Source organism: Dendrobium catenatum, unplaced genomic scaffold (genome assembly GCF_001605985.2).
Source record: "Dendrobium catenatum unplaced genomic scaffold, ASM160598v2 fragScaff_scaffold_993, whole genome shotgun sequence".
Classification (NCBI taxonomy): Eukaryota; Viridiplantae; Streptophyta; class Magnoliopsida; order Asparagales; family Orchidaceae; genus Dendrobium; species Dendrobium catenatum.
Genome location: NW_021319455.1, coordinates 477,800 through 583,200, shown reverse-complemented (window position 1 = coordinate 583,200; position 105,401 = coordinate 477,800). Strand labels below are relative to the sequence as shown.

The 105,401-nt window shown below is 34.8% G+C and overlaps 1 protein-coding gene across 3 annotated transcripts; it reads left to right on the top strand.

The window, feature by feature from the left end:
• The first annotated feature begins 6,040 nt into the window (after nt 1–6,040).
• Nucleotides 6,041–84,515, top strand: LOC110100045. 3 transcript variants are annotated; one of them, XM_028697739.1, is made up of 16 exons: nt 6,041–6,355; nt 9,215–9,617; nt 9,718–9,892; nt 9,989–10,128; nt 12,499–13,016; nt 13,108–13,370; nt 32,511–32,611; nt 45,253–45,397; nt 45,471–45,539; nt 45,639–45,684; nt 52,265–52,689; nt 64,536–64,615; nt 75,661–75,796; nt 80,158–80,350; nt 83,854–83,936; nt 84,011–84,515. In XM_028697739.1, exons 1-16 carry the CDS (start codon nt 6,256–6,258, stop codon nt 84,119–84,121), a joined length of 2,988 nt encoding a protein of 995 aa, XP_028553572.1. In that variant the 5' UTR covers nt 6,041–6,255; the 3' UTR covers nt 84,122–84,515. The 3 variants fall into 3 exon arrangements, with proteins under 3 accessions (XP_028553572.1, XP_028553573.1, XP_028553574.1); XM_028697740.1 differs by lacking the exons at nt 80,158–80,350; nt 83,854–83,936; nt 84,011–84,515 and adding exons at nt 63,579–63,677; nt 63,822–63,895 and having other exon boundaries at nt 75,661–75,794; XM_028697741.1 differs by lacking the exons at nt 64,536–64,615; nt 75,661–75,796; nt 80,158–80,350; nt 83,854–83,936; nt 84,011–84,515 and adding exons at nt 63,579–63,677; nt 63,756–63,801.
• Nucleotides 84,516–105,401: the final 20,886 nt, after the last annotated feature.

The window sequence follows — 105,401 nt, the reverse complement described above, 5'->3', positions numbered from 1 at the left end:
TATATATATATATAATATATATATATTATAATATATATATATATATGTTAAATTATCTTTGAAGAAGGGTAAGAAGGTTTCATATATTCTAAATAGATTCAAATAAGTTCAAGCAAGGCTTTGACATTTAAAGTGGTTCAATAATGCTAAATGTTGGTTTAAAAATGTTACTAAGATTCATGAAGGTTCGGTCATTGTCAACTATTATTTGATGATGCCCTATTCATATTCAATATTGGTGGGACAAACATGACCTTTAAGATTCAGAGTTTGCTTTAGTGATTGGGTTGAATCTTTAAGTATTTATAAATGAGCTTAGTTCGAGAATGACAAGAAGTAGCAAAACTATTTGAAAGGTACTTTCGATGGGGGTAAGAGTCTCATGGAACATAGACTATGAAAACTAATTGAATGAAGTGCATTAAACAAAAATGATTTATGAAATCTTAGGTTGCGCTTCTTTGAAAGATGGCTCCTTCTTAATCATGGAGAAGCACAATGTTGTCTTCGTTAAAAATGCTCATGATAAAAGTTAGGATGTACTTTTTTAGATACCTGTGGGGTAGAATGTCATATAGATGAATATTATGAGGACTCAAAAGAGACATGTTTGCACTATGTAGCATATGTATGTAGGGAAAAGTGCCTTAGTCCAATACAATTGGAATTGTATATAATATCTAGTCACTAAAGGAGTAAGTGGGCTTATGAAAGAGATGAAAATGGATTTTATCTTTCATTTGTAAGATTATGAATAGTTAGAATTAAGGTGTAAGTGCTTAACAATATTAAGGAATAAATAAGAGCCTTGAGATGAAGTAGAGCATTACCAATTTCCAATGAGCTTGTTTATATAGGCCATCTCATGAGAGGTATTTAAGAAGAAAGTGAGAAGGTGCCTAAACCATTTGGAACAATTATTAGTCTCTGACCTGACGTAGAGGTACGTTCGGGCCGCAATAACATGTTCGCCACGTGCTTTTACTCTTTAACGCGCGCCGACGACTTGACCCGGAGCGGAACCCGGGATGCTATGTTCGCGGATTTCTCGGTATTTCGGTATTTGCTCGGTATTGCTTTGCAAAATAGAAATACCGCTCTGTGAACACAAAAATATAAAACCGAGTTTGTACGAGTTTTTTCTAACAACTCGGTACAACTCCGGTAATTTGCTCCGGATTTGCCGGTATTGCTACGGGATTTGCTCGGTATTGCTAGGTATTTTTGCTCGGTAATTTGCTAGAAAAGTATTTGCTCCGGATTTGCTCGGTATTGCTACGGATTTGCTCGGTATTGCTAGGTATTTGCTCGGTATTGCTAGAAAAAACTCGGTACAACTCGGTACAACTCAGGATTTGCTCGGTGTTGCTAAGGATTTGCTCGGTATTGCTAGGTATTTGCTCGGTATTGCTAGAAAAAACTCGGTATTTGCTCAGGATTTGCTCGGTATTGCTAGGGATTTGCTCGGTATTGCTAGGTATTTACTCGGTATTACTAGAAAAAACTAGGTACAACTCGGTATTTGCTAGATATTTAAAATATATCCAAAAGGTGATGGAATGTTGATCGGCTCGTCAAGGAATTAAAAAAACGCATGCGCTAGAACCCAAAAAACAGCGGGTCGAGTCAGCGACTTTTCTTCGTGCTACGTGGCGCTAAAAGGTTGGTGGCCGAACGTAGAGGAGCGTACGTTCACCGAACCAAATAATTGTTCCTACCATTGACCCAACCTTTGATTATGAAAGAACAAATGATAGGAGAAAAATACCCATATTTGAAAGAATAAATGATTAGGAGTATTATTGATACAGAAGGTGCCTACCATTGCCCTTCCATATACCCATTGCCCTACCATTGATAGCATAGGAGCAAAATAGCCATTGCCCTTCCATATATTCACAAAATCATAACCTATGAGTATGAAAGAACAAATGATTAATTAAAAAAAAACCCTAACCTACAGGACTCGGATGCCGGTTTCACGCAGGAGTGGGGGCGAGATCTTCGGCCTTGCTTTGATGCTGGAGCGAGGGCCATATATTCGGCCGAAGGGAGCTTGTTGGCCAATGGAGGGAGTGTCCCGATCGCGAGAGGGTGGAGGAGACGGGGGCGACTGTCAAAAGGGAGAGAGAGGATGATGTGAGCAAATGAAATGAAAGGCTGGGGACAACTAATTTTAGGGCTTTTTCCGGTGGCATTCCGACGATTCTGACCACTGGAAAAACATCGGCAGTTTAAACCTCCAGTAAAGCACCGGTTATACTAATGCCAACAGACTAACCGGCGGTTATTTGACTGCCGCTAATTATGGAGGAGGTAAATTAAATAACCGCCGGTAAACACCGTTGGTCTAATCGCCGTTAGTACCGGTGGTTACATAACCGTCGATCCGGACCGCGGAAAATTCATGAATTTCCTGTAGTGAAATACAACTAAACATACATACATATGAAAATAAATAAAATGAATGCCTTGACAGACATGAAATTAGCTTACTTAACTTACAGATCAATTTTTATTATTCTATTTTACATTCAATTCCCAAATCACTTAACACCGGTGGTTTTAGCCGCCGGTATAGCGCCGGTAAGTTTAAGGGCCGGCGGTATACCTGGCGGTCTAGTGCCTGACGGTATTTCCGGCGGTATGAACTTGCAATACCGTCAGTTTGGCCGCCGGTATTAACTGGCGGCCTAACCGCCGGGTAAACCGCCGTTAGGACCGGCGGTTAGACAACCGCTGGTACAAGCCACCGGTATTTGAAGAATTTTCTGTAGTGAAAACTATTGCTTTGATATAAAAAAGGCATGTTATAAACCAAATCGATAATACTTAAATACTGGATAGGTCTTATAGTGTTGGCTTGCAACATATAAACCTTAAGATATAAGTTTTAAATTTTTATTTCAAATTTTCTTCCAATACAAACTTTTAAACAAAAACAATAGACTACAGTGCTACTAATAACATATAACAATGAAAATAAATTCATTCATAAAATCTCTTTTTGTCTCATCATTAAATTATATGTATAATATCTACACTACAATATATGGCTGCAACTAGAGTACAAAATAGTACACAACATACTTGCTCATGACTGTATAAATCAAAAGAGGAAATACCTATAAAGACTCATATCAGATCCTGAAACTACTACTTGATTGGCTACTTCTCTTTCTTATACCCTAAAAATAGAAAGTAAAATATATGTAAACTAACACAACTCAACATGCCACATTTAAACAAATATGAATTTCCAAATATTTATTTATTAAGTGTTTAACATAATTGTAAAAGTAATAAAATAAATCACCACACTATGCAGAGAAAAATAATAATTATAGCTATCACACTTTTAAATAATAGTGTTGGGAAAGTAAACAAGTAGGGGCTTCATATCTTTGAGCCACAAATCACACTTTCTCCTTATAACACCCAATGCCTATCACCAAAATATAATGTGCTTATAGCAAAAGAACATGCATTATAAGTATAAGAACATGGCTTATAACCCCAAGAATATGCCTTATAGGCATAAGAGTATTACTTATGACCACTAGAACATGCCTTATAGACATTAGAACTACTTGCTTCTCCCACACCAAATCTCCTTAAAACAACTTATTTTAACTAATAAGACACATAATTAATTGCATGTCAATAATTAAGCATAACTTAACTCATTTTACAATTTCACAAAATGTTATAACGATAGACAACAAAAACCCTACTGAATAGAAATATAATATTTTAGAATTTAATCAAATTGCTAGGGATTATTTAAGATAATATTTTGAGACTTTAAGTGATCTACAACATTATTTTTTGAGTTAAAGATTATTTTTTAATAAATTAAAATAACACATATTTCAAATTATTTCATGTAAAATTTCTATAAAAATACCTAAATGTTCAAATTTGATGTCTCAACAACATACAAAAAGTTACATTGTGAAAGTTTTATGGGTATAATGTTATCCCAAATTTTCTATCATGAAAATATAAATTTAATAAAAAATTTGGGAAAACTTCATATTTTTAAAAACTGAGATAGGTAAAATGTCTCCTACTGTGATCCTAATAACTTTCAAAATTGGTTCATCAGCTACAAATAACCAGAAGCGGCTCAAATCTTTTTTTTTCTCTCTCTCACTAGTGTTGATTGCCCAAAGAAAATAGAATGAATGAAATAGTGGATTCATTTACTATGAATATTAAAATTTTCTCTAGCACTATGGCGCTTACCACAGCGCCATTCTATAGGACTTATAACACCACTATGCCTGCCACACACTAAAACATATAATTAAATTACCAAAAACTTTAGAGTACTAGTGCCGTGATGCTGGCGACAATTGCAAAATATTTGCATGATATGATAAATGTATATAAATGATGTATAGATTAAAACAAAGAATTATTTATAAACATTCATTGATTCATGATAGACCTGTTGTGTTATATTTGACATGGGTAAGAATGACAAAACATGAGAGTTCTTTGGATGACTAGTGATCACTAACTACAAGTTATATTGCTTGATTGATTTTCATTGTTCATATGAAATTACATTATTCATATTAAATGCTACTTATTCTCACCGCAACATGCTCATGCTGATTTGGATTAAATGATTACATGCATATTGCTTATATTACCTTACATTAATTGTAATTGTAGGTTCTTATAACCTACTGAACTATTAGCTCACTATATGATTTTTACATATTTTAAAGAAAGGGCCAGGATTCATTAGAGTGAGGCTGATATGATTCCAAGATTTCAGGTTTAGATTTTTGTACTTTACATTTTATTCTTTTATAGACAAAAATATTAAAATAAGATTGGTGTATTAATGTATTGATTGAAATTTGACTATTGTAAATGAGTTTGGATATATGACGAATATAAAAAAAACATTTTAATTTATATGGTTTCTTATGTTTGCTTTTATTTAAATAAATGAAAACTAATGGCTCTTGTAGATTAATTAAGAGATATAATAAGTAATTCTTTCATATTTAGTTCTTGGAGTATCATGGGATTAGCTATTGGTTCACTAACCAAAGTGAACCCAATTAAAGCTTCATTGATCTCGTGATACCAGCTCTAGTGAGCATCACTAGTCTCATCTACGAGCTCACAACAAACTCTAATTGCAACTTGGATCTAGCTTTTGAACTCGGCTTGTATAATTTTGAACCTTAATAGAATTAATGTATGATTTAAGGTTTGAATTTAAAGGAATTCAACCTATTTTATTTTGGGGCATACTTTAAATTATAATTCTCATTTATAAATGTTGATAATTAAGTCCAACAAAAATTATTAGGCATAATTCTTAAAAAAATGAAATAATAGGCATATTATTTCAATTTACACTATTATAATGCATAAAAGTCAATTTCTTTTCCAAAGTCATATGTTTATAATTTTTTAATTTAATATCTTAAAAAAATATTTTTAGAAGTTTTGATCTTTACGTAACTCGTCTCGCTTTGTTGTTTGATAATTTTGACTATCAACTAAAAGAATTTGAATTTGAGTCTTACATATATGATTGATGTGTGAGTTTGAATGTCTATAAAAAAAAATAGAAGAAGAAGAAGTTGTTTTGATCTGTTATAGTTATTAAAAGGGAGATTTACATATATGCTATTTTATTTCATGTTATTTATATATCTAATTTTTTAAAATTTAATATTATATGCCTACGACCTAGAACAAATATGGGTGTATGGAATAAAATATTAAATTTTATAGGGTGTAATGGATGATAAAAATGAAATATATGAGTGATATATTTAATATTAAAATTTTATATAAATAATATAAATATAATATTAAATTTTAAATATTAGATATATAAATAATACGAAATAAAGTGGCATGTATTATCGCTTTATTTCATGCTATTAAAAATGTATTCTTTGCGCGACTGCTGAGGCCCGCGGAACTTGTGGACGCTGATCTTCGCCCGCCGAGCATACAGGCTGCTCTGGCTGCTCTGGCTGGGTCGTATCCTTTTGTACGCGCCTCCTTTCTCCTTTCTCCTACCTTCTTCATACCAAAACTAATTCCTAGGGTTTCTGAGTGGACCGAATCATCCTCACAGGGTCCTGGGAATTTGTCCGTGTATTACTGTTCGTGCAGGCTGGACATCTGATCTTTAGAACCCTAGCTGCGTGACCTTTTTGGTTTGCATGGTTACCGACGGACGATCGGGAAGGCGATCTTCAAGAACGGGAGAAGATGAAGCCGATGAACACTTTGCTGGATGTTGTCGAGGAAGCGAAAGTTCGAACAGTTTTTTGGGCCATCTGCGTTTTTGGGATATCATACTTCTTATCGCGTATGCTTTTCCTATCTGTCGGCTCCTAATTGTTTTAGTTTTTTGTTTTTCTTTGTCGACTTCCGCCATTAGATGGTTGAATCATTGTGGTTGGTGCAGTCATCGTAATGCTGCTTGGATGGGTTTTAGAGACATTTGGGGGGGGGGGGAATTTATGGAAAATTTATAAATGCTGCACCTTCAGTCTTTTCACTTAGAAAGGTTGATAAAAGGAAAATTTTTATTCCTAAAAACTGTTAAAGTAGTTGAAGCAAACTGATATCTAATTCTCCGCCATTCTCCAGGCAGTATATATGTAGTATACTCCTCTACACCTCATTTGCTAAAACAGTGGAAACAAAAGAAAATATAAATGAAATGGTATCACATGCTATAGTACTATAATTAGTTAAAGAGGTAGTGGGTAGTAATATGGGCGGTAATTTGTGCCTATAGAGTGTGAAAAATAATGTGTGTCCACATCAATTTTACCCTGCCTCAGAAGAGGTAGAGTTTGACGAGCTGGTACTGGTAGGGGTGGAATCGGTAGGATGATAGGGAGAGATGTTTGCTATGTTGAATGTTGGCCGAGTGAGTATGTTTGATGGAAAATCGATGACGTAGGCATTATCGTTCACTTTATGTTTGATAACAACAAGTCTGATTTTTCTGGGGCTTATCTTAGAATAAGAACCAGCAGGAAATCGTTCGTTCCTTAGTCGCACCATGACAAGTTCACCTGGATGAAAAATTTTGGGGCTATGACATATTAGATTGCTCTAGCTTGTTGCGAACTTCCTCCAAGGTTATCTTTGAAGCTTTCTGCTAGCTTATGAGCTTCCGAGTTGTGGCATTTTGGAAGCACTGCTATGTCTACAAGGTGGTTAGGTGGTTTAGTGTAGACAATATTGAAGGGACACACATATGTGGATCAGTTAGTCATTGAATTGTAAGCAAATTCCGCCTGACTAAGCACATCGTCCCACTGCTTTCGTGCTTTAGATGGTCTTGCACTAAACATCGCAACATACTTCCTAACGTGCGGTTCACCACTTTGGTTTGACTGTCAATTTGGGGATGATATGTGGAATTTAGCTTGATTTTCATCTTCAACTGCTTCGAAAGCTCTCTCCAGAAATGACTTGTGAACTTTACATCTCTGTCCGACGTGATGATGCACAGTAGGCCGTGAAGACGTACAATTTCTCGGAAGAACAATCTGGCAATCCCCAAGGGGTCACAGGTCTTATTACATGCAATAAAATGGACCATTTTGGAGAACTTATCAACCACTACCATAATAGAATCAACGCCCTTCTTTGTATGAGGGAGACCTTGTATGAAATCCATACTTAGGTCCTCCCAAATGGATACCGGTACCGATAGCGACATGTATAGCCTCGTATTTTGGCTGGTTCCTTTGTATACTGGACAATTTTCAACAAACCGCATAACATCCCGCATTAGGTGTGGCCAATAGAAACGATGTTGGAGTTGTATCAATGTCTTTTCTCTTCTCAGGTGTGCCGCTAGACCCATCGCATGCATTTCTTTGATTAGTTGCTATCGCACAGAAGATTGAGGAATACAGAGTGCATTGCCCTTGAACAAGAAGCCATGATGAAGAGTATAGTTGTCACACGTTTTTCCTTCTGAACAGCATTCCCAAGGTGACGCAAAATCTTTGTCACTGCCATACAATTCTTTCAGAGAATCTAAGCCAGTTATTTCGGTTTGAAGCTTGACTAAGTAGAGCAAATCGTCCGCTTAGTGCGTCTACTACCCTGTTTTGAATGCTTGATTTGTGTTTGAGGACGAAACTGAACTTATGTAGGAAAAACTACCCACCTTGCATGCATGAATCAAATAAAATTGAGTCATAATTGCACGCATCTTCTTGACTACCAACAGTACGTTGCGCTTGCATCTATCGTTGCTTGCACTCGTACTTGGCTGAGTTTGTGGTCGCATGTATTGCTTGCATTTGCACTTGGTGTTTCTCTCACTCGCAGTTGCAATTTAGGATGAGGTAGGAGAGAAAACAGCTCATTATGATGATAACTCTGATGAAGACCCACTTAGTGATGAGTGAGGTAGACCTGAGAATTCATAAATTATAATCTTATTGGCTTAAACTACTTGTTTATGTTGAATTGGGTGTGGGATAAAGCTATTATTATGATCTTAGTTTGATATTACTTCGATGTTTGAATCTTTCATATTTTAATTAATTTAATGGTTAAATTATGAGGCTTACCCCTCAAAACTCCTTGAGGCTTACACTTGGCTTCACAAATAAAAAATGCCTCAATACTTAATTGCATAATTTCAAATCTTGCTCATGACTTGATTTTCATAAAGTTGTTCTTCAGTAAAATGGAAATAGATGTCTAGCCTGTTTGGGTTGAAGTATCAATAAAATAAAATAAAATTATTGAACTGTAGCACCACAGGCATTTGGTTTCAATCAAGGGTTTGTTGATTTCTACTGGACCAGATAATCTTTAAAGATCTATTTCGTCTTTCTGAAGAAGATATGCTAATGTATCTTGAGTATTTTTTAGACAATAATAATATTTTTCTTAAGATGTTGTCCTCATGTACTTGATTTTTGTGAGTATTTTCTTGCACATGACAGTTTATTAACGAAAAATAAATGACAAGGTATGACTGAAATGATTGGTGTTCTGTTAAGTATAGCTAATCTTACTTGGCATAATCAGACAAGATGTATTTGTCTAATGTGGTTCAATTTCTTTTTCTTGTACTTTTCATTATATTTCTCATCTCTCTCCCACCTCTGCACACATATCATTATTTGGCTAAATAATTATTTGTGTTTAATTTTTTATTGTTTATGTTTGTTGTTATTTTTTGCAGATACAAGCAAATCAATGTGGATGAATATCCCTATATCAGTTCTTATCCTTGTTGCCTTCCGCTATCTATCATATGAGGTAGAGCTCCATTGGAAGGTGCGGGCAGTCCAGCGACAGACATACTTGTCACATTTGGAGAAGAAGCAGTTATCTGTTGATGATCCCCGTCTTTCTCGGGTGACAACTGCAACAAAATGGAGAGGAAAAATTGATTCACCTATTGTGGAGACTGCCATAGATGATTTTATTAATAAAATTTTACAGGACTTTGTTGTCGATCTTTGGTATTCTTCTATTACCCCTGACAAAGAGGCACCTGAGCTTATAAGAACATTAATTCTAGATGCGCTTGGTGAAATATCGGGAAGGATTAAACAGATCAACCTAGTCGAGTTGTTAACAAGGTGCTGTTGTGTTAGTTTTGTAAGTCATCTACAATCTTTCTGAACTCAAGTGTGAAAACGTTTTTCTATAATGAGAACATATTCCTTTTACTACATTCAGGGATATGGTTGATTTGATAGGAAACCAATTGGATCTTTTTAGAAAAAATCAATCAAAAATAGGAACCGATATGGGGACTCTTTCTTTTGAAGAAAGAGATGACAGACTCAAACGCCAGCTGATGGCTTCTAGAGAACTTCATCCTGCTTTAGTATCTCCAGAGTTTGAGCATAAGGTAACTTTGTGTCATTTTATTGCCCTCCTTCGCTGTTGTTACAAATGTTTTTTGTGGTGATGTAGCAGTTATGGTTAACTTCTATGTATTTTATAGGTTCTTCAACAAATGGTTGGAGGAGTTCTTGCAGTGGTTTTGCGACCACAAGAAGCTCAGTGCTCGTTAGTACGTTGCATTAGTCGGGAGCTTTTAACATGTTTGGTCGTACAACCAATTATGAGTTTTGCTAGCCCGGTGTAAGTTTTTTATTTCTACAAATTACCTGAAAGCATTTTTGGGAACTTTCATTAGGGATATTTTGGAAGAAGTTTTATATGTAATGAATGCAAGTGAGGATAAATGTCTTTCCATTTATATGGAGACTTTTGATTAAATTGGTCTCTTTATTTATATGGAGAAATCTGAAATCACAATTTGGTTATACTTTGTTTTATTTTTGCCACGAGGTTTTTAGATATTGTTTTAGCCTTGATCTTCATGTACCGTGCTATGGTTTTAGTCAGCATGTTTATGGTTCGTCTAATTTTGATAATATTTTTCTGCCCTACCTACCTTTTTAGTATTTGTTTTAATGCTTATTGGCTATTTATCTGAGCTTGGAATTTTTATGATGTGCGATTTTTTATCGACTTGATCTTTCTTGTACTAAACTTTGGCTAGCTACGACAAGCTAGCAATTCTATTCCCCTCTTTTAGAGCTGATTAGGGAGTCCTCTATTCTTTGAATTTCTCCCCTCTCATGTTAAAGTTTCCAGCATTATGTTTTTGCCAGGTGTCCCTTACAAACTATAACATGGTAAATCACTGATTGGGAGTTAATGGAAGAGAAGAAATGATTTAGATGGAGGGAAAACGAAGAGAGAAGAATGGATCCGTAGTCTTTGCCTTTTTTGTGTGGTGTTCTAAACAGTGACGGAGGCATAAATTTTTTGTCGGGAAGGCCTAAATTTATTTTAACAAAATTTCAATCCTAAATTTCGAATTATAATAGAACAAAAAATGGAAGGAAACAAACTAAAAAAAATTGAAACTTAGGCTTCATTTGGGACAGCTTTCTTACTACTTTCTAATATAAAAATTTATAGTTCAAGAATTTTTTGTATTAAAAAGTTGATTCATAAAACAATAAGAAAGCTGTTCCAAACAAAGCTTTACTAATGGATTGTTAGGCTACAAGTAGAATTGTAAAGAATGAAAGTGTTAAATGAAAGTGAAATGCTGAGTGTTCAAATGCTTGAAACAAAAAGCACAAGATAGAAGAGGGAAACAAAGGATTTAACTCAATGTGAAATTTAACAGTTCCCTAAATCCTATTTGGCAGGATTTATCATAAATCTTGCTCCAATCGAGCATAACGATTCGATCTCGTCTCCCTCAATCGCTGTCGAGCTTGTCTCTTGCTTTATGCTCCCCTCTCTATTCGCCCTCACCTTTCTGCAAGGAAGATGAAGCCCGGTGCCCGCTCGCTGTTCCCTCTCGTTTAATTGGCCTTGATGCGAGATCCCTCTAGCCACATGAGCCTTCATGCTCGGCCGATCCCGCTCGTCTTTGACCTGATCCCGTACACAGCCTGCAGCTGCACATCCGATCGATCCCTCTCCCATCATCAACTGCAGTTCGCATGCAGGCTTGAACTTTGACCCCTTAGTCGCCTCCGTCAGGTTCGATAACAAATGCCCCCGCTGGCCCTCCTCCCCTCCGTTGCTGGTTCTAAGTAGGAAAATAAATTATTCATCTCATTGTTAATTGAGAGTTAAAGAAAAACACTAAAAGATATTTCATAATTAATATCTGTCATATATGTATATACCCACATTCGATAAAAGTTGGATGGGCTAGGGTTGAGATGGATTAGTCTTTTATTTCTTTATTATTAGAGCAAGGGTTTTTGGGTATTATTGGAACTTCAATCGTGCAAATTCTTTCTCTGTTTATGCCGTTTTGGCTTAGAAAAAAGATTCTACTTAAGAAATCTGTCCCGTAATTTCCTTTCTTTTATTCGCATTATAAACTCCTAATCTAAAGAAAGCCATTCACTATTTTAAATTCCTTTTATTTTTTTATGTTCTAAAGTTTAACTTTAAGTCAGACTGTAATTCATTATGCTTCTATAATTTTAGACTCAAGCTTATAATATATTTCTGGATATATATTTCTTTTTAGCTATGAATCTAATCCATGCACGGGTTCAGGCATTGTAATATTTAATTTAAATATTTACACATTGTGGTCATACAATTTATCTTATTTTTTATTTGTTGCACTGTGTCTTAGTAAAATTAGTTTGCTCTGTTTATACCGCAATTCATTTATGTTGTTTAATGGCTAATATGCTAACTAGCAAAAAGACTACACGTATTTTGGAAAACAATTAACAACCAAATTGGTGGTCGGCAATTGGTTATCAAACAATGTTAAATTGTTTTGTAGCCATCTTAGTTTTGGGCTTGTTATGTGATTCCATTTGCTGTTATTTTTCTTTTTCTTAGGAATTCTAGATTTGTAGTGCTAAATATTTTAAATCTCAATTTCATCATGGAACCAATTTCCACAAATTTCATCTCTGTATGATATCCTGAAGTGGTGGCTAATAACATTTCAATCAGGTACGTTAATGAACTGATTGAATATATCTTCCTCTCGAATAATGCCAATGTGGGGACAGAGGTTGTTCCCTACGGGTCATTGGAGGCAACTTACCCCGCTCAAGCTGATAAAGTGCTTGAGGCAAATACTTTGGTTGTTGAGCCTGAACATAGTAGGACTATGAGTTCAACTCATACTGGCGACTTGGTATTGAGTAAAGCTGATGGAGTAGCATCTGGCTTGGAGCAAGGCCACCAAACCATGTTGCAAGGTCTTTCACCTGCCATTCAACCTCGGGCAGCAGAATGGGCCCTTATACTAGAAGCTGCTACAAAAAGAAGAACTCAAGTTCTCACTCCTGAAAATCTTGAAAACATGTGGACGAAAGGAAGAAACTACAAAAAGAAGACTGCGAAGCTTATGAAAGCTGAAGCTTCTTCAGGATCTGGTAAGATTGATTTAGTCATCATGAGCACTGACATTCCTGCTAGGGGTTCCGGGAAAGAATTCTCAACCAACACAAACAAAAATAATGCAGGTATGTTAAATTAAAACTGGTTTCCATCTCAACATAAGCCTTTGTTTGATAAGTTGCTACACCAAATATTTTAAGTGCATTTTCCTTGAAGATCTTATCAGGGAAGAATCTTGTAAGAGCTTTCATTCCAATGATGGGTCTGAAGAAACTACGAGATCTGTAGACAGTAATAATCAGCTTAAAAGATCTAATAGCACCCCTGATATGGATACAAGCTTTACTTGCAAGGGTGGTGAGAATATTATCTATAAGGATTACTATGGCTCCAACTTTAGAAATCACAAGGAAGAGCCGATTGCTGAACTGGTTTCCCATGGTGATGGCTCTTTATATGTTCCTAAGCTTAAGTGTCGAGTGAGTGATTTGTACTTTTATTCAGTATGATATTATAGTCTGATTTAGAGAATTTGGGTTTTGCTTTTGAATTTTAACTGATATGTCATTCCTAATGATATACTGCACATGGTTATAGACTTGCTTTTTGGCTGAAGCTTATTAATCAACTTCTGACCATGTTAATTTTAGCATACTACTAATTTTTTCATCTTCTTTGTAAATTTATTTTATTTCCTTGCAAAAGCTCTGTTCTCGTGTTCTTAATTACTTATGTTCAATAAAAGGTTATTCCACCTACTTATAATGTGTTAGGCACCTCTCACTTTCTATTTGTGGGCATCACCGCACGTCCTTCATGTTCCCATTTTATTCAAAATTGCTTAATTGAATTATTTTGTGCTTAACAATCTACAAGGCAGTTTGACAGACACCCCTTAATTGGCTTAAATTGGTTGTTGAAATATAACTGATCTGGATAGTTTTCTTGGTTAGATTATGTCGCTACCATACATAAATCCAACTAAGTTGAATAAATTAAGTAGGATAAATGATTCATCTGGTGCTAAATATAAGTGTTATCAGCACTAGAAAATTACCATGCACAATTATCTGTGTGGTAAAAGTTTGAAAATACTACGCCTAGTTTGCTGTAAAACATGAGCTATGCCCAAGCCTTGAAGAGGGTTGCTTGGCAAGGATGCATCCTTTACATTGCATCATAATAGAAGAAGCAAGGGAAAGAGATTACTATTTTTTTTTATGAGGTGTAGGTATGATGCTAGACAAGTAAATTCTATGAGGATTGGAGTTCCTACGAGCTTTTGGAGGAATGAAGGAGCCAACTAACGATTCAATCAGACATTGGTGGGTGCACTTGCTGAAGTGAATATGATGTAAACTATGAGCTTCATGAGTTAGCGAAGTAAGTTAAAAGCAGTGGCACAATGCTGACATTGATTGGTTGACAGAACTTCCAATATTTGACTGGAATTAGAAGTATGTATTGAAAGGATTAGTAAGGCGTTAGGCCTGTTCTGTAGTGATTCTAACGGACTTGTAGCGATAGTTAAGAAAAAAGGATACAACTTTAAGTGGGAGAGAAATGTGCTAAGGGGATGGGATTACATAACCCAAAGAGGAGGCATGGATCACCCTCCATGGGATGTAAGAGGTGAATTGTTAAGAAAAAACTTTGTATTCAACTTCAATTATTTTGCTTCATGCATAAGGGGTTCTATATATAGAGTAGAAAGGAGGAATTTCTACAACATTCTAAAAGCCTACTCATAAGCTATTGAAATAAGAATATATTAGAAACTCAAATACAACTCAGATGACATACAATTAATATAAAAGAGAAATACAAGAGAGCATCATTGAGAATCATGAATCTTGGTTTGAATCTGGTTGGTGTGAGTGGTAAACATGATTCTTTCATTAGAAAAGAATTGGGATGTCCGTGAGGTAGATATAGGAGAATACCCATAAATAGGTCTGCACTTAGAGTGTAACATAGCCAACAGTACCATGCAATAGACTCATATCACCATATACTCCCTAGGTGTGCATTGCGATCAAGTGCTAATTTAGCATTGGTGCTTTAACACTTCTTTGAACACATATTTCCTACTTTTAACAAACCAAGTGAGCAAAACAAAATTGAGCTCATGACTAATTCACAAGTGACTGGCGGCAGACAACTATTCTCTGACAACTTGCTATGCTTGATTAGTCCAAATTCAACAACTACTCATTCCTTATAACTAGATAAGTCAATTAATACATGTAACATCCCTCGAAAGAATTTCTAACATGATAAGTTGGATTAAAATTGGTCAGACATGAAATGTTTGAGAGTAGTGCAAATGTGTCCTAGTCATAAAATAGACTAGAGAAGCTTTGCACTTGTAGAAGTACTTTTATAAATTTGCTTGCACCACTGTCTGGTTAGGTAAAAGTCCAAAACGATAATTTGGGAAGAACCTCGACACTTGGAAGAGTTGACTAATTGAAACTAGATCAAGTAGGCATCTTACATCAACTAATTAGGGCCAAAACTTGAACATCCTCCCTGTGAAATCTTGGAATGCTTGGCTTAAATGCTGAAAGTTGGACACGATTGGTTTTGAAAGAGGATATGTGGTGGTTGCATACATACGAAGTCAACTAAGCTTTCTTTACATGCAAGGGTACATGTGCTGAACATGCAAAAGAGAATGTTGCTTGCCAATGTTAGGAAGGAGCATGTCCCCCACCATTAGAGCACACTTTAGATATGACCTTCAAAGTGTTAAAGCAAAAAAGATTAATGATTAGATCTTCAACCCTTATTTGCACCTAAATATGAACACCTGCTTGGAATTACCAATTACTCATGTTAAGAGAAGCATAACTCAAATTAGAAGGGAGTGGGCCCAAAGGAGACTATCCCATATGAAAAAAAAAATATATAAAAAGATTGGCCTTTCAGGGCGAGCTAGCAAGTTTCATCCTTGAACAAACAGAGCCTCAAATCCTTGTTCTTGGATATGCAATCAACAAATCTTTTGCCATACAACTCCGACTTTAATAAAACTTTATGTATACCTATTTCTCTTAGTCTTAGCGCTGACATTGCTACCTCACCATTCTCAAATTATTTGAGTTCCCTATTCTCCTTCCTAAAAATATAATTTTTTGATATCTTGTTACCAAGTTTGGACTTGGAACTTTTTTTTTTCTAGTGCTCTTATTGAGATACTGACTCCCTAAAAAAAAGGAGTTAGTGAGCAAGATAATTAACAAGACCTTTTCTCTAGTATGAAGAACACATCTATTGTGGACAAGTGGTGAAACTTTAACTCCCAGTGTTCACAACTCAAGCTTATAGCTCAAAGAATTGAACTCAAATCTCGATTCCATGATGAGGATGATGGAAACTCAAAATATCGTCACTTTTTGCTCAAAATGCTTGAAAGGAATACTATGACTGACACCACTCTCCACCATGCATGGAGCTTCTCATCATTAACATTGAAGGAGTTGAAGATATGACATTCAATATTATGATGCCTATGCCAAAAGTGCAAGAGTTAAGAATAGATGTGATGTCTTGAGATGAAGGATCACACTCCTACACAATTTCGATTCTTCAATTGATGTTATTCTTTATGGATGTATCTCTTTTTTAGACTTTTATAAAGGTCAAAATAACTAGCAACAACACTTCTAGATGTGATCATATTTAGAATGCTCAATACCTTGAAAGATGCCACATTATGATGGTTTTTGAAGCTGGGCTTGCCTCACAACTTTGGGAGCTATCTCATACGAAAAATTTAGGAAGCAACTTCATGCTTAGTTCTCAAGCTCTTAGAAGCTAAAAAATAGTTACTAGATACTCATTCGCCCATAATAGGGTGAGAATGATTATTTTCAAGCCTATGTAAGCATATTCAACTAAGTGATGCTAGAGGTTTCCAACCCTAACCCCTCTATTGCTTGCGTTACCTCAATGTAAGGACTTTATGATAGTTGATTAAGTTTTGCAGTCTTTAAAAAATTCCATAATCAATGCCTTTGTTACTACAAAATGCAAACAAATATATTAATAATAAGGAGCTCACTAAGGGTCACTTCCTCATACCGGGGATTGGCTTTGGTCGACATCAAGATCAAGGATTTTCATTGTGAATCCTTTGAGGAATTTCACGGACACTATGTTGGTGCTCTATCTTGTTGGGATGCAGCTTTTCTCACTTCCACTATATTGGTTGTTTAGAGCCTCTCCTTGCCTTTAATTGCTCATTATGAGCTATGGCCATCACCATCCAAGGATCGAAGTACTTTAAACATTTGGACTAGTTTAGTGCTCATTTGAAGAGTATGGATTTGAACAATTCCTCATAAGAACAACACCCACCTTCATAAGATTGATGATTATCGGAACATTCAGGTCTTGCTGGAACAAGTCTTGAAAGAGGGTCTCCTGAATGATTCCTCAGCAGATACTTGCCAAGGAGGGTCTCCTGAATAATTCCTCAGCAGATACTTGCCAAGAATGATTGAAAAAAATCTATCAAATAATCAAAGCTTATCCAATCGTCATCCAACCATGTTGGGCTATCAACACTATTATAGAGGGGGGGGGGGGGGGGGGGGGGGGGGGGGGGGGGGGGGTTACGATTAGAAGCTTTGGGATGAACAAGCCTATCAAAGATGTAAGCGAACGAGGTAAAATAAATGAATTTTGTGATCTTGTAGTCCCATTGACTTAAAACGCCATCTTCGACTAACCTTTTAAGTGGTTGTCTTAATATACAATTTTGTCATTAGGATCTTGTTTCTTATAGTAGTTATAATAGTTTGATGGGACTTCATTAAATGTGGAATGAGCCACCTTAGCTTCTTTCGATCATTAATACTAGTGGTACTACAAATGATTGAAAATTAAGATGGCCTATGGTCAAATGAGAGTCACAACAATGCCAACAATGGTACTACAAAAAAAAAGATTCTTAATGAGCTTTTCAAATACTATGATGGGTTACTTTCATGGTAGTTGTGGAATATGAGATAGAAATGCAATGATAGAAGTCATACTTGATTTCACAATAGCCTATGATATTGTAATAATTAGCACATATTAAAAAAAAAAAAGAAAAGCCCTTAAAAAGTGCAGCAATCAAATCATAAATAGATTTCTACGTAGAAGGAAAGAAAAATCTGCTTGCAAAGATTGTAATGTGATTCAAAGAGCGAATTTGACCATACAACATAGAGTAGTAGCTATGGATGCCTATTTTAAGAATATAAAGAACAAAATCAAAAGAAATTATTTCTCGAGGATAAGGCAATGGAATTTGTAAGGTGAGAAATTGTTAACCTTTGAAGATATGTTGCTGAGGGAGGCAAATTTGGATTGTCTAGTACTCTAGTTGAGCTAAACATAATTTTGAATAAGATCATTAGTTCCATTAAGAAGAATGTTTAGAACTTTTTATTGAGTCTAGAAGTATATAGTATACTTAGAAGGAGATTTTTAGTTCCATTATAATCTTTTCTAAGTAAGAAAGTCAAAAGATTATAAAGGAAATGCACTTTAAAGGGTTTCAAAAATTGATTTCCACTTAGTAATATAATGAATATAAGAAAGCAAGGGATCTTATAATGTTACAATGAGCAAAACATAAGCTACGATTTTTTATAATTTATGTAATAGTTTTGGTATTAAAGAAAAATAAAAAGCATGCGTGTAGAATTATTAAGGTAATATATAAGATATTTAGAGATGTTGGTCAAGTGAAATGTATTGGAAGAGAAGTTAATATGATGCTGGCTAAAGATAAATACAACAAAAAGTATGAGAATGTTGTTTTGAAAAATTATTGAATGTGATTTTGAGGAGAGAATTAATTGAGGCAAGGCATAGTGAACAATATAATGGAGTGTATTATAGATTGATCCAAAAAAATAAAGTGAAATTGGTTCTGATGAAGTTGTGTAAAGGTAAGGCTTTTGATTTAGCTAAGACATGTATTGAGATTTAGAGAGTTATGGGGAATATTGCATTGATTTGTTTAATAATTTGATTCACTGTAATTCTAAGATTAAGTGGATGTTGAATGATTGTGATTTGAACTCTCCTGCCATAGGATTGGCACCCAAGCCCTTCCAAATAGATCCATATGAGCTCTTTGTATGGTTTAATGCGTGAGGATATGACACCCACTTACTAGTAATTGAGGCTTTGGGATAGACTTCTCAACTTGACAATTGAAGAAAAATTAGATCTCACAAGGTTGCTCATTATCCTTTAGGGTATTATTACAATGTGAATATTTTTTTACTATTTTGGTAATAAGGCCCTAGCCATAGTACTAGGCTTCACATTGTTAACTGTGAAAGTAATCAATTTGAAAACTTAATGCTAGTGTTGACTTAACTTGACAGAGCATTGCCAAACTCAAGCCTATCTTTTGATTGGAAAATCTCTTAACTACCTTTTCATAAAATTCTCCTTTCTGATCGCTTCTTGCTATGTTTTGCTTGTACCTCTAATATTCCTCCAATTTCTCTTAAAAACAATGAGCAAATCTTAATGTTTCTTTCTGATTTTGTAAAGAGGACATCGACTTTTAACTTGTAGTCTCGTGATGAAATATAGGAATATAGTGACTGCGAATGATGGTTAAGGCTTATGGCTTGGATGAAGGGGGAATCACTTCTTGTTGTAGAAGTTCAGCGCATTGAAGGAGTTCGATTGTTGTTTATGTAGCAATTTTGTACTGCTGGTGCAGGTGGGAAAATACAAATAAAAGTAAGGGAAGATATGATTGTTGTTTTCTGTAAAACAAAGAGAGAGTGAGAGAGACAGTTGTTAGTTTTTTATAATTGAAAATTTAATCCAAAAACTAATTGTCCATAAAATAGGTTCTTAACCCCCTTTTTATGAAAAGACCTAATTCCCTATTCACAGAAGTAGGATGGAAACAACTAGGACTGAGATTTTAAGTCAAAGATTGGGGATCGCTCGAGTAGATCTAAAACAGAATATATGGAGTGTAATTTTAGTAGTAATAGACCTAGTGAGCAGATTATGACTTTGGGCGATCAAGTCATTAATAAGAGTACACGTTTTAGATATCTTGGATCTATTGTTCAGAGTGATGGTGAAATAGATGGGGATATTATCAGCAGAATTTAAGTTTGATGGTTGTGTGATAATATGACACAATGAAGAAAAAGGATTCATGTAGCCGACGCCATGTAGTGGGATAGTGAGATAAAGGCTTGATGTTGTTGTTGTTCTTGTTGTATTGGGGTTCGCTTGAAGATTGAATCGATTTTTGGCTCGGATTGAGCCAACTAGCCGAGCCACGAGCCAAATATTTTGCTTGATTTGATTTCGAGCTGATTTTGACTTGGTCCTGGATCACATTGAGCTATTCAAAATCAGCTTGAAATATTAATGTCTAGCTTTTTTACTTGAATACATACATATATGCATATAGAAATATATTTATATTAAAATTTTTTATATATACATATTAAATATTTTTAAAAATAAAAAAAGATATTAATTATTTCGAGTTAGCTCGATTCAAATTTCGATTGGCTCGAAATCAAATAAATTGAGCCATGAATCGAGTTCTAACCATCACTTAATTGGCTTCAGTTGGATCATTTTCACTCCTAGCATTAACTAGATTCAAATTAAGCCTTTTCTAGAATTGATAAGAGCACATGAATACTCTTATCCCTTAAATCATCTAACCATCCCTTAATTGGAATTCATTATGAATGTTTTGAAGAAATTTATTATGGCCATTGGAAAGTTAGTTGAATAGATTTATGCTAGTGAAAAGGATACTTTGGTAGGGCTACACTATTGGTGACTATTCATCGTGATGTGTAATATTTCTTAAGAGGTACAAAACTAGCTAATTTTATGGAAGAGTGGTCTGATAGCCTATCTTAAAAAGTTAAAATCAATCCCCATTGACCATTTGAGATTTTAGGGAATTTGGTTTCACTTTCATAAGCCTTCATAAGGAGATTCTTGCCAGTCTTAGTTGGATATTTCATTTAGCGGATTCAGGTTGGATTAAGCTACTTGATGGACAACCAAAACGATTATAAAATTCCTATGAAGTAGCATCTTCATTGGTTTTGGCTTGCCATTCACTATTATCATAGATGACCAATAATTCACCAATTAAAAAAAAAATAATTAAAATCTATGAGGAAAATGAAGTTAATTTGAATTTTCGCTTTAGTAGGTCACCCACAATCACATGGGAAAGCCAAAGTAGAAAACTATGGTATTTTAAATACCCTAAAGAAGAAAGCTCATTGGAAGATGATGCCTTTTGGATCATTGTTTGAAATGGCGCATTAAGAGGCACACCTTAGCATATTTTTGACAAAAAATGCCTCCATGCGTACGCCTCTACTTCTCATACGAGGAGTACGCCTCAGTTTTCTTGAGGCGTACCTCGTCTCACATATACGATGCGTAAGCCTCAATTATCAATTCTTTTGTTTTTTTACCTTGACCTAAAGTGCGGTTCGACGAAAGTGCCGCAAGCTTCTGTTGTTCAACATTTCTCATGTTTTTCTTTGTTTCTTATTGTTCGATGACACCTGCTTTACATGAGATGGAGCTTTGAAATAGTAGCTTCTTTGACTCCTTCGACTGTCTCTACCATTTCTTCATTGTTGTTTGACGATGCCTGGAAGGTGGAGTTTTGAAATAGCCGCATGTTTCTTCATCTCCTTTGATTCTTCGTCTTCTTTGTTTTTTCCTTGCTGTTTGATGACACCTATTTCACGTGAGGTGGAGGCAATTTTCTCACTATGGTTTGATATTACCAAGGTTTAGATTAAAAATATTTAGCTTAATATCTGGATTTTTTTAATATATAATTAATTTATAGCTCTTTTTAAAATTATCTATATATAAGATTATTCATAAATTTTATATGTTTATCTTCATCATGCACTTGCAACATCATTGGATCATACATAGTAACATACCATGTATTTATAAAGCATAAGTTCTGGTTTATTAATGGCATCTCCCTAAGTTGATTGTATTTAATTGTATGCCATGTAGTTGATTATGGCTAGGACATGGAATTCTCTTATTATAAACTTGCATATACATGCACATACTTGTCACACACTTCTCTTATCTTTTTGATAACACATTTATATATGTGGATATGATGTGATATGATAAATTTAGAAATATAATTTTATCATGTTACTATAAACATATGTTTTATAAGAGACTATAATAGTAGACTCTGGGAAGAGACATTTCATCTCTCTTTAATTAAAGTTGTTCTCTCAAATCTTCCAAATCTTTTTATATTTAAAACAATAATTAGGGTGCCAATTATGACTAGCATGAGCAACCTTCCATGATACTTGTTGAAATTATCTTTATTATGAATAAGTAGCATGAGCAAAATCATAATTATGTATTTAATATGCTTGTTCTCAACTTGTTATTGTAGATTTTTGACATGTTTGTAAACGACGGAGAAGTAAGGAGAAAATCACATTGGGTCATAGGAAGGACCCGATATGGAAACGTAGCAGTCAAATTGATGTGGGAGGCTGCGATAAATCTTATGTGTATTTGAAATGTAATTATTGTGACAAGGTGGTGAAGGGTGCTGTTACTAGGATGAAGGAGCATCAATCTGGATCACACAAGAATGTTGCGCCTTGTGTTAAAGTGCTTGATATCGTGAAGGAGGAGATCAATATATATGAATAAGATATTAATGTCGAAGCACCTGACACAAAAATAGTTTGATGATGAAATTGATGTTAGTACTATGGGAGCGAGCATAGTGGTAAGGATCCATCCGCATTACAACAAATATCTTGTAGAGGTGCAGGGGGTCCCATGGATCAGTATATGATGAACACTATAGAAGATATATAGGAAGAGAGTCCTTCTGCATCACAAAAACTTACCCCAACGAATGCAGGGAGGCACGAATGCGGATATTCATGAATATAGGCAGATTTTCTTATGAGAATGCTACCTGTTTAATGTTGCAATCTCACCAACATGATTCATTCAATTGAAACCTATGGGTGAGGGTTGAACTCTCCATTTATTTATGATTTGAGGACATGAGTTTTGAAGAAATTGACAAACATTGAGAGAGTCATTGAGGAAATTAATAGGATTTGGAGTCAAACATGAGTAAGCATCATGTTTGATGGATGGTCAGATATAAAGAGTAGAAGTTTGATAAATAAACAGATCAATAACTCTTATGACATTTTGTTCTTGAAGTCCATTGAGGCATTTGATCACGGGAAAATACTTAGTTTCTTTTTGATTTGTTTGATAGTGTTGTTGAGAAGATTGGATAACACTTGATAATTCAAATGGTGGCAATAATGTCAGTGTTTATAGTGCTGCAAGGGCAAAACTTATGAAGAAGGGAAACATTTATATTGAACTTCATGTGTCACATATTGCATAGTTCTCATCCTTGAAAATTTTGGGGAGCTGCCTAGAAGATAAGTAAATTTATTTATAATCATTTTTTAGTTTTAACTTATGAGAAAATTTTCAAAGAAAGAAATAGTTAAACCTGCAACAACTAGATTTGATACTGCCTATTTGACCTTTTAAAGCATGCTAGAGATAAGGCAACTTTTGAAGTTTATGTTTAAGTCAACACATTGAATAAGTTATATTTAGACAAGAAAATCTGAGGGAAAGAGGTTAGGATGATTATTTTGAATGATAGATTTTGGCAGTGTCATGTATACTATTACAACCACTAGGCAATTGATGCAGGTTCTGAGGATGGTGGATGCCAATAAGAAGCCTGTTATGAGCTTCACATATAATGTTATGGATCAAGCAAAAGAGATGATTGCTCACAAACTTAGGAGAAGAGGGTAGCTATAAAGAAATTTGGAATATCATTGATGAAAGATGAGAGCTACAGCTTGATCAGCACCTACATACAACAAACTATTATCTGAACCCTGAGTATCAGTATGCATAAAATAGGTCAACGAATCTTAAGATAAAATTAAGATTATATCATTGCATGGATAGACTTATAGTTGATTTAATGGAGAGAGCAAATGCTGAAATACAATTGATGCCTTTATGGAATAAAGAAAATTGGTTCCTTTCAGGAATAAAGATGATTTTTTAGATTGCAATAGACAAATGACACTAATTTGATTTGTTACTTTATGTACCAAGTGCCTTGTTTTTGGAATTCATGCTACTTACTGTACTCCTTTATGTAAACCTCAGTTTAGTGGTGGATTCAATTTTGTGACGACACTCAAAGAACTGTAACGTTTCAATGTGAAGGTTTTGGGATTAACGTACTCTTTATCTGGATGTGAACACAACTGAAGCACGTATAATCAAGTGCACACGAAGAAGAGAAATCATCTAACAACTTTAAGGATGAATTCATTAATATACATCATGTACAATAAGAGACTTAAAGACATGAGCTTAAAGAAGAAATTATTGAAGGGTGATGAAGACCCTTTTATTTATTTGTGAAGATATAACATCAGATGATGAAGTTGAGATATCACCATCTAAATTATGAGAGGAAGATTTGAATGTTGATTTCTTTAATTATGATAGAAATAGAGATCAACGTCCACCATACTCATAGAATGAACAAAATAGAAATGTATATAAAAAATTATTTTGGTAAAACTTATTTACTTTGGTGTATTACTCTCATCTTTTATGTTGATGAAAAATATATAGGGAAAAGGAAGATAATTTAAATGGAGGAAGAAGAAGCAGATTGATAGCATGGTTTAAAATTGCGTAATATGAGGCTCGCCTTTGCGCAATTCCAGTAAAAAACGCCTCGATGCTTACGCTTCAAATTTTTTTATGAGGCTTGCGCCTCAACTTGGTTGAGGCCCGCCTCGCCTCACTGGCATGAGGCTTGTTGAGCCCCGCCTCGCCTCACTGGCATGAGGCTTACGCCTCACACTATATATATTAAAACTTACATAAATCTTGAAGTAAATGCCCGACATTGGACTCTATAGGAGAGGAGGAAGGGGAGAGAGCAGTTCATCATAATGATGATTCAAATAAAGAATCCCTTAGTGATGACAGTGCAGATGACTTATGAGTTCTTATGTGATATGTTATTACTATTTATTTTTGGAAATTGGAATTATATGTTAATGAAAAGAATACTGAGATTTGGGAAAGATAGAATTTTGAGTTGAACTATATTTCATGTTATCTTATTATTGGGATATTTTGATTTCACTTCATATCTTATGTTTTTTTATGTTTTATATTATTCACTCATTAGTATATAAAAATTTTATCATTTTATGTTTACGCAATCTTTTGATTTTGAGGCTTACGCCTCAAAATGCCTCAATACCCGAATACGCAATTTTAAACATTGATTGATAGACATTATAGTCCACAGGTGATGAGGCAAGTGAGAGAGCAATTCATTATGAAAATGATTCAAATGAAGACCGCTTAGTGATGATAGTGCCGATGACTTTTGCGTAGTTGATATACCATTATTGTTTCTTTTTTAAATTAAATGTGGATGAGTAGGAAATATAAAATTTGAGTTGAACTACATTTTATATGATTATACAATTACTATATTTTATGTTGTTTTGTTATTGTAATGTTTGGATTTTAGTTATATTTCACTCAATTTATCACTTGACACTTTATGTCTTGTGTGTGTGTGTGTATATATATCAATTTATTTCTATGTCATCCTTTAATATATTGTTTGATTGTTATATAAAAAAAATTTAATCTTTTTTTTTTGACTTTACACAATTTTTTAATTTTGTGGCTTAAGCCTTGCCTCACAGACGTAAAACGCCTCAATACCCAATTGCAGAGTTTTAAATCTTGTTTAGGATGATAGTTATTTGCAATCTTGTAGTCCCATCGGATAACTCATAGTAATTGGTGAGATGCTTTATCTGGTGGTATATGTAGCTGAAGCACTCATCGTAGTTGAATTCTTCGAACGGATCTCTCCTAATCTCCCTCTATTTCTATCGATGCTAGCTCGTTACTCTCTCCATCTCCCTTTGGCTACAACTCCTCAACACCATCGAGATTTATAGCCAACTCTCTCTCCTCTTCATGAACTTGTGTAATCTCTCTGACATCTTGACATTGTTGACCCTCACCCATCAACAATCTCTTTTGTAGTCATTGCCAAACTACTCTCCAACAAGCAACATCGTTGAGTGTACTTATATCTGTACCCCTCCGACATGATTGCTTTCCTTTCGGCAATTGCTCCTTAACCTCTACGCCAATATTATTCCCAAATCATTCTAATTGTAACTCTCCCCTCTTCTTAGCAAATCGACTTCTATTGCAGACCTCCCAAATGACATCAATCGCCCATTTCAACCTCCACACTAGTGTCGTTGAGCCCCTATCCCAATCTCTTAAACAATAACTAACATCTTTATGCAAACCCAAAAAACCTCTCTCTCTCTCTCTCTCTCTCTCTATATCTATTGCAGACCTCCCAAATGACATCAATCGCCCATTTCAACCTCCACACTAGTGTCGTTGAGCCCCTATCCCAATCTCTTAAACAATAACTAACATCTTTATGCAAACCCAAAAAACCTCTCTCTCTCTCTCTATATATATATATATATATATATATATATATATATATATATATTCACAAAGTGTACATTATCAAAAAAGAAAAAAAGCATGAATTATGTACTCACCAAGCAAATTGGAATTTTATTGCCAATTGTCTTACGCTTGAAGGTATAAAATGTGCCATATTTCAAATCTCCTAAAATATCGTTTGCGAGGTATTTGGCATGACGAGCGGAGCCCTTTTGTGCTTTCTTAGTAGGTAGGGAATACTAATAGGCAAAATTTATAATACATCTAAGCTCTAGGTTTGTTTTTCTTAGCATGACAGGGAAATTATTTTGTTGCAAATTTTTCATGCAGGTGACTCATATACTTGGCAATGAAAAGAATATGTTGGATTGTTTCATGCGACAAAATCGAACTAAAAGAACAAAAACTGTACACAAATTGAACTTATTATTAGGGTTGTAGATGAATCGAGCGTTCAACAAGCTACTCGTGGCTTGACTTTATAAGAGCTTGTTTATGTTCTTGTAGGCTTCGAAAATTTGCGCTACTGCTCTCTCCATTAGAAAAGTTTCAACGAATGTGTCGTTAAATTTTTAGAAGTAGATTAAATTTTAGATAAGATATTACCTAAAGATTTTGCTCTCATTTTATGACTTTAAGATCTGACTTAAGGCTTTCTATATGCGCAAGCTTCTATGGTTAATTACCCCACCTGGTGAGGAGAGAACATTTTCGATTAAGGCTAATTGTTAGATGGCATCAAGTATCGAGCATATAGTAGCAATAAATTTAGTTTGAGATTTAAAATTTAGAACATTGCACCTAAGACGCATGGTGGGAGGAATGGCGAGGAATCCAATCAAGACTCTATTCCTTATATCTGCGTTATGATCTAGATCTATTTATCTGAGGTGGTAATTGAGTTATCTGGCTCGAAAGATTTGTTGGAATCAGATTATATTTATATAGGTATTTTGTAGATTGAGGTGGATGGATGCTTATCTAATTAAATAAATTTGGGCCAACATAGTTAACATAGGGCCTCTAGGTTAAAATTGGAAATTGGGCATTTTTTAAAATCATGAAGCCTCTAGTTGGAGGTTTTGTCAATGTATTCGATTATTAGTGACATTGCATTCTTAAAATATTGCTTGCAATGTGAAATTTTTTTTTTTAAAATGGCACTTCATTTGAAGCTCACTTTCAAGACACCAATTGGATGATTGAAGTCGTTAAATTGTATAGTTGTAACATGAAAATTTGATTTGAGGATTAATCCCTCTATTGAAGATTCATTATCAAGACTCATCAGAGTGAATTTGTTGGTGAGAGGGCTTTTGGGCTCGCGTTAAGGTTGCGTGAGCTAGAGATATAAGAGACGAGGATCAATGTGTGTGGGATATTGAATGAGACTTTGGGATGGTTTTGCTTTAGTCATGGATTCTCACTAGACATTTGCAAGAGGGATGTATTCGTGTATGTTTTTGGTTGAATGATTTTTTTTGTTGATAGACTCAGAAGAGGAGTGAAGTAAACTTTGAATTATGGATGTCAACCTTAAGTCTAAAGGTTTCGCTTGAGTAGATCAACACGAATATTGGGTGAATCTTTATAGTAGATGGACCTAGGAGGGATTGTGACTTTGGGCGATTCAAGTATTAATAAGAGTAACATTTGAGATTATTTGATGCTATTTTTCAGAGTGTAGGTATAATAGTGGGGATATTATCAGTAGATTCAATTGGATGGTTGAAGCGGAGAATCATCGGGCTTTGTTGTTGTGAAGAAAAGTACCCTCAACTTAAGGAAAAATTCTATAAATGTGGTGAGGCTGGCAATGCTGTTATGGTGCGAATTGTGGCCAAAAAGAGAAGCATAATAAAGTTTGTGGCCTGTGGCAGAGATGATGATGCTCTGGTGGCATGAGTGGCTTTACCTTGATTAGTGGATACAAATGAGCATATATGTGATAAGTGGAGTAGCTCCAGTTTAAGAAGGATAAGATTAGAGAGGAGTCGCCTTAGATGGTTTGGTCAACATAAAGCGCTTCCGAGACCCGTTGGAAGAATGTATAGATTTGACATTATTTAAGAAAGGTAGAGGCATACCTAAAAATACTTGGTTAGAAAATATTAGGAATGACCTTTCTTTATTAGATTTAAACGAGAATTTGACTTTTAATAGGACACAATGGAGAAAAAGGATTCATGTAGCCGACCTCACGTAATGGGATAAAGGCTTGATGTTGTTGTTGTTGTATTTGAAGTGATGTAGATCGGATAAGACGACGCTAAACTTCAACAATTCTGATAAGATTATATGTATATATATAGAATTATTTATAAATTTGATTAAAATAACATAACAAATATGGAATGACTCGCAAATTCCTTGTTGATCATGCGGCTCAATTTACTTGTTGTCATCTTGCACACAAGCAAAATTTATATTTTTCATTTGTGCGACAACTCATGCAATATGGGTAATTTTGGATGTTTGGCCATGTCGATGACGTTCGTTTCGCGAACGAATGACTTTTAGATGACTTCACACAATGTTGCGCTTGTAATTCTTCATTTTTGTAATTGTTTGTTCGATTCACACACGAAAGGTGGTTTGATATTTTCTATATTATGGATCTATCGACTTAGTGCATTTCACGAACGAACGATGTTTGAGTTGTTTCACATAACTTTGAGGCCTTTTGGACCTGTTGTGTGACATCGTGTCAATTGACCATCGTTCTCATCACGCTTGCTCAAATCGAGTATAGAGCACACTTGGAGGTCAACAATCCATTTGATTAACTAACTAGCTTGAACATTTTTATAAATACTCGGTTATGAAATGAACAAACATGAACACTTGGTTGCTTGACTCATTTATTAGCATGAAGAATATCATATAAAGCTCATAAATATACTCGTTAAGAATCTTGATTAAAACTCGATTAAGACTTGATAAAATATTCAATATTAATGCTCGATCAAGTAATTTTTAAAACAACTCAATATTAATACAAACCATTTAAAAATACAAATAAATAAAAAATAAATATTATTAACGGAATAAATCTTTGTTTAAAATTAAATGAAAATACAATTCTATTTTCCCCTCACCCTCGAGTATGCACTCATCCATTTTTTCCCTCAAATTTTTGTTTCCCCTCACATGCTAATGCTTTTTATTCGCGCATCTGCAGGAGGTTTATAGTAGTGTTTATAGTGTTAAAGCTCAACTTTCTAGCAATAAGGCTCTTTGTGTTAGCAGGCAAATATGTATCCTTGTGAGATTTCTTGTTGCATATGCTTTTAAATGGATAAATAAAATATCTAAAAAATTTAATAATACTAAATGTTGCTTTTGAAAATTTCATCAAAAGAAATTAAATATTTCAAGCTTGGCTAAGTTGGCTTGACAAAGCTTGTTTATATTTCTGAATGAGATATTCATTTAAAGCTTGATGAGGACAAAATGAACCAAACTTGTGTAGAGCTCAAATCAAGTTTGAGCAAGTATAGATTTAAACAAAAAAAAAAAACTTGAAATTATCATGAAAGCTTGAATTTAGTTCAAACAGGATTTGGGTAAATGAGCTCAAGCTCAAATAGCCTCTAGCTTGGCTTGGTTTATTCAAATACTACTTAATAGGTACTTGATAGCTTGCTTATGAGCATGAACAAATCTCTTTAAATTTTGGATTAATGAAACAAAACAAAAATGAATTACAATCTCTTTTTTATAAAAGAAAAAAAATCCCCTATGGGGCCTAGCTAAGTAAAATATCAAGGTTGTGAAAATTGGACTGGATAACGAACCAAAAGAAGGAGAGGTTCATGATTCAACTGATTCCACCGGGGTCGAACCGGATGATGTAATAAATACTAATATTATTAAAAATTAATATAATTAATATAATTATATGACAATTGAGAACTTCACTTTGGTTTTTAGTCCCGCATCACCTAGACAATATATTTTTGTATTGTTTTTGCCTATATAAGTTTTTTGACTCACTTGGGTAAAGAAGTCACATGATATGTTGGGCCATGTGATAAAGCATAGTTGATAAAGCATTTTTAAAGCTTGTTTAACTAAAATATATAAATTTTAAATTAATTTACTATGTAAAATATTTAATAATAAATTTATTAAATTATTTCATTTAATTAAATATTAGCCGAACCGGTTTGCTGGATCAAGTTGGTTCAATCTGGTTCATGTCTAAGCGGTTCTTACAAAATTCCAGACCAGCCGACGGACCGGTTTACGATTCAACTGGCTAGTCCGGTCCGATTTTTAAAACATGGTAAAATATGAGCCATATAGAAATGAGAGTATGACCCTTCAAAATACCCTTTGAATTCTAACTAGATATGTTAGTTTGATTTGTATAGGATGCCAGAATCAGTTCTGAAAAAAAGAGTTTCAATCTCTAAGTTTGTTTTTGAAAAAAATTGCAGAAAAAGCATGAAGGTGTGGAGTATGAAACACAACATAAAGTAGAAAAAATGGTAGTTTTGAAGAGTATTATCTCTTATGAGTACTTCTTGAAGAGCTGCTAAGATACTCATTTATCTCCATACAATGCGAAGAAAAATACCTGTCATAGAACAAAATTGAACCAATTTTTTACCAATGCTTTAAGGGATGTTACCCCTCAGGATCACTTCCACAATTCGTCTGTCTCGTGCAAAAATGAGAATTCCTCTTCTTAAAAGCTAAACTTGATGTACTTTTCAGTTGAATTTATAGCTGTAAAATGTCTTAAAGCAAAATTGAAAATTTGGAAACAATCTTCTCCTTTGAGGAGGCCAACCAACAGGAAGAAAAAGGTTAATCGCTATTGACTCCCTTTGTATTTAGGAACAGTGGAAAAAATATGGTGTATAGGGAAAGGTATCAAGTATATTTGGAAGGTGATTATGGACGGATTTAGTGGAGGTTAATTTGGTGGGCATGATTAGGGGCCAAAGATGAGGAAATATTGTAAGATTTTGGTTGGTAATAGGATTTAAAAGAGATTATGTTAAGAAACTAAACATTATTGGTTTTGCTGATGTGTTCATCTATTTTTGTGCTTTTTGGGCTTTTGATGGTGATAGGTGGTGAGGAGGATATGGGAAGCTAGGCTCCAAGGATCAGTCTTGTTTTGATACTAATGGATGGAGTTGCAGTTGAAGCAGGAGAGAGGGATGGAGTATAATTCATAAGCAAGAACTTTAGATTCAACTTCAGTTGTTTTGCTTCATTCAGAAGGGTACGGTTCTTAGGCAAGACCCTTAGATTCAAGTTCAGTTGTTTTGCTTCATTCATAAGGGTTCCTATATATAGATTGGAATGGGAGGGGTTTTTCCATCACATGCTCAAAACTTCTGCATGCTTTTCAAACAGAGCTAAATGAGATAGAAATACAAGTTAAAAAAAAAAAAAGAAAAAAGAAATGCAATAGAAATTCATAGAGAACTCAGATGACATACTACTAGCAAAGATAAGTAGTGTCCAGCATGCATCATGAATCCGTGTGTATAACTGTGTTTGATCTCAGTGCGGATTAATTGTTAGTGTCTTCCATCACATTTGAACTAATGAGATTTCATCCATAATGGATTGTTATATTTGACGTCTGCTGCTATCATTCAGCTTGCATTTAGACAATTTATAAAATGCAATGAAATTAGCAAAACTGAATGTGCACCTATATTCTTTAATGTGTTGTTTCTTAAGCAAACCACATCAATCGAACTAAATACACACTCGTATCTTATTTATTGGTATTTTTGACTATTATTTATCTTATTATTCAATATAAATTAATTTGGATAATGGATATATGCTTACCCAAGTTGACATATTATGTAGGGATAGCTTTGTGGGCATTATCTCCTGTCGAGTCCTTGTATTTTCTATTTGTTGAAACAGAAATATATGTATTCTAGAAATGTTGGTATCAATGAAGAGGGTTCTTTTTATTATTTGACGAATCTTTGCACATATTTGCATTTCAAAATGTCTTGTAGGTTGTGGGAGCATACTTTGAAAAACTCGGATCAAATTCCTTTGCAGTTTATTCGATTGCTGTAACAGATGCTGAAAACAAAACGTGGTTTGTAAAAAGAAGGCATGTGTTATTCTATACATTCTTGAACGCTATCTATTCAATATTGATATATATAATTTGCATATATACATCTATATCGGCTTGTCATGTTTTAGAAGAAATGGTGCTGTTTACATGCTGTGCTACTGATGCTACCTTTGTAAATTTTAAAACTGTTCTGTGTATCTATTTGTTTAACCTATGACAAATAAATTGCTAATTGCATCTATTTATAAAATAGATGCTCATTTTATATCCCTTATGTCTATTTTATCCATCTCTCTTTCTTGTTGCTCGCATTAGAATGACTTTTGAAAGATATACTTGATATTAGTGTTTTGATGCTGGTTTCTTATTACCAAGCTAGCCTATGGTAAGAACAATGACAATGAAAAAGATTTTAAAGCTGCAAATGTATCAATACGCTTGATAAGTTACCCATAGCTCTTCTCTGTTAGAGTTTGTTCAAGATTCTTTAATTGAACTAATTAAACAAGGTTGAACACTTTTATAAATATTCAATTGATAGATAAACAAATTCGAATGGCTTGGTGTTTGATTTGTTTATGTTTATGCACAATATTTGATAAAGCTTGTTAAGAAGCTCGATTAAAGATCAGTAATATTGTCATTTAAAATTTGATTATAAATTATTTAATATATGATTATGCTGGAGTCTTGGTCTTTTCTATATTAGATTGCTTTTGTTTAAGACTTTAGATACAATTTTGATGTATTTGAATTTACCTTGTAGTTCAATCTTGATATATTTAGAAATCATTAAATTTGATTGATTTCTAAATACATTATAAATTATTTATCATTGCCGCCTCTATCGTCACGATCGATTGTCGCCGCCACCACCCATCGCTCAAACATACATAATTAGATTTGGCTGCATGGTGCTCGCCTGACGTTGCCTGCCTCTGTTGGATTCAATTTTTGCTTGCCAACAACTTTTGTTTGTTGCTATCCTTCACCAACAATGACCATCCTAGTCATCATCGACAGCCGCCTATTGTCGGCAATGTCACCGCTAGCCACTGGCCATCTTTGTCGTGTTTTATACTACTTTCATTTTACTTCAAGCTAAATAGAAAAAGTAATTACTTGCATTTATTTTATACTCACCCTAATAACTAAAAATATTTCAAATACATTATGTTCCTTTTACACTGTATTTTATTTTACCATTTATTTCTTTTTCAGCAAACCATACGAACCCTTGATAGTTCATTTAATTAGAGTCTCATTGTAGCTCAATAAACTATTCATTAATAGCTTGATGAAGCTTATTTAAATAACTAAAAAGCAGCTCCATAGTTTTGCTTGCTAATATACTTGCTAAGATTCATTTGATTAGTTAACGAGCTGAGCTCAAACTAAGCTCAAATAATCATACTTTTAAATGAATGGAGTTTGAATACTACTACAAATATTCAAGTTGAGCTTGAGCTTGAGCTTGAATTTGGTAAACAACTTCAAGTTCAAGCAAGTCTCTGCTTTACTCAATTTAGTTCATTTGCACGCCTAGGAGGATTTTAAGCAAAAGAAGTCCTGGTTCAGATAAAAAAGATTAATATACTTTTAGCCTCGTACGCATGTCTTATAACTATATCTGGGAAAGAAGTAATGAAGTTTTTTTTTTAAATGATAGATTTTGGTGGAGTGTGATTTATGCTATTAAAATCACTAGGCTACTAGTGCAGATTCGGAGGATGGTAGATGCTGAGAAAAGTCTGGTATGAGTTTCATATATAATACTATGGATGAAGCAAATGAGATGATTTTTAACAACTTAGTGGGAGAAGATAACAACTATAGAGAAATTGAAGATATTATTGATAGAAAGTGGGAGCTACAGTTTCATCGACACTTACATGCAGAAGGATATTATCTTAACCCTCAGTTTCAGTATACAAAAATAGGTTGATGAATTCTCATATAAAATTATGATTATACAATTGTATGGACATACTTATAGTTGATTCATTTGAGAGAGCAAATACTGACATGCAACTGATACTTTTCAGGAATAAAGAGGGTTTTTTGGTATTACAACACGTGAAAAGCACTATTTTCAAGTGATCTATAGGTAATTTGATTTATTTATTTTAATATTGGATAAAAATATGTATTAAAATTATTCATTCTCTTACTAAACTCATTTATTAAAATCTCAGTTGAGTGGTATATTGTGGGCCCCGAAAATTCGGCCCCAGCCTCGTTGCTTTTCAGGGAGTTTTAACGGATTGAGTTTCGGGGTAAATTTTGGGAAGTCAGATTGTAATTATAGATAAGACACTATCCAGAGGTTTCACCCTCAGTTTATGAGGACTTTATGATCTGAGTTCTAGTTTCCTATAGGCATAAGCCACTATAGTTAATTACCTCTCTCGATAACTAGAGAGAACTTTCGATTAAGGCTAGTCGTCAATCAGATATGTAGAGATACTTGGATCTAGCATATAGTAGAAGCATGGGCTTGGGTATTTGAAGGGTTAATATTTCAAATTGAAAATTTCACCATCTTGTACTTAAAGAGGATGGTGGGGGAATGGATGATGGACCATATCAAGATCCCATGGTTATGTCGTCCCGGACCATCGTGGTCCCTGGTTTACTTAGTTAGAGGAAGTAGTTGACCCAACCTGATAGAAGAATCTTTGTCGGCAGCCATGACTTGTGTCGTCCAAGGGTACCTTATAGACCTGGGGTGGATATTTGTCTAAGGGGACAAATTTGAATCCACCTTAGCTAACATAAGGCTTTGTGCCCTATTGATTATATCCTATTGATTCATATATCAAGGATTTGATGCCATTGGGGAGCGTACAGACTCTTACCATAGCCGTAATTTAGTGGTGTCATTTGGCGGCGAACCACCAGGTTCAGAGGGCCCTAGTCATAACTGTTTACCGGCGGTGTCATTTGGTGGCAAAACTGTCGGTTAGAGGACACATGTCACGTCCTTACTTATAGTAGATTGTTTGAGAATGAATTCTAATTAATACTATTCTCCAGCAAATATTAGCTCTTTGTGAGCTGGAGTAGTTTTTATATTTGTCCATCTCGGCAAACTTTTGCGGAGGGTGGATGGATTTTGCTTAAGTGTTTGATGGTTGAATTCAATTTTAAATATTTTGGAGTTTGAAATTTTTGGAGATTTTCAATTATATGGGTATTTGGGTGGTGTTTCTTTGAAATTTGTGTGGTTTGAAATGTTTGGAATTAATCTTTTTGGTTGAGATCTGTGTTGAACACGACTATCATCGGGGTGGTTTTGAGGTCATTCCATTTGTTGATTGAGATTTGTCAACATTATCTAGTTGTCAATAGATTATCAGGTTCAAGCCAGTTGTATGCCCTTATGCCCTTATTAATGAATTTACCTCCTTATAGACATTGAAGGACTAATATAAATGTTTAAAACAAATCTCTCGGTCAACGATGTAACCGTATATTTGTTTAATAGTTTGAACCGTGTCGACTTCTACTGACCAATGTAGAAGGATCGGGTTCAAACTTGACTTTATTTATTGACTCGCACAGCATCCCTAGACGCCACGTGTGTATCTGCAACACGCTCGCTGGGGCCCATGCGGGTTTTATGATTGTACTTGCTCCTTTTGTGTACTTATGTGCATATATATTGCAGTGCATGTGCGGGGACATTTTAGACATTTTGTTTCTTGCAAGGTATGTTGTATTTGACTTCATATTAACATTAACTATAGGATGTGGCATTTGTTGATTGCAAGTGTGTCAGTTCATCTTTTACAATGTTCCCATAATAAGAGTGATAACACTAGCCTTTGATGCTAGTTGGCAAGCTGGATTCCAATCGTCATAGCTTTCATGAATCAATTGAAGATTCTTGCATTGTAACCTGTAGGTAGATCACCACATGTCTCACAATTCCCACTAGCTATTACTTAAGGATGGATTAAATCCAATGTCATGAATCAATTATTATGATCCAAAAAGCCCACACCGTGGCTTTATAATCAAATCATTAACTCTTGCTGTCTTCTTGCTCTTGGCTCATTAAGATTTGCATTTCTCATTGAAGTGATGGTTCCTTAATGGTCCATTGAAGGTTTTGCATTATCAATTATGGACATGTCTCTGTATTTTCCATTTGCTCCTAGTTGATGATTGCTTGCAAGTTCATTTTGAAGCTTTGGTCATTACAAGCATCATGTTCATTCCTTAGTATTCATTTGAAGGCATTAGGAATTGATTTGCCATGAGTCCTTATTTGCTTGCAAATAGACTCCACTTGCAACTTTTTTATCCTCAATAATGATTTACAATGTACAAGATGAGCTTGATATCATACTCCATATTTTTTATTCCAATTGAGATGATCATTCCAAATTATTATTGTCCAAAAATCCTATGTTAAAGCTTATGATCAATTTATGCATGAATCTTATCCATTTGTCATTGATTTTATCACTCTTATGATTCATGGTTGTCACATTAAATATTAAGCTTAGGTCCAAGTTAAATTTAATGTCATTTATTCAATGTCCATTTGAGTTCAACATGGGTTCCTTGCTGTCTAAATCAAGTCCCTTGTTTTATTCAATTCCTTTTCATTTTTAGAAAAAAATTCGTCATCCTCCCTGCATCTCCCCCATTTAAGGGAAACTATGGGAAACTAGTCTTTCTCGCCATGCTAAAAAAAGCGTGTATGATAGATGTTCCTAGACACTGCGACTGTAATCTTCGTCCACCACCACGTCAAGAAAGGCATGTATGGGTCTTCAAATGTACATGTTTGAAAACACATTTTGCTTTCCCCCGTCGCTACATGAGTGCCTAAGGGTACTTATAAGTATCCCCATTTAGCTGTAGGCATCACATCGGGTTCCTATCTTACCTCGCTAAGAAAAGCGTATATGGGCAGTTTTCCTGTGCGCAGCGAACTCCAAAAATGGGGCTTTTGATGATTACCTGCTTCGTCGTAGGCGCCACACCGGGTTCCCTTCCCACCATGCTAAGAAAAGCATATATAGATGATTTTCTGGTGCCCCGCGAACGCCGAAAATGGGCTCTCGAAGTTTTGAGTTTGGAGAGATTATACATTCGACGACATTGGCGACGATGATGAGAAATTTATGTTTTAAAAATGCATAAAATGATACATTTTTATAACACTACAGGAAATTCAGTCATTATCGACGGTTTTTTACGGCGGTTAATGATAGTTTTCCGGCGGTTTTATAAAAACTGGCGGCTTTCCGGCGGTTCCAAAACAGCTGGAATAAACCGCGTAGGAAACGATTTTCGATGGCCTATTTTTGGCCGTTAAGCATACCGGTGGTTTTCCGGCGGCCTAGACAGCAGATAATTTTCGGCGGTCGTAGCGTCGATGACTGCCGGTTAATCACCGGCGGCTTACCGGCGGTCCAACCATCAAAACTGCTGGTATTAGCAGCGGCTAAACCGTCGCGTTACCTCCGATTATTTACCGGCGGCTTATCGGCAGTCAAAATCCCAGGTATTACCGGTGGCTAAATCGCAAGGTAGCGCCGGTTAACCGCCGACAACTTCCGGTAAACTGCCAGTAATTACCAGCAGCTTATGTTAAATTTCTGATGGCGACAATTAGCCGTCTGGTATCGAGATTTCCGATGGCCTCCGGTTTCGCAGGTGGATTGTAGCCGTGCTTTGATGCTGGAGTGGGGGCGAGATATTCAGCCATAGGGAGATCGTCGGCGGCTGGAATCCTGCGCAGGAGCCGCGATCGATCGCAAGAGGCCGTGCTCTAATGCCGGAGTGGGGGCGAGCGAGAGAAGAGAGAATGCAAGGAAATGAAGTGGAAGGCTCGGGATGGCTAATTTTAGGGTAAACCGCCAGAAAAAATTCACTTAAAACGAGCAGCCCTGGCCGCCGGTATAAAATTAAACTGGCGCCATAGCTCGCGGTTATTAAAATGCCGCTAATTTCGACGGCTGTTTAATAAACACCGCCGGTTAATGCCGGCAATCTAACCGCCGGTATTACCGGTGGCTATAGGACCACCGGTAATAGCCATCGGTAATACTTGAATTTTCTGTAGTGTAAAATCTCTCTCCTTTCTTCTTCTTTTTTTCCCATTCATTTTAAGCCTCGCTCTTTCTTTCTTCTTTTTTTGTCATTCTCTTTTTTTTTGCTTCTTCACACACACATATATACACATATATACATTTAAATTTAATAGCAACAAAAATACAAACGGTTTATAATACTAACCAACACAGAGAATAATGTTAATCTCAACTAATACCAATTGATGAAATAAAATGATAGAGATAACTAACACTAATTAATCATATGAGATAAGAAAAGATAATTAACACAAGTAGATGAATGAATAGAACATTTACTGTTTATGTGCTCTCCCCTTTTTTTTGAAATGATATTAACAATAAAGAGCAAAATACTCATAACTAAAAAGTATTTGTTGATGCTGTTAGTAGAAATAACAACTAATAACAGATTGTTAAAAAAAATCATTAGAGAAAAGCTATATACTTTCGACTTCGAAACTCATTTGTTTTGATTAACAGATTACTTGAACTATCTTAATTAGATAACTAAAAGAAGAGATAACTATCAAAGGTAAAGTGTGTAGATGGGTAACTCTTTTATGGCTATAATTTAATTTCAAGGCAACTAATAGCTAGGGAGGAGAAAACTTGCCCAATTCGGTATTGTAGTTAAAGAGACTTTAGGCTATGATTTGAAAAGTTGCAGTGAGATTTCAAGATAAAAAGGGCTGTCGTGAGAGGCAAAGCGATCGACCAAGCATATAGCAGGGTAGATTGCAAGCAACAAATGGACTAGGTGCAGAGAGATTGCAACGTTTAGGACGGTTCGTTGAGGATTGTCAAACTGGGATCTTCAGGGAAATCAGACCTTGAAGGCGTGAGGCTTGTGTGCAAAGGAAGGAGGCTGTGTGGAGTGAAGTGGAGTCCGAACCAATGGGGGGAAATCAGATGAACTACAACGGCTAGGAGGCGAGATCGATGTGGAGGGAAAAAAAATGCTAGGGGCTTTTCTTGATCCCATTTTTTTCTTCTAGAGCCTATCATCCGTTCGAAGCATTGCCGGATATCCAGGAAGAGACTCCAAGGATTTCACTGGATTTCTGAAGATTTAGCAGAGGCCGTCGCAGGATTTAGAAAGTTGATACGACGTAAGCATTAAATTTAGATCTAAAATTTACTATGACTTTCCCCTTTTGGTTATATTCATGTGTGATATTAATGATATCTTACCATAATTGATATCAACATTAATTAAGAATAATGGCAATGTCTCAGTCAGTCTAGAGTCATCTCGATTTGCATGATTTTTTTATTTACGTTCATTTGTCTCGATTCGCACGATTCCTCAATTTGCACGCCTTTGCCTCGATATTCGTGCCACCGCCTTAATCGATCCCAATTGATCAGATAAAATGCATATTTTGAAGTCGACCACATTTCAGACTCAACGACGAGGTCCATTATGCGATCGGACATCGTTTGGGTGACGTTGAGGGCTAAATTACTCGGTTTGCTTGTCGTCATCTTAGGATTCATACCACCGCCTCGGTCGATCCCAATTGATCAAATAAAATGTGTATTTTGAATGTCGACGATGTTCCAGATACAACTACGAAGTTTGTTATGCGATTAAACGTCATTTGGTCGACGTTGAGTGCTAAATTTCTCAATTTACGTGTCTTCGCATTTAGATTCGTGCCACCACCTCGGCCGATCCCAATTGATCAAATAAACTTATATTTTGGATGTTAATGACGTTCCGGACGCAATGACGAAGTTCGTTTGCGATTAGACGTAATTTGAGCGACGTCGAGTGCTAAATTTCAGGTGTCAGTCGTCCCTTTGGACCAATCTCGTTTGATTTGACCATGAGGGGTTTCGACTAAGGCGAATTTGACATTCTGATTGCAACATCGCAGTCCGTTTAGAAATTGGAGGTCATTTGGCTCTTCAAGTGACGTGCTGCTTATTTCGCTAGTTTAGCCCAATTTGTGCGTGATTTGGGTTGTAGGGGTCAACATATATACAATTTGGTGACGACATTTTAGAACTACAATATTTTTTTATTAAGGTTTTGGGATAAACATGCTATTAGAGCACGAACAAACAAGTGTACATGAAGAGGAGAAATATTTTGAAAACACTAAGGATAAATTCCTTTGTGTTGTGTATAAGAAAAAGAGAAACTTGAAGAACATAGGATTAAAGGACAAAGAAGACTTTTGATTTGTGAGGGAGTGATTTGTAAATGATAAAGTGGAAGTAACATCATCTGAATTACAAAGAGATTTAAAGTTGAGGATCTGCATCTACCACAACACAACTATAGAAACAATTAAAGAGAAAAGATATGCAAAACTAATTTATTTTTTTAAAGCTCCTTTAATTTGGAGTAATACTTTCATCTTTATGTTCATGATAAATATAATGTTTAAAATTACACAATTAGATATTGAGGCATTTTTCATATGTGAGGCGTGGTGTAAGCCTTAAGGTACCTCATAGAAAGCTTAGGGGTAGTTTGGGTATTTATGAGCTTCTAAAAATCATAACTCTCAATTAAAACGGAATTAAATATAAGTTTTATATACCAAATTGATCAGAATTTTACGCTCCATTTTATAAAATTATTTGCGTCGAAATCTAACAACTTCGAATTTTTCACTTAAAGTACGTCGCGGCGCTTTGAAAAGCGTGCGAAGTCTGAAATGGCTTTTGCTGGTTTTTACATTAGAGGATATTTCAATAAAGGTGGATGAGATATTTTACTAAACTTTTCAATGAAGATGAGGATGCTCAGGTGGATGAGGGGCTTTATTCTTAAAGATAGGATACAAAATGAGCATATACGTGAAAAGGTTGGAGTAGCTACAGTGGAAGAGAAGATTAGAGAGAGAGTCACCCTAGATGATTTGGTCACATAAAACGGCGGCTGATGACCCGGTTAGGAAAGTAGATGTATTGGATTTAACTTATGTTAAGAAAGGTAGAGGTATACCTAAAAAGACTTGGTTAGAAAGTATTAGAAATGACCTTTCGTTTTTAGACTTAGATGAGAATTTGACTCTTAATAGAACATAACGGAGAAAAAAAGATTCATGTAGCCGATCTCATATAGTGGGATAAAGGTTTGTTGTTGTTGTAACAATATATTTAAGGATGACATAAGAAATAAATTAATATATATATATATATTAAACAAGAAATTGGACATGACGCAAAGTGACAAGTAATAAATTATGTAAAATTAAATTGAAATCCAAACATAAAAATAAGAGAACAACATAAAATGTAGTAATTGCATAACTATATAAAATGTAGTTCAGCTCAAAAAAAATTTTCTCCAATTCCCTATTCATCCATGTTTAATTCATAAAAAAATAGTAATGATATAAAAATAACTCGAAAGTCATCTGATCTGTCATCATTGAAGGGGACTTCATTTGAATCATCATCATAATGAATTGATCTCTCTTCTGTCTCATCTTCTGTTGAGTCCAATTTCTCCCAATCTATTTCTTCATCTTATTCAATCTTTCTCTTTCTTAAACGTTTGTCATTAACATAAAGATGAGAGCAATACTTCAAATTAAAGAAGCTTAAAAAAATAAATTTGTTTTAGTTGTTATACACCATTTCTCTTTAGTTCTTTTGTACCTAGCTAGTGATGGATGCAGATGCTTTGTTTCTATAACCATCAAATAAATCAATGTCCAAGAATTAAGTCTATGCAATGTGCAACACAGTTTAATATAAGTGCTTCCTCTTCTTCATGAGTTTTGCACCTGTAGCCCTATAAATGTTAGCATTATTTGTCATCACTTGAACCATGAAGTGCTCTCCGATCTCTTCAATGACACCATCTAGCACTCTAAAAAGAAACTCTGCATCTTTTACTTTATCAGATGTCTGAATAGACTTCTATTCTTTACGTTTGACTATCCTTTAAACATGATAATCACCCCTGTCTAGCTCTAGGCCCTCTTGATTTTCTCAATTTCTTTATGAGTGTTGGTCAACTCCTTCAAAACTCATTTCCTCAAATCAGACATGAATGGAGGTTTCAATCTTCGCACATAAGTTCCAATTGAACAGAACATTTTGTAGTAAGCAAGGTAGGTTTCAACATTGAAAGGGATAGCATTCTCATAAAAAAATCTCCCTATATCCATGCATACCCATATTCCATGCCTCAACAATCTCTAGGGTTAGCTTCTATGATACTGAAGGCCTATCTTTGTGTCTATCCTCTAACGCATTTGACATGTACTGATCCATGGGAACCTTGCACCCCTATTAGACATGAGTTCCAATGAGGATGATGAGTCCCGACCACGATCGCTTCTATAGTATGAGCCAACATCAACTCTTTTCTTAAACTATTTCTATGCCAAGTGCTTTGACGTTATTGCTTTATTCATGTATGTATGCTATGATCTCCTCCTTTACTGTATTAGGCACTTTGACATATGGTGCCACATTCTTATGGGATCTGGATATGTTCTCTTTCATCCTAGTGACACCACCCTTCATCATCTTCTTATAGTAATTACATTTCAAATACACATGCATCTTGTTGTCACCTCCCACATCAACTTGATTGCTATATTTTCATGTCAAGTCCTTCCTATGACCTGACGTTTTATCTTTTCCTCTAACCATCCTCAATAGACTCGTAAAACAACAAATTGAGAATAAAAAATTCAAGTTAATAAACATGATTTTAAATTTTAACATTTAAAATTAAAGTTCGGTTTACAGAACATAATGAAGAATATACAGAAGTAGATATGGAGAAGTAGGCGAACTCAACATTAACGAAGAAATGTAGAAAAGGCTAAATCTTGTTAAACACCAAAAATCACAAAGTTAAATGACTAAGAATCTCAGCTAATGTTTGTTTGTATCACAACTATTTAAATTACATATTATATGTCTAAACTTAATTCTACTAATTATAAACTCTCTATCTCTCTGTTATTTGAACTTTTTACTTATTTTAACAATATCACATTGGCTAGAATCATCATTTGTAAACAAAGTACAATTCATAATTAATATGAAAATATATGGAGTCAATATTTATCAATTATGTTATCATATTATAGTTGTAACTCTTTGATCACTCTCCAAAAGGGTTTAAATTCAAATCTACCAATTTTCTTTAACTTTTAAGCTAAAGAAGGAGAAGGAATGGCATCACACCTCACAACTCAGTGGCGTCAAAGAACTTCGGATGCAAGAGAAGCAGTTTAACCTATGAAAATAGATGAAGGCCGCAAATCTCACAAAAAGTCTAAGCTCCACTTCACGGTGTTTTTGACATTCTTGTCCTAAATCATGAATTTCGTAAATCTAAAATGGAGGAGAAGAGAACTAAAGAGTAGAACTATCGTTATCTTGGCGGCTAGCACTAGGCACGACTTCCGATCCAATAGAAACAACACGTCGAAGGAGGCGGGCTAAAGAGAACTATCGTTACCTTGGTGGCTAGCACCAAGTGCAGCTTTCGATCTGATAGCAACAACATGTTGAAGGAGGTGAAGAAGCTTCATTTAGCGACTCTTTCAGTCACTCGAAGCCGAAGCAGCCGGGGCTTAAAATGTGATCGATTAAGTTACGTTTAAAAAAAAAAAAGAGAATTTGTGAGGTGAGGCATACCTTAGCAAAATTGAGGCATACGCCTCATAAGTTTAGCTCAAGGCATGTGCCTCGATGTTTTTTTGGTGAGAATTACATTGAGGTTTGTCTTGTATTGCACAATTTTAAACATGGGATAAACGTTTAGGGAAGAGGAAGAAGATTGAAATAGATGAAAAAGCAAATTGTGAAGCATTGGACTTCACAGGTGATGAGGCAGGGGAGAGAGCAATTCATTATGATGATTACTCACATGAAAACTCCCTCAGTGATTACAACAAAGATGACTTCTGAGTTGTTGTCATACTATTAGTGTTTCTTTAAGAATAAAATGTGGATGAGTAGAGAACTGAGAAAGGAGGAATTTCAAGTTGAACTTGATGGCTTGATGTTATATAATACTTTTGTGCAATTTCTATATTTTATTTTGTTTAGTTATTGTGATATTTGGATTTTAATTCTATTTAATACAATTTATCACTTAGTGTCGTGTGCAATTTTTGTTCATATGTATTTCAATATGTTACATCATAATTCAATAAAAAGGTAATGGCATCATTTAACGTATTATTTAGTTAGTATAAAAAAAATCACTTGCAACCTTCATTTTCACCATACACAATTTTTTGATTTTGAGGCTTATGCGTCAAAATGACTTGAGGCTCACATCTCGCCTCACGGACGGTAAACGCCTGAATATCAATTGTGCAATTTTAAACCTGGATGAGTCTCAATTTGATATATGCCAATTCTTCAGTGTTTGTGTTTGTTTACTTCTGACATGCGAGTGCTCTGGCCAATGCTATGCTGTAACTCTTGTTTTTACTTGTACTGGAGCATTGAGAAGGTGATATATTACTTAAAAAAAAAAAAGGTGATATATTACTTATCTGTGTTGTACCCTTACTGGAATAGATTTTTAAATTCATGCTTTAAATTTCATTTTTTTTCCTAGTTAACAATGTACGGCTTTGGTTGCAGATACCGAAATTTTGAAAGATTGCATCGACATCTTAAGGAAATACGTAACTATTCCTTATCTTTGCCACCAAAGAGATTTTTGTCATCCAGCATTGATGATTACTTTGTTCATCAACGATGCATTCTTCTTGACAAATATTTGCAAGTAGGATTCTACCATTTTTTTCTGAAAAGGCTTAACCATTTTGATTTTTCACTATTTTCTTTTTAAATTTTAGGATCTTTTGGCTATAGCTAATATTGCAGAACAACACGAAGTGTGGGACTTTTTAAGTGCTTCATCAAAGGTTGTTATATTTTCTTTTGGACTCCCTAATATTGTATGTTGTTGAGTTTACGCATTTGTTATTGTAGAAGCTAATGTTTATCATTTTTTTTTTTTGAAGAATTATTCCTTCGGAAAATCTACTTCAGTCATGAAAACATTGGCTGGTATGTCCCGCAGCTTCCCTTTGTCTTTTGCGTTTCTATAATCCATCTATCTTTCTGTATAATATAATGTTCAAGTTTAATTTCATGGAATCTTTTGATGCAAATCCGAAACAATTTATTATTTGGAAACACAAATTGTGTCTTGATATATTTTTAGCTATCCCTATTTCTTATTTTTCGTTTTTTTAATGTTTATTTTCTTATAAAACATTATGATGATGAAATTATTGAGAACGAGATGTGTTTGTTTTGATTTTTCTATTAGGTTTGATTAATTGCTGCAAGCATTTTGATTTTGTCTGTCCGATTCTCTTGTTGAATGTTTTCTTTTCCTCTGCTTCAGTATACTTTACGGCTATAGTAGCTTTGCTGTTAGTTTGACGTGCTGGAGATCTCAGTTTTCCTTCTATTCCCCTTTTTGCAATATTATGGGGCTTCAGGTTCTTTGATCTGCATTAATTTCTGATGCGGGCAAAAAATATAGGGGTGCCTATACCCTTCGCCCACAAGCAGCAGACTGGACTTCCTAAACGACGAGAACGAGTAAGACGAGAAAAGGAAGAACAAACTCTTACATTTCAAATAAAATATATCAAAAGTCTTGCAACAATGACTCTTGCAAAATTAAACCGACTTACAAACTTGACTCAATCACTTGACGACACCCTAAAGTTGCTTCACTTAGAGAAGAAGGATACAGATGGAGTGGCACTTGCGGAGAGACGAAAGAGGTTAGAAGCCAAGAAGAAGGGTGGAAAGAGCCCGCAGGATTTCCGGAGGGGATGAGAAAGAAGGGTGGAAAGAGTCCGCAGGATTTCCGGAGGGGATGATATAATAAAAGTGCATTAAATAGAAGATAAATATGAGTTAAAATTTAGCTAATAATGAGCTAACCTCTAGTCCAATAAATGAACTAAAAATCAGCTCATAAATGAGCTAAATTCCAGCTCAAAATTCTTTGAGCTTGAAGACTCGGGAGAGGCCAAAATTGATTTAATTTGGGCCTGAGTTGACCCCCTTTTGCCTACATCAATTGCTGAACTACATGCTTGAGTTTTAAAGCTATGGTTGGCTTGTTTCCTTTTCTATTCGTTTTTTGCGCTGCAGCTGGTATTCAATTGATTGGTTTCCTTCTATTCTCGCATGCTACACTTTAGCATGGTGATATGGCAGGAGCAGGAGTGGGAACGGTGAGACGTAGGAGAGGGGTTGATTTGGAGGTGTTAAATTATGAAATATTTCCTAATTGAAGAGGGCTGATTTGGGTGCTGATTTAGAGGGGATTAATTATGAAATGGTTACTAATTGAAGAGGGCAGATTTGGGGTTGATTTGGAGGTAATTAAACAAGAAATGTTTCTTAATTGAAGAGGGAATATTTGGGGGCTGATTTGGGAGGGAAATAATGAAGAAATAGGGAAAATTTGTGAGGGAATTGGGGGAGGGCTGTGTGGGTATTTGATGTTTATTGTTTGCTTTAATTAGGTGATTTTCCTAGTATTATGGGTATGTGTTGTTTGTTGGATTTAGATTGTTCTTATGGTGCTTGGGCTCTAGCCGGTGGCTAGAGATTCGAGAGAGCAGGATCTTCCTCTTCAATTGAAGATCCACTTGTATCTTGTCTCTCTTTCATAAAACTTTCAATAAAAAGAGTGTTCTTGTGTGTTCTATTCCTGATTTTCTTGTTGTGGATTTTCAGAAATTGCTGAAATTTGATTTTAGCCAAGGCTTTTCCTAAATTTCTGCAAGCACTTCCTATCAAATGGTATCAGAGCGGTGTCCTGGGCTGAAATTTAAGTCCCCATTTTTCTTCCCACCTTTCTGATTTTCGCCGATTTAAGGCTAGATTTGCCAAATTTTGTTGTTTTTCACCGTTTGGAACCTAAATCTGTGAATGGAAGCAAAGAAGATGGCGGTGTTGGAAGGCGAGATGGAAAATCTCAAGGCTCGACTGGGGGAAAGATATTCCGATATGGAAGAGAGGATATCATCCATAGAGAGCCACTTAAAAAATATGGAAGACATGATGAAGGAGTTGATCAAAATATAGTCAAAAGACTCATCGACGGTTCTGAGGGCTGAACCAAAGGGGAAGGTGATTCGGGAGGACTATGATGAAGTGGAGAGTGTTTTCCATCAAGGACCACCACATAGGGCTCCGTTGATGGGTGGATCGAGGTATTCTGAAGGAAGGATAGCAAGGAGGAGGAAGGTCGAACCCTTTGGGAAACTATCTGGGTATGGGGAGAGGTGGCATGGAGGAGGTCATGGTTGGACGAAGCCATGGGGTTCAAATCAGCCATGGGAGGAAGGGAGAGGTTCGCACCATCATTACATAGGAGGAACTAACGGAGGGAGAAGCCATGGAGTTATGGATGCAAGATCGAGAAAGTTGAAGATGCCATTGTTAGAAGGGGAAGATGCTCAGGGTTGGGTGTATCGAGTGGAGCATTACTTTGCAATCAACAGCCTGATGGAAGGGAAAAAACTCATGGTGGCAGTGCTATGTTTGGAGTGAAAAGCCCTAGCTTGGTGTCAATGGAGGGAGGCTTGATATTTGATCTATTCATGAGGGGAATTTAAGGAGAGGTTGTTAGATCATTTCTAAGTCATTCAGGAAGGAGACTATGAATATTTCTATGCCTTAACTCAGGAGGGGACAATCATTGAGTATTGGGAGAAGTTTGAGCTGCTGTCGGGAAGACAAGGGAAGTTTCGAAGAAGGGTTTGAAAGGAATTTCATGAAGAGGTTTAGGGAGGACATACCAGCAGAGCTCAAGGTGCTGACCTAGAGGGCTGAGAATGATAACGTAGCTAGCTCAGAGGGTGGAGGAAAAATATCGGAGGGAGAAGGCCAGCCGGTGCAACATTATGGGAGGGGCTTACAGGAGCACCTCTACAAATCGAGCAATGAGAAACCATTCGATGTCTTTTCAGAGGGAAGCACCAAAGGAGGACACCAGAGTTTACCCTGGAGACAACTTTAAGCGCCTTACAAAAACGGAAGTGCATGATAGGCGGGCAAAAGAGTTATGCTTCATATGTGATGACAAGTATATACCGGGGTACAAGTATAAAGACCAAACTCTTCAGTTCTCATCGTCTGTGATGACGTGGAAGCTGAGAAGGGAGCTAGGAGTGAGGCATCAGTGGAGGGGGAAAAGCTGCATTTAGACATGACAAAGGTCTCTTTGAACGCAGTGGTGGGATTCACTCTGATTCACACCATGAAAGTGAGGAGAAATAGCAGACATGGAGGTAGTGGTATTAATAGATAGTGGGGTTACCCACGCTTCATCTCCAACCAGGTCGTGGACCAATTTGGGATGAAACTGGTGGACACAGGGTGCTATGGGGTGATGATGGGCACTGAGAAGATGGAGACATGTAAAGGAGTGTGTAGGGGGTGGTTCTGATTATACAGGGAGTCCAGGTGAGGGAGGACTTTCTCCTATTGGAGTTAGGGAGCATTGGTGTCTTCCTAATAATGAAATGCATGTAGAAGTTTGGAAAGACCAAGATTGATTGGTGGATGCTATCGATGGAGTTCAAGGTTGAAGGGAGGAAAGTAGTTACTAGAGGGGATCCTAGCCTGTCCAAAACAATGGTTCCACTCAAAACCATGTTCAAGGCGACACAAGGAGCAGGGTTGTGCTACTTGGTGGAGCTATAGACTATAGAGCCTAGAGGAGGTTCGAGATTCAAGGTTGGCCAGGTACCCCCCCCCCCTCCCCAATCAGAGACAAAGGGTTCCTCAGTCATTTTTCATCTTTCTATCTTGACGACAATATGCTTTTTTTGTTTGGGGGGGGGGGGGGTGGGTGTGGGGTGAATATTGATATGGAGGGAGCGGGAGCCATAGGAGAGGGAGGCTAATTTGGAGGGAGCGGGAGCCACAGGAGAGGGAGGCTGATTTGGGGGGATTAATTTGAAAATATTTCCTAATTGAAGAGGGTAGATTTGGGGGCTGATTTGGTGGGGATTAATTTGGAAATATTTGCTAATTGAAGAGGGTAGATTTTGGGGCTGATTTGGAGGCGATTAATTAGGAAATATTTCCTAATTGAAAAGGGCTGATTTTGGGAGGAAAATAATTAAGGAAATAGGGCAACTTTGGGAGGGAATCGGGGGAGGGCTTTTTGGGTATTTGCTGTTTATTGTTTGCTTTAATTAGGTGATTTTCATAGGGTTAATGTTATGTGTTGTTTGCTGAATTTAGATTGTTCTTAGGGTGTTTGGGCTCTAGCTGGCGGCTAGAGATTTGGGAGAGCCAAATCTTCCCCTTCAATTAAAGTTCCACTTGTGTCTTGTCTTTCTTTCATAAAACTTTCAATAAAAAAAGTGTTCTTGGGTGTTCTATTCCTAGTTTTCTTGTCGTGGGTTTTCTGAAATTGCTGAAATCAGATTTCAGCCAAGGTTTTTTCTAAATTTCTGTAAGCACTTCCTATCACATGGATGTTGAATTGCTGGAAGCTGGAAATGAGATTTTAGAAGCTAAAACTTACTGTTTTACTGAAACTAAAATAGGACTGCTGTGCTTGCTGGAATCCATATGCATTGCATTGAAACTTGCATATTAGTCTAGGTCTTGGGATGATTTGAGAAGTTATTTATTTGGGATCTTTTTATGTTTTAAAAATGAGCCTTAAGGCTTGTAAAAGATATGTGATTGAGATCTTACTAAGTTTGGTGCATGCTAGTTTTTCTTCTTTTGGAATGAGTCTTAGTCACTGTAGAATTTTTTTTTTTAATATTTTAGAATTTTATATTTATTTTCAGACCTGTGGAATATTAGGTTTTGATGACTTTTACACTATTGATTAGAACGAATAAAGTGCATTTTTTTCCTTGCAAAAATATTAATCTTTGATTATATCAGAATTTGAGAAAGTGTGAATTGTGGTGTTTTGAGTGTTTTACTTGTGCATTTCATCCTGTATTTGCATTAGTAAAACGTCTATCCTAAAGCGTCCTGCATTACTGGTGGTTCTATTATTATCTTTTTCGTCAAGAAAGAATACAACTTTGATTTGCATTTTCCACTAAATTTTTTTTGCACTTAGACATTCACTTTTCCAAGTTATGTATTATCAACATAGTTGTGGTGTGTCAAAATTATACAAGTTTCTTTTATCCAAGTGGTTTTATATTTACTTTGTTCAACTTTTTATTTGCTATTACTGCTTGGTATGAGTGTGAAACTTAATGGTAAGGCTTTCTCGATTTTCATTATGAGGCATCACATGAAGCCTTTTAATTCATCAAAAAAATAAAAAATAAAAAATAGAAGGCATTTTTCTTCAATTTCCATGTTTATGATTTATGATTTTGATATCCATATGCGGTAATTAGGTTCTAGTTATGAAGCACGTATACAAATATGATATGAATTGGATACGGTGATATAGCATTACTGCAAAAGATAGGACATGACACGCTATGAACATGATTTTATAAAATATATAATTTTTACTTTTTCTATTAAAGGCTTCACATGATGAATTATGGTATCATAACAGACACCTTATGATGATAAAAAAAAAACATGATTAATAATAAAAAAAAATATATTTTTTCACACAAGCTACATTAATCCTTTTCAATTAGCACATGACTTTAATGGAGAAAATCAATCATTTGAGGCAATATCTAATCATTTTTTATTAGATTTTTAAGGTAAGTGAACAATGAAGCAAATACTAAAATATAAATTTATACAAGTATAAAATAAATTATATAGAAGCTACCTTAGCTAGTTTATATGGGATATCATCATAAATTTATTTATACAATGCCAAAAAATTCAGCATGACTTTGAAGGGCTTAGACCTTGACTGCACCAGAAATTAGTGTAATATGATTATTAATTCACACAGTCAGTTTTAAGCTCTGCTTTTTAAGTCATGACTATGTCCTGTCGTATTTGATAAGTGCCAGAGTCCAATTTTACACAACAAAAAAAACAAAAAAACAAATTTTGAAGTGTTAGACTGTGTTGGGGCGTGTCAGAGCTGTGTCTGTGTTCGTCATGTGTTGGGGCGTGTCAGAGCTGTGTTTGTGTTCGTCATGTATCCGATGCAGCTACAAAAGTCATTTGGAAGCGTGTTCATATTTCATTGAGTTCTAGCTAGGCTGGGTTTCTATAATCTTAAAATACATTTTTCTTGTGTATTCTAACATGGATACAGAATTATGTAGTAATTAGCTTGTGGTTTATGTTGTAACCAAAGATGAATATGTTTACCATCTCATTTCACACTAATTCGTGTAGATAGTAGCTTCATCTTGCTAATCTTAACATATGAGGTTTCTGGTGCAAGGTCGACTTCTCCTAGCATCCTCATGGATTTGGGAATCCTGAAACCCTGTGGTCAGGAGCAGCCACTTCTACCAACTTCTGAATTTTAATTTTTCTGTCTGCAGATGATTGTTCGTGGTATTAAGATCATGTTAAGAATAAAGATCTTCCTGATAATTACTCCTAAAAATACTGATATATGATATTTTGTTGCTATATCACCTTCTTGTAAGTATAATTGTTCTTCTTATTAATATTTTTTTTTTGTTCTTTTCATTAATAGTTAATATGGACGATGCCATGGATGATATAGTTCGTCAATTTAAACGTAAAGTTGTTGGATCATCACCATCTCATATGAAGTCTTCCACACAAGCAGAACATAGCATAACCTTACCTTTGAATGAAGGAGATACAAAGAAGATGAGTCCGACATACAGCAATATGGAAACTTATCAGAGTGTCTCTGACGATGATGCACATGATGAAGATCAGTCTTCTACTTTAGATAGTGGGTGGCACTCAGACAATGAATTGAAAGGTCTTCCACCACGGATCATTAAGCGCAAAGAGGAATCTAATAGTTTGGTGTTTGAGAAAAGTGAACAATCAGAGCAGTTCAAGAGGATAAGACTTGATACTTTCTCAACCTCTAATAATTTGGTTGCTTCTGATACCATGGAAGATTTGGCTCAAGTACCACCTGAGGTATAACTCATAAGTTTCTGTTAGCTAATTCCTTGCTCCGCAATGTATTTTATCTTTGAAATTTAAGGTGTATGGTCAAACTGAGATATAGATCTTACTAGCTTTTATATTTTTTTTAGTGAAGACGGTGCTTTTGAGCTCTTGGGACAATAGATGTCCTTGGTTAGACACAGTAGATTAAATTTCTTAAACACCAACTAATTGTCTCTTTTAAATGTTTCTATTATCGTCCACAAAGCAATCTGGGTTTTTAACTAGGCGTTGTTTAAAATTGCATAATATGAGGTTCACCTCCCGCCTCAGCTCAATTCTTGTGAAAAATGCCTTAAGGCTTACGCCTTGAGCTTTTTTTATGAGGCGTGCGCCTTAATTTTGTTGAGGTGTGCCTCGCCTCAATGGCATGAGGCGTACGTCTCTCTCTCTCTCTTATATTATTATTATTATTATTAAAGCTTGCCTAAGTCCTAAACTAAAGTTATGAACAAATTATGCCTTCATGCATCCGAAATCGCAACAACTTTCTCTCAATATATCACTTTACATTATTTACTTTTAACCTATATATTTTATCACTTGTCACTTTACATTCTATGCAATTTTTTGTTTCATATGTATGCAAATTTGTTATTTCATAGGCTAATAGAAAGTTAATATGTCATCCTTTTATATATAATTTTAGTATTATATAAAAATTTACTTTTAACCTATATATTTTACTACACTCAATTTTTTAATTTTGAGGCTTACGAATCAAAACACCTTGAGACATACGCCTTGCCTCACAAAAAAAAATGCCTCAATACCCAACTGCGCAATTTTAAGCCTTGCAACAAGAAAACCATGTTTTTTATGAATTTATACTTCATTTGCATTATGTTTTAATGGCCTGGAGTGGGTTTGAGTCTCATTAGCATGGATATTGTCATGTAAATGTTGGGTCATTTGCATGTTGATCTAGGTGAAGCCTATATTATAAATGGAAAAATGGTAAGGTTTGATTAATTTGTACTGTTCTAATATGTTAGAAAATGTGTTGGATTAAGTATAATATATAATTTTTATTGTTGTTACTTTTAAATATTGTCATTATTTGGGCTATGGTTGTGGATGATGTGTATAAGGTCAACGATGAAGGAATCCCATTGCCTTTAGGATTTAGAACTCCTTATTCTAGGAAGGTGCATTCTAATGTCTCTATTTTGCTAAAAATATCAATCCCATATATAGCTATCGAAGGAGTGCACATTATTTTTATTATCAATGTCCAATCAAACTTAATTGATCTGATTACATTTAATGAAGCTTGCAACTATTAGGGAATTTATTCCTATTCCTCCATGAAATCTCAATGTTTGTATTGGAAGTACTTGTTTGGAGATTTTAAGTAGGGCATGGGATATGGGGAAGCTAGTTTTTTTTTATACAACAACAAGAAGAAGAAGCCTTTATCCACTATGTGGGGTCGGCTACATGAATCCTTTTTCTCCATTGTGTCCTGTTAAGATTCAAATTCTTATCTAAATTTAATAAAGAAACGTTATTTCTAATATTTTTTAATCAAGTCTTTTTAGGTCTACCTCTACCTTTCTTAAAATAAGTCAAATTTAATACATCTACTTTCATAACCGGCTCATCGAAAGGCTCTCGTTTTATCTAATATTATCTTTCACTGGAGTCAATGTTTAAAATTGCGTATTCGGGTATTAAGGCGTTTTTCATTTGTGAGGCGAGGCGTAAGCCTCAAGGCGTTTTGAGGCGTAAGCCTCAAAATCAAAAGATTGCGTAAACATAAAATGATAATTTTGTTATATACTAATGAGTGAATAATATAAAACATAAAAAAGTATAAGATATGAAGTGAAATCAAAATATCTCAATAATAAGACAACATGAAATATAGTTCAACTCAAAATTCTATCTTTCCGAAATCCCAGTATTCTTTTCATTAACATATAATTCCGATTTCCAATAAGAACTCATAAGTCATCAGCACTGTCATCACTAAGGGGTTCTTCATTTGAATCATCATTATGGTGAACTGCTCTCTCCCCTTCCTCCTCTCCTATAGAGTCCAATGTCGGACATTTACTTCAAGATTTATGTAGGTTTTAATATATATAATGTGGGGCATAAGCCTCATGCCAGTGAGGCGAGACGGGACTCAAGGCGGGCCTCAACCAAGTTGAGGCGCAAGCCTCATAAAAAAACTCGAGGCGTAAGCATCGAGGCGTTTTTTATTAGAATTGCGCAAAGGTGGGCCTCAAGGCGAGCCTCATATTGCGCAATTTTAAACCATGACTGGAGTTACTCTAACCTTTTCACTTGATTTGATTATAAACATATAAAATTTAGACGTCATTTGATCATTCAACTAAAATCCGGAAATTTCTTACTATGCTTCATGCCCTTAATTTAGGCTCATTCGTTTATCAAATGTTTAGTTAGGACATCTATTACTAAAGCAAAAAGATATAAGCATAAGGCTGGTCCTTGATGTAATCCAACTGAAATAGAAAAATACTTGGTCAAACCACCTTGTGTTTGAACACAAGTAATAGCTCATGCATACATATCCTTAATGACTTGAATATAAGCTTTATTAAACCCTTTATTATGTAGAACTCCATAGCACTTCTCTTGGAATTTTATCATATGCTTTCTCTAAATCAATAAAAATTATATGTAGATCCTCCTTATTCTCTCTATACTTCTCCATCAAATCTCTCAATAAATGTATAGCTTCAATAGTAGACCTACCTGGCATGAATCTAATTTGATTTTGAGAAACATTAGTGTCATGCCGCAATCTATGCTCAATAAATCTCTCCCATAGTTTTAAATTATGACACATTTATTCTTAAAAATATGAATTAACACACTCATTCACCACTGATATAGCATCTTTTTAGTCTACAAAACAATATTAAAAGTTTAGTAAAACAAGAAATTCCTTCATCTCCTAAGCATTTCCACACCTCTGTTGGAATATCAAGTCCAACAACTTTTCCACACTTCATTCTCTTTAAAGCCTCTTTAACTTTGATTTTACTAATACAGTGATAAAAAAGAAAAATCTTTATTTTCATTTAGGGTGCTAAGGTCACTAAAGCCAATTGCATTTTCACAATCTTCATTGAAAAGTTTAGCAAAATATTTCATCCACTTTGTTGATTATTCTCTTTTAATAAAATCACTTTTGATCTTCATCCTTAATACACTTCAGTTGAACTAAATTCTTACTACTAGTTTAGCTAACTTATACATATATCTTTCAACCTCCTTAGTATCTAATATATTATATAAATCATTAAAAGCTATAATCTTTGCATTGCATATTGCTTTTTTAAACTCCTTACGAGTCTCTTTATATCTTTCCCAATTATCTAAATTTTTACAGTTAAATTAATTTTTATAACAAATCTTTTTTATTTTTTTATCTTTTCTTGCACATTTTGATTTCACCACCAACTATTATTAGTAACTTTTCCCTTTGATACTCCATGTACATCTTTGCAACATTATTACTATTACTAGCTACTTTTTCCCATATAACATTAGCTTCCTCATGCACAGATAAAATTTTCAGATCTAGAATCCTACTCTATATTCTATAAATACCCCCATCTAATCCTATAATTATGATTTATCATTCATCTTAAAGTTCAAAACTAATAGACGATGTTAGATACATAAACTTTCATTTGGAATAACTTTATAATCTTGGTAATCTAAACGGTCTATTTTTTTATAAGAAAATAATCAATCTGAGTTTTATTACATCCATTATAAGTGATGAGATGTTCATTTCTTTTCTTAAATAAGGTATTAGCAATTACAAAATCATAAGCTAAAGAAAATTTAACATGGTCTTACCACCTTCATTAGTCACTCTAAAGCCATAGTCACCATGAATACTTTTAAAATTATCTACCTCTCTACCAACATGTCCATTTAAATATCGTCCAATAAAAACTCTTTCTTTAAGAAATATTTTTGTATTAATTCTTCTAGATCATTCAAAAATTTTAATTTTGAGCATATATCTAAACCTACTTGAGGGGCATAAACACTTTTAATATTAATAATCTTAACATCAATAATAATCTTTAAAATTATAATTCTATCTTCAATTATATTATTTTTACAATATTATCCTCGAAACTCTTATCTATAATCACACATACACCATTTTTAGTATGACTATTACTTGAATATCATAGTTTAAATCCTAAACTTTTAATCTTCTTAGCCTTCTCTTCAACTCATTTAGTTTCCTGAATGCATAGAATATTTATCTTCCTATAAATCATAATATCTATTAATTTCATTAATTTGCCTGTAAGGGAACCTATATTCCAAGTTCCTATCCTAATTTTAGTTTCATGGACTAGCTTCTTTGGCCACATCCATCCATGATGTGGGAACCCTTGCCTATTTAACACTGCATCCGGGTGCCGTGCAGCGGCCCTTGCACTTGTCGTTGTATTTAATAAGCTAGTTTTTTCTTGATCTTGTCCTTAAAAGCTTACGCTCTTCTTGAGAGTGACTAACTTCTCTCCTCTTTTTGATCGGTGGGACCCTTATGGGTGAGATAGTCCACAAAATTTTATAAACTCTTTTATTTAGTCAGTGTACATTCCAAATTTTTTATCATCACTTTGGCCCTAAAAGTTCTTCCTACAAGGCATCAGATGGGAACAATCAGATATAATTGGGGCCAAAATACTTACCACGCCCAAACAGCAAACTCCCATGAAGTCACACTTCACGTTAAGGTTGATGAGCTCCATCAATCTAACACCAATCTCCAACACATGATAGAGGGGCCAATTACCACCGCAAGATTTCACTAGCAATCAACATTGTGTGCCAACACCAATACGGCCATTTCATGAGTAGGGCACTTGAGGAGTATGAAGTAGTAGATGAAGACCTCAAAAGTTCTGCATCAATTGAAGTTCCCATAAATTCTCAATGGATCCACTTGGGGCATGGATTACTAGTTTGTGCAATTGAAAATATTGACAAATGCATCATATATCATGTTTGACTTAGATTGCATACTAAATTTTGAACCTTATTATCATTAGATTGCATATATTGAATTTTTTTAATAGAAAGGATTAAGCGAAGATAGACAAGTAAAATTTGTTGCAATGAAACTAAAAAAAAATCATGTCTTAGATTGGTGGCAACAATATTAAGTGAATAAAGTGGTTTCCATTTATGTGAAAGATAAACTAGATGAAAAGCTTCTTCCAATAGATTTTCTTGTAAATTTTATTTCCCAAATTTAGTCACTTGAAAAAAAGAATGAATGACTATAGCTGGAGATTTTTATAAATTTTAAGTCTACTTAATATATATATATATATAGTGGTTTGAAAATAAACATCTATGATTAGTTAATAAAAGTTGCTTATTAAAGATCAAAGAAAATATGAAGAACTTTTCGACAAAAAAGAGCAAATTAGTGCATTTAGTTTTGGAATTTTAGATAAAAAATGCGGCAATACAATTAATTGAGCCTTTTAAGCATCATAGTAAAGAGGTTTCAAAGTAGCATATAGCCCTCCCAAACAACAGGGAAAAGTAATATCTTTATTTTCATTTTCTAACAAGTAGCGATCTTACTTTTGAATGAACATAAAATTTAAAAGAGACAATAATCAATTTATTTGATAAAGGATAATAAGATAACCACATCCATGTGGCCTAAAGTGACGAAAGATGAACAAAGCACACAAAAATTTGTGATCCAAATATTAGGCCAAAGTCTGGTTATTGTTATTCATAGAAGTCTTGACGATAGCAAAGATCCAAGATGAATTTTGGTTTTTTTACGACATATTTGCACCATTTATGAAAAGAAATGTTTGGTTTTGATTGATTTTGAAAGTAGTAATATGGGTTAAAAAAAACAGAACTCAAACTAAGTTTTCATCCAAAACTATATAAAATTTGTTGATTCAAAAGGTGTCAGGTTCCTATTAGTGTTTGTTTATGTTTTCTATTCATAAGCATGCTGATGAAATTTGGTGTTTTGTTTTGCCTATGCAGGTAACTTACGACATTATGATAGAAATGTGCATCATACAGCTAGAAACAATGCTTACTAGCTTTTGCTTAGCGGAATTAAGTATTCTTTTACGTCATTTAAAGAAGTTCCTCCAATGGCAAGTAATGAAGAGAAAATTAAGCTTTTGTCAATAAAACAATTTGAAAGGTCATCTAAGATTTTTTTTTTTGTGTGCGTGTGTATTGCATATGGCAAGGAGGAAGGGGTGGAACATATGTTGAGTTTGTATTTAAACTTTGGAGAAAATTTATGGATGCCACCGTAGCTGAAACCTAACATTAGATTCATTTGGTGTCGTGTACCATATTACCTAATCTTCCTTATCATTGAATGAGTCCAATGGAGCAAGATGAGCTTGAACAAGTCAAGAAATTGCTTATGAAGGGCTTAATTCAAGCAAGCTTAATTTCTTGTGTCATGCCTTTTTTTATACTTCTAAGATAGATGGAGATAGAAAATGTGTGGATATATGAATTATCAATAAGATGATAATTTATTATCAACTCCTAATCCCTTGAACTACGGACCGATATGTTACAAAGATCAAAGTTTTTCTCCAATATTATCTTACAAGTGCATATCAGAAAATTAGATTTTTTAAGGGAGATGAAAGAAATGCGGTGTTTAGAACTGGAGTTGGCCTTTATGAATAGTTTGTTTTCCCTTTTGGATTGTCTAATGGCTCAAGCCTCTTTATGCTCTCGATGAATCAAATTTGTAGACCTTTTTCGAAAAAATCTGTTATTTATTTTGATTATATAACCATATTTAGTACATCTCCAGATCAGTATCTTTAACACTTGGAGGATATATTTTTGAGATTGTAAAAAGAAATAAAATTTTTATTAACCTAAACAAGTGCTCTTGTATGACGAATGTGTTTTTTGTACTATGTAATCTCTTCCTGATAAGAGAAAGGTTATGAGTGCAAGGTAAAGGCATTTTGGAGTCTCCAATGTCAATCCATAGATGTATGAAGCTTTTATGATCTTGCTACTTTGTTTAGACTCTTTATTAGAAATTTCAGTTCCTTGATTGCTCTAGTAACCTATTATTTGAGAGATCAGAAATTTTAATGGACTAAAGAAGTGAGTTAAATTTATTAGAATAAACTAACTGAACCTCCTATGTTTGTTCTGTCTTATTTTGATGAAGTTTTTAAAGTTGTGTATGAAGCATTTAAGGTTGATTTTGCCGGTCTTACTGAGAAAATTAGCATCTAATCACCTTTTGATGAGGATATCAGATTTCGACTTGTGTACCGTCGTCGGAGTCGTAGATCGACGGCTACGATCCAGAGTCTTTACTTTTGATATATCTTGTATTTTATTTGTTCTTGCCTTTTCTATTTTTCCCTAGTTTACCCCTGTGAGTATTGAGTTGCTATTGTAGCCCCGAGGGCATTTGTATCTTTCTGGTTTTCTTTCATTTTGGCCTATTTATAGGAGGCCTCTTGCATTGTAATAGATGATGAATTATTGAATGAAATTTTATGTTCTTTGTTTTCATCTCTAAGTGAGTTCATGAGAGGAGAAACCCGAGGAGGGTGATAGCAAGACCCGTCAACCGTCGGAGGATTCCAAGGTTCGCGGCCCGATCTCTTCTTCTTTCCTAAGTTCAAATTCCTAGGTGGTTGGCCGCCGGCGGTATAGGGTGGGGGCTCGGATATTGGGAAGGAGAAAAGGAATTCGGGTAGGGAGGGGCCGGCAAGTGATGGGTGAGGAGAGGACGGCCTCCCTTCCTCCCCCCGGCCACCCCTTTTCCCCTTGCTCAACCCACCGGACCACCTCCTAGCCCTCAAATTTGAAATTCAAATTTCAAATATTTAATTACTCACTTTCCTAAAATAAGCCTTAGTCAATTAGGAAAGTTTCCTATTGGGAATTCAATTAAATAATTGAGTTCAAATACTTTCCTATTGTCTAAATCTAAGTTAGGAAACCTCTCTATTTAAATCAAATCTAATTTAATTTTCAGATTTTGATTTTGATCCTTATTTAATCCTTGGGGCCCACTCACTTAAACCAAATCCCACTCCCCCTCTCTCTACATGGCCGGCCACGTATTCCTTCCTCTCTCTCTCTCTCTCTCTCTCTCCAATTTTCATTAATTGCTCTCTATTAAGACCCCGTAATTATCCTCTCTTCCACTTTATTTCTTTCAATTTGAATTTGAATTCAAAATCTTCCCTCCAATTCCACTTAATCTGAAAATTAATTTTAGATTTCTAATAATCCTCCCTAATCCAACCTAAACCTAGCCCCGCCCCTTCCCTCTCCACCTCCTCCTACCCGAGAATTCCCCTCCTCCCCTCCTCTTGGCCACCTCTCCTAGGCGACGGTTCCTCCACCATAACATCACCACGACGCCAAGATCCTTCCATGATCATGTATGGACGATCCGGAGCTTGATCACGGATTTGTGTTCAACTCTCAAGGGGAGATCGACGTCATCCAATCACTGTTCTTTGACGTTGGATTCGGATTCGACCACACCGTTGAAGAATACCTTGATCGTATTCTTTTCCACCTAGCGGACGTCATCGACGAGCAATGACTTACGAGAGAGTGGACAATCACCGGACGCCCACCCGCTCCTCCAACGTCGTCTCCTTCCCCAACGACTAGCCCCCTTGGCGTCACGTGTCTACTAGTGGCATCCCTAAGCTTGTGTGCAATCTTCTTCCGTTAAGCTGAGTGATATCAAGAGTGTAAGTGAGGGATTCCAAGGTGAATGATCTAGATTTTAAACTGTGGATTTTGTTAACGTGCTATTTGCTCTACTAATTTTGCTAGTCTCCTATTGCTCTTAATTGTAATCAATTGTCGTTACTTAGTTCTTCTGTGAAATTTTCTAAAGATCTATCTTGAAAACGCATTTGTTTATGTTTAACTATGCCAAGTTCACAATTTATTAATTTCGTACAAGCAATTCTTGTTTCATTACATTGTTTCACATCACCTTTTATAGTGAAACCCTAAGTGATATTAAGCAAAATATTCCATGTAAGATTTGTAGTTTTATGTGATTGCACAAGCTTTACGATTTGTAGTCATTATTTGTTATAGGAAATTTATTTTGTATTTTGACCATGTAACTTTTTATTTTGTGAATGCTAAAAATGGTTGAATTCTAGGCATGCTAAATGACTTTCCTTTGTTCGAGAATATAATTTAGTGATTTGTAATAACTGGTGCTATAAACTTGATTGCTGAATCACTTAATAGAAAGTTTTTCCTTCTTAACATCTTGACCATTGAATCATTCGTTTTGACGTCCAATTGGTTCAATATAAGAATGATCTATATTTTAGGCTGCTTTGATCAATTTCAATTTTTTCTTTCTTTTATCGCTTTCATCTTCTCATTCAAACTTCAGGCATGGCTACATCACAGATGATATATTTAGCTAGGTATGAGTTGGGCAGATAGAGTTGGCTTCTTGGGAAATAAATTTTGTCAGTTCTAACTCAAATCCATAGTTAGCCTAATCTTTTGACAAAATTGAGTATTAATCCTGGGCAAGAAGCTCGACATCTTTAGTTCGAGCAAAGATTTTGGCCCAATGCTTAAGATCAACCTCACCCAATTAATATCTTTTTGGAGTTGGCTAGGGAGTTGAAAATATAAATGATATGATTTGATCCAACATTGGAACATAACATTTATCACACCTAAAGATTGATTAGTCCTACTAATCATCTCTGGTTCCAATACCAAAGAAGCTTAAAGATTGTTATTGAATGCTATGGAACTTAGAGGCCATTCATCTTTGGACGGTTCTCATCACAGCATCTCTCTCTAAAAGAAGAGTGTACCTAGTGCGGTCGGCCTCATACAGTTGTAGGGTCTAGGGATGGTAGATGTAGGAAAATGTTCCTCTACGTTGAGGAGAAATGTTCTCTATTTCTTCTACATATCTATTTAGCTAAATTCCTTGAATTTATGTAAGTATATGTATATATGCATATATAATCCGTGTTCTAAAGACATTAGGAAGTTCCGTGAGGGAAGGAGACGAAGCTGTGAGTGTAGGAGACGAAGTCGGAAGGAGACGACGCAGGGAAAGAAATGAAGCCGAAGTTGTGAATGCAGGAAACGTTCAGGCATCGGTTAGGTCGGAAGAGCAGGTACGCGGTGTTGTGGCCTTGACTTTGACGTGCAGTAACGAAAGCTTGAATAACTCCTGATTCGGCTTTCTTTCATTCGTCCGCTCAGTACATGCTCGGTACCAAGCAGGTACAAGCTCGGTACCGCTCAGTACATGCTCGGTACCAAGCCAGTACCGCTCGATACGGAGCTGGTACTGCTCGGTACCGAGCGGTACATGCTCGGTATTGAGCGGTACATGCTCGGTACGCTCAGGTCGAACCCCGCCAGGGGGCAGCACCCCCTTAGACCCCCGGCAGACTGGTATATTTTATATTCAAGTCTTCTAGTTCAACCAATATTCATAAAATACTATGTTTGTCTTCATATAGAACGTTGGTGGGCTCAGTTTGGAGATGATGTTCCTGAATTGAAAGCTTTTGCAGTTAAAGTTCTTAGCCTAACGTGTTCGGCTTCTGCATGCGAGCGTAATTAGAGTATCTTCAATCAAATTCATACAAAGAAAAGAAATCTATTAGCGGCAAATCGAATGAACAAACTAGTTTATGTTATGTTTAACAAAAAACTGAAAGATTGACATCTCAAATTACAAAATCAAGGAAATATTGAGAATGAAATTGACCCTTTGCATGTTGATGAGTTACAATCTGATAATGAATGTGTTACTACTAAGAATGCTGATGTATCTGAACTTGAAGCAGAAGGAGAAAGTCATGTCAATGAAGAAGACAATGAAGCAACTATCCAAGTATATAAAAGAAAGAAACAAAGTGAGATTGGATCTTCAAAAAAATTTAAAGGTATTCTTAAATATAATGAATTATTTTGTATCTTATTATTGTTTCATTTTAGAGCTAATGAAATATTAACTGATATAGGAGATAAATGAAAAAATATTATAGATGAAGAAGAGTTGGAGGATGACTTTGACATTAATTATGAAGATTCTTCTTAAGACAATCGAAGTGATGATGAGCCTGCTTTGGGTCTTGATCCTAAGGGGATGTTTTATTTTTAAGTGAGTTTATTTTAAATCTTGTATTCCAGTAATATTATCTTAAAACAAATCTTCAAATTCATAGTTGACATAATATTTTGTTATTTTTTGTTATTATTTATAATTTTAAATTAATTTATTTTAATCGTTTTGAGGCTTACGCCTCGCTTAGAAAAAACGCCTCGATTCCTCGTGGACTATGCTGAACGTTTTGTTAATTACTTAATCTAAAGCATATCTGAAAAGCTAACTGTTAATGTTCTTTGAACCAGTTATATGTATTTTTAATTTTCCCTTTTATCTTACGTCTTGACAATGTGATTTCTTCATGTGGAACTAAGTTTCTTGGATGTATGTTGAAGTGACATATATATTCACATGTACAATTTAATAGGCCCTTGAACAGTTTCAGACACCTTTTCTGTCTGATATAGATGGACTAGCTTTTTGTAAATCACCTTTGTTTCCTAAATTTTTTCTTTTAAAAGCAAAATATTGGTACTTTTTTAACTTTTCAAACCATCGTGGTATAACAAATTGTGAAATATAGGTATAAATCAGTCTTTAACCACATAATTTTTTTTATTATGTTTATTGACTTTATTCTTTTGATTGAGTTGTCATGATTTTGTGTGCTTAGATACCTTTGCTTTTAATGCAGTGGACACCCCCTAATGTCAGCGTGCCGCTATTGAATTTAGTTGATAACATATTCCAACTAAATCGGAGAGGATGGTTAAGGTTTGTTTCCTCATGGGCTCATTTCATTTGCTTTTTTATTTGTTATTGATATCCTTAATCATAATTATAATTAGCCTTATTGCAAGTTCACAACCACAATTTCATTTCATTTAATGAAAATAGGCCTATGCTTTATGGTTGCTTTTAACCTAAATATCAAGCATTAATTTTTCTCAACTGGTCTTGGTAAAAATTATTTGTCTTTGACATGGACTGAACTATGCAGAATTTTAGATTTGGGTGATAGCTATAGTTATTATCAAAGAATAGAGAAAAAGTCAAAATGATTTGTGGACTATTTAAGAGGCGTCATTTTAGTTCCAAACTATTGTATGTGTTAAATTTAGTCACTTAACTCCTTACATTTTCTCCAAACTAATTCCTGAATTGTCCACATCTAATTCAAAATAATCTAATTTATGGACTATTTTGGATCATATTTGAGAAATCAATAAACTAAGTTGAGCAAATTTATAGTTTGGAACTAAAATAGATGCATATAAATAGTCCATGGACCATTTTGATATTTTTCTCCAAAAGAATATAAAGCTTATAACTCAATTCTAGGAGGTATGACTAATTATGGTGTGGAAGGATCAATCCTTTGCTGAGAAGAAAGAAATTAGAAAGTGGAAAAGCAGAAATAATATATCTAGAAATGCATCCTGCTCTTCAGCCAACAATGTTCCCTCTTATGCTAGTAATTCCTCTTCTCCTGAATAATTATTTTTAATACAATGAATTATGAACATAACACTTCAGAATATAATATAGTTCAAACTATACTGTAATATGAAAAAAAAATCATAAGAAAAATTATAATCAGAATAAATCTACAGAAGTGATGCACACTGTTTTATGTTAGGATAATTATATATAGTAAATAATTTTTCCCATGATGTCTTATACAGTTTAATGGTTGCAAAATCTTACTAATTTCAGTGTTGTAGCTCTCAAGGTTTAAAATTCCGTATTCGGGTATTGAGGCGTTTTTCGTTCGTGAGGCGAGGCGTAAGCCTCAAGGCGATTTGAGGCGTAAGCCTCAAAATAAAAAAATTGCGTAAACATAAAATAATAAATTTTGTATATACTAATGAGTAAATAATAAATAAAGCATAAAAATGCACAAGATAAATAGCAATGACATTAACATATCACATAAGAAGTTAAGAACTCACTAGTCATCAGCATTATCATCACTCATCAGTCATCACTAAGGGGGTCTTCATTTGAATCATCAATATGATTAGCTGCTCTCTCCTCTTCCCCCTCTCCTAGAAGTCTAATATCTCCCAATCAGCTTCTTCTTCCTCATTATTAGTTATCTTCATCTTCCCTAAATAGTAAATATTTTTGAACAATATCATAATGAATAATAGTGTAAAACATTAATAAAAGTTCAAGAAAAGAAAACTATATTATTTATATACCTTTTTTGATTTGTTCTTGATTTGTTCTTGAGTTGTGGTGGATGTGGATGCTTTAAGACCATCAAAGAAATCAACATTTAAATCTTTATCTTGTAATTCAGACGGCATCACTTCAACTTCATCATCTACAAACCACTCATCATCAGATGCCACATCATCGTAAGCAAAGGATCTTCATCATCCATTAATCATTTTTTCTTCAAATTTCTATCTCTGAGTCTCCTATTGTACATAATGTACACCAATGAGTTCATCCTCAATGTCGACAAACGATTTCTTCTCTTTGTATGCACTTGGTTGTAGGTACTTCAATTCCTTTCACAGCCAGATGAAGAGCATGTCAAGCCCAAAACTTTCACAGCAAAACGCTGTAATTCTGGAGTCCCATCACCAAATTGAATCCACCACTCAACTGGAGATCGTTTGGCAATTGTATCTTTTGCTTGTTGTAATCCAAAAAAACCTTCTTTGTTCCTAAAAGGTACTAATTGCAAGTCAGCATTTGATCTTTCAGTTGTATCCTTAAATATATGAGGCGAGGCGCGCCTCATTAAACTTGAGGCGTAAGCCTCATAAACTGAACTTATTGCGTTGGCTTTGAGGCTTAAATGGACCAAATTGCGCTGAGGCGCGCCTCTTATTGCGCAATTTTAAACGTTGGTAGCTCTTGGAGGAAAACACTTCAAATTTGAACACTAGCATTGTTTCTGTGCGTGGCATGTTTCAAAATTTAGTTCTATTAGTGGTATAGACAATGTAACGTGTGGAAACCATAATTTAGGGCTATTTGCTCAAAACTTGAAATTTACTTGATTATCAATTGAATTTTAATTGACTCAAAATTATATAAAGTTCAAGTCAAGGATGTTTTGCTCTTAATTCATTCAATTTACTTTGAAGGTGACTCAATAAATAAGCAGACATGTCTCTCTCTACATGTAAATGTGCATGTACATACATATACATTTATTATTATTCCTGTGTGGACCTATGTATGATGTGTATATACGTATTTATTTTCTTTAATTTTATTTATATTTTAAGCCATTCAATTACCAATATAATACTATGCATTTATATATAATAGTTGTGTATGTATGTTTTTTGTTTGTGCATCATGCAATGTTTTAAAAGATAAAAGCGTAAAATTGAGACGTTTTACCAGTCATAGGGTGTCAACTTCATGAATTTTATACTTCATACGTTTTATAAATAAAAATTAATTAAAAATCAATATATAAAATAATGAGTAAAAGTTCAAAATAGTCCCCCAACTATTAATAAATGCACAATTTAATCTCAGACTTTCATAATGCTCCAATTTAATCCCCGGCTATTAAAAAACGTCTTAATTTTGTCCCAAGGCCAAAAGTAACGGTTAAAGTTAATCTCAACCGTTAAATGTGAGGGCATATTAGGTATTAGGATGTATATGAGGTTATATTTTGTGATTATTATATTCAAATAAATACAAAAATCATAATGAAAGTTAACTAAGTTTATTAATTATTTTCTTGATTAACTTCCATTATAGTTTTGGTATTTATTTTAATAGAATAAATGAAAAAATATATAAAAATTATTAGATAATCTCATATGCATCCTAATACCTAAAATGCCCTTACATTTAACTATTGGGTTGCTTTAACTGTTACTTTTGGACTTGGGACCAAATTGAGACATTTTCTAATAGTAGGGGACTAAATTGAGGCATTATAAAAGTTTGAGATTAAATTGGGCATTTACTAATAATCAAAGAACTATTTTGGGCTTTTACTCATAAAATAATTTAAAATAAATATCTAAATTCAAAATTCACTATAATTTCATTCATATTCTAACTTCAAAAGTCTAATAACTCATTCATAAATATTGGTAAAAAATTTGATAGTCAACTCTCTTTGATCTCAAAAGCCAAAGCCTCATGTTATGTGAACGGTAAAAATTTTAAAAATTACTCGGAACCTTATGGTTTAGCCCTTATGACAAGCCTTAGATATCCATTGAGAGGTGATGGCAAAGAATTGAGATCTTTGGCTTCTTCTATAAAAGAGAAAACATAGAGGCAACAGCTACTGTACTTTTGGCCAGGATAAGTAACGCTAGTTGGTGAGTCGGCAGAGACGAAGCTATACTAGGAAGTCATCGAGGAAGAGAAGAGAAGTTAATGTGGTAGTTTAGTTGACTGAGAGAGTAAGTGTGGGAGTACAATCTAGCAAATTAGTGATGAAGTGAGCAGGAATTAGTGTGGGAGAAGCATCAATCAAGCTCGTCTGTAAGAGAACGAGTTAGGGGTCTTGTTTGTTCACACGTATAGGGAGCACAACAAGGCAGCTCATTTTTACGCTCTTTGAGCGATTGAGGATAGTTTTGTTTGGGAGATTGGAGATAACCACAATATATGTATTCCTCAAGATTTTTTGTTTATTCTTGAGGATGATAGTAGTAGTTTTGCCCCGGGTTAGATGAATGCAAATGCAAAAGTTCAGCTGTAAGAGAACGAGTTGATGAGGGAGTAGAAAGGGTGCGTTGAACGAGTTGGGAACTATTTGAGTTGGGAACCACTTGATGCGTTAATGTTCATAGCTACATTCGATTTTCAAATCACTAGTTAATTGTAGCTGCATCAAGTGCAAGACAGAATTTAAAAAACTAGTAAGAAGAAATAACAATTCAAAATTATTTAGTATTTTTATTTTTCTTTTTCTTCCAAAATGAACATTGATTTGAATTAGTAGAGGTGTGTGTGTGTGTGTGTGTATATATATATATATACTTCTTTTATTTTGATTAAATATTATCAATGTATCTGATGTAGAATGGGTAAGGGGGTGGGGGAGATTTGGAAGAAGAGTTAATGCTTTGCCTCTTTGGGACTCCCAATTAAGGAGGGATGAATTAATTCCAATTTAATTCTAATTTGATTTGGATTTGATTGGATAGTTTCCTAAAATAGAATTTTATTTTATGTAACAATTTGAATTTGGGGAGAAGAGGTTTGAATTATTTCCAAAAGGTGAGATTGGTTTTAGGAAATAAATCCAAGGACTTAATGATGATGGGGCCGGCGGCTTAATGGGCTAGGGAGGAGTTTAAGGAAGCTTTTAATGCTTCGTTAAATTATGGAATCAAATTTGGGATGAGATATTTCATCCTAATTTAAATTAAAATCAATAAGAGAGGATTTTGGAACTTTCCTAAGATAGGAATGATATTTTAGGTAACTTTTCAAATTCAAATAAATTTAAATTTTGCAAAGTTATTGAGTTACCTAAATTATTCAACCCAATTAGGAAAGGAGTAATTGTAGGCAATGATGGAGAGAAATTCCAAAGAGGAAAAGGGGCGGCTTGGGCTTGGGTTCGGTTGGATGAAGGGCCGGCGACAATAGGGAAAGGAGGTGTGGTTTAAAGAGGCAATCAAAGCTTTCTTAAATTAATAAATTAACTTTGGGAAGAAATATTTCATCCCAAGTTAATTTAAAATTCAAAAGGTTATGATTTGGAAAGTTTCCAAAATTAGGATCTCTAATTTATGTAGTAATTTCAAATTCAAATAGATTTGAATTTTCTCTTAATTGTATTACCTAAATTATGAAAGCTAATTTAGGAAAGGTTTAATGGCAAGGGTTGGGAGGGAAACCAAAGAAGGGGTCGGCGGCGGTATAGTGGCTTGGCTGTGAGTGGTGGTGGAGCTAAGGCCGGTTTGGTTGAAGTAGGTAGAGGATGAAGATGGCGACTAGGAACAACAAGAATGAACAAAAATAAAGAAACAAAAGATAAAAGATAAAACCGCGAGCCTTGGACTCAACTGATGTAGAACGAGTATGGGGTTTTGAGTCCTATGGGTCTTGAAGAGAAACTCGTGATGTCTAAACACCAGCTTTTGGTTCTTAGAAGTCTTGGACATCAACTCGTAATGTTGGGGATCTCTGGATAGCATGCAAGATCGGTCCAGAAGCCTAAATAGCAGAAAATTTCAGGCTTCTGGATCCCTAGATGTAGGAAACGCAAGAAATAATGTTGAAGAATTTGTGACAGCAGCAGGAACAATTTAGGATTGCTTTACTTTCCTAGGTGGTAAGTTAAATTAATCTCAAATCAAATTGGAGAGAGATCCGTGGAGGGAAAATGATGGCTTGCCTAATTAATGGGTTTAATTAGGAATGAATAGATAACGTCAGGCCTAATTTGAATTCTAATGGGAATTTGATTTAGGGATTTGATTGGGAATCATAAATGGAAGGAAAATATGAGAAAGAGGTAGGGGGCTGGCCAAAGAGGGGAGAGAGAGGGAGTAGGTTCAATTAGGTGGACCCATGGCTTTAATTATTGATTGGAAATCAGATTTAAAATCTGATTTCAGATTTTATTCAAAGGAAAGAAATTTCCTAAACTAATTCATCGATTAAGAAAGTATTTAAATTCAAATAATGATTTGAATTTAAATAGGAAACTTTCGTAATCAATAAGAAACTATTTTAGGAAAGCGATTAAGAGGAGTTTGAAATTTGAAATTTAAAATTCATGGGATTCTGGAGGGATGGCCGAATTCACTTTCCTAATTAGGATTTACTAATTAGGATGGGATTTAATGTTCAATCAAAATCAAATTAATTTTAAATTTGATTTTAGAAACTTTCCTAAAATAGGATTCTTTTTTAGGAAAGGTTTCAAATTTCAAATTTGAATTAATTGATTTAAAATTAAATGACTTTCCCAAAGAAGTTAAGCAAGAAAGGAAATATTATTCAAGTGGAGATTGGAGAATTGGAGGCAAGGGAGGGGGATGGCAATCGGCGGCTTGGCTAGGGGTGGTGGAGATGGGCCGGCGGTTAGGTGGACTTTAAGGGGCTGATTTGGAGATGTGGTGATATGTTGAGGTTGGTGGGTGTGGGAGGATTAGGTGGCCGGCGGTAAGGAATTTGGTGACGCCTTAGGTTGGCAGCTTGGGGTGAAGAGAGGGGAGGAGGAGAAAAGGATTTAGGGAAAGAAAGATATAACCGTGAGCTCGGACACATCCTGCAGCTAACGGGTAGTACATTGCCCTTCTCCAAGGGACTTCACGCCACGAGCCCGGACACATCCTGCGGCTGGTGGAAACTTTGATTCCCTCCCTCTCCCATAAGAATCTCACCCAAGTTCTCTCCGAAGAACAGAAGTGTAAATAAAATTTCTTTTCTTAATAATTCATCATTACATTACTTAAGCAAGGGCCTATGTATATAGGCTTAAGAAACTAAACAAGACATATATGCCCCTAGGGCTTACATAAGACAAGACTCTTAAATAAAAGGGTAAAAAAAGGGAAAATTGCAAAATTAAATCAAAATACAATTAATAAACTAAAATAAAATAGAGTGATCTCGGTCGTCGATCTTTGACTCTTCATTTGAATATCATCCACCGTCGAATGTCCGCATCAGTATTCCTATTATTTAAGTTTTAATAACCATTTTCAAATGTATGCATCATATAATATTCGAAAACTCTATACAAATTATTAAAAACCAAAGAAATATAATCTAAGACATATGCACATGTATTCATTTATATTTAATAAATTTTATAATATTCTTGTATTAATAAAATTTGAATTTTTTCAAATACATAATAATTTTGATTAATGATTAAAAAGTATTTATAAAATTCATAGGCTAAAATATTAAATAAGATTGGAATCAAACTTATGCTTACATTTTTAAAATCTTTTATTTATTTCTTAATTATTTTTATTGGTTTGATTAAAATCATAGATGTAATTTTTAAATAAATTTTAATGTAATACTCTCACAAAAATTTTTTAATTTAATATAAATTAAATAAATTTTGAATACTAAAATAGTGTTTATGTTCTTAAATACTTTCAAAATAGAGTTGAAGTAGTTAGCAGTATATAAGTGTTTTTATGATTTTATTATGAGTTGTATATCATGGTGATATTTAATTAAATTTTTGCTACAAAATAAATCATAAATTGAGTAGAAGAGTATTTAGAGGATAGGAGTATTTAGTTTTTGTTGCAAAATAATTGAAAATTTAAAAGACTTCAAAGGAAATTGTGATAGAAATACAACAACAACAACATCAAGCCTTTGCCCCACTACATGGGGTCGACTACATGAATCATTTTTCACCTTTGTGTTTTGTTAAAAGTCAAATTCTCATTTAAATTTAATAAAGAAAGAACATTTCTAATATTTTATAACCAAGTCTTTTTAGGTCTACATACCTCAACTTTCCTAACCGGGTCATCGGAAGGCCTCCGTTTAATGTGACCAAATCATCTAAGGCGACGCTCTTTAATCTTATCTTCCACTAGAGCTACTTCAACCTTTTCACGTATATAATTATTTCGTATCCTATCTCTAAGGTTAAAACCACTCATCCACCTAAGCATTCTTATCTTTGCAATACTAAACTTAGTATTATGCTTCTCTTTTAATGGCCAACATTCGGCACCATAAAGCATTGCAGGTCTCATCACCATCTTATAAATTTTCCCTTAAGTTTGAGGGGGACTTTTCTATCGCACAATAAGCCTAATGCATTCCTCCACTTCAACCATCCAACTTGAATTCTGCTAATAATATCCCCATCTATTTCACAATCACTCTGAACAATAGATCCAAGATATCTAAAACATGCACTCTTATTAATGACTTGATATCCCAAAGTCACAATCCCCTCACTAGGTCTATTGCTACTAAAATTACACTTTATATATTCTGTTTTAGATCTACTCAAGCGAAAACTTTTAGACTCTAAGGTTGACCTCCATAATTCAAGTTTACCTTCAACTTCCTCTCTAGTCTTATCAACAAGAAGAATATCATCAGCTAAAAGCATACACCAAGGTACATCCTCTTGCAAATGTCTAGTGAGAACATCCATGACTAAAGCAAAAAGATATGGACTTATGCTTGATCCTTGATGTAATCCAATCGAAAGAGGAGCTCATGCATACATATCTTTAATGATTTGAATATAAGCGTTATTAACTTCTTTCTTTTCAAGAGCTCTCCATAGCACTTCTCTTGGAACTTTATCACATGCTTTCTTTAAATCAATAAATATCATTTGTAGATCCTCCTTATTCTCTCTATATTTCTCCATCAAACCTATCAATAAATGTATGGCTTCCCTAGTAGACCTACCCGGCATGAATCCAAATTGATTTTGAGAAACATTAGTATCACATCGTTATTAAAAAGTTTAACAATATATCTCATCCATATTTGTTGAATATCATCTTCTAAGAAAAGTATTTTTTAATCTTCATCCTTAATACATTTCATTTGAACTAAATCCTTACTACTCCTATCTCTTTGTTTGACTAATTTATACATATATTTTTCTTTCTCATTAGTATCTAATCTATTATATAAATCATTAAAAGCTAAGTTATTTGCATCACAAATGATTTTTTTAGATTTCTTACAGGCCTCTTTATAGATTTCTCAATTATCAGAATTTTTACATCTAAATCAATTTTTATAACAAATCTTCTTATTTTATCTTTTCTTGTACATTTGGATTCCACTACCAACTCTTTTTACTATTAGGAGTTTTTCCATTCGAAACTCCAAGCACATCTTTTGTAATGTTTTTAATATCACTAGCCATTTTTTCCCACATAATATTATTATCATCATGCACAGACAAAATTTTATGATCTAAAATCTTACTCTAAAAAATGCTTTTGTTAATATTCTTTAAATGCCTCCATCTAATACTAGAAAATTATTTTACTTTTTTTTTTTGATCCTTTATCTTAAATTCCAAAATTAATAATCGATATTGGGTATATAAATTTTCACTCGGAATAACTTCACAATCTTTGTAATCTAAACGATCTAATTTTCTTATAAAAAAATAATCAATCTGTGTTTTACTATATCCATTTTTATAAGTGATAAGATGCTCATCTTTTTTTAAAAAAAAGGTATTAGCTATTGAGAAATTATAAGCTAAAGAAAAATTTAATATGGTCTTATCACCTTTATTTATCATTCTAAACTCATGACTACCATGAATGTTTTTAAAATCATCTACCTCTCTACCAACATGTTCATATAAATCTCCTTCAATAAAAACTTTTTTTTCAAGAGGTATCTTTTGTATTAATTCTTCTAAGTCATTCTAAAATTTTAATTTTGAACACATATCCAAATCTACTTGAGGAGCATAAGCGTTTATAATATTAACAATCTTAGCATCAACAACAATCTTTAAAGTTATAATTTTATCACTAATTCTGTTAATTTTTATAACATTATTCTTCAAACTCTTATCTATAATAACACATACACCATATCTAGTACGACTCCCACTCGAATACCATTGTTTATATCTTAAACTATCAATCTCCTTAGCCTTTTCTCCAACCCATTTAGTTTCCTGAGTGCACGGAATATTCATCTTCCTATGAATCATAATATCTATTAATTACATTAATTTTTCTGTAAGGGAGCCTATATTCCAAGTTCCTATTCTAATTTTAGTTTCATGGACTAGCTTCTTTGTCCACATCCGTCATTGATGTGGGAACTCTTGCCTATTTAACACTGCACTTGGGCGCCGGTGCAATGGCCCTTGCACACTTGTCGCTATATTCAAGCCATACAACGCGTCACAAATTAGAATTCATTCTGGTATTGTCATAACTTTATATACTTTATTAGAGTATCATCTATTTCTTAAATATTTATTAAAATAATTTTATGCTTTTAATTCTAACTTTTAGAGATTTATACAATGCTTAGAATTCAAAGATACGAATTTAATGTTGTTGGAGGCCAATGGAACATTGGGATTATTTTTAAAAAAATGAAAGGTTGGGATCATATATTGGTAGAATCACGTGTGACTTTTTAAATAGTAGTCTACATTTAATTTAAGTTTACGTAAATTATAATATGAGCCATGAAAAGTGCCACCTGTGTGCATGGGGCTATGCTTTGGCCGATGTGGCATGCAAAAAGCCGAATGGCTCTCTTGGCTACTCCTGGGAGAGTCCCAAATATGCCTTCAAAGCACAAGTCCCATATATGATGCAGGTCTAACACAGTTATGCACAGCATTTTTCTACTCATCCAATGGTCAAAGTAATATTTACTCATGTTTTGGAACTCTGAAATTAAAATTTATCTGCCCAACAGAGTTGCATCGACATTGTTGCCATAAGTTTTTTAGCAAAATTATTATTTGTTTTTATTTTTCCTCTATTTTATTGTTGATCGTTGCCATAGCCATTTAGTCTATCTACTCACCAATCAAGCAAAATTTTCCTTTCGCTTGAAATTCTGTTCTTTTTTTTTTTATCTCAGAAATTTATTGCATTGACAAATGAAAGCTATGGACTTTCATTTGTTTTTCTTTCATAATTGTGTTGACCTATCGGGTATGTCCTCACTGGTCACTTCCCCTTGGAACATGATACTGTCAGAAAGACAGAGTTGAGTTTCTCTAATATCATCACTTGAGTGAAATAGGATACTCTTATATTGGAATGTTCAAGTTGTGCTATTTGTAAATTCGCTGAACTATTTTGTCATTTGACATCAATTATTGCTATTTAATTTACATTTGTTTGTTATGATCCTTCGATTTACAGGAGACAGGTCCTCTGGATTTCAAAACAGGTTTTGCAGCTAATAATGGAAGATGCTATTGATGACTGGATATTAAGGCAAATCCATTGGCTGCGTAAAGATGAAGTTATTGCGCATGGGATCCATTGGGTCCAAGATGTAAGAATAGAAATACCTGTTTGTCACTTTTGTGTAGTGATATGTTTTTTAATTCAAGCAAAGTATATGCATCAGCATTTATGGTTTGTTTCTCATATGCTTAAATTCAGCTGGCGTTATGATGTGGCTTTGGGGGCAATACAAACCTTAGATATCCACAACTATAATGTCTAAGCATAAATAGGTTAAGAAAGAGCCAAGGTTTCTTTCTTGGCTCAGAAGGAACCAAGGCTTCTTCATGGCTCCCTTCCTTATATAAAGCACTTGAAAGAGTGACTTATAAGATAAATCACTCCAAGACATGAATCGAGCTTCAAAAGATTCAAGTTTTATAAAAGATGCTATTAGGTAAACACCAAGGCTTAATACCTGGGAAAAACATTTACCATAAATCCGTTGTAGGAAGTTCGTGGTGGCAAGTTCAAAAGATCAAGGCCTTAAATAATAAGGTTATCCAACCATCATGAAGAGAGGACTCTCAAATAGGGTTTGTAATTCTACCATGAATCTCTCAAATTATTATCTTCAAGATACAATGGGGCAATTTTGAAGAAAAGAATTGGGATAGCTTGCAATAGAAGTTGTTTCAAGATATGACTTTCATTCAAAATATTTGATTCTTTCAAAAGATACAATGCAGTGAGTGCTGAGGTGTGACATTTGGATGATACAATTTTTGGAGATTTGATGTGGAAGTTAAGAACAATAAATTTAGAAATTAAGTCCTCCATCCATAAGTTTCTCCTTCCCATCAAAGAGAGATGACTCCTGAAGAAGGGATGCAAGCCACCTTAAACCTCCCTGTAGGTTTTCTTTAAATGATAAGGGAAAATCTCGAAGTGAAGCCTTGGGATAGCTTTCCAAATGAGCTAATTTAAGATAAAACTTACATTGTATAAGATTTGAGTCTTGAAAAAATATGTTGCCTAGTGAATGCTGGGGAGTGACATATTGACAATACAAATTCTAGATATCCAGTATCGAAAGATCTTGATAACAAATTCAAAGGCCATGCCTTATATACCCATGCATGTATGTTGAGCATTAGAATGCTAACATTTAAAAAAATAATAATAATAATTAATAAAAAAATAAACATGTGATACCACAAAAGTTTGTCACAACCCAACCAGATCCTGGCAGGTCCTATCGTATTGAGCTATGAAAAGCAAATCCCATGATCTAATTTTGAAATGTTTCTGATTCTCTTCTAATATTCATTTTAAATAAACTATATACTACAGAGCTACTAAAACATCCAACTACTGAAATAAACTCATCCACAATATTTTTTTCATTTTATCAAAATGTATATACAGTACAGTACATGGCTATATGCAAAAGTTACAGAACTGAATAATAAACTAGCCATGATTATACACAAATTAAAATAGAAAAATACCTATAAACTCTGATCAGATCCTGAACTACTAATCAACAGTCTACCTCCTCTTCCCAAATCCTAAAAATAAAAAACAAAACCACAGTGAGCTATAACAGCTAAATAGACCACACAAGCTATTTTCAATTTTTTTTATTAAATATTTTGTTGAATATTTAAAATTAATTAAATGCAATCTAATAAATTACTGTACTGAGAAATGTCATACGAACATAATAGTTATCCAATTATTAAAAAAAATACTAAACATATGAATAAATTACAATTCATATCATATAACATTTCATATCACATTCTTTGGACTCAGGGAGAATCTCAAAGGATTCTGCTTCTTATGACTCTCTTTTGTGCTTATAAAACCATAACATACCTATAGGCACTAGAACATGGCTTATAGCCATCAAAACATGCCTTATAGGCATTAGAATATTCCCTGACACAGATAACATCTCAAAAGATTCTGGCTTCTTATGTATCCCAACACATACAATTTAATCACATATGCACATATATCATCACATTATAGCAGTTAAAGAGTAATTGAGCATGTATCAAAATTGTATAGTTTTTTATAACAGTAGGCAATAGAAAACCCTACTAAGCAAAAATGCTCATTTTCAGTAAATAATCAAATTACCATAGATTGTGTAAAACAATGTTTTAAGACTTTTATCATACTACAACACTATTTTTCAACATCCATATATTTTTTTATTCAATAAAAACTCCATAAATTTTGAAACATTCATCATAAACTTTACATAAAATATTCATAATGTGCATAATCTTAATATTTATAAAATATAAAAAGTTCCGTGGTGAAAATTTTATCAGTGCAAAGTTATCCACGTTTTTCGTTAACGGAAAAATGAAATTTGATCAGAAAATTAGATAAATTTTTTGTATTCTTGAAACTTGAGATGGACATAATGTGACCTATCTCGATCCGGACAACTTTTTGAACTGAGTCTATGGCTAAAAACGACCTGAACGGCTAAAAAATCCTCTTCTTCCACTTCAAATCCTCTTCTTGATAGAATCTAAATCTCTCTTCACCTTTGGCTACTATGATGTTGAGCATTATATGGGTTCATCCTAAGGATGCTGATAGGGATCGTCTTGTAGTAGTTCTCATTGTGATCAAACTTCTTCCAAGGGAAAAAATTAATTAAAGTAGAGCTCAACTCAAAGATATTTCCTCCAAGGAGGCTAGTTGTTGAAGTCCCTTGCTAAACTACGGGAATTTAAAAAAAAAAACACTTCTAAAAATAAGGGAAATCGGTCCAAACTTCTTAAATGATTCATTTGATCCAACCTAAAGGTAGGGTGAGTACGTGCATGTACACACGCACACATATAGATATATACACACATACTTATGAGATTGATAAGTCTGCCACATAGTAGAGATGATTTGCTGGATTTAACATACTAGCAATGGAGCTTATGTGATTGTGTGTGAATTATGTGTGTTGAGCCAAGCGTTCGCTTATATCATAAATTTTATGGATTTAACATACTAGCAATAGAGCTTCTGGTAAATGTTTATTATGGACAATTAATTGTAATGTTGCGAACTTCTGGTCCCACTTCTGTTACCTGTCTTTTTTATGATTTGCACTTTACAGTTTGGTTGCTGGCCTTCCATCTAGAATAAAGACAAGCATGTTTATAAGACTTAAAATGTCTTTTACATCCTTGCTGGTATATAATCAATTTTTTAGGAGTACTTATGTTCATAATATGCTCTTAATATGCTAGAATATTATCCCTTTACTTTAAGTGGTTATATGCTAGTCATATGATAATAGTAATTTGTAATTTTTCTGTTAGTGCATGCAAATATATTTATTTTGTAATTTACTTCACTTATATCCTTGAAAGCTTGGCCCCATCAACTTATCCATCTTCTTGGTAAATCCTTTTATTTTTTGTCAGGTTTTTTGTATGCATTTCAAATTCAAAATTGGCTTATATGTATTTATTTCTATTAATGGCAAGAAGTACAACAAATTTTTCTTTAGGCTTAGTTACTTCCCAACTGAAGCATAGTTATAGCTGGAGATTATATACACAAATCTATCGTACCAAAATGTTGAATTGGGGTGGTTTAGATTAATGTTCCCGCAGAAGTTTTGTTGGCTAAGGAGACATCAAGATTGCACACAAGCACTTGAAACTTCGAGGTTTAGTCTGCCGTCAGTTCTCATGCATCCTTTTGTTATCTCTCCTTTTCCTCCGGTGTCCTCACCATGTCTTCAGCAACTAATGATTCACTGATGTATCACAGACTGTTGGCTTACTAGCCAAATTGTGGTTGTTTTCTTTTTTCACTTAATACCAATTAGTTTATCTTGGGAAGCCAGAAGGAGCAAACGCCCTACACTGCATTTCAAAACGTTTCTGATAAAAAAATGTTGTGTATTGATTTTTTTCAATACATTATTGGCTATGACATTTACATAGACGTGCGTTAGAAATCCCTTTCATCTTCTATGTAACCCATCATGCATGTTATTATCAGTGGGCTGAGATGCATATTATACCCCTTTTTTTCATATTTTGACTTGAAACACCCATCATTAGTTAAAGATAATTGCATGGTCCAAGTACTTGTTTCAATTATTCTTTAGGGTGGATTCTTTTTTCAGTGAGTGGTATCTTTTTCATTTCCTCATTTCCTTTCATGATTTTCAGTTTCGTGCTTACGTTTGTGGATTTTTATGATTGTTTTATGAATGTCTAAAACATCCATGGATCTGTGAAGTTTTGCATTGAAGAAATGAATGGTTTGTTGGTGATGTTTCTTCTATCGAACTCTGATTTTGTGAAATGTCTGTGTTATGTGTTACTAGTAGAATCCATGCATAGTTTGTGTTTGTTCAAAGCTTTCCTGTGCAATGGGAAACAACTGAATTCTCATTTAACTTTTACAATTTAACTTTTCCTTTGTAATCAGATCCTTTGGCCTAATGGCACGTTCTTTATAAAGTTTGGGAGCTCACAGGAAAAAGCAAATGGAAACTACTTCAATCAGAAATCGACTCTAAATAGGAGCCAGCGGTACAGTGATAAAGTTGGTGGGCCTAGCTCTTTTGAGTTCCAGCTTGAAGCAACTCGCAGAGCAAGTGATGTGAAGAAGATGATTCTTGGTGAGATTACTTCACAAGTTTCTGATTGGTTTAAAGAAATTGTTTTGAAGTTGATGAGGTTTGAATTTCTGTTCTTTATTATGTGACTGGGCTATTTCTTCTTTCCTGATAAATGTTTATTCTTTCTGAAGCACTTTTCAAGACTGTTGTTTTTGTTAAAGATGTTTTGGACCTTTTTTAAAAACAATAAGCAGCTTTGATGGACTGAAATTCTCTCGGTTGTGTTCAGAAATGAATCATTTTTGTGACAACAATTATTTCGTTGACATCTTATAAAGATCTAGCGTATGAATGCTAAATGTAAGAGGAAATTAGTGTTGGATGTAGACGCTTGTCGTCTTTTGGTTCATATATAGAGAATCAAATATTGTTATATATAATTTAGAAATTTATACAGATAATATTTTTAATGAAGGTAATTGTTCGGCCTAATTATTCTATTTACCATTCGTTCTACCATATTTTGGATAGGGCTTGGATGCACTCTCTTGGTCCTGTCATGTATCAACATTCTTTACATTGTCGTACATGCTTGAAATGAGCATGTTCTAAACCATGCTACTAGTGAGTGTATGAGTTCTTAAATTTGATCATATATGAAATGAAAAACAATAAATATTTACTTATATGGGTATAAAATCCTTGAGTATTTGTCAGCTTACGACAAGCATCATGTTTGGACTAACATAGCCTCTTCGCCTAGAATGATGCCCCAGTTGGAGCCCTTGATTTTATGACATGGCTCATCAAAATTGTCTAGCCATCCTACCTGTTTAAAGTTTAAAAATAGATTAAGGACATTGTGCCCCCGATGCCTCTAATAATTGGCTTGACCTAATAAAAGTTCGTCTAGGGTTCCACATAACTTAAGTGAAACTTCGGAGGCAATCAAATGGTTCGCTTAGTCTCTTACCAATATACTTGAGTCAAACAAATAATTGGTACATTAATATCACTACAGGCCTCCACCAGAATTAAAGAAAAGAATGCTCCAAGCATACATATTAATGATGCAAAATAGCGCACGCCATGGCATATGGTTTAGTGCAACGCACGCTTGGTGTCATTTGCTTGACACAATGCTCTTGTTCAAAATGACCTAAGCTAGTTGCTCCATACAGGAGCAATAACGCATAACATAGAACTTACTTAGCATGTGCTATTGTTTTGTTTTAAATTTAAAATTAATATCAATGTTTATATTTATTAATTTTATCATATATTTAATAATTTAATGGTGCCATCATTATATATAAATGTGCCTTAATTTCTAAAAAAGAGAGCACAAGTTATTTATGAAATATCTTTACTTTTATCGAATCAGTTAATGTCACTTTTTTATTATTTATTATTCACCATTTCATTCACATAATTACAAGGAAAGTAAAAAATGTTTGAATTCATGCTTGTTTATAGAAAGAATGTCAAATTAATTCAAACCACAAAAAAGAATACTGCATGGAAATATGTAATAATATTGACAAATGAAAGTGATAGTAATTGTATGATGTGTATTTTTTGCGGCAAATGAAGAAGACTATGAATTAGGAGATGATGTTGATGAAGTAATAAGTTTTTTTTGTTACATTTGATGATGATGATAATGACTCCTACGAAGATTACTCTAGTTTATGACAAAAGAAATAGATTTAAAAAATAGTTACAATGTTTTCAATTTTGAGTGATTGAGGTGTTGATTACTTGAACTTAATTTTTACGTTGGATGTTTTCATTATCTTGATGATTTATCTTTCTACTTAATAGTAATTCATATTAATATATACTTTTATTTATAATTATTTAATATTGTGCTCCATTTTAAAATGGCACGCGCCATGCCGTGCGTTATGTAGTATGGCTCTACGAGGAACTGTGTTATGGTGCACCATTTGTCCTTGACAGGTATGGCTTCAAAAATTTGAGGTCAAAGAATTAGGCTTACTAAAATATTTTCTTGATATTGATGTTGCACACTCTCAACGTGGAATCTTGATATCACAACTAAAATACATAATGTGATAGTTGAAAGAGATGGCTTAGTAGGATGCAAGCCTATTTGAGAACCCTTTAAATTTAATCATAAACTTGTAGATGTTTCAGAAGACACAATGGTAGAAAAACCTCCTATCAGAGACTTTTGGGCAGACTTATCTACTTATCTCGTACTAGAACTGATATTTGTTATGCTATTGATGTGGTGAGTAAGTTCTTGCTTAATATTATGATCCATGTTCTTCAATCGATCGTTTCAGTGAGGCAACAAAAACAGGCCTAGATAAGTAAAACAGCAGGCAAGTTTAGAAGTATCTGAGAGTGGGATAAAGAGGGCATGTTTCCCGATTTATTGTGTATGGCGTATCTTGTTCTCTATAATAAAGACCACTTCAAGTGAAAAATTTTAGTCTTTTGAATTTCACTAGTTCTTTTTTATATATTTTTTTATGATAGCTTTTACATTGTTAAAGATATTTTCTGTGTAAATTATACAAACATGTACACTGCGGTTCATGTAATCGAGCTATCTAGCTGGTAGATTTCTAGCATGTCTATTTGGGCATTTGGGATATTGAATTTAGATGTCGTCTAATATGAACGTTGCAACAATCTTGTGGTCCCAAATATGGCATGTTATCAACTTATGTCTTTCATTGAACCTCTTCAATGTTATGCCACCTTATGGTTATATTTTGCAGATAATTATTTTCAACTTATAATGACTCTTTTAGGTTTGCAGTTAGTTGGTTCTTGAAAACTTTGATCTCAAGTTTTATAGGAAAGAAGATCTATAGTAATGCTCTCATTTTTCTTTCTATATGGAGTTTTTTTTGTTTCTTGTATTTTGTCTATGATTTTCAAGTATCTATGCTTTAACCCCCCTTCTGTTGTTTTGAGAATTCTATGGGTTTTTTTGTATAGATGTTTTTATTATGAATTGGATTTAAATTGGTTATAACCAAATAGTCTTTTAGTTCTCATCACTTGATCAAAATTTTAATGCTTCGTTTGAATAAGCTAAATTTTGCTGGATAACTCGCTTTCTATAAGAGTAACAAGCACAACATTACAAGGCATCTCCAATGAAACACTAGTTTTATTTGGTTGGTTCAGTTGCATTTCTTGGATAATATCCGAGTTTATCTTTTCAATTTCTGCGTCAAAATTGTGAGACATTTTATCTTAAGTTTCATTCCTTTTCGGTTTGAGCTATCTATAAACGTAACCGAGAATGTTTGCTTCATCATTTTGCATCAGCAGAATTTGTTTAATTGGCTCTGCCAAATTCAACCACACTTTATTCCAGAGAGATAATCTGCCAATTTTCATGTTGACTTCATCCAATTTATTGATTTTTTTTTTTTTTAACTGAGAAAGAGGACTAGCGCCAGAGCCACATAGTAGGAATAAGACTAATTACGATTATAAGCATCATAATCTAACGATCCTGTAAAATTTTTATCAGATTTTCAATTTAATATATATACATTGACAAACTTAGATTACAGGTGGAGCTCCAACAGCACTGGTCAGCCTGATTGGACATCGCCAGTATAGACGTTGTGCAAAAGATGTGTACTATTTTCTCCAGGTAAAGATACATACTACCTCTCCTTGCATAGGATTTGATCATATATTCACAAAGCTGCTTCTTACTCATCGCAGTCCTCAGTCTGTTTGAAGCAACTTGGATATAGCATGCTGGAACTGGTGATAGTATCAATATTCCCAGAGATGCGAGACTTGATTATAGAAATACATCAAAAGCAATTTTGATTTCTCTTTTTCTTGCCTGCAAATATTTTGTGAACTCCAGCATCCTGACGGTTTGGAGGAGGTTTCAGTGTACAAAACTTCTGAAAGTGAACGTTCATAGCTGGTAAATCACTTCCGTTACTGCTGGTAATATGCAACCTTAATGGCTTGTCAGTTTGTTGGTGATCATTGTTGTGGAGGTATTTCTGTAAATTTTGTTAAATCTGTATAGTCGTACAAGACATTTCTTCTTCTTACAATCACATTTAAGCATAGGGTGTTGCTGGATGAACATGGCAACAAGGTTTATTTGATAAGATCCATTCTTTCCATCGTGTAGAAATTACTTGTTCTACATCCTTTTTTCCTGGCTTCCTATTTTTAACTTAAATATAAATAATGTAACTATTTGGTTCTTCTGCTGGAAATTGTCCAGTAGCCACCCTACCCTTGAACTAGGGCCATCAGTGAAGACACCTGCAAATCAGTTAGAGATACAAGCAGAGGGAAGAAGAAGGTAGCAGGAAAACATTCCTTTTCATTGATAATAATCCTGTAGCAGTACAATGCTTGTCTATATAACTAAGAGAGCAAAAAGGTTTAAGGGAGCAGTGAGCCATTGGTGACAGCCTGCGGAGCAGGGTAGTGGAGGCAGCCTTGTGCTGAGGTAGTTGGAACATGATAATGGCAGTGTTCTGCCAATATAGATTATGTGTTCTAACAGGCCCCCTCAAATTGAGCCTTCATTGGACGAATGCTTAATTTGTCTCTGAGCTCTAGGAAGCGAGTTGGAGGTAGCGGTTTAGTTAGAAAATCAGCCGGTTGATCAGCTGAGTTTATGTGTTTGATTGTGACTGCCCCATTGGTGATATGGTGTTGAATGAAGTGATAAAATTTATTTCAATATGTGTGGTCCTTGCATGAAAGACCGGATTGTGGGCAAGTGTCATTGCCGAAGTGTTGTCACAATAAATGGAAGTTGATGTTGAGGTGGTGAGAAAGGTCGGATGGTTGGTAGGAAGGAGTGGGTGAGGATGTCGTGAGCTGAGGTATGCCCGGGAGAGTTGAAGATGAGTGGGTGTTCAGGTTGTGGAATTGTTGGTGATTTGGGTTCCTGAGATGAATTGGATAGGGTGAGGTTGGTAACAAAAGATATGGAGAGGAATGTGAGTTAGAAATAGAGTCGGAATGTGTTGAGGTTATTGGAGGGGAAGTGTTCTTTGTATGGAAAGATATTTTCGTGGAAGACAATGTGGCGAGAGATGTGTAATTTGTTTGTGAGCAGGTTTAGGCAACAATAGCCTTTGTGAGAGGTGGAGTACCCTAGGAACAGACATTCTTGGGAGCGAGGATGTAGTTTGGATGGTGTGGTTGGTTATAGCCATGGAAAACAGATACAACCAAAGGTTTTGAGGAGGGAATTTGTGGGAGTTTGCTTGTGAAGGAGTTGATATGTTATATGATTTTCACATGCTTTTGTAGGTAATCTGTTGATGAGATAGTTGGAGGTGAGAAGAGCTTCGGCCCAGAAGTGATGTGGAAGATGAGCTTGGTGGAGGAGAGTTCGTGTAGTTTCTAGAAGATGACGATGCTTGCATTCGGCAATTCCGTTCTGTTCTGGGGTGTAGGGGCAACTGAGTTAGATGGTTATGCCATGTTGCATGAGGTAGGTGTGAAATGCATTGCTTGTGAACTCACCGCCACATCTAAATGAAATGTTTGAATTTGGGAGTCAAATGTATTGGTGATCAGCTTATGAAATTGTTGAAACTTAGAAAGAGTGTCAGCTTTTGTATACATTAAGTAGACCCATGTGAATCATGTGTGATCATCAACAAAAATGACATAATAGCGAAAACCATTAAGAGAGGGAACTAGTGCCGGGCCCCAAACATCAAAATGTATTAGCATAAACGGTTTAGTTACACAATGTGAGATAGAAGAGAAGGATAACTTGTGGCTTTTTGCCACATTACATGGCTTGCAAACGAAAGAGGGAGAGGGAATATATATATAGAGGAAACTACTTTTGCTAGTTATTGATGTGTCCTGGCATTGAGATTACCAAGTCTAGCATGCCAGTTGTCCAAGTTGGATGTGGTAGAGTGAAGTGTTGTATGAGATATGGTCGGCGGGTGGATGATGGAGTATAAACCATTACGGCAGTGTCCACGAATGAAAGTGTGATTGTCCAGAAGATCCTTGATTAGGAAACCATTAGAGTCGAAAGAGATGGAACAATTGTTGTCAGTCGTTAGTTTATGTATGGAAAGGAGGTTATGAGATAGTAAGGGAACATGAAGAAGGTTGCGTAGGTAGAGCTTACGGTTAGACTCATGAAGAGGAAGAATTCCCTGTCCAGCATGATTTATCGGTAGAGAGCTGCCATTGGTTGTGGAGATGGTCTCAAATCTATTGTATGGAACTGGATAGTGAAGATTTGATGTGTTTGGCGTGAGGTGAGCAGATGCCCCGGAGTCTAGAACCCACTCATTGAGAGAGGTGGGTTGTGCCAGCAGGTAGAAGCTCCGTGACCATTTTTGCCGCAGATTTGGCAGATTGGCCTGGTGTTTTCGTTGGAGGAGTTGTGGCTATTGGTGAGGTTTGGTCTGAAGGGAGCTCCACGACCTTTGGATCCTCGGTAGTTGGAGTGACCACGAGGTGTGTTGGAGCGGTTGGCATATAAGGCAGCATTGTCCGACAGCGGATTGGTGTCCCTCTGATAATCCGTTTGTAGATGAATCTCCTCACTGCAAAGAAGGGAGTAGAGGACAGATGGGAAGTTGGCTTGTGCGGATGGCCATTTTGAAGAGATTGTAGGATGGTGGAAGGCCATTCAGTGTGTGAAGAATGATTTCTTCTGGGTCGAGTAGGAATCCGACAACAACAATATTGTCGACCAGAGCTTTGATCTTCACTAGATATTACATCATCGTGAGATCTTTCATCTGAATGTGATACAGCTCATTTTTAAGCTGAATAACACGAGATCTGTTTGTAGGTTGAAGATGCAGTTCAAGCGTGATCCATATGTCCCGAGCTGATGAGATGGTGAGAATATACAGTAGAACCGAGGGAGAGATTGTAAATAGAAGAGCAGATATAAGGTTTTGGTCGACTAAATTTCACAGCCAATATTCTGCTGGGTTGGTTTCAGCTAGGGATTGCGAAGGTTTGGGACTGCTGCCTGTGTGATGTCCTTCAAATCCATTTGCAGAGAAAAGCTGGAAGATCTGCAGTCTCCAGACCAGATAGTTATCGCTTGTGAGCTGATTGGGTACTATAAGTTTGAGGTTAGTCACAAGAAACTTGAGGGGTGATGGAATGGTGAACTCCGCCATTGTTGTGGATAGAGAGGAGGCAGGTTGAGCTGCCAAAGAGGATTCCTGATCAGCCATGGGTTAAGAGGAAGGTTGCAGCTTGTGGGGCTCTGATACCATGAAGACACCTGCAAATCAGTTAGAGATACAAGCAGAGGGAAGAAGAAGCTAGCAGGAAAACATTCCTTTTCATTGATAATAATCCTGCAGCATACAATGCTTGTATATATAACTAAGAGAACAAAAAGGTGTAAGGGAGCAGTGAGCCGTTGGTGACAACCTGCGGAGGAGGGTAGTGGAGGCAGCCTTGTGCTTAGGTAGTTGGAACATGACAAGGGCGGTGTTCTAACAATCTGGATTGTCAGTCTGGCCTAGAGTTGTCTATTTGAGCCGTATAAACTTCAATACAAGTTTTGCTAGCCCTAATATTGTTCTGTTCCGTTCAATATTTAAAATACTTTCATGAACTACAGCAGCTATCAGAAGGGAAGGGCCTGGCTTTATCTTTGGTCATTATGTGGTCTCAGGTGATCAATAATTCTATTTACCTCGCCTTTGGTTGGCCGTTAGCTGTCTGGTTGACTTCAATTTTATTTCTATACTTTGTCCTGTATCGCAAAAATATATAAAAGATTTGCCCATCATCTTCATCGGAGACTTTTATTGGCTTCAATTGGATTGAATTTTATAGCTATTTAATTACAATTGAAACATGGTCAGATAACAATCCAAATAGAAAATCATATAAATTGCAAAATATTTGTATATTTTGGAGGGACGATCAAGATATTTAACAGTTCTGTTGGTGAATATCGTTTCAACTGAGCTGGTAATCTTCTAAAATTAACATATTTAGTTTCGGTGTTGAAAATGTTTTTCAGAGATGGCAAGATGGCAATGTTAGGCCTCGAGAATATGAGAAATTATTCTGTAGCAGAATCCGGATGAAAGAATTGTTCGGATTGTGAGTATATATTGTGTAAAAATAGTGTGTAAATAGTTTGAATCCAATTGTGTATGAAAATTGTACACTGTTTTACCCTTACAATCTGAATGATTTTTGTCCGTCCGAATTTAATACGGAATAATTTCTCCTAAAAAACACCCATGAAGTTCATCAATCAGGATTGTGACCTCTAACCGTCAGGTTTTCTTTTCGGCCATCAATTTTCCTTGGAAATTTTAACTATTAATCCTTTCCTATTGGTTTTCTCCTTGGATTTGTGCAATGTAGGCATTATAAGGAATACAAAAGAACTCTTTAAAGAGAGAAAAGAGCACATTAGTAGTGGAGTTTCTGACAGTCTCATTCAAAAGACTTAACTAAAGAAGCTCGATCGAACTATACTGGCAGAAAATGGCTCACTCGAAGGTTATATAGATCAATTATAATAATCCTGCATAATTTTCATATATGGAGCTATCTGTAAAGCAAAATAGTAATCTCGTGAAGCCTTATTATTTAATGCCAACATGCTATTCCTAAGAATTTTAGTGAGGCCAAAAGAGAGCATTCTATTCATTTTGATCAATTTGCATTCCTAAAAGTTGGTCTAAGAATTAGTGTACAAGTGGGCTCCAAGATAGCATATTTAAGTGCAAGCTCAAATGATTCCTGAAGTTTAGATTGAATTGGGCCTTTCCAAGGCTCGTAGCAAAATACTTTATGGTGGACTAACATTCTCTATGTTGGTTTATATGTGCTAGGACTAGATTTCTAGTGATCTACATTAGTATTATTACTCTTCTAATTTGTAAAGAAAATCCAATATGCATCATGGTCAAGCGATGTATTTTGCTGCAATTGATAAAACTATTAATATAATGTTATAGACATTAATCATAAAAGAAGATGCTTATAACGGGCGTAGGATGAGGATGATTGATGATTTGCCCAACTATTCTCTTTACACGAGGGGAGTTGGCGTTCATGAAGGCACGTGCAAATATTAGTGGTGATAGTGGGTGTTTGGGTTATTGACGAAAGTAAGTGTCGGCTTTGGTGGTGACAACAAATATTCATACTAGTGTTGATAGCCATCATAATCTTGTTTGTGATGATAGACATCAAGGTTGTTAATGATGGAGAGCCCTTTGTGGTGATGGCAAACATGACATTGGTGTAGACAATTGGTGTTAGTCTTATTAGTAATTTTATACATCGATAATGGAGTTTGCCTTATTGGTGATAACTACAATCAAATGGGACTCCTTAAGGTTAACTTAAAATCTAATGCACAGTCCTATAGAAAATACTATGTTAAGTCTACTCAAAGTAAGATATCATAGACATCCTATCATCCTCATACAAAGTCTAGAGTCTATTGATTTCCCACTAGGTCCTTACCCAATTTTTTTATTGTGCTCATGAAAGTACCAATAGTTTTGACAAAATTTAGTATTCAATCATTAATGTACTTTCTTTGAGAAAGCATAATTTTATTATCTTTTTGCTTCAATTGTAGTTTTAAAAAAAAAAAAACTTGAGATTTCTTATTAAGCTCATCTCAAATTTCTTACTCATTGTATTGACACTTATAAAAAATGAATTATTGTGTGGCTCAAACTAAATATAATCTACATATATCCAAGTCACTATCATATCATCTCCAATTATTTTGTTAAATAGTGTGATGTCTATCTTCCTTTTACTAAATTTAGATTGATTAGGACTGAGAATCTCTCGTACCAACCCATAAGGGCTTGCTTAAATCTATAATGAGTATTTTTTTAGTTTAAATATATTATCATGATATATGTAGTCAACAACGACTGGTGTTTATTCTACATGTTTTTTATGATTCCATTCAAAAAAGTATTGTTAACATTCATATGATATAAATTGAAGCAAATACTAATATTAGTTTGATGACTTTTAATCTAGCTAATTGGTACATGGCATAGTAAAATCTATCATGTCTATTTGATTATATTTTTAGGCAACTCATATCACTTTATTTCTAGTTACAATCTTGAAATCATTTGACTTATTCATATAAATCCACTTTATTCTAATTACATGTTAATCATTGGGTTTGTAAACTAATTCTCATACTTCATTCCTCATAGTTTGGTTTAACTCTTCTTTCATTACACCTACCCAAAACTCATCATCTAATGCCTCACTAATATTCTTAGGCTCAATAAATGGGTCTCCTAGTCTCCTATAATAAGTTCCTTAGAATGTTTAGAGGCATATTGTTACTCTTATGCAACTCAGTTCTATGGGGTACATAATTGTGGATCCAAAGTAGATTTCTTAATATATCAATCTCTTCATTATCCATATCCTTCATCTTGTGTAATCCTAGGCTTTTTTTTATCAAAGTTCACATGAATAGACTCGTCACTAATCATGCTCTTCTTATTGAATATCATATAAGCCTTATTGTGATTTCAATATCATAAGAAAACTGCATTAAATTTCTTATTAAGTTCTGTCAAACTCTCTTTTTCATAATTCAAAATGAAATATCTTCAACCAAAAACATGCAAGTGTGATAAATTATTATTATTTTTTTAATCTCATGAGGGGTCTTCTTTATGATAAATCTAATGTTCACCCTATTAATCACATAACATGCAATATTTATTTCTTCTTCTCATAAATATTTTGATAGATTACACTCACTACGCATTATTAAAGCCATATTTAATAAAGTTCTTTTTATCCTCTTAATTACACTTTTTTTGTAATATAGAGGTAGAAAAGTTACATCAAATTCCAACTTCAACATAAAATTATTAATTTTTTCATTCTCAAAATTTCCTCCAAGATTACTATAAAACCTCGTATGAAAATAAAGTCAACATCTTAAACATCGAGGTGCCTTTTAATGGTTGAAATTTTCATAGAAACTTCAAAGTTAAGTGCACTCATAGGATGAGTGACCTTTTGGAAAGTTACACCTAATGAGGCAAGACAATTAGGCATTAGGCCAAAGTGAGCAATATCTTGATGGTTAAGAGCATGGGATATTACAATTGGTATCATAGTGATACACTAATGAGAAGATAGAAACTCTGCCTTCATAAACTTATCTATCTGGTGGATGATTTTGGACTAAGGAAATTAATTAGAACGTCAGATATCTAAGTGGAGAAAATTATAAAACCCTTTTATAAAAATATAACTAAAATTTTAAACATCAATATGTCTTTTGATGTAATGATTTAAATTTTAGTAGAAACTCCAAAGTAAAGCGTGCTCGTACAAGAGCAATCATAGGATGGTTGACCTCTTGAAAATTTGCACCAAGGGGACAACCATGAGGCAATTAAGCCTAAATGAATAATATCTCGATGGTTAAGAGTTAGGGCTATTACAATCACTTCTAATGGATATGATGGTTAACTTCCTTTCTCTTTAGATCCATCTTACAAATTTAATAAATTCTAAATTTGCATCACTCTTAATCGCTTGAATTATTACCCAAGTGAATCTTGAGTAATCATCAGCAATAATACATTCATAGCTTTTCTCTCTTGTATTAGTGAGTGTGACCACTCTATATAGATACATATGAAGTAATTTTTAATGGTCCATAGATAAAAATCTAACTCTTATATTTAAAGGATGTATGAGCATGTTTCTCTAACTAACAATCTACATATAAATGATCTTTAAAAAAACTAGTCTAGCTAAACCTAAAAATAATTTAGATAGGTTATGCATAATAGCTTGACAAAAGCATCTTTTTCGCTGCCAAGGATCCTCATAAAAAAGCTTTCAAGAATTTAGAATTGCTATACATCAAATATTTTAATCCCGCTTAGCTTAGCCCGGCCCGCGTTAGAGGGGGCAATTCATCCCAGGAGGAAGGTTTCTAAACTGTCAGATTCTTTTTCGGAACGGAAGATTTTCTCCTAGCGTAGGCGGAGCCAATTCCAATATTCACACTGGTCGGTGAAGATTCTTACTGCCCCCACCCTGACCTAAGCTTTAGGGAGACCCCAAGTCATTGGGATTAGAAGCTTCTATTCAAGTTAATAAATATTATTATACCCAGGACCAATAAAATTAACTCATTTAGCAACTTAATTAAATAATGAGAAGAGGTAAATAGAACTTGATACCCTTTATCACATAACTGGTTGATGCTTACATATTGTGTTTTAGTTCATTAGTCGGTAGGAACTTCTTGATGGTATAAGAGTCATAGTCAATCCTATTGACTCCAATTATCACCCTTTATAGGTTATCTCTTAATGGCATGTATCAGACATCCTTAGTTCTAGTAAAGTAATTAATGAATAGCCTCACACCATATGCATTGAGCATCTTCTATCTACGTAACATCTGCCTTCAATAGACCCTATAGTAAAGACATACCTACACAAAAGTTCAATTTGTTAACTTGGTAACCCAAATTTCTTTGGGTCCATCAATTGAATAAATGACATAATTAAATGGTATAGGGGAGGTTCTAACCATCTATGTAGATGTAAGTTTGAGACCTAAATAAACTGAGGTGGTTTAAGTGTATTTCTACCCTTATAATTTCTAAATATATATCCTAAACCACTACAAGTAGTGCACCTAGCATTTGTATGTGTATATAATCTATGGTTTATAGTTTTTCTAGAAAAATAAATCATGAAATACCTTCAAACTAGAATTTTTCAAACAATTAATCTTTGCTTATAAAATCATATTTCCTCTAAGTAATTTATCAATGTAATTCATTTCGTAATTTAGTGCAATAAGAATCTAAATTTACATACTCTTTTTTTTATTTTGTGGTATTTATTATTTAAATTAGATAAAATATCATATATATGGTAATAAGTGTATCATGCAAGTCATTGTAGGACATCATTTACCTCATTGGTGTGATCTTAAATAGCCATTAAACAAATGTTTACTTTTTGTTTGGTTGAATGGCTCATTTAATATTTCTTCCCTATCTAAATTTGCAAATATCACATCTAAAGTCTTCTTGGCTTTTTAAGATGTGGGTTTATCTTTCCTTCCATTTTTCTTCATAGGGTATTCATACTTGACAAGATATAGCATATTGCATTTAAAACATGTAAAAGTGTCCTTTTTATCTATAATATTATTCTTTAATTAATTTTAAAATTTATTATTTGACCTTTTACCTTTGCCTCTATAAAAGTTTCTACTAAGCATCTTTCTAAAGTACATAACTATAGGATCATCTTATCATTACTTCATTACTTGATGACTTGATGAATCTCTTTTACTCATATCATGGCATTTGAGTGCCACATTCTTTGATTTTTTTTTTAGGTTGTCCTCTTCATCAGCCCTTGAATTGATTTTTTGTTAAAATGTTACTAGCTATCCATGCAGATAGTTAATGGTATAAGAATTTAAATCATGAGGTTTAAAATGAAGGTTACCATATGATCTCACTCTTTTGGCAAAGAGTTAGCATTTTTTTACCTGCTCCCAATCTATATGTATTTTGACAAGTCAGTTGAGGTTGTTAATCATTTTTGTGAAGTAGCTAAACCTCTTTGTAATAGTCTCATCCAATTTCATATGAGTTCATTGATCTCTCGTGTCAAAATGAATATAACAATTTCCACTATCACCACCCATAAATTTAGATGTGACTTAAGAATAAATATATATATATATATAATATATATATATATATATATATATATATATGCATAGAAAAATTATTCAAATGAATCATCCTTAATCAAGATGGAGTTAAAAATAATAAATTTAAAATTTTCTTGAAGTTTCATCGAACACATTATCAAAAACTTTAATCAATATCATAATAAATTTTTAACAATGTTTGAAAAATGACAATATCTTATTTAATATCCTAAACATTAGGATTTGGAGCATAAATGTACAGCATTGGAAACAAATATGTTGTGAAGAGAAAATCCTATTCAACCTGACTTCTCTTTCCCCTGGTGAGCTTCCCCACTTCCCCAACCTTCAACATCACTAGGTGTCTTTCTTCTTCCCCTTCCTCCCCTGTTTTGATCATCTCCATCTTCCCTATAACTCAATCCTCCATTTTATCCCACCTTGACTGGAAGAACCTTCTTAACAAAACCTCTTCCTCTTCCAAGCCCTTCCCCCTTAGCTTTATTCTCCCCCCATAAAAGGGCATTCCCTTCTCAAAAGTTGATATTTTTTAAGGGTCAGAAGAATGGTTCCTTTCACTAGTTGGCTACTCGGTTTGGAGGAGGCCCTATTACGGGGCTTTTTTAATAGCTATCAAGAAGGCATGGAAGTTTAAAGGTAACCTATCCCTTCTTTCCCATTGTGATAGATTCTTCTTACTCAGATTCTCTTTGCAAGAAGACTTCGATATGGGCTGGGCGGGGGTCCATGGTTCTTCCTTAGCAAATCCTCTATCCTTAAAAAATGGTCCCCACTTTTCAGACCAAAACATAAAGAATTTCCTTCCATCCTATTGTGGATCAAAATCCATAACCTCCCGCTCTTATGATGGAACCCCAATGGCATCTCCAAAATTGCTAATTTCATTGGTCATCCTCTAATAGTCAATAACCTCACACCATAAAAAAAACAAAAATAACATTTGCATGTGTTTGTGTCCAAGTTATGAATAGATCCCCCCTATCTAATGAAATGCACATCTCTCTTGCTGGCAAACCCATAACTTGACATGTGCACTATGATTGGAAGCCATCCCTCTATTCCGGTTGTGGCTCCTTCATCCATCACCCTAATTTATATCCTAAAAATCCATCTATAAAAACTTAACCTCCCTTCCATAGATCGAAGTAGGAGTCGCTGGCCCCGCTGAAATGATCCAAATTTTAACACCCAGAGACCTATTCCCTCACTCACCAACACCTCCCTACCAGCCCAACCTTTTGATGGTTCACCCCTTACCACCCAGTCAACACTAACCCTCAACCCAATCCTCCAAATAATCCCTCCAAACCAACAAAAAAATTGGTGAATTCGCCCTCTTCTAACTCCACTTTAACCCTTGCCATCATCCTCAATCACAACTCCACTTCAGATATCCCTGATGTCTCCTCTAAGGAGATGATATTGCAAAACTCCAACAAGTTTGTTGTTCTATCTCATGAGAACTCTTCTGAATCGATAGAAACCCACATTATCAATCATGTATCCAAATCCATCAAGGCTAAATCATCCAAGAAAATCCAACCACTCCTCTTTCAAAAACTAATGTACTTCCCAATAATAGCCTCCTAGAACATTTAGGCTTTCCACAGCCCTGATAGCATCCTTTATTGTAAGGACTTAGTCAATTCTTCTAGGCTTAATCTTATTTGCATCCTTGAAGCAAAGGTGTAGGCTACTTCTGCCTTGAATCCTTAGTTTTTGGCTACCCATAAGATTTTTGGTTATGAGAACTTTTGTGATAACTTTTCCTTCTTAAAACCAAGTAGGATATAACTAAAATGGAATGCCACAACTTTAACCTTAATTTAGTCATATCTCCATTACACAACAATACATCCATAGCCAAATTTCCTTTGGCTCTCTTCCCCCTTTCTTTTTATATGTCATATATGCATCTAACTCAAGGGCTAACCAAGTCTTTTTGTGGCAATATCTAAAACAAATTGGGGAGTGTGTTGCTTCCCCTTAAGTTATTATGAGGGATTTCAATTACTATAAATCTACCCATTAAAATGTTGGTGGTAATCGTGTGACTCAAAGCAAGATTTGGGAACTCAACTCCTTTATTTTTTACTATAGTACTAAAGATCTTGCCTATGTTGGTCTTAATTTATTTGGTTTAATCAAAGAACAACTAATCATATTCATCTCAAATTGGATAGGATGCTCGTGATTGACTCCTGGTTATAATTATTTCCTATATCATACTATAAAGTCGATAGTCATAGGTGCTCTGGCCATTCCTATTGATCCTTTTCACTAGACCTTAACAGATTGGAACCCACAGATTCTAATTCAAAAATTATTGGACTAAATTACAATAATTTTTGGAGACTCTTCCCTCCATTTTTTCCCATCTTGGTATTGGGAACCCATCTCCAACCTTTACTCTAAACTAAAGACTTTAAGGGCTGCTATCAATGCCTAGAATTGGGTTTCCTTTAACAACCTCTCTCAAGCTATAGATGCTCTCCAAAATAAGCAGCTTCTTGCCTCCAACAGCTTGATCTTAACCATACTAACCCTGGTCATGTTAATTCTATCTAGTCCTCCTGGATCATCCAAAGGAGTAAAGCAAAATGGCTCTCTCAAGGAGAAGATGATCTTCAATATCTCTATGGGAAATCCATTATAGGTAAAACACTAACATAATTAGGGAGATTTTCACACCCTCAAACACTTTTTACACCCCAAATGAAATATCTTAAGCTATTATAAACCATTTTCAAAATCTTTTTAACTCTCATCTACCCTCACAACAACCTCCATGTAATAACTGAGATTTTTTAAATAAATTTATTTTAAAAAATATGAAAATTCTAAAATAGAGTGATGTGGTGCTAATATGGTGCTCGTCTGTGGTACTAGACCATAAATTACATATATATATATATATTTGTCTCACCCCACCAACTCCCTCACTTGGTTGCATTGAAATAGGAGAAGAAGATTGAGGAGAGGAAAAAGTCATTGTTCTATTCGTTGTAAATGACTAATCTCTTACTTATATTTTTAATGAATTTGATTTCTATGAATCTTATCTTTATTAAATCAGCCAAAATATGTATTCTCCTAATTTTATAAGTTTTTACTACGCAAGTTTGGATATATTATAGATTTGATCATTTTGAATGATTTAATATAATTTTATCATATTTTGATGTACTGATCAATGATATCAGCTACATGATATGATAATTTCACGTGATACCCTATTGATCTATGTGATTCACTGAGTGAGAGTCATAAGGTGTTGGAGATTGATTGAGAGTTATAAAGAGTCAGGGTAACTGATTGGGAGTTATAACAGCATGAATAAAATACCCTTAAGATACACTCATTAAATATATGAAAATTTATACTGATGGGAACTAAAAAGTTTTAAGCCCAATGGAGAACACAAAAGAAATTAGAACACGACTCGATCCAAAACTTTAATAAGCAAATCACCAAGTAACATTAAACAAACTGAAATTGCTTTTTTAAGAAGAAAGAAAACTAAAAGAAAATACCCTCAGAACAACCAACTAGTGATTACCCATGTAACGATAAATTAGGTAAATAGAATGCTCAAGGACATGAAAACAAGTGGTCCACCACAGCAACTTTGATCTAACGTCCACCACAACTCCTCCGGCAAATACCAATAAAAATCGACCAACCAACACCACTCTCACTTTAGAAGAAGGATACAATGGGGTGGAAACTTGTGGAGAGAAGAATGGGTTAGAAGACTTGGAAGAATAAACAAGTAGGGAAAAAATAGCTCTCAAGCTAGAGAAGAAACCCTCAGCTTTTATACTATTTTTCTCATCCAAAAAATTGCACAAATCAGCTCAAAACTCCACTATAAATAGGAAAGAAAATGAGGCCAACAGACATGCTCAGCCGTCCATTACAGCCAATAAAAAAGGGGAATAAAAAGGTGCATTAAAGGCACGGTAGAACCCACCAGAAATATAGAGAAAGCCAAGGGACATCAACAGAAACTGAACATCCAAGGCCAGGAAAACTGAGAAAGCCAGGAAGCATCAACAAAAGTCGAACAACCAAGGCCAGGAGAACCAGGAAAGCTAGGGTGCAACAGCAGAAACCGAACATCTAAAGCCAGGGCAACAGAAACCGAACAGCCAAGCCAAAAACAGCAGCACAACCGGCCCCAATAAACCAAAACCCCCAACAACAAACCCAAATTAATCCAAACACAAAGAAGCTACGTCGCATCATTCCGCCGGAACCTGCGCCGACAATGCCGGCGCAAAAAAAATCCGCCGGAAATTCCGACGGTAATCACGTGCTTTCCCGTAGTGACCTATACCATACATGATCATCGATTGCCTTCCATCATTGGATAAACAAAAATAAAACTAAAAAACTACAATAACATAAAATAAAAAATAAAAATAAAAAAGCATGATCATGAAGAATTGAATGCATCAATTCCCCCCTAGGTAATTTTAGACATTTATTATTTTTATGTGGATTTGGGTTCAAATTCTTCTCCTAGATTTTAATGTTTGGTTATACGGGTTGTTAGTTTCTTCTCAAGTTATATGCAGGCTTGGTGGCTAGTTGTATCTTTTTTTTTTGTCATTTCTTAGGGAATTTTGTGTAGGATAATGATGAGAGTTTTTTATGCCCCGCATCTATCTATCCTTTTAGATGGCCATTTTGGCAACCAGGGTCTGACCCATATTTGATCATTTCAGTTAATACATCTGATTATGAGTGATTTTTTTTTTTTTTTGCACTTTTCTAAATCCTATTTTTTTATTGGGAATACGTTTAAATTTCGTTAATTTTCTCAAATTCATTTCTCCTTGCTTTCGATTCAAATTCTTCTCCTAGATTATAATGTTTGGTATGCTGGTGGTTGGTTTCTTCTCAAGTTATATGCAGGCTTAGTGGTTGGTTGAATCATTTTTATTTTTTTAACACTTCTTTGAAAAAATTTTGCAAGACAGTGATGAGAGTTTCTTAGCGCCCCGTACCTCTCTATCCCTTTGGATGTTTATTTATGACAACCAGATATTATGCACAGACACGGACACGGTGACACAGATACGACACGACACGAACACGGGACATGTTAGTTATTTAAAATGTAGGACACGGACACGGGTTAGACACGGTATTATAATTTTTATAATTAAAAATAGTGTAAAAAAATTAAGTATAATTTTAAAATAAATTTGAAAATAAGAAGTCACTTAATTAAAATTTGTGCTTAAAATGATTAGTATTAAGATGTTAAGAGTCAGACGTCTATGCCGTCTATCAGTCATCGAGAGAGGAAATAAAAAAACCTTCACTGTCAAAAAGAAATGAAAAAGAGAATATTCGATGATAGGGTATTAAGTGTAGACGTTAATTTGGTGTTGTGAATAGAAAATAAGAAATTTAATTTAAATCTCACCAAAATATTAGAAATTATATTTTAAAAAATTCATAAAATATTTAAGATATGCGTGTCGAACACGCGTGTCCAATTTGTATTTAATATTATTTAATCAGATACATTTTCTGCGTGTCCAACACATGTCAGAGGAGTGTCGGACAAGTTTCATATCGGATATCGGATACAGGAGGAGTATACTATTGAGCTGGCGACTATTCTCAAGTTAAAGTAAAGTTTGCATACATTATTTGTCTTATTCATGCATTTTTTCTTGGTAATTTGATGGGAACTAGAAAGTTTTAAGCCCAATGGAGAACACAAAGAAAGTAGAACACGACTCGATCCAAAACTTTAATAAGCAAATCACCAAGTAACATTAAACAAACTGAAATTTCTTTTTTAAGAAGAAAGAAAACTAAAAGAAAATGCCCTCAGAACAACCAACTAGTAATTACCTCACATGTAACGATAAATTAGGTAAATAGAATGCTCAAGGACATGAAAACAAGTGGTCCACCACAGCAACTTTGATCTAATGTCCACCACAACTCCTCCGGCAAATACCAATAAAAACCGACCAACCAACACACTCTCACTTTAGAAGAAGGATACAATGGGGTGGAAACTTGTGGAGAGAAGAATGGGTTAGAAGACTTGGAAGAATAAACAAGTAGGGAAGAAATAGCTCTCAAGCTAGAGAAGAAACCCTCAGGTTTTATACTATTTTTCTCATCCAAAAAATTGCACAAATCAGCTCAAAACTCCACTATAAATAGGAATAAAAAGGTGCATTAAAGGCACGATAGAACCCACCAGAAATATAGAGAAAACCAAGGGACATCAACAGAAACTGAACATCCAAGGCCATGAAAACTGAGAAAGCCAAGAAGCATCAACAAAAATCGAACAGCCTAGGCCAGGAGAACCGGGAAAGCTAGGGTGCAACAGCAGAAACCGAACATCTAAGGCCAGGGCAACAGAAACCGAACAGCCAAGCCAAAGACAACAGCACAGCCGGCCCCAATAAACCAAAACCCCCAACAACAAACCCAAATTAATCCAAACACAAAGAAGCTAGCATACCAAATGAAAAACATGTCCAATGAACACTTATACCATACATGATCATCGGTTGCCTTCCATCATTGGGTAAACAAAAATAAAACTAAAAAACTACAATAACATTAAAAAAATAAAAAAAACAAAAACAAAAACAAAAACAAAAAAAACATGATCATGAAGAATTGAATGCATCAATTCCCCCCTAGGTAATTTTAGACATCTATTATTTTTGTGTGGATTTGGGTTCAAATTCTTCACCTAGATTTTAATGTTTGGTTATACGGGTTATTGGTTTCTTCTCAAGTTATATGCAGGCTTGGTGGCTAGTTGTATATTTTTTTTTTTTTTTTTTTCATTTCTTAGGGAATTTTGTGTAGGATAATGATGAGAGTTTTTTATGCCCCGCATCTCTCTACCCCTTTAGATGGCCATTTTGGCAACCAGGTTTTGACCCATATTTGATCATTTCAGATACTACATCTTATTATGGGTGATTTTTTTTTTTTTTTTTTTTGTAGGGGTTTTTTTTTTTTTTTTTTTTTTGCACTTTTCTAAATCCTATTTTTTCATTGGGAATACGTTTAAATTTCTTTAATTTTCTCTATTTCATTTCTCCTTGCTTTGGGTTCAAATTCTTCTCCTAGATTATAATGTTTGGTATGCTGGTGGTTGGTTTCTTCCCAAGTTATATGCAGGCTTAGTGGTTGGTTGAATCATTTTTATTTTTTTAACACTTCTTTGAAAAAATTTTGCAAGATAGTGATGAGAGTTTCTTAGCGCCCCGTACCTCTCTATCCCTTTGGATGTTTATTTATGACAACCATATATTATGCACAAACACGGACACGATGACACAGATACGACACGACACGAAAACGGGACACGTTAGTTATTGAAAATATAGGACACGGATATAGGTTAGACACGGTATTATAGTTTTTATATTTAAAAAATAGTGTATAAAAATTAAGTATAATTTTAAAAATAATTTGAAAATAATAAATCACTTAATTAAAATTTGTGCTTAAAATGATTAGTATTAAGATGTTGAAAGTCAGGCGTCGATACCGTCTATCAGTCATCGAGAGAGGAAATGAAAATACCTTCACTGTCAAAAAAAAATGAAAAAGAGAATATTCGATGATAGGGTATTAAGTGTGGACGTTAATTTGATGTTGTGAATAGAAAATAAGAAATTAGTTTAAATCCCGCCAAAATATAAGAAATTATATTTAAAAAAATTCATAAAATACTTAAGATATGCGTGTCGAACATGCATGTTCAATTTGTATTTAATATTATTTAATCAGATACATTTTCTGCGTGTCCAACATATGTCGGAGGAGTGTCGGACAAATTTCATGTCGGATACGGTGTCAGACACTGCACGCCTCTTTGAGGATAAATTTCAGTGCATCATAACAACCAAAGAATGACTCGCATTCAATCATTTCAGATACCACACCTGATTCTGGATGATTTTTTACGCATTCAATCATTTCATATACTCTATATGAAATCTTGCATCTGATTCACTCTTCCAACCCCCGGCTCTTTGAATTGACTTGTGTTATTTTTGTGTTGCTCTATGTATTATAGTGTGGGTAAAATTTGGTCATAAGAGTGGTTGGTTTCTTCTTAGGTTATATGCAGGCTTGGTGGGTGGTTGTATCATTTTTTTTAATTATTTGAACATTTCTTTGGAAAATTTTTAGATGATCGAAAGTTTGTGGCGCTCTACATTTCTAGCAACCAGGAAGTGATCCACGTTCAATCATTTCAAATACTATATCTGATTATGGGCGATTGTTTGCACTTGCTGAATCTTATTTTACCCTTTGAAATATGTTTAAATTGCTTTAATTTATTCTCCATGATTAGACAAACTATATCGTCTTTTCAATTTGTGGTACACTGATCTAGAGAATATACGTTAATAACTATAAAACTCTGATCTCACTCGGGCATTTAAAATCAAAATTTTCCATAAAATAATTCATATAAGATAAAAATGCTTTATAAATATCAAGCAAACTTAATCTCAATAAGAATACCACGAGCGTAAGGTACAGAACCTTCAATAAATATCAAAAGTGCGGGAACACAGGGATCTTCACTACGTGTAGGATACGCGTCTAAGGCAACGTACACATGCAGATATTCATTACGAAGGAATTAGCGTATAAAACAGTGCCATGGAAGAAGAAAGCACGTGTCCTTAGTACCAAGTTCTTATCTTTCAACTGTGCAAGCTTAAGATTAAGCGAGTGCTTTGTGCAGTTTTGTAAGCTTTTGAACTTAATTTCCACATTTTCAAATGCCTTTGAAAGACCTGCTTCTGTACCGTTTAACCATTTATGAAGAGAGAGAGAGAATTAAGGCTACATTGAAAATACATTTACATTACTTTTCTGCCACCAAATACAAATAAAAGACACTCGGCCCCGCCATAGTCTCCATGTTGGAGACAAATTTGCTCACCAGTAGTTGGTCAAGGCGTCTGTGGCTTCTTAGGATTACTGTTGTGGTGCAGCGGGTCCGGACCCGAAGGCACCCACCTCATTTCCCAGCCCACCAAATCCCCTTTCAAGCTCGTCCTAGCTGAATCCAAAGGCCTCAATCTCTCCTCCTACACTTCATTCAAAACCTCAAACGCTAATAAGTACTTACAACACCTTAGTTACTTACCATGCAAACAAATCAACAAAGTTACAAACCTTTCCCCTTCTGTTTTCCAACTGAACTGCCTCAGAACTCAGACCTGCATTAACTGTAACAAGCGCACAATGAAACCTATATAATAATGTTCTTTTACAGAAGAATGAAAGCAACCTACTTGCTCGGCCTTCAACGGCCAAGTGCATGGCCATGGCAACGAGAACCGAACAGCACAAGAAATAACGAACGAAAAACAGCATTGTCGCCATTGTGGATCGATGTCCAGCTCTTGCTGTTGTTGCGTTACATCAGGAAAGGTGCGGCCCACATTCATTTTATAGGGTGGCAGCCTGTACGAGCAATCGACGGCCATGATTGCTACGAAAGAGCTTCGAGATCGCCCGTATGATGCGGAGGGCATTTTGGTCACCTCTCCCCCAACAAACGCATCGTTTGGGGCAAAAGTGTCAAATAGAGTGACGTCGGATGAGTGAGGAGGTGTTAATCATCACAGGCGCCTATTTATGGGAATAGATGGCAGCGATTTCTCTTTCGATGTCTTTTGATGTCTTGATTTGGATCGTCCGATTTGATGGAGCTTCAGTGAGCGAGCTGCGGCTGCGTCACCTCCATCAAATTACATTAATGAAGGAATGACGGAGAAAGACGGGGAGAGATAACGGCGGGAAGGGAAACGATTCATGTAAGTAGGCCGCGTCTCGACTGCCCATGAAGTTGTAGGGGTGTCAAAATGGGTACGTATATTGGGTTTGAATCGAATCCGGATTGATCTGGATTTAAGCGGTTTGATCCTAATCCGATCTGATTTTACAAATGGTTCAGGATTGTTAACTCGGACCAGACTCATGCCGGTTACTAGGTTGACTCGACGTGATCCAGCAACCCGTTCTTTTTCGAATTTTGCGTGATGAGTTGGCAGCCATGAAGGGTGTGACTGCACGTGTCAAGTGAGCTAGGAAAGGTGTCCGGACTCCGACGTGTTAGGCGAGGATGTCAGGCCGCATGTGATTGCCGCATGGACATGGGGGACTGCTGGGGCATGCCGCTAGCTTCCGCGTGCTGACTGACCAGTGGACAATTGGGAGGCTGGGTCGTGGGCTGGTGGGCGTGTCACGCGTGATGGCGTGGTGACGTGAGGTGGCCAGTGGGTCAGGTGGACTAGGCCACTGGGATAGGCTTGTTGAGTCGTTTCGTTAGCCTCGTGGCATGGAATTAACAGAATGCGGACCCAGACCCCAGTCAACTTCGGGTTGATTTCATGTTGTCGGGTCAATCCGAACCTTATCCGATTTTCAAAATGGATCACAGTTTTTGAACCCGAATCTGACGCGTCTGACAAATAGGTTGACCCATCTCCGAAATTTTATGGATCAGGATATTGTCACCCCTATGGAGTTGGCATAGCGTTTGATCTAACGGTTGAAGTGAAATGTGGATTCGGGCCAGCGAACTGGGAGTCTGGAAGGCGGATGATGATGATGATGGTGGTTTTGATGAGGTTTTGGGCGGGTCCCAGCGTCATGTCAACCAGCCATCGGGTAACGTCTGTCCCGAAATCTCATCAAATCTATATCATGGAGCTTGCGGCCCGGCGGTGTTGGAGGGGGGCGGCCCGAATCCCCACACTGCGTGGATGTTACGTACTTACGTGATAACGATCGCGTTCGTGATTATGTGAAGGCATTATTGATCGGAGAGGATAATCATCGTCATTAGTATTCTTCAACTGGTAAAGGTTTTTGTATATTTGCTCTTCCTCTTTGATCGGAATATTGTGTATCAGCTAATTGGACTGTGATGAATGAGCTCAAGTGTTTAGGACTTTTGTGCTGTAAATGGAGCTCTTCCAGTCCACTAGTCCATTTTGGATTCTAATCTGATCGTCTTTTCTCATTGAATTCCATCATTTTTATCGCTATACTCAAATCTTCTCTTGGAGATGCTTTTTTATTTTGTTCAGCTGATCGACGCTCATTGTATATGGATTTGTGGAATGTGTTATGTCTATTATGTTATCTCTAATCAAAAAAATTATTTTTCATTTCAAAATATAATAATAGTCACTTAATTCCAACAGTAACTCATATTCTATTTCTTAATATAAAAAAGTAATATTTTGCGCATATTTTTTCTTCTCTTGAATTCCACAATTACGTTAGTATCGTACTATTCACGTCACGAGAATGATCATAAAATTTACATTCGAATGGAGATGGCGGCTGA

What these genes read in the sequence shown, in the direction of transcription:
- LOC110100045 (XM_028697739.1), top strand. Translation starts at nt 6,256, where the DNA reads ATGAAGCCGATGAACACTTTGCTGGATGTTGTCGAGGAAGCGAAAGTT. An exon ending in AATCGGAGAGGATGGTTAAG is followed by an intron (nt 64,616 to 75,660) that starts GTTTGTTTCCTC and finishes TTCGATTTACAG; the next exon opens with GAGACAGGTCCTCTGGATTT. An exon ending in TGTGAAGAAGATGATTCTTG is followed by an intron (nt 80,351 to 83,853) that starts GTGAGATTACTT and finishes CTTAGATTACAG; the next exon opens with GTGGAGCTCCAACAGCACTG.